The 144179-nt window shown below is 39.8% G+C and overlaps 1 protein-coding gene across 4 annotated transcripts; it reads right to left on the bottom strand.

Moving 5' to 3' along the window:
• Positions 1–26279: 26279 nt before the first annotated feature.
• Positions 26280–138029, bottom strand: NRP1 (neuropilin 1). Of its 4 annotated transcripts, none has more exons than XM_032181597.1 (17): positions 137650–138029; positions 134291–134465; positions 92294–92475; positions 87421–87648; positions 79936–80091; positions 77458–77624; positions 59808–59963; positions 56838–56982; positions 54969–55300; positions 50257–50401; positions 47248–47352; positions 44201–44260; positions 36919–37056; positions 33925–34199; positions 33328–33421; positions 31314–31370; positions 26280–30034 (listed from the first exon to the last, which is right to left on the bottom strand). In XM_032181597.1, exons 1-17 carry the CDS (start codon positions 137714–137716, stop codon positions 29748–29750), a joined length of 2769 nt encoding a protein of 922 aa, XP_032037488.1. In that variant the 5' UTR covers positions 137717–138029; the 3' UTR covers positions 26280–29747. The 4 variants fall into 4 exon arrangements, with proteins under 4 accessions (XP_032037488.1, XP_032037489.1, XP_032037490.1 ...); XM_032181598.1 differs by having other exon boundaries at positions 33925–34196; XM_032181599.1 differs by having other exon boundaries at positions 47269–47352.
• Between the last annotated feature and the right edge of the window lie 6150 nt (positions 138030–144179).

Genomic DNA, 144179 nt, shown 5'->3' with positions numbered 1-144179 from the left:
CACTCCAGAGACTTGCCTATAAGATGACAAATTTCACCCTCCTTTCCTTTTCACCCCCTTAGAAATACTCATGGGAAAAGTAGCTGGGGAATCCAATGGATATGTGACTCATAGAAACATCAAGGATGAATGGAAAGGAAAATAACCTAGTTTCTCACACTGCTTTGTGACTTGTCACAGAAGATGAAGTGGCAAATCCTCATAGAAAAGATTTTCCAATGTGTCAAAGGTGACAACAGGGACAACCATCTCTGACCATATAAGCTGATAAGATGCAGTTCTTTCTGGAAAATTCTCACCTTCAGGGTAAGGAGGTGAGTAGCCCAACACACAAGCCAGCTCCTGTGTACAAGCGACTGGGGAAATCTTAATCGATAAGCATAACCTAGAAGGATATATTCCTGCCTCCTATTTTTCTATTGCAGTTTTATTATTGCAGATCCCTATTTTAATCTGTGTATGACAAAATGTAATGGTTCTTATGTGTTATTCCCATTTTGTATAGTACTAAAATGATTTGCTATCACTGGGTAGGCATTAGGTATTGTAAGTTCAGTTATTGTGATTGCTGGACACCTCTTAGAATACCACGCACTGCAAGGATGGTCAAGAGTGTCCCAAATCTGTAAAGTAGTGTTCATTTGTCTGCAAATGCATGCTGTAAACTGGTAGGTTTGTCTCTCTACACTGGAGAGGAGAGTTTTCCATGCTCTAGATCTGGATATCACTTCGTTTGCATTGGAATGCCTCAGCTGGGATGGGATGCTTGCCTGCCCCTTACTACCATTTCCCACCTGAGTTCCAGTGGCTCTCCTTGCAGCCAAGGTCATGGGCTGACTCTGGGTTGCAGAGATATGCTGCAAGATAGAAAAGATGTTACGTTTGCAGAGAGGAAACACTTTTTCAGCCTTTTTTGTAATCACTAAAAGAGGTGGGAAGAAATGCTGGAACTATGATCTCCCATGATCCTACCACATGGCACAATTTCCCTGTGACAATGGTAAATTTGATGACGGTAAATTTACTGTCGCATTCTGTTGCATTGGGGTTTTTGCTTTTGAATTTTGCTCTGATTGAGTAAATATTCTGATTCTGTCTGGGCTTGTCATCCTTCTAGATTCCCTTGATTTTTTTAAATGAACCTCTGTGTTCAGGCATTGCTCACTGGGCAAATACTCCTGAATGCCAGAATGAAATAGTCAGCAGTTAGTAACAGCAATTACAAACAAACTCCAGGCCAATTTCTGCTCTGAAAATTAAAATATAGCAGCTTTTACTACCATTTCTTAGTCTCTGCTCCTTTTGTGATCTTTCTACAGATACATGAAATGTGGTTAATTAACCTGCCATCACCTTCTTTTCTGTGAATCAGTAGTCACGCTATCTGCTCTGCATGCTGAAGTTTTTCAGTGATGTATGTTCCTCCCTGCACTGACATTTTATTTAACCTCTTCATAATCTACTAACTTAATTCAGTTTTGCATACTTTTTTTCTTGTATGCTGGTATTTCTAGTGTTCCTGTTCTATTCATTTTGAAGTAGATAACCCACATTAGTGTAAGATGACCCAGTCGGTCATTCTTTCAGTTTGTTTCTTTGGTGGAACTTGGCCATGCTTTTCTGGAAGGTAAGGCTTCTCTACCTTTGCAGGTATATTTCACAGTTGGAATTCGGAAACTATATATATATATATATTTTCTTGACAGTTTTTCTATTATCCTAAATTTAATGAAAAAGAAAACTACAAAAGGAGAACATTTGCATTTAATAAAGAAGCTATGAAAAAATGAAGCTTGAAAATGTCGTCTTGTTTGAGACAGCCTTAGGGTAGTGAAATTAGTAAGTAAAATTTAGATAAAACAGAGAAAGATAGCTACCACTGCAATGCAGTGAAATGGAATTAAGGAGTCTGAGTGATTCTTTCTTGTAAAGGTCAACATCATCGACTGAGTTTTTGTGAACCTAATAAATTCTAAGATATGCTATAAATAGGAGCATCTCAAGGGCAATACTTAAGTCATTCAATTGAAAAATGGGACAAAATAAATAGTAAAATGATAATGAGAAATGGCAAATCAAGTTAAAATGGTACGTTTAGACCTGACTTTCTTGATAATACAATTTTAAAATGTTACCACATCAATTCTTATTTATAATGCGCTTTGGAAAGAGATTAACTAACTTTGGATACAAACTCGGTTTCTACGCAGGTTTTCAGTAATGCCAACACTGTATGTATTTGACTATTTTTAAAGGCTGTCACAGTAATGAAAATCTCTGTTTACATATTTAAAATCTTGTGTGAATTTTAACCTGTAAATCAAATGTTATATGAAAAAGGAACCAATGTTTTACTGTGTTACATTCTAGACAGAGTTACAATGTTTTATCTAATTTTTAGCTGATAAAATTGTAATTTGTTAGTAAGGAGGATAATTGATCAGAAGCTTGTGATAAATTATGTCAAACTGTATTTTTAAATCAAAAATTCAGGGAATTCATTTATTCAGTGACCTGTAGGAGATGAAATTAAATGAATACAGAGATCTATTGCAGCTTTAAATTATATTCACAGCTTTATAACAAGTACCCCACCAATTGTGTATTATATCATTTTCATTTTTATACAATATTTTTATAATTCTAAATTAGCTAGATCTCAAACATTATCGTCAAAAGTAATGGTTTATTGCTACTGGTTCTAAAGAACCAGTATGTTTAATATTTCAAGCAGAAAATAGAAAAAGGCACCAAGAAGTGAAAAGACATTCCTGAAGATGGGCAGTGGTGAGTTTGGATGGGAGGCTGGTTTTCAGAATGACAGGACAGTCTTTGTCTACCCATTCACTTTATTTCATGCCATCATATGCAGTGTTTTTTTTTTTTAACAAAGAATTAACATCAAAGTTCTTCATGGCTTCCACAAAGTCTTTGATATTTCTGCCTTTACAGAGCCATTCTTCTGTATGGGATGGTCTTTCTCATGCTAAAGGAATAGGACTAGGGGGGATTTTTGTGAACAATATCTTTCTCTAGGAAACTTTGCAATGTTTCCTAAATATGATCAGACTTCAGACTGGTCTTTTCTCATAAAGAAGAATGTCTGTAACCCATGATCAGCCTCCAGAATGCTCTGTTCCCAGCTCTGTCCTGACTGTAAAACCTCCTCTTGTGGCTTGACCAAGTAATTATATCATCAGGAGATGAGCAGGGACTGAAAAAGGGATTTTTGCTGCGGCCTGCTGTCTGAGTCAGTGCAGGGGAGAAACAGCTGCCTCCTGGCCTGGTTGTCTCATTTTTGTGTGCTGTACCTCCCACTGAAGACATACTAGCTTTACCAGCCAACCATGTACACACTCTTCTTGGGCAAAGCAAAAGCTTTGTAGCTGGTGAGATGGAGAGTGAAAATGCAGAGGAAAGGTTGGCAGCCCTAGGTCTTTCTGCAGAAAGGGGTGCACCAATAAAATGCAATCATCACATGGAAAGTGAAGCTTATGCTCCAAAGGACAAGCAAGCATTATCTTCCGTGCTAAAAGGTATTGCCCACTAGACTTCATCCCCTTCCAGATCATTTGCTGTTTCACACAGATTAATATTTTCTACAGTTGTCCCTAATAGCAGTTTGGAGAAAAGGAGTGCCAAGAAGTGATCTTATTGGTCTCTTCAACTTCCTGAGAAGGTGAAACGGAAAGGGAGGTGGCAGTCTCTTCTCCCTGGGAAGCAATGATAGAACACCTGGGAACGGCACAAAGCTGCACCATGGGAAGTTCAGACTAGAAATTAGGAAACTTTTCTTTACCATGATAGTGGTCAAACTCTGGAACAGGCTTTCTTATGAGGTGGTTGATGTCCCATGCCTGTCAGCCTTCAAGAGGCATTTGGATAATGCCCTTAACAATATGCTTTAACATTTGGTTAGCCCTGAACACGCTTTTTCATTAGCCCTGAAGTGGTTAGGAAGTTGAACTTCATGATCTGTGTAGGTCCCTTCCAACTGAACTATTCTAATTTATTACTGTATTTAAAAAAAACAGCAAAAACAAACAAACAAACAAACAAACAAAAAACACAAACACACAAACAAAACAAAAGAAATGAAACATAACATCAAAAAAACCCAAAGCAGTTTATGAAATATTTAGCCACTTTCCTCACTTTCCTCAGCTAGTACTCACAGAACAGAGTGGTGAAGGAGAGCACTTAGGTCTCTGTACGTTGTGAACTGTCACATTAAACTACATCAGAAGAACTATATGGGGAAGCTGTGGACGTACTGCTTTGTTATATCTAGCACAATTTGTGGTTTTGAGGTCTTTTTCATACCCCTATTCTTCTCAATTAATGCATTTTGTCTACAGCTTCTGCCCTCTCCACCTTGTACTTCGTCTGCTGGGAGTGTGTGCAGCAGATGAAGGTAAAGCAACAACAGGAAAGCATATGAACATAGATGTGCAATAACCAGAGGCACTCACACAGAACAAGTGGTAAGGTCATGGAGAAGTCACAGGTAGTGCAGAACCTAAAAGAAAAAAGGACTATAACAGGATATGTACACAGAAACAATGCTGATAGTATCTCCGTCTTGTGCTCAAGACACTCTGCCCCCTAATGAATGATAGCACTGCGACACAATGGGTAGGCACTAATGATTAAAAGAGCAGCAGGTAACCTGGCACTGGGGCCCTGGGCTTCATAATTTCTACCTAGCTGATGTCAGTGTGGTGGATAGTTTCTCATCCAGGCCAAAAGGATGTGGGATCCCAGAAGAATCTGCCCCATTCCTAATTCTTTTTTGGATCTTCACCAGAACTCTAGGAGAGAGAAGGATATCATAGTAAATGGCCACTGTTGCCTTATTTACAATCTTGCATCGCTCTTATAGGGTTATTTGAATCAGTTCATGAACTCGTAAAAGTTCAGTATGGTATTTTCTAAAAAAATGCCAAATGTTCAGTAACACACCTGTAAGCCCTGTGACGAAGGTCTAATATGAAAGTAGCTCACGAAAATCTTGCAGAGGGAAGGAGCCCAGACATGGAGGCATGTTCTTTAGCTATCAGTGGATACCAGGGGAGGTAAATAATAAAGACTGCTAGGCAGGCTAGAGATAGGCTTGTCTTCCTGTGTTGTGTTACAGCTTTAGAAAGGTACTTCTTTTATCTGATAAGCAGAGAAATTTTTGTAGGTGTAATATTGTGTAGAAGTCCAATCCAGCTGGCTGTTTGGAGGTGGCCAGGGTGTGAGGGAGGTAACTTCTGAGTTGGTCTAGTGAAGCTGACCACTTGAAGAGGAAAGGGCAGGCAGACAGTATTGCTGGAGAGGTTTTGTTTTGCAAGATATGGCAAAATGCCTGAGAGCTCTGTAGTGAGCTGCCTGAGGCTGTGAGTGAATTATACGTCTCTTTGTGCACTGAAGGTCAGACAAGGTGAACCAATGATCCTTTGGGATATTAAACTCCATGAAATGGAGTCAAGGGTGACCGGCACAGAAAAAAAAATGAAATAAGTCGTGTTGGGTTAACGCTAGTAGGCAGCTGAACGCCACACAGCTGCTTGCACATTCCCCATTGGAACTGGGGAATTGGAAATGCAGAAGTGAGAAAACTCATGGGTTAAAACAAAGGCAGTTTGGTAGGTAAAGCAAAAGCTACATGTGCAGGCAAAGCAAAATAAGGAATTCATCCACCACTTCACATTGGTAGGCAGATGTTCAGCCATTTACAGGAAAGCAGGGCACCATCACATGTAGCAGTTACTTGGGAAGAAAAATGCCATTAATGGACATTCTGCTCCCTCTGCTTCTTACCCTCAGCTTTTGCTGCTGATCATAATGTCATGTGGTATGGGATATCCCTTTGGTCAGGTGGGGTCAGCTTTGTTCCCTCCCAGTTTTTTCACTGCTCAGCAACAGCTTAAAGGTTAGTGTGTTATCAACACTGTTTTGGTCTCAAATCCAAAACACAGAACCAAAGAAGAAAATCTAGTCCATCCCAGCCAAAATCAGTAAATAAGTTCATTCTGTTGGTTCTATTTATTTATTTTTTGTAGTCATTTTATTTTGAGAGAGAATACAGTAGGAATGAATTGCCTGCTACTCTAATGACTCAAAGGAAGCAGCCCAAGGCTGTTATAGAAGTTAGCACATAGTCAGTTGTTGTAACCATGTCATCCCAAGTTTGGGAACCATCAGTGTAAACTGTCCCAGAACTTTGTTTTGAAAACCATTAGGAAAACTTGTGGATTTCTCTGAATACCTTTAGGGCAGTTTGCAATGAGATACTTTTGTAAGAAGGAGAAAGTAAACACTCAAACTGCTAGATTTCAGCATGTATCAAGGAATCTAACAGAGCTGTGCTCTGTAATTGTAGTATTCAAGATAGATGAACCTAAATAGTTTTTGTATAGATTTCTGAAAGATCAATATTGTCGCCTCTTTTTCAAGCCTGTCCTATGACATAGATAGATACATTGCTAGAAAAGTTGTGTATTTGGCTGCTGCAGATATGGGAGAATTTCTGGCAGGTTCCCTGAAGATACCAAAAGAAACAATTAGAGCTTTCATTATATTCTCTGACATGTAAGAGTTTAAGATGTTACCTATAAATGTAACATACTGGTTTCTTTTATAAAAGAAATAGTTGAGCTTTTGCAGGAAAAAAAAAAGCCCTTAAGTGTTAAGTCTTTGGACACCAAACCTTGTAATAAGTAATTTGAAGAGGTATTGGTGGTGGTGAGTGATTTCTCTCTCACAACACCCAGGAACAATAGAAGTGAAGGTCATCATGGCATCAGTCAAGACCTGCTCGTTTCTGAGTCCTCCCATTGTGTAGATATGTTTCTGGGACCTGAATATTAGCTGCAAACTAAAATGCAGTTTGAATCCCACTGTTCTTTTTCCCTCATTAGATGAATACAGAAGAATAGAAAACAATGTCAGGAAACCCTTGCATTTATTTTTAGACCTATTCGTTAATGGTTTTCCCTCCCCCACTCCAGCCAAATTTCTGTTGAAGTTGATCACTAAGGGCTGCAAGACTTGTCCCCTTCATGCAGTGGGCTCTGATTTTGGCTGAAGTGAAGGCCTGCCAAGGTTCAATTGCTCAGTGAAGCAAATAGCAAGCCTCTTCCTGCAAAGGACACAATTTTATGCCCATGTAAAATTGTGGCTGTGATTTAAAGAGAAAAGTGGTAGCTGGAGAGTTTAAATGCACATTTCTGCCTGTCACTGTGTGGTTTTTGCACTTACCAGACAACAGTTTCATGTGTGCTGTAAGCCTGTCAGTGTGCCCCAAGGCAGAGAGAGGCAGTCCTGCTTCTAGCCCTGCTGTCCCTGCACCAACTAACTTCCCTGAAAATTTACAGTACCAAAAAAAAGCACAGAGAACTGAAAGCACAGTTGTGGTCTGGCTGGCAGTGTGGTTACAAGAGTGGTGATGCCAGTGAAAGCAGTGGGATGGTGACATACAACCACAGACATTGGGATGGCAGGGTCACCCCTTCTCAGTGGCTGCATGGTCTTCAGTTGGCTTGAAACACTTGTGGAAGCCCACCATGAAATACAGACAGGTAGAGCCTTAGTAGTCGGTGATGTGAATTACCAGGGAGTTTAGCGGTGAATGAGCAAATCTCCATAGGAACTCCACAGTAGATGCCAATTAAAGGATCAAAGAGCAAAGATTCAGGTGCCAAAATTAGGTGATGATATTTGCAACAGAGAATGATCGGAGTAGTGAGGTGTTAATATATGCAGCTGGAAGAGAACTTTAAAAACTAACGGGTAGGGGTAAAGTAAAAATAATTAAAATTATATTTAATGAGGGAAACAGGAAAGGAGGCTAGCACTGTTTGCTCTCTGAGGAAATGAGAAAGAAGATAAATGAGTGAATAGAGAAGATAAAGAAGCAAAAAAAAAATAATGGAGGAAAAATGAAAATCACTAATTTGTTTCCTTTGTCTAATGGTATTATAAAAAGAAATATGAAAAATATAATTGTGACATTAGGGGAGTTTCATATTCCTTGATGATACATCAGTCTCAGTTTCAGATGTATTTGATCATCTGGATAGCTATCAGTAGGTAAATCTTTTGTCAAGATTAATCAGCTTTAAAAAAGTATGATTTAAAAAGCAGGTCTGTAGGGGCTCATCTGCAGTGGAGGTAAATTTTGCTTTCTCTGGCTGTATAGCACCATATTTCTGCCAATATGTTGTGGAAAAGCATCTGGCTTATTCTTGCTCACAGAAAAGGACACAAAAGTGCTTTATATTGTGTGGTTAAACTACTGACTTCTAAGCATCTGCTGCAGTTAGGGAGGAGTATATTGATATATCAATATCAATGCCATATGGCACATAGAGAGTTCCTTGCTTATAAAACTCTTGGTATTTGTATGGGGCTGCTTTTGTCTTACAGGTAAGCAGACTGTTTCTCCAAACTGCACAAGCATTAAAATATTCTATATGCACAGGGGTGGTGAGGCCTGAGACTAGGCTGATCAGCTGGGGAGAGGCATTGCCAGAACTGGGAGCAGAAAGAAAAGCCCTTGATTTCCTGGCCACGGTTTTATATTAACCAACTACTTTTCTTGGGAAGAATGACTCAAACGTAAGTGGGAGGTTCAAATAGCAAAGTCACTATAATTCAAATAACACTATGAAAAATTTAAAATTCATAGCATGAGAAGTCAGTGGGAGAAATGGCAGGAGAGGACTGTGCACCCCTATGCTCTAAATAGCATCTCACACCGTGAAGTCTCAGCTCTGAATACCACCTCAAAGTAGTAGCTTATGTAGGATACTATGAGTTTCCAGTAGTGTCTGGCTATATGCTTGACCACAGAAAGTATAATACAGGCATTGATGTTGGAACTTGGTTGCTTGGCATAAATCCTTAGAAGGGGGAAGTCTACATCTTGTTTATTCCACAGGCTCAGTATCTGTCCTTATCTCCTAAGTACCAGAAGGTTTTGCAGCTCAGACTACCAGCAACACGGGCCACCTGCCAGCTGGGAGCAAAGCAGTAGCATGGCAGCCTTTACAAAGGCTTCTTTCTGTTTTATTCCACAGTTTTCTTTGGAGGTGATCTGTTGTCTTCTCTACACTCTCATGGTAGCTGATGCTGGCACAAGGACCTCTCTCAGGCAAAGTCTGTCTTCTATGGACATCTTTGATCCTTCTGGATCAGGCTTAACAATGAAGCCTGATATTGTCTTCTCAGCCTCTAGGCAAGCAACCTGTGGTCATCCACACTGATCTGTTTCTCCATTAAGAACCCAGTGTGTGGGAGGAGGGAGAAAGACTGATGTTGAAATTATGAGGCATTTTCTTTTAACTCTGCGTATTTGCCTTGTGGTTTCCTGTTAGTGTGATATCTCTTGTCCCTTCAGGAGGACCGAAACCAGAACAATGTACTCCTAGCCCTCTTAGCATTATGTAAAATTTGTATTTCTCATGTTTTAAAATATAACTAAAGACACAATTTGATCTGTCTCCAGTCTGACTAGAATTGCTCTGTTATGTCTGTCACAGAATATTCTTACTAATCTATAACTGACATTAATTATGTAAGACTAGCAAAGAACCAGGAAGGCTATAATGGTGGTTAGGTGACTCTGAAGAAGCAGATACTTGCAAAGAGAAATTTATTATTGTCTTTTCTGCTAAAAAAAAAAGAGGTTTGGCAGGTGTGAACATATCTAGTCACAAAGTAATACAAGTGTAAAAACCACAGATTTTAACAACAACTATATACACACGCGCGCATATGTACATATATATGCATATTTACACACAGGTGTCAACCTTATCAGAGATCTTGGAAGAAAGGTCTGCAGTGTAACTTCCTGTTTAGAAGAACTAAGGTATTAATACAGAAATATTAGACCTAGTCTTGTGAGCTGGGTTGTGTCCAATTGTGTTATAATGTTGACATATTGATGACTTTCTATAATTTTAGCTGAGATCTTAACGTTGGATCTCCTTGGCTTTAAACCTACAAGATTTTTTCCTACTTCTTACAGCTCACCACTGATTTTACCTTGCTAGATTAGATTAGTTAACCTTTACTGTTTTCAGACATGGGCTGCTAAAATTTCAAGATATTGTTAGACATAACAAAAAGACTTTTTCATTTGTAATTCATATAAGCTGTAAACAGTGTGCTGTTATTGCATACGGGGCATTTGTTACAGTGTGGAATGACTCTCAGAAATCAATCTTTTGCTGTTAGGCTTTTGGATAATATTTTTGTAGTGTTGACTAGTAGTGCTATTCAACTATTAGACGTTTCTTCTCTTGTCCTCTGAAACTGCTGGTGTTGGAATTTCCCAGAGACAGGATATTACACTAGACAGAATCACAGGAACTGTGCTGTCAGATCAAAACGTGTTAGGAATATATTTGTGGCAGTCTCAGCACAACTCTCAGCACAACTCTTATAATATTCTGTGGCAATAACTAGTCTTGGTTGTAGTTTCTTCTTATTGTGATACAGTTTTTCATCTGTAATAGTCTTTTTTTTTTTTTTTTTTTTTTTTTTTTCCAAACACAGAGAATAATAAATATAGAATATTGTTCACTTCACAAGAGGTTTGCCAGTTAGACAGGGGAGGAGGTTGTTTCCAGGTTTGCATCCCTATGAAGCATGACTTCTCTCCAGCTCTATTTGGGACTACTAAATTCTTCCCATGAGCCCTCAGTACTTATCTGCCTTTCCCATGTCTTTTTCTGTGCTCCCGTTGGTTCTCATAAATACCCAACAGACTCTAAACTCTCTTCTTATTGAATCTGGCTTCCATTCACACCTCCTACATGTTCCAACTGATGCATTCATTGACCTTCAGAGATGAAATGAGGCACAAATAGCACCTATAACTTTTGAAGATGAATTCCTCTATCTTGGCAAGGCCTCACAAGCTCTGTCTAGATGAGTCAAACAGGACCTCTTGTGTCATTGAACTGACTTTTTTTTAGTTTAAAAAATCAAGAAGTTTCTTCTTTAATACTTTTTTTGGTGTTCTTCTGAGTCTTCAGGTACAAATGCTTCAACTTTCCCAGGGTTTCTTCTCTGCCAAGAGAGCTGGAAATGTCCCTGTGTGGTGTCCTGAGTCCACTATCTGAGATCCTGGGAGTAATGCCAAATGTACAAGGCATGACAAAACCATGAATTGAAAATACTACTAACTAGACCAATCTAATTAATACTTTCTAAAACCACAAGTTTAGAAAATGAAGCAGGTAATTAGAAGTAACACACGTCTTTTGAAATCCTAGCCTTAGGCCATGTGGATATTCTGTAGTATAACTAGAAAACAGGACTGGGATCATTAATAATACTACTAAAAGAAAACTCAAGGCAGTGAATAGAAGGGACCAGGGTCAGCACTCTTTGATGGTAGTGGGTAGAAGTGCCTAACGGCCAGGACTCCTTGAGTCCAATGACTGTGTTCAGTGAGTTGTGCAAAACTGTGTGTGGGAGCCAGTGTAAGGCAACAGTTTCCTTGTGTCTTGGGCTGTGCTTTCCCATTCAAGCTATCAACCTCCAGACTGAAAAAATATATGTCCCAAATCACAGGGAAACTGTGGGCACTGAATTTGTCATCTGAAAAGTGCAGTAGGTGTTGTTGCCAGGAAGCCGTGGCATCCTTTATAGCTTCGCTATAATTTACAGCAGGCAAAGATTCTTTCTGGGGCTGCAGAGGCTAAGGCTAAAAGTGGTTTGAGTGTCAGTGAATTGGGTTGAGATTTTTCTTTTGAGGCAGAAATATTGGTAAGATAATTTGGAGTAGGAATCACTGGTGCTATGCTATTTTCTTTTTGACATCTCTCAGCGCATTGCCTGCACTTGGGCTCAGTTTCCTTGAACTGATGTGTTAATAAACCACAAACAAGAAAGCCCTTCCTTTGGCTAGCTCTGCCACAGCATCTTCTATTTCTAGGATGCATAGAAAAAATAAAATATCCAAATGAGTGTGGGCTCTTTCTCTTCTCTTAGGGGCTAACCCTTGTCTTTTCCACTCCATACCAACTGAGTTCAAAGACCTCCTACTTAGTCTAAAATGGGAGCTTTGCCATTAACTTTCCCTGTCCAGTTGCTTGGCAACACAAGGTAAAGATCTAAACAAAAGGACAAAGAAAAATGATTTAATTCACAAGACACCCTGAAGAGCTCTGGAGGTAGTTACTTCATAGTACTCTTTCTGTGGTTTGGCTTATGCTGCAAAATTTTGCTCAAAAAACAGTGTGACACCCCCAGTTATCACCGGTATGCTGAAAAAAGCCCTTGTAGCAGACGCACATATGGCTGGAGAAAAGAGTGTTTGCTGGCATGGCTCATGCTGTCTGGGGAGGAGGTGTAAATAGATCAACAGAAAAATTCGGCTTAGTGACATATGTTACCTCCACCCTGGGGGTCTACAGCAGAGCCCTCTCTGCTGGTGCGGGGATGTACCCTGAGCATGTGTCTAGGTGACCCCTTGTGTGCCTGCTCCTCTCATCTCTGGCCATGGGAAAACATCGGGGGCTGATTCATTCATGTCTCCTTGCTGCCTCCAATGCGGGGTGACATGTCTCATTATGTACTGTGGTGGCTCTTGGCACTTCCATTCAGTGCTGGAATGAGATGCAAGTCCTCACAAGGCACGTAATGTATGCACTACTGGTGCCAAAGCGGAGCCTATCTCTTGTAAAATGGCTTTGATACATCGATAAATGGAGCTAGCTGACAAAAATTCCTTAACAATGAAGTATCATTTCAAAGCCAATATTTTTTTTAGAGTGGTGAAGGTACAAGGAGCCCTAATGACTAACAGAGGATCGTTATGTATGCAGGTGAAAAAGGAAGATGACAAGGATTTTAAATCAATCTATCACATTATGCATTTACCTGCCAGCAGTGAGTTTTTCACCCCTTTCATTTTCCACTGCCAAATACCACAGATTCAGGCTGGTAAGCAGAGAATTTGGGGGCAGAATTTACATTAAAAATGAACCTTTTACATAAATTATGACCTCTTTTGTTTCCCTGCTGACTGATGCACTTTAGCTGTCACATGCCCATTGTAGAGGGACTATTCTTTCCCTGATGTGTGCATGTAATTCTCATTAACATCAAGGCGACTTACAAGTACTCATTTGGGAAAGACAGAACCCGAAGTGCTTCTAAATGCTTATGACAGGGGTGCCCATAGTGCCAGGTCCTACCAGCCAAGATCCAAAATTTTTATCTAGTGGAGAGCCTCTCCCTCCCTGATATGTCCCTCAGACACTGAGTCCCAGTACCTTAACTTGAGTGCCCTCCCTGACCCTGCTGCAATCCCCCTCCAACTCCCCACATCCTCCTGCCTACCTGAGCCCCTCACTGGTCACAATCCCTCCTCTCCAAACAACCTGGGTGCTCTCACCCTGCAGCTGCCAGCCCTGTTTCGTGGAGCTCCCTGAGCTGGAGAGGCGAATGCATGCACATCATCCCTCCTGTTTCCATGAGCAGTGGGGCCTCCTTGCATGCTGTGGCCTTCCCCTTCCTGGTGTTTGACCTGCTGTCATCCCCTCCCGCTCTGGCACATCTGGTGTAAGAAAATGACAGCAGGCTGGGGGAGCTGGCAAGCTGTATGCAGATGACAAAATGTCACTTGGCTGCTCTCTATTGTGGTCCCAAAGCATTAGGACTGCAAAGAGAAGGCACCACAGTGGGAGGTTAGCTCTGGAAGGGGGAAGCTTTGTGGATTGCTTTTATCTTTGTGTGCAATTAGCATGATCTCTGTGTTAGTCATGGGCAAGATATCTGTTGGCAAGTGGCTTCTCCTACTCCCAGGTCTTCTTGCCGTGCTAGTACTGCAACAGAAAGAGTGGGACCAAATTTGTACCTTCTGCAGACATACTAGGTTGGTAGGCAGGGAAAGAGTGGAAAGGCAGCAAGGCTATTCCAACGGCAAGGGAAGAATGACCAATGAAAGTTTGACAGTGCTCATGCTTAGCATCTGTAACTTGTTTCTTGGTCTTTGTGGGTAAAAATCACAGAGACTTCTCATTTGATGAGTATAAAATAAAAAATTGCCCAACTGATGTTAGAGGAGTTTAGTCCAACTGATGTGAGAGGAGCTTAGAGCATAAAAATACTTCCAAATCATTTATCTCTGAGAGCTGGCAGCCCCTATTCCAGCCTTCCAAGGGGCCGCAGACTAATCACAACAATAAAGTAACTTGTGAAGTTAACAAGTTGTCTGCAACATGATAGAGAGGAGGGAATTGCCTCACTGAGGAAAAGAAAATTGCCTGCCAGTGGCATTGGTATTTCTTAAAATTAGAAGTCATGAAAGAGAGAAGAATAGCAAAAACACAGACAGAGATCACTGCTACACCTTTGGGAAGATGCCTTCAGTGACTGTGCAGAAGCAAGCAGCCACCTAACTCCTCCCTGGACCACCACCTGGTTGAATACTGAGATAGGGGTATTTCATAGTGGCATGGGGTTATTGGGCACTTGAGATTTAGATGAGTTTAGCAGATGCTTTCCAATCTCCAGAGTTTTCTTGTTATGAAGCCTTATGTATCTACCAGCTTTTGTGAACCTTAAATTAAAACAACAAAACAAAACACGCCTCTAGCTGTTTTGTAATTTTCCATAAGGATGAAACTGGGCACACGTAACTTTGCCTTAGAAATTTGCCTCCTGCCAGGTGTCTGAATGCATTTAGTTTCTTAATATGCTAGAGTCATGTAAGTTCAATAAGCCTAACAATGCACATTGTGGTATGGTTTACTATTTAATTACGCAGTTATTTTCTGCAAGAAATGTCTTTTCATTTTTTTCCCCTTAATAACTCCTTCTCAGGCTTTAGTGTTCTTTATCTAGAAAAAAAAAAAAAAAAAGTCTTCTTTTTAACTGCAGAATGGGCAAACTGAGAGTGGCAGAATGTTTTTTGGAGAGTGAAACCGGCAAGTGCCTGCCAGGTTGTAGCGGTATTATGTGGCACAACTTTCAGGCTGGTAAACATGTGCACTTCTTAGTACTTGCTTTCATGTGGGGAGGGGGTGTAGTCTCAATATTTCACATTTGTCACCTAAGGGGAAGCAGAGCCATCATACTGGTACAGACCGGTATCCGTGCTGAGACTAGTCTGTTTTTCAGTAGTTTTAGAAAATAATGAATCACATGTTCTGTGCTTTTTGCTTAACAGCAGCATGCTCTCTAGAAGCTCAAGTATCTCTCAACAGTTGTTTCCTGTGCCTGAAGAAGGGAGTAAAAAGATGAGCAGTAACAGTTAGATGCGAGAGAGGATTAAGGCTGTGGGGGTGGTGAGCGATTCATACATATGTTGACATTTCAACTCTAATTAACTAAGAAGCATTGAGTCAGTGGTGGCATGTAGCTACATGGCTGCTGGAGCAGAGCAGGGACTCATCTTTTCTTAAGATAGACATCAAAGAAATGTGGGCTAAATTGCCATCTGGAGGTGCCCATCTCTACTCACAGAAGAAAACTACATGGCTTGCTTTGACCTCACTTTTGGATGACTAGAGAGGATGAAGATGAATCCCACTGCTGTGACTCAGAGCTTGATCTCTTTTTCTGCTGTTTTGCAGAAGGTTGATAACTCACTTCTTTCAAGTTTCCAGCTTCCAAGCCTCATCCCTTACTTCCTTCCACACTTGTCCTCTTCCCCAGCACATGCAACTCTTTGGCAAGAGGCAGCAAATGACCATTTTTGTTTCAAGAATACTGCCAGAATTTAAAATTCTTTGTATGCAGTGGAACAAAATCAGACCTCCACTTTGTGTTGCTTTACATTCTTTCTGGTGAATGAACAAAAGCCTGGTGATGGTACTTACCTGAATGATTTGGAGACCTTTTCACTGTAAGATAAACCGAACTACGACCTTGGGTCATATTCAGCTCCTCTGCACTGCAGGTTTTCCATCTCTAGACTACTGACATGGGAGTTTTAATAGCAGAAGTTTTGTAACTTTCTTGTTACAATCCTGCCTGAAATATGTTGTGTTTAACTCCTTAGGATTTTCAAAGATGAATAAAGTGAAGCTGCAAAATACTGGCCACCTTCAATACATTCAGTGTTCTGACTTGTCTCTCTCTCCTATTCTGAGGGGGAAATCTCTGTTCTCTCTATAATTCAGAATGAAGTTACTGCTGCATATATAAACATATCCAGTACAATTCTGTAGTGATAACAAGGCTTCCATTTGCAATATAGTGTATGCTTTTCCAAACTAATTCTGGTAGCCTGCACTGAGCTCCACGCTTGCATGGCTACACCACCAGACTCTGTAAGGGACCAGTGTGAATACTGCCTTGCTCAGACGACTTGAATATGTAAATGGTGTGACACTTTAGTCTTAAATAGTAGCTTTGATGTTACTGTCCCTTTCATGCAAGAGGCTTTCTGTATTTGAAGACTGCCTTTATATGCACTGAAGTGCAATGGGAGAATCACTGCAGCAGTTCAATAGGAGCAGTAATGTCTGGTTCAAGAAGTAAAGAGAGCTATATCCAATTGCATCCAGACAGGTGGACTTGTGCCAAGCTAGAATTTAATTAAAACACTGGGATTAAATCCACTTTTCTAGTAGCACCCTCTTTAATTAAGTGCTTAAGGCAGTAGTATGACTAAGCTGTGTATCTTCTTGTTAGGCCTTCAGTGCAAAGTCTTCAGGAAAGAAAGAACCAAACTTGTACATTGAATAGGTAGAAAAATTAGACTATTTGCCACAGCCAAATGTTCTATTTCATCGAAAAGACAATGGGACTTGTGACAGCTGGTTCTATTTCACAAGCCAGAGCAAACAATAGAAATCATTGTCCAGATGGAGATGAAAACATGTTGTAGGAAACTGCAGTCACACTCTTCGCTTAATGAGCTACTTCTCTTTACTTGTATTTAATCATTGTCACATAGAATCTAGGGTCAGATATAAAATATATAATGATCTAAGTGCTCTTCAGTAACTCCTTCAATATACTTGAATTTGTGTTCAAGCAGGTTTCAAACCTAGCTTTAAAAATATTCTCATAATGCCAAACCCTTGCTTTAGGGAATCACTTCATCTTGATTGGTTGACAAGATATGTTTTTATTCAGTCCACAGGGGTAGCTTGTTTTAGAGGTCTAAAAATATCTATGATCTTTGGAATATTCATTCTTAGGGTTGCTCTTTGGTGCATTGCTCTTCAGTGTTTGGAAAAAGAGTAAAGGCTCTACTATCAAATGATAATGATGTATTGGAAAGTTGAACTCAAGCTTCTTGCAGCTGCACCAGAGTTCAATTACTCTAGAGATGACATGGAATTTAAAAAGACAAGTCCTGTCACTACCAATGACCATCAAATACATTTAACAGCCATATAGTTCTGTTGTGTATGGAATATTGAGATGATGCCAGGTCTTACAGATGCATTTTAAAGCATTACTTATTTATTCTACTACATGTGATGGCCACCAAGTTCTTGGGTCAAAAATCTTGGACGTATTCTATATGCACGTTAATCAATTGCTGCTGTTTTCATTTTTTTTACAGTCAAATTAGGAGCAGAAGAGTTTCAAAAATCTGTAAACCTGCTATATGATGCAAATCCACAACCATATACCAGTTTTTCAGATTTTGGCAAACTACTGGCTATTGGCAAACTAGCCAACAAGTTCTTGAGACTTTGGATTACATTGAATAGTAATTTACAGAAGGAGTAGAGCATTGGAACCGCTTTCACAGAATCACAGAATTTCTAGGTTGGAAGAGACCTCAACATCATCGAGTCCAACCTCTGACCTAACGCTAACAGTCCCCACTAAACCATATCCCTAAGCTCTACATCTAAACGCTTTGGGGGAAAAGAGGCAAGGGAATTTTTCTTCCACCATTTCCTCTGTGTTGGGAGAAATATGTTTTTTCTGACAGTAAGTTAGAACAGCTAAATTGGATGTTTAATGAATTCAGTGAGTTAGGTGCCTAAGGTGAACTGGTATCTGTATGCCGTTATGCACCAAACAACATGCCTAAGACTCAGAAATTACTTCAGCTGCTTAGAGAATGAGGAGCTACTAAGTTTAGGAAATGACATAAAAACTGTCTTTAGATATTTGTTAGCAGCAGTAGTTATTTGAAACTTGCCATCTGGGTTTTTCTTACATTCTGAATGTACATTCTGAACTTACAGGTCTTGATTTTCATACAGTGACTTCAACTACTATACTGGATTTAATGTCAAAAATAGTTTCAGTGCTGGGAGCTATATCTAAGCTGTAGTGATAAAAGCTAAAATTGTGTTCTGTGCAAAAGATGATGATTATTTCATATTTAAAAGTCTGTGTGAATTACTGAACAGTTTTCTCTGTTTCTGTAATTGGTTAACATTTACTTTGCACATTTTTCTAGTTTTTCTACAATCTTTTTATTTATTTATTTTTTTATTAGTATTATAGCACTTATTGCATATCTGATAACATTCCTTTAAAACACTGGCATTGTTTTTCAGCTGGCAACGGTGGACAGTGGCCCTAAAACTTTCTCCTTCTTGTAAACTTTCATCTGATTTTCTGGGCTGTTTTACTTGAGTAGGACCTGCAGAACTGGGTCTGGTAGCACCAGTAACATAAGGAGTAGGGACATTTTGATTGCTCAGTGCTTTCCCCAGCTTCAGCATAGGTTAATGGATTTCAGGATGTCTCTTCACTCCTATTTAAATGACTTGGAAATGATGAGCCAGTTCCCATTTATCTATCATTTATATACTTTGTTTGTACAATGTCTCCCAGCCATTTATAACATATGCACCTAAGGGATGATAGCTGTCTATTGCATGCATTTTATTTGCTTTAGACTGAGGCAATAATCATAAATGAAACAGGTATTTTTTTAGAATGATTGAAGGGGGCATAGCAAATCTTCACCTTTGGTTTGCATAGTAAAAATGGAGAAACAGAAAATGGGCTTGGAAGACATGAAAATCAAAACTCTCCCAAACTTGATGACCCCTAAATCTTTGAAGAGTAGCATGGAGATAACATGGGTGCCTCTGTCTCTTTTGTGGAGGAAGCACTGAAAAATCAGAACAAAATTCACAAAGGTGTTGATTACTATGGCATATAGCGGTACTTATCCTGTTCGCCCACATAAATACAAAAAGAAGCAAGGCATGACCTTTTTGTTAAAATGCATAAGCAGATAAGAACTATGTTTTTTCCTAATAAAGGTAATCAGAAAAAACCTCAAGGTTAACTGCTGGCATATAAGTGTCAATAACATTATCTATAAGAATCCTTAATAACACTTCTGATAGTTTCTTCCAGAAGGTTCTGTCAGGTTTCATTAATATGTTCACTAGGACTCCTGTATCACAAGCAGAAAAATTTTGGGTCATCCTTCATATTGCCTGTCACTGTCATAAATGTGTTCCTTGCTGAGAAAAATAGTCAGGAAACCATCTAATATAATGACTTGAAATGCATGGCAAGTTATGAAATACTGCTATATGTTGCAGGACTTTGAGACTTCCTAGTGAGAGCAGAGAACTGCACTTCAAAAATACATACTTTTCACTCAACGATTCAGAAAGAGTGTAAGACAATAAAATTGTAAGTATATCAAATCTCTAGGAAGAAAAAAACAGCTTTCTGTTAAGTTATACATGCAGATCAGAATGAAACCAAAGCACAAGACAAGGAAGTGAGAAAATGATTAGATGACTGTGTGGTAGGCAACAATTAATCTGAACTGCAGCACTGTAGGAATGTATGGTAATTAGCTCATAGCAGCTGGATTAAAACCAACCTAAGAAGCAAATTCAAAGAAGCCTATAAAAATCCAGGCTTAATTCTCAGTTCTAGATCCTGAATAAAGGTATGATCAAACCCAAGTCTGTCTAAGTACGAAGATAGGACAAGACTTCTTCAAGGTATATGCTAATTCTGTAGGTAGTAGTGGATGACACAGTTATAAAGGAACCAATCTTCTGCTTACCTTCACACTTCTTGTCTGCCTTTGCTACTGAAACTAAACCAGTAGTTTTTGAAAGTCCTACCATGAACCAAACACTTAAGCTTAGCTTCAGCTAGCATGATAGCAGGTGTACCAATGCTTTAAGATGTCAAAAGCAACTACAACCGAAATCAGTCAGAACAGTTCAGATTTTTAACCCCAGGGAAACTAAACAAAACCAACACTTGTTTGCTCATAATTAGAAATAGTTGGGAAATTTTATTCATTTCATTTTATCCATTGAAAATGTAGGCCCTATATAATCTGAACTGTAGCCCAGACTATTCTATAGAAAGGAGAAACTGATACTATGACAATAAAATTCACCCTACTGTGAGGTAGGCATCTGTAACAGTGGCTGTGACTTCAGCTTTGGAGGTGATGTTCCATTTGGCCATTAGCAGGTGAGCTGAATGTTACCCTTGAAAGCTAATCAATTAACTTTCAAGTGGTCAGCAATGTTTGTAGTAGCATCCCATTCACTTGATGCATTGATCATAAAAACCAGCAACGGCTCTGAAGAATGCAAGAGACATAGCTAGTAATAAAGGTACTTGATGAAGACACTGGCTTCAGAGCCATCTTTTCTCATAACAGCCACATTATGATTCCTGTCTGTGAGGCAGGAACATACATTTTCTGTGTCTTTTTATGTTGTTTTACACTTATGGGATCCCAACTTCGCTATCCTGCAGGCACTGTCACAATATAAACATTAAATACAAATTGCTTCAGTTAAAAAAAAAAATAAATCCATAAAGTAGTAGAGGAAAATAGTTGCTGAATATTAAATACTCTTTTTAACCTGCAAAATCTGAGCTAGGAAGTGAGCCAGAACAGCCATGTGAGAGCAGCCTGAAAACGCATCTGCCTGTAGAGGTGCTCTTTGTATTTCTAAGTGCATTGCACTGTCACAGGGAAGCTCCAAGCCTGACTTTCATATACTTAATAATCAAACAGGCCTTTCCCTTTAGGCAGAACTTCCATTCTTGTACTTCTAGTGCTTCTTCATTGTCTGCTGCAGAATCACAGTTGCATCTAAAGGGATAGTATATATGTGTGCGTACTATATTTAATATACAGACAGTGTGTTATTGGTTAAAATGTGTGTATTGATAATCAGCAACAGCTCCAAAAAAAAAAAAAAGCCAGTAAAAAAGCTGAAAGCTTTATCAGCACTGGTATCTAATGAAGTACCTTCAGCAAATATGTGCAGAGATAAAACCACGAAGGTCAGGCCTGTGCTGAGCTGTGCATTATATTTGAAACCCAGAAGAAATGGCAGTCTGTATTAAAGTTCACAACCTGTGTGAAATGAGACTTGATTAAAATAATACAAGTTGTTAGTTCTGAGATGGTTCTTTATGTGAAAAGAGCAAAACTCACCACATGTAACTGTGCAGTATAAAAAGCACTGAAATCTTCTCATGTGCATTTAAAGCAGTGCTTAGCACTGTAATAAAACACATGGTTCAGTTATAATGTGGGGTCAGTAATGCAAGGAGCAAGAAGAATAGCGTTAAATTAAAGAAAATGAAAGATCTGACTGACTATCAGTTTAGCACTATTACTCATGATGAGAAGTAAAATGAAGTTCACGACCCCATCTACTCTGCCTCTACTCTCTGCTCCTTCATGTCCTTCATCAGAAGGCATTTCCTCAAGGAGATTCATAAATCCATCGTTTTCTCCATCAAAATGACGCACACTTATTCTAGGTGTTCTAACCACCATACTTCTATAAACAGAAAAAGAAAAGCTGTTCTTTTGAGACAAGTTACTATGTCCTCTGTGGCTGATAGAGGTTTAGTATTTTTCTCTTAAACTAGATGGTGACACCTTCAGAGCATTTCCTCAGTCTGTTTGGCTATCTAGTGCAGTGCACACTTACATTATTACAAACAATACATAGCAAAGAAGAACCAGAGTCCTCACAAATCATATAACCTATTTATTAACCATACTAATTAGCTGGTACCAGCTTATTTCAGCTTGGAGAGTAACCTGATCTTCTCCAGAAAGCAGCTACCACTTAAATTTTCATAAGCAAGAGTACTAACAGGATCTTTGGTAAGACACTTATGCTATAGAGAAATCCATCTTTTGTAATAATAGCTATTAAGAGCCATAAACTAATTGTAGATAATGGCCTACCATTCAATGGCAGTAATTCAGCCACTTTATTGAGATATATGGATTTAAGTTGACCACTTAAAGACCTCAGCATGCATGAAGAAAAGGGAATAGATTGTGAAAAGACTTGTTAAAAGTAGCAAAGATGATCCTGAGTTGTCTATATATTATGGCACTGAAATAGTCTAGATTTCAAATGAACTTTCAGTGACCTCTTACTGCAAACAGGATAGTGATGCAAAACAATCAGCAGGCCATGAAGAAGGGCAGCAGAACAGCATCAGCTGAGCAGATGGGAGGTCTGGTTCCACAATGGGCTTCCTAAGCTGACAAACGGGATCTGGGGTGCTCTGCACCATGCAAGACAGAGTCTGGGAGAACACGGCTTATTTCACTAATATTGTCTTAAGAATAATCAAGGCCAAATAAATGCAAAAGGAAGAAAATATGTCCTACAACAAATATTTGTATACAATTGATTAGGTGGGCAAGGGCTGCAAATTGGTATTGCTGCTTGCATGTGTAACTGAAAATTATGCAAAGGAGCTGGGGTTAAGGGTCGAGGACCTTTTACACAGTGGGTGGTGGCAAGCAACTTCTACTTGTCTCAGTCTTAGAGCTGCTTGATAACTCTAGGCCATGAATTAACCAGTTTGAGCTGTACATAGGACTAAGCTTTAGTTACCTTCAGTCCTTGTTTTGGCTTCCATCTTCTGAGAACTGATTGAGACACTAGTAGAGCCTAGAATAAGAAGTTCCTTTCCAATCTACTCTTAGCACTATTTTCCTTTTTTTTTTTTTTTTCCTTCAAATTTTTCCAACCATGCCCAATATGTTTACATCTTGCCTACTTCAATATTCTTGTGCTGTCATGACTTTACAGTCTAGTTAAACCTTTACAGGTGTTACAGAATATTTTTCAGACAGATCCAGTGGCTCACTCCTTAATGCTTCACAGCCATCTCAAACAACACCTCCAACCAGCCTGATGCCTTTGTTTTTCACTCCACAAAAAACTTATTTTAAAATAAATTTAATTCCTCTACTTATTCAATGAGTTCTTTCAGTCTCATAGACAGAAAGGTGACAACTATGCTTCCATTTTATTTTTATTTTTTTCCCTTGCTGACAGAGCTATGGGAAACACAGTCAGATTAGAAGGTTAAAAGGAGAGAAAGATAAAACACTGGGTTTAGTCAGTAGTCTCAAAAGGCAAAAGAAGAGTGACCCACTCGATTATGCTAACAGCGATGAAGCCGGTAAGTAAATATTAAGCAGGAAGATTGTTATCAACATTTAATTAATGGATTAATGCAAAGATATCAGTCCTGATCTATAAAAGAGTGAAGCTTCCTGAAAGGTAGATTATTTATTAAAGGGATACCAGTTGTACCCCTGACATGGAGAACACAACCCTGGTAGGGATGTGTAAAAGGAGTGGTGGGATGAAGCGGGCTCTTCCCTCTTCTGACACAGAGTATGTGGGCACTGAATGGGGCTATTTCATGCTATGCACACCTTAGTAATACATAATGTAAAAGTGTTTGGGAAGGGAGGGAAGCAAAAACTGGCACAGAGAAACATGTTACAGAGGAAAGGGAATCGGGGTGCTCAAAATTAAAATAATGCATGAAGAATGCCCATCTCACAGTCCTGAGATGCTGCCTGAGTCTTCAAAGGCATGTGTGCACCCATTTGCCTCTCTGAGTGAAGTTGTTCACCGTTTAGGTTCAGCTAATAGATGGGTTGGATCCCTTTCTTTCCTCTGTGCATGAGGAATTAAAAGCACATGGCAACTGCTTGAGAGGTTTCTGTAATGAAAACCTTTTTGGGGAACTTGTGAATTTTATATATATATATATATATATATATATATTGGCAAGGGAAAAACAAGAGAATTGAACATGGAAGTTTTTTTGCAGCTTGTGTCATCTGAAATATTTTTTTTTTTTCCTCAGGCAAGCCCTTCATCCTCCAGCCTCTTATCATTAAATCCTTCAGTCTGCATTATGACAACACCTCCTCCTTGTTTTCCTCAGTTGAGAGCACCACCTGATCTCTCTCTCTGGTACCAATGGCACTCCAGTAAAGCTGTCATTCCTTTTTCAATAGGATCCAGCTCACCTATGATGAAAATACAGCAGTCTGTATGGTGCACAGTGATGCTGCACAGTGACAGGGACATGAATTAAATGCCTAAGATGAATAAAAACAATGTAAATTTAAATAGGAGAATATGATTATTGAAGGTGAAATTAGGTTTGGAAACATGATAAGAATCCATCCATCTGTGAAAAGTGCCAGAAGATTTTTTAATGAGATTTTCAGCTATAACCATTGAAGCACCATCAGTCCTGAGGTGATAAGATTACCGTTTGAATGAGTGTAACTATGAGAATCGAACTGAATACAGGGAACTGACCTACTGTAGAAAACCAATTAGGATCTGCAGGGGGACTAATGGGCAAGGAAAACATCTATACAAAGTATCCCATGGAAAAAAAAAAAAAACACTTTGTTATAATTCAACAAACACTTGTAGATAGAATTGTGGTTATGGGTGACTAGATGCATAAGATAGTATAAAAGAAGAAATTAAAACTCTAATAAATTAATGTTGCTTGAACCTATATGCTGTTAGGCATAATGCATTGCAAAGGACAGGATAATTAAGGAATGGGAAGGAAATTAATTCTGGGATCTAACATCCGTAGTGTCTGCAAATTTACCTGTGATCTGAAAATCAAAACCAAATTGGACATTTGACTTTGGGAAAGCAGGTTAGGAGAACTGAATTAAAATAGACTAATTACACATAAGAAAAGACATATGAGCATCAAGTTTAGAAATATGCTAGTAGGCACAACTGTCCTTTCCGTGATGCCAGGGGCTTTACCCAACTGTATGTCAGCTGGGCTGCCCCTGCCTCTCCTGCGCATCTGCCTGTTGCTGTATAATATTTTATGTCCTGCTAAAGAGCAATGAAATGAGACTGGGTTCAGCACTGCAGCTACATGGCTGCTGATTTAGAGCTGGTTTCTTTGATTTGTAAAACGACAGGGTTTTCTTGTTTCTACCTGCCTAAGACCCCTTTTGCAGACCATGACCCTAATATTTGAACCTCAGTGTTATGTACTCCTGGCTTTGGCTTTCTTTAGATGAACAATTTGTTATTTCCATCTGGTCATTATTTTCTTCCAAGTTTACAGGTTATGGTGGGTTTCACTACCAGAATCCATGGCATTATTTTTGTCTTCATGCAGTCTATTTAGTGCAGAAAATGGAAGGCTTAGTGCTAAGTAAGTATTAGCTTCTGGATTAATCAATTTCCCCTAAATGAAAGAAAGATAATTTTCTTAACTTGAAATACTTGTCTCTCTTTTCTCAACTTCATCCTCAATGGATTCACTTCATAGATTTTTTTTTTCTTTACCACCCCCCCCTAATGTCATCCATGTTCCCTCAAATTGCCTTGTGGCTGAGTATCACAGAAACAAACAGAATGCAATGAAGTACATTCCTAAGGAATCTGGATTTAGTGATTGTATGAACAACCTTTACAACTAGCTTTTGAGAGCAATCCTCACTCTGACCACAAAGCAAAGTTTTGTTGGAAGCATTGCTGTAGTTCCATCTCATACTTTAAACAGATACAATGATGCTCTCTCAAGGAGGAAAGATTTGATACTTTCTCTTCAAGTGTCACAATCATCAAAAATATGGTAATAAATACAATATTTTTCCCAGTAGTAGTAAAGCAGCTGAGGTAAGTATGTCCATGCGCACTCAAACTAATGACATACTGTCAGTAGGTGTGTTGTTCATGTGTACAAAATAAAGGAAGGATTTGACAAATTTTAATGTGCAAAGTAATCAGTATCGAAACCATGGTGTTAAAACTATCCTAAACAATGAACTGTCCTACTGAGGTGTCTGTCCACTGTACACAAAGGTAGTTGAGACAATCAGATTAGATGAGAAAGTTAAGTTTAGAAATGTTCAGCAAATACCTAAAGCTAGCAAGATATATCCTAACTTTTATTCTAATTGCCTTCAAGCAAGTGTAACCATGATTAAAACATTGTGCTTGTTGCAAGATTCTAAAGAAAAACAGACATTTAATAAAACAAATCCATTTTAGTATAATAAAATACATCAGGTATGGGATATTTTATGAAAATGTTTAATTCAACTGTTTCTTTGGAATGTAGTAGTCATAGTTTGGAAATTTAAGTTACAGTTCAGTTCTATGTGATTTTTTTTATGCTACTCAGTGTCTGAGAATACAAATGTCATTTAAAGTTAAGGCTTCGCTGTTCATTTTGAAACAACAATTTACAAGTGTCATATTGTCATAGAAAATAAAAATTTCTGTAAAAAAAATTTGCACAAAGTTTTATGATGGTACAAAACATGAAGCAATAATATACCAGTAAAATGAAATCATTTTACTACAGAAGATTTTTATAGTTTTTCAATAAAGAAAAAAATATGTTATTTTACACTTTAAAAATTATGAAACAATCTAAAACAATATAAACTGAACATTTTGTAACACTGCCTTTACAAATTAATAACTTTATAAACATATAATTTTTTTTTAAATATATTTATCAGTGCAAGATACTTTTCAATGTAAAGTTGCAGTATCATTTTTCCTTTTTTGAAGGGCAACTTTCATTCTATTACCTTCAGAGAAATCAAATCTTCAGTGCTAGATCCTCATTATCATAGTAAGGTCTGAAGACCACAAAGGAGATACAATTCTTTTTATGTTTACTATTCTCAGTATGTTAAAAGATCACAGAAAAACAGACAAACAACCACCAGCTTTACTCTTCAAACAGACCAAGACCAAGAGCTGGTCCAGAATCTATTGAGATCCATGGGAATATTTAAAAAGTTTTTGAGTCTGGGCTCCCCAGTGGGATTTTCTCTTCAAGGCAATATATAAACGTAACTCTCAGGCTAGTGGACTAGAATTGTTTTGAGCTAAGGAGAATAGATCTTAACACACCTGAATCACATGGTGGTATGCTGAAAATAGTTTTGAAAAATCCTTTATCTTTGGGTTAATTAACTAGCTGCTGTGATACCATGATGGTCAACTTACATTGTAAGACATAAATGAAAATTCTGCCTCAGCCAAAGTGAGCTTGTCACTTGGGCCATTTCATGGTCTAAATTTTGGGCTTAATTTTCAGGTCTTACGTGATCCGTCTCACCTTCTGGGCGACCCAAGGTCTAGAGGCTGGGGAGGTAATTCTTACAATTTAGGCAAAGGTATGATGACCTGAAGTGTGTGTTTGAATATTCACTGTAGTCTCTGCTCTCAGGAGTTCTTTGAAGTTGCAACTATTCACTGTTTTTTTTTCTATTGAGTCTTCCTCTAAAATATTTTCAACTACCTACCTCATATTTTTAACATTTAGTCTCCCTCCCTCTTCTTCAATTTTTAGGTTACTGGTTTCCACAGGATTTTCTGTTTTGTGATTAGTTTCTCTTTTATGATTAGCATTGTTTACATTGGTAGATATGCTTCAAAACATTTAATTGAGAAATAGGGGTGTATTCTGTTGCTGTAGTAACTCAAGGGTGAATTAGCCCTTCTGTATTCCTAACCCTGGGCAGGATACTTCATTGCTCTACTACAAAATCAGTTTTGGAAAGGACTAACTCCAAAAGTCACAATCACTTCCCTGACTCTATGAAGGGAATTCAGTGAGGAAGGAGTTCAGGACTTTGCAGGACACTTCTTCCACCAGGTTTGCACTGGCTGAAGCTCCCCAGCACTGGCTGTGTTGTGGAGGTCACTGCAGGTGGCCTGGGGCTGCTCTCACACTGGTAGGATGGGAGAAACCCTCTGTCCTCTCACCTCCTCCTGTGCTCTCCTGAGCACAGCATACTTGTTTCTTTTTACCCTTCTGGACCAGCTGCATAAGCTGTTGAATTTTCTTCATCCAATAATATTTGTCCCTAAATATTAAAAAATTGCCACATAATCATTGAGCACATTTTCCTGACAGCTTAAATTAGCTCATCTCACTGAATCTATCACTATCTGTGCTTCTGGTCAAACAGAAACCTTGTGGTATGAGATTGTGGCCAGTCAGATATAACAGAATGGTACGAACATCCCCTACATACACTGTGGGATTTTATTCTGCCCTCAGTACCCATGTGCAAGCCAAATTAGCATTGATTAGCATGAAAATACAGGTTTACTGAGAGAACAGAAGTCTGATTCAGGTAGTGGCAGCAGAAGGAAAGTTTCTCATTTTAAAGGCAATTGTTTCAGTGAGGGATTCATTTTCCCTAGTGTAATTAACAGGCAAGTTGTTCAGGATAAAAGATGTGTTTCATGACTTCAGGAAAAAAGATACTGTCACTTTATGCTGTTAAGAAGAAACCCAAAGTTCGACTTTGGAGGGTAAAGTTAAGAATTTTCCCTTATTTTTTTTTTTTTAACACAAACTCTAATAAAATCCTTTGCCATTACCAGCATGTTAAAGCTGCAGTTTTCTTTCCTTGGCAATGGCAAATGTTTATGCAATCTACTCAGAGAGAGAAAGAGAGAATGAGAAGAAAAAGGGAGAGAGATTTTACATTTGAAAATACATTCTATATGAAAGAACAATAAAAGGGGATATTGCAGCTTTATACAAAAGGGTCAAGAGACATGAAGTTGAAATACAGAAAGCAGAACAATCGAGCCAGGTGGTCAAATCTGATTAGCCCTTGCCTTGCCTAGGCTACTTTCTTACCCTAAAATATACTTTTCTTTTAGTCAGTGAGCCATCAGTATATGATTAAAGACAAGGGCGCAACTGGAGTGAAGCAGAGCTGTAGTCAATGTTAACACAATGAGAAGCAGTACAAACAAAAAGGCACTTGAGAGGACATACACTAGCCAGTGCCAAGGACTTTTTTGTTTAGGTTTTAGGCAGTACACTCGGTTACCAGTTGTGTCTGATGATGGCACATACTCTTTTATGGAGTTCACAAGCACAAAATTTAGTACAACACTGAAAAACATCAATAAAATTTGACTGTATTGCTTCGTAAACAGAGCTGACACACTATATCGGTACTGATGCAGCAGTACTTTCAAAAACATCCTAAACCTTCTTTGCCTATGCACAACACGAGCAATTATACACAAATACAGGTGCAGGAGTCCACTAAATTGCTGTTACTCCAATAATTTCTGGGCACTGAGCTACAGACAGCATGTCCATCCAAAGGACCCCACTGAATACATTTTGTGACAGCATCTTGGATTTTGCACAGTAAAAACAAAATTATCCATTAACGGAAAACAAAAGAAAGGGAGAGAAAGAAAGACAAAATGAACTATAAGTCAATCATACTTGGTCTCAACACCAGCATTTGATTATTTCAAATAAAACCAACAGAAAAAGCAGACTGTACATGATTCAGATTGTTAACACAGATTGGTGTCCATGTTTATCGGTTACACACTCATTGAAGCTCCTGAGAAAAGCTTGGCTCAGTGTCATCAATGCACTTTTCAGCCTGTACAGTAAAAGAAGATCAACAGTTCCCCAGCACGACCGAGCTATGTCCTTCCATCTCGATTCTCTGAAACTTCTCCACTCACTTTATACCTTCATGCTTCCGAGTAAGAATTCTGTGTGTTTAGTTTGTCTTTCTTCAGTTTTACACCATCGACCAGTTCAAAATTGTAATTCTCCAGTGCAGACAAGTTCCTCTCTGACATCCCATTGTGCCAACAAGCACAGTACAGGACAACTCCACAGATGGCTCCTAAAAGCACCCCAAGTGCGCTCATGGCTATGATAGTAATAAGGATTGGATCTAGGGTTTTCAGGACGTTGCCTGGTTTCCTGGAGATGTCATCGTAGTCCTCATCTGTATGATATCGAGGCGTAAACCCTAAAATGGAGTAAAGAATTGCAAAATGTTCAGAACAGATTGGAGTTAGAGCTTTGATTGATGAGCTGGAAATTTAGAAAAATAATATAAAGGTTTTGGCATAAATTGCTACATAATTTGAAAACCTAGCTTCTTGGAGGGTATTCATAAACAGCTGAAAACTATAATGTGGCCCAAATTGTTGTTGATTTCTTCATACTGTTCTTCAGTCATTGAATCTGCTACATGATAGTAGGGGTCTGACTCTGTCTTGATTTACATAGGAGTCTTGGGAAAGAATAACCAGACCTTTTGGTTATATTTTGCCAGTTTGTGGTATTTAGCTCCAAAATGTTAAATAAATATTATACAGCTCAGTGTGAATACTTATAGTCTTAGACATTGATCAGGAATTTCCACTGAGTTTGAGTCTGTCTCCACTTCACTGACTTCAGGATTGGACTTTGAAATGCAAACAGGGACAGAACTGACACGGCAGAACACTCTGCCCCCTTGTGTAAAATATTCACTGGGTATCATAATGTTTTCCCTCACCTTTTTCAGTTTATTAAGGACATAAAATAGACTTATAAACTTTGCTAATTGTTGCAGGAAAAGCAAAAAAACTCTTTCAGGACAAATGCTGCTTTCACTGAAACCAATGATAACAATCCCATTGACTGTAACAGAAAGAAAAAAAAAAAACACCTAAGCTCTATGCCTGAAAAAGTGCGACTACATTTTATTATTGGGACAATATGACAATTATGATCCATTTAATGATCCATTTACAGCTATCATCATTGAAAACGATAATGCTTTGGTAGACTGGTCATAAAATGACATTTTCAGCAAGGTCTGAGAAATGATTAGCCTGAAGAGTTTTGAGCCTAATTACCTAGACACCGCATGAGACATAAATTGTAAGATATAATGATAGTTTTTCTTCAGCTTTGGGCATGCCTTCTAGATAACAAAGTATTATGGATCTATAGCGTCTGTATGTATAGATGCATGCAATGTAACAAATATATAAAAATATAATTTTAAATATTTGAGATAGTTATAAATGATAGAAAGTCTGTAAGATTGTGTGCCATAGAAGAATTAAAATATGAAACCCTTGGTATAAATACAATCTTTTTTAGAAATTGATCTAGATAAATAAAAAAAAAAAACACATAGTACTATAAGCAGTTAAGAGAACCAATCTATAAATAAATAAATAAATAGAATACAAAAATTCACATGAAAATACACTTTTTAATTCATGCTCTTGTAACAATAACACAATTTTTACCTGTTTGATTACTTTCTGGGTCTTCTTCATCTATTTCATTCTCCACATCAGTTGATTCTAATGAAGCAAAGAGAATTGACATTGATTATTAAGGTTACAAACACTGATTGACTATCATGCTGGCAATAATGGTATAGCAGATTTTTCTGTGTCAGAGCATCATTATGTCAGCTTGACAGAACTGTTCATTATGATGGGCTCTGAAAATTAATGGAGAAAAAAGAAGGATTTAAAAACTCCTCTCCACCCAATCTTGGCAGAATTTTAGAGTTATCAGCAGGGGTTTTCCATGCCTAGGATAGAGAAATCAGTGTGATAAATTAGCATCTCATTCATTGTATTTACAATTTTGGAGCCCAATTCCATAACACTTCATCAGTGAAGGCATAGTTAATCACAAGAACAGTTTCACTGACTGCAGCGAGACCACTCGTGTTTGGGCTGCAGACTGAGCTTTTGGCTTTGGCTTCTAAAAGGAGGACACTGCAGAAGGATCAGGTAGCATGCCCTGCCTCTCCTTCCTAGTAACAGTCACTCTGGTAGCCTAGGATGAACCCCAGGAGATGGACTGAACAATAAAGAGACTGTACAGTCTTCTTATTTGGCAATGAAATTACCATGTAGTGGAAGCCTGTCATGTTATCCCCAAATGGCTGTTAGCCACAAAGGGTGAGGAACACCCTCTATTATTGTTCTCAGTTGTGCTGCCAACTCAGATGGCGTAAGTTTATATTTCTGATGCCGAAGCTTCTCAGTTCTATTTCCTCTCCTATGTGAAAGTCATTGCTTAATCTCCATCATGAAGGACAGGATTCAGTTTCTTGTGTTTATCTGTGGGTGCTGCTGCCAAATTACATGCAGTATGCGATGCAGATATGATCAGCAGTGACTGGAATAACTCAAGACTGGCCAGAAATAAAACCTCTGAAATAGTGGCTCAAGAATAGCTTGGCTCAGATGTGGAACAGGCCATGATCTAACATTACTCAGTGATGTATGTCTGGGAGCTGGTGACTGTAGCAAACGAGGCACAGCAACCTCAGAGCTGCAGAACAGCACAGGACAGGTCAGGGGCCATTGCACCATGCTTGCACATCCAATGTGGGTTTGATAAAAAAAACTAGGATAGTCTTCAAGTGGTAAATGATCTAAAAAGAGTGAAGAAATTAAATTGGAATTTTGAGCATTACTTAAGGCAGGTAAGAGCGTTAGGAAAAGCAGAATAATTTTAAGAGTACATCAATAAAAACACAGGGAGAAATGTGAGGATGTGAACATGCTGTGACCCATCAGTAGGGTGCCAGTTCTGAATCACAGAATCACAGAATCACAGAATTTTCTAGGTTGGAAGAGACCTCAAGATCATCGAGTCCAACCTCTGACCTAACGCTAACAGTCCCCACTAAACCATTTCCCTAAGCTCTACATCTAAACGTCTTTTGAAGACTTCCAGGGATGGTGACTCCACCACTTCCCTGGGCAGCCTGTTCCAGTGCCTCACAACCCTTTCAGTGAAGAAGTTCTTCCTAACATCTAACCTAAAACTCCCCTGGCTCAACTTAAGCCCATTCCCCCTTGTCTTGTCACCAGGCACGTGGGAGAACAGGCCAACCCCCACCTCGCTACAGCCTCCCTTGAGGTACCCATAGAGAGCGATAAGGTTGCCCCTGAGCCTCCTCTTCTCCAGGCTGAACAAGCCCAGCTCCCTCAGCCGCTCCTCATAGGACTTGTTCTCCAGGCCCCTCACCAGCTTCGTTGCCCTGAACCAACAGACTGCATCACTGCAGTACAAAGGTCAGCCTATGAATTAAGCTATAGACCACATCAGGGTGTTTTCAGTGCAAACTTTCCGATATAGGCAGTAATTATGCGTCCCTTTCTCACAGAAAAAGCAAACAAACAGACAAATAAACAAAGAAAAACAACCAAAACAAACAAACAAAAAAACAAACAGCTACCTAAATAAATCATATTTTGGATGAGATAGCAATACATTCTTCCTATTTGTACTTACTTCTGCAATCTTCTTGTGCTACGTGATTGTCAATATTAATATCGTCCACAGCAATTCCTCCATTTCCTTTTCCAATTTCTCCCTCTATAACCACCTAGCAAAACAAGATAATTTTCACATTGTTTTCATGTTAACACACAATTGAAGCATTCAAGAAATTTTAATTAGCTGTTAACACATGTCTCCAGTTGTCACGATGCCATATTACATATACTTTGACTGTGGCCTGTCAGTCAGCACTGTAAGTCTTTCTGAACATACACATGCAAATGTGAATGTATATAATGCCATAACTTCACTGAAGTCTTCTATATCAGCAGCAAAACTGTGGCAAGGATGCAGTTTTGTGACAGATGAGAAATGATTTCTAATGTATTTATTTGGCCTTCTATAACAAATTGCTTGTATCACTGTCATCTGAGATGCCATGAAATATGCCACTATTATTACTGTCACAGCAGCAGCACCTCATCTGTAGGTATAAACCTGTCTACATAAATCCTCCAGTGACATTTTCTGCTAAGGCGTATGAAACATGACCAGCAAGGTCTTACTGGCATCATCTCTGTCAGTGTAGCGAACAGCAGCCACACTCACCTGGTAGTGTTTCACAGACTTGTGCAGAAGAACACGTCCCTCCTTCCAGCAGTTTGCCTGGTGCCCACTCAGGGTCCAGAGCACCTGGTCGTATTCATCTGGCTTTTGGTACCGCAGCTTGATCTTCAGGGTGCCAACGTGCGGGCCGCTCATGTGGTACCAGAAAGTCATGCAGTGGGCAGAGTTCTGCGAGTAAATCACGGGGCTCAGCAGCCGGGCAACTTTGCCTTTCTGGCTTTCGTCAGCTTGTGAGTAAATGAAGTTGCCATCTCCTGCTGTGACAGAAGGACTGTGTTAGGAATAGTGACCAAATGTCATTTTCTTTGTTCACCTAATAAACCCCAGTCACAGCCACCCGTGCTCATGTTGCCTCCTGCCAAGTCTCACAGCTGAGGGTGGTGCTCTGAGAGCTCTGGGGAAGCACACGTGCTCCAAGGAGAGTTTATTTCTGCTGGCCATTGTCTCCTGTGCTTGCCAGGATGGCCTGTGCCAAGAATTGCTCAGGAAAGGACGCAAGAGCATGTTCAGTGTGACAACGTATGCTGCACTAGTCAGTGGGCACCTCTTAAGGAGAGCCAGTCCTCATGCAGCAGGCTTGGCAGAAATCCCATGGGCCTGCTCCACACTGATTGTGCAAAGAGCTATTTTAATCTCTGTTTAGTCTGTGTTTGAGAAGGCAAGGTTAGAATGGAGCACTGGAGAATAAGATAGCTGTGAGCAGCTATGGTCTGAGATCAGGAACTGAAATCTAAATGGTGTTCCTAAATCGAGTTATACTATTGTCACAAATTGTGCCAGAGATATTCCCTTGGATTTTGGCAATAACAAATTGGGCTCCATATTTTTGTGAGCCATTTTCCAGAAGATTAAGATTATGTTTGGTATTTTCTGAAGAGCAGAATGGATCTATGCATGTTGAAATCTGAACACTGGATCCCCTTAACTTTGAAAATCATTTGCTTAATCACACCAGGAGGGAAGCAGGGGGGAATGTGATTTGGTAACAAGATGCTAAGTGAGATACTGACTACAGTGAAGTGCTTGTAATTTGCACTAGCAAAGCAGTCATTTCAGTCAGCTCTTGAACAGCCTATTTGTAGAGGATTAGGGTAGAAAACTACAAAGTTCACCTGTTGTGGGTGAGGAAATTGCATACATGATATAGTCACATAACAGGATGGAAACAGCATATACTGGCATATTTATTTGCCTATATGTTCTTTCCAACTTTGCTTCTGTGTAGAGAGCAGCACAACATGTGTGCAAATCTCATCAAAGAATGGTGATAGGGAAATCCAAAGGGAGGAAAAAAGAAAAATAATCTCAGATGACCCAACTGGCCAAAATTAATCATAACGTACATTTTGAAGTGGTGTATAGAATATCCTGCTGTCATAAAGCAATTGCTGTTGAAGATCACTTCTGTGGAGTTTCTTCAGCTTTATACAAGTAAAGCTGAGAGCAAGATATACCTGGGGATTGCTCATTGCTGTTCTGCCAATGTGCAAGGTGGCTTTGCTGGGTAATGGCCACACTGAGGGGCGTGGTTGGGATGGCAGTGCCATACAGACTGCTCGTGGTCTGTGTTCACACCCACCCCACCCAGATGGCAAATCTGCCACATGAAGGAGCCCTTGGAGTTGAAGGAAAATTCTGGACAATATTGAAAGTGAGTGTAGCAAGCAGCAAAAGGAACTGCCTGTAAGACTTATTGAAGTTACAGTTAATGGAATGGATAAGCCTTCTGCACCAGCAGGGCCCAGCAGAAACAACAAAATCTCATTTGAAAAATATCATTTTTTCATCTCTTGATTGAAGACAGGTTCAGTCTCTCTATAATCCTTGGTGGCAAAGTGCAGATAGCTCTCATTTCCAGAATATTATTGCAGTGCTGGGTCAGGAACTCTGTCTTCATTGTCTTAATTAGAGCTTTACTTATGCATGCCTTTTAGATTTTGTCAGTCTCTGGCTAACGTAGCTTTTAACCTCCTTTCAATGTCAGATCCTACTGAGCCATTTCACTTTACTTTACATCAATTTTTCCACCATTACAGCCTTCACTTCAGCTAACTGCATTTAGTTAATTTGATGCCATTTATTTGTACAATGCCATTTATAGTCAAAGTATTATAAGTTTCTTTTTTTTTTTTTTCTCTGAAACTACTGTACTTGTCTTAAGATTCAATTGAAAATGTCTCAGAATTTAAAAAGTCCAATTTTGTCTAATTTCCTTGTCATTCTCATTAGGCAAAGGGGTTGCAGAAGTGGGAAGGGGGGGTTCATCTCTAACACATTTGATTAATCTTCATGTATGCAAGGGAGAACACTGAAGTGAGAGGCTGTGCAGGTCACACACTACCTCCCCTTCTCCACTAGCCAGCAGCATATTTATTGCCTAATTATGTAAAGCCATGAGTTAGATACTACAAAACCAACCAATCGATTTCCCAGGGTAATAATTCTGGAAAAACTCTGTGTGAGCAAAGGGATCACTGTAATCTTCACCAACTCTTGTTGGAGAGGAGGAGGACATGGAAACAAGTCCATCGGGGAAGTTTTACTTGCAACACCTTTCTGTAGCAGACAGTAACTATAAACAGGAATAGTTCATGAGGTTTGTTCAGGACGGTATCATTTGGTAAGTTATATTTGCAGAATATTTGGCTATTCTTTTTTTTTTATTTATTTTATTTATTTTATTTATTTTATTTTTTTTATTATTTTTTCCCTATCCTGGATGGCAGTTATCCAAAGTCTAGTCAGAAGGAGGGAATATCTTCAATTCCTGACCATAAATGATCTTTATTCCCCAGCAGAAGGGACAATTATGGTCAGTTGTGTCTACATATAATGGATCAGTTTGCCCAGACTTATCTTTCCCACAATACATATTTTAGGTATAACTCATGCTCCTGTGGTTTTGGAAGGCATCTTGGTATAAAACAGAACAACTTATTCCCATGTAAAATGCCTAAATCATGAACTCATGATTACCTGTGTGGTCTTGAATTGGACCAGTTTTGCTGGTCAGAATTGCCCACTTCAAATCCACCTGGTTGTCATGTTCCCAGTGGCACAAAGTCTTGTGAGATCCCCAGCCAAACCCACAGTTGAAGTTGTATATTGGCAACTCTGCAGGAAAAGAGAGAAAAGAAGGAAGGAAATATGATTATTAATTGCATTATTCAGATTTTTCATTTCAATACCAAATTTCAAATTTCATTTCAAATATTCATTTGATATTTAAGGGAGCCATTCCCACTTGAAAGTCTGAGAAGCCATAACAAGAGCAGCCTTTCTAGGAAAAAGATGAAGAATGGCTATGTCTAGTAAATGAGATACCTGTTTTTTGTCTTTTTATGAACCATATTTTGTGATATTATGTCATTAGACTAATTCATCTGATTTGCCCACATTGTCTGGTAACTCTGTTGTAATATATATGACTCAGAAAGAAAGCTCTGGCTTATCAGATACATTCACTGGTTGTTAATACACATTTGCACCATAACTGTGCAACAAATCACAATAAGATTTGGATAAAAATAAGAAAAGTCAGGAACACTAGTGGAATGTCCTTGTCCATAAAGGATTTCTGGTGAAATGTATAGTACGTGGTTTCAGTGAGAAACAGTATTTCAGCATCTTCCAGACAAACAGGCCCACAAGATGGCAGCATTGAAATGGACAAATTGAGACAGAAAAGGGACAAATGTGGCTGATTGCCAAGTGAACTGAAAATAAGCTTCAAAACAAGCTCCACGTAAAACAAGGGAAGTCTGGTATTATGGTCAGGATGAGATCATATCTTGTTTTCAGCTTCTCTTCAATTCTGCCCAAAGGTTTAATACCTAGTAGCTTATTTTATTCAATACAACTTGGAATTTGGTTGGGAAGATTATACAAAGATAGCACATAAATCCCTTATTTCTTATTTTCAGAACCAGTTTGAAATCTTTTGGGTTTTTGATTTCTACCCCACTGGTATGAACTTTTACCTCACCTTGAGCAATGGCAACTCCCACTAGAGCAATACCCTTTCTACGGCAATGTTACCAAATTCTGAAGTCTATTCTCAGACATGACTCACGCCTTATTAAAGGAAAAAAACATAGGTTTAATTTAACAAGATGCTTTGTGCAAATATGAACTGAGAACAAAGGACTCTGTGCTCCCTTCACTATCAGCTCTGGGGGAACAATTGTGTTCTTTTGCTATCTCTCCCATTACTTAAAAATAAAAATTAATAATAATAATAATAAAAAAAAAGAGAGAGAGGTAATGTAAAACTTAGAATGTCTTTTGTTTATTGTGGGAAAATACGGAGAAATGTGGGAAGTGAGCTGGGACCTGCAGCCAGGCAGACCTCTGAGGTGGATCTCCTTCAGTCTGAAGAGGCAAAGACCTTCTCCACACAGTGAGCCGCCCAGGGAAGACTGGAAAGACTTTTGAACTCACAACCCAGATTTTAATAGGAAGTAAACTAGAACTGTTATTTTATGAACCTCAAAGAAAACCTCAAGTGAGTAGGTTAAGACAGGACAGATACAAAAGGGGTTCATCTATCACTCTCTCCTTGCCCTTGTTCAGTGAGACCTTGCTCCCAGACAAAGTTTTAACTCAACTCACCATATTCCTGCATGGCAGCCACGGTGCCCTCTCCCCTCTGCCCCTCCCCAAAATGCCCTTCTGTCAACAGAGAGGTCTGGGTTCATGGTAGATCCCATCCATCCCCTCTGCTACAGCAGCTCAGCACTGAGCCCTGTCTCTTCTCCTGCCTTTCATCTGCCCCATCCCGCCCACTGCCCCCACCCTCCCGCCGGCCTCCGGAGGGGTCTACCCGACATTGTCACGGATGCGGCATCCTAACTGGGAACAAATGAATTAAACAGATACTGTCTGTTGCAGGAATTCAATGTGGAGAAAACGTGTTTCCTGGCGGACCCCAGCCCTTTCTAGGAAAGGGGAATATTGTGGTGAATAATCTCTCTTTGGGCTCACAACGTTGAAGAAGCAGAACTCAGCCTGTGCACACATGGATACAGAAAGGCAATTCATTATGTTTCTTACTTCAGTATTTTTTTTTTTTTTTCCTTCCTAGACAATGGGACCGTGATCAAAGAGCTCTTGGCCAAAAGGGGACATCTGAAAATCAAGGGGATTTTTTTTTTTTTTTTTTTTTTTTTTTTAAAAGAAACAGAGTGACATTGAAATGAATTAAAGGGTTTTAAATTTGTGAAAAATATCCTTTCATTGTCAAGGAGGCCTAGAGAGAGCTGTATTGCATGGCTTTGACATCAGAGCCATGAAACAGAACTTTAAAAAAGGCCCTAGAAAACCTAAAACAAAATTAATCTTATTAATCCCAAAGGATTATATAATGCAAAGCTTGTGATAGCCTGTGTGGTATTCAAACCAAAAGAAAGGAGAACAGTGGTAGAGAGATCACATATATTTGAAGATGTAACAGCATAAATGAGAATATAACACAAAGAGACTGAAAGGACAGGGATTGTTTGACTCTGAATAAAAATAAATAGCAGAGGACACAGGAGAAATATATAAATAGGTGAAGAACCTAGAGAAGGAAGATTACAATGTTCTGTTTTCTCAATTTTGTAGCCCAAAAACCATGAGGCATCCAGTGAAGTTCAATACTGATCAAAGGAAATACCTTCTCATACAGTGTGAACAACACTGCTTCCCTTGAATGCTGCTAAAGCTAAGCACAATTCGAAGAAAACTGGACATTGAAACAGATGAGGAAAATATCCAAAATTTAATTGTTAATTCTAAAATGCAGGGAGTCACAAAAGCCTTTTGCTTCATGGTTTGAAGCAAGCTCTGAACACTGGGATTAGAGTGAGAGCTTCAAAGCAGGACTAAATTTCACAGCAGCATCTAATAAAGATTTTTTTTACACTTTCATTTGAAACATATAGGCCAGTAAACTGGCAAAGAGCCTAAGTCTGATATGCTTTGGCCATGCCTGTGTTCCTTGGCTTTGGTCTCACAGACAGCATAGACTAACATAAAAATGAACTTCTTTTCCATGCAGAAGTTAATGAGAATCCCCTGAAACTGAGCAGGATTAGGCATGTAACCTGCTCACAGTCAGTTACTTTTTGCTAGGCCCTTACTGTTTTCTCAGAAGTGATCATGTTAATGCATTCCTTAGACAATCACAGCAATGGAACTGAAGGTCAAAGGCAAGGCATTTCAGAGTTCTCTCATTTTATGGGCTCCTTAAACATGCCATCTCTTATTGTCTATTCTTAAGTCTCTTCCAATACTTCTCCCAGGGACCCATAAAAAGAAAAAATAGACCTGCTAGCCAATTAATAACAGACACTTGTAGCATCAGGATAGGTTCATTAGTCGTATGGACAGGAGGACTGTCCCAGGAAAAGATATAATAGTTCAATTCTTCTATTAAAGGTCCCAGGGGGCTGATACAGTAGCTCACAGTAAGCTACAGGCAATCTGTCCTCTTCTTTGTCCTTGAACTATAGCTTGGCAGCTCTTGGGGAAGGAAGGAAAGCAGAGAGGAAGGAAGGATGAGTAGCATTTGGTGGGCTCCCTTTGCAGCACTGGCCCATTCCCCTGCTAAGATAATTCCCTTGCCAAGAGGTGATTGATCTTGGGGTTTGTGCCTATTGAGAGGATGAAGAAAACCAGCTATTATGTAACTAAATAGCACCACTTCAGATGAGAATCTGAGAGGGAGGTGTGACGAAATCCCATATGTCTTTTTGAAAATGTAGGGTACGTGATACTGAATTAAAACAGATTTATCCTCTCAAAGAATAGCCAACAGCTGTACTTCTTGACCACATCTTGCTCACAGCTGGAGCCATTACAGCACACGAACAAGAAAGTCATTTGAAAATCTAGTTGAGTGAGTTTCTTGCAAGTCCATTAATCTTTTGCAGCCCACAGACTTTGACATATTTTTATAACTCCTCTGACAAGAGGCAAGAAAGAGCATGATGGCATTAAAAATGCTATGAAAATTCTCTATAGGATGCTCTTGCCAAAGGGTACATCAACATTAAAACGGGAAATTACAAACATAATTTGGACCACTTCAAAGTAGTATATTGGGTCTGATTCTTATTTGCATTTCACCTTTTTATACTGCTTATGCTGGTGGCATAGAATTACCTTAAATGATAGTAAATTTTAATTTAAGTGCTTTAATATCCCTTTACATCCCTTTATTGATGCAAAGTTGTCCTGTCATAAATGAGGATCAGACCTATTCTATCTTTAAATTATTTCTTTGTGTAGATTTTAACCTCAGGATTTCTTATTTATGTTTTCCTGAAATACCTCCTACATGTATGAAAAACAAGATAAGTTAGTTCTTAAACACTGCTTTACAAAGAACTGAGCTTACAGTCTGAGAGCACATAATGTAAATAAACTGCTTGCTCTGGATGTAAATAGCTAAGAGTAAAGAGTTTCAGATATTTCTGTGGAATTAAAAGAGATGTGTTCAAAAAGGCTAGATGTTAGTGAGTCGTAGGACTGAGGCCTGAAAGGTATTTATCTTGACAGACAAGTTTGCTAAAGGCACCTTTTTAAGTCTGAGGAGCAAAGTAGATCTTATCTTAAAAAAAATCAAAGCTTTAAACATTTTCAGCAGTTTGAAATCATGATTCTTTTTTATTTTCTTACAATTCAGTCCCCTTGAAATGAACTGCAAAAGTCTCTAATGGAAAGCTTGTTTATAAACAAGGCTTTCCAGCTATTTGCACTTAACTGTTTCCATAGGGTATGAAAGCTGGCGGGAATAGGATAATCTCAGGCTTTGACACACACAAGCGTGTTAGTCTGGGATAACAAGATTAGGAGTGTTTGCAGGCATGAGTGCAGGCAGGAGGACAGCAATACATGGTGTTAGCACGTTTTGCAGAAGTACCTATGCCACGGCAGGAGCTGGTAGTGAGAGGGCTGGAAAACATGCCCCAGATCACCGTGGCATGAGCTGTTGTGGCTGGCAATGGCATGCGTAGCTCATGCAGGGTTACCCGCAGGAGCCTGCATCTTGCATCTGTTCCTCAATAGCTCTTTGGCTTGGAGGTCACCATTTGCCTCGAGGTGTATTAGCATCTTAAGGTAAACCTTAGGGGTAATTATGGCTGAAGCTGAAGGCTCAGTCCTTGGTGTGTTAAACGGATACCTTGTTCAGCTTGAGAATAGCTGGAGCGTGCTGATCCCCTGATCCTTGGCCAGCTGGGGCCAGGGGGGCCCAAGCAGCTCTGTAGCTTCAAGGCTAGTTTAAACTATTCCATTTGCGGCTGCTGTAGCAGGCTTTTGCTCCCTGCAGCATGGCCTCTGGCTTGGACACACTTTCTTGTGCCAAAGAGGTCCAGCCGTGCCCCCTCCACAGAGGGAGATGCACCACCGCCATGCCAAGAAGGCTTTCCCCATGTTGAGGGGAATTACTGGCTGCCCCTTTTGGGGAGTTTTCTGGCTGGTTTTCAGTGAGGGATTACGAAGCAGCTGGAAATCTTTATGTCTTAAACTGCAGATTCGGGAAACCTTATTTATTAGCATCTGACTGAACTTTGTCTATGATCTTTGTAATGTGCTGCCATGTGGGAGCCTGGGGTTTGGGATGTGAACTTGTCCCTTATTCCCCGGAAGGAAACAGCTCCTACCAACACAATGCAGGGAAGTAGCATTGGCATGCTCTGAAGGGAACCTCATAAACTTCTTCAGTAGAGAAAAAACTTGGCTCATCATGCAGTAAACGAAGGTGGTGCAGGAGGGAAGTAAGGAGAGAAAATGAGGATATCTTCATCTCTGGCAGAAACAGTCAATCTATTATTGGAGAGTCCCACCCAAGCCAAAGGGATTAAACACAACCTGTAACTGCATCTGGCACTGTGGAGGAGCGAGGAAAACTGCATACCACAGAGGCACTTTATGAATTTTCAATTAGCATTTGTTTAAATGCAAGAAAACAGTCAAAAGAACTGTAAAATAAATCCTTCATTTCAGCCAAATAAAAAGCTGCAAGATCATTTCAGACAGAAAAATCCAAATGTTCTACTCAAAAAACACTGTGATACCTCCCTCCCCTTCCCCAACCTTAAATTTTGGGTTTATAGTAGAATTGCTGGCTGAGGGAGAGTAGCACAGAGAAGTGTCTTGAGAAGTCAATGGTACCCCTCAATCTGCCTCACTCATACAGCAGGGCAGAGGTAGAAATGGTATATGCTGACCAAGCAAACTGTACGGCCCTGGAGACAAATTTTAGGGACAGTAAAAGCAATATCAGAATGAAGAGGCCAAGATGGGGAGCAATGTCAGAGAGAAGCCAGCTCTATCTCTTTAACAGCTGGACACCACTGGTGTCCTGTAGGAAATTTTTGCATTATTAGTACCTTTCTTCTACTTGAAGCAAAAGAAGTTTGTGTCACATAGTTGAAGAAACAATGATAAACACTTACCCACCCTGTTAATAAATCACTTGCAAGACTGTGCCTGATGGCTGTGACTGTACCTTAATGGAGGAAATGGGAGTAGCTGAAAACTGACCTCCTTACCGCTCTGCAATCAGTAATGCACAGAGCTTTAAACTGGTGTTTCCAGTCTCTACGGCTCAGATTTTCTGCCCAAATCTGTCCACTCTTCCACTCCCAGTAAATTGTACAGGATATTAAAAAATGCTATGAAAGCTGTGGAAGGAGCAAAGTAAGGATTTTAAAAGCTGCTAGTCATTGTATTGATTAACTAAAAAGGACCTGCTGCCAGTGACAACTTGTTTCTCCCTTTTCAAGTTTGTGGTAACAGTTTATGTAACCCCATTTTGAGAAAAATTGCTAGAAAACAATATTGTAAAACTGCCAGCTCCCTGGTGGAGAAAACTGGCAAACTTTACTTGTCTTAGTTTTGTAAAACCATGTATATAAATAGTGAATGGCTTGTGTGGCTCTGTTTTTGTTTTCCTGGAGTTCGCAAACACACTTTGTGTCACTGACATGCCACATTTAAAGACAGTGCACTGTGCGATTAAGTTAGTTCAATTTTGTCAGCATTTGGCATTTGCTGATGCAGAAGGAAATCTTGTTCTCTACTGTGTCTACATGTGGATGAAAGGAATAAAATATTTACTGTACAGAGCTGAGAGACCAGATGCTTCTTTACTTCAGAGACTTTTAGGGAATGGGGAGTCAGGAAGTGCTGCAATTCATTATTTTGTCTCTGGCATGAAATTTGGGTATGGAATTTATTACGTTTTTCATAAGATTTTTTTTCTTTTTACCTGGTTGTAACGTGTTGTCTATTACTGTTGGCTTTTCTGTATTCAGCACTGTAGTACCACCTGGAAAAGAAATTATGCATGTCATGATACATGGGACACAACAAAGGACACAGCAATCATCAGGAATATCCTATATATAAATCTGAAATACTACCACCTTTACTAGACATGTAGGCAACTAAGTATGTGAAGCATGAAAATGTGACATTAAAGGTCTGGTTTCCTTTATAAATAAATAAATAAGGAAATTAGATTTTGTCTTTAAATAAAGCTTTCTGTCTTTGGAGTCCTTGCAAACACCAACTAATCAATCCTTGCCATGTCCCTATGGTTGTCATCACTTTACAGAGTGATTTGCTCAAAATCACATGGGATGTCAGTGACTGACCTTCCTAGCCCCTCTTAACACTCACCAATCTGTGCATTCAGCTATGACATGCTTGCCACATCAAAGACCTGAGATCCTCCAGCCCCTGCTGTGCTGGGTCCTCCCTGTGCATTGCTTCTCAGCTGCGCTGTGGCCCCAGCTCACAGGAGAGGTGTGTGGGAATTGCCCAAATTTTGGCTATCATCTAAGGCAGGTTTCACTTCTGTCTCAAAGAGCAGGAGGAATTAAGAACTTTCCCTTTGTCTTCTTCTTCAAGCAGTTGAAGAAGAGGTGAGCGGGGTCATGGCCCTCTCCCTAAGCCCACTAATTTTAAAAATACTTGACTTTTTTAAGGTAAGCCTCATATTGATAAAGGAAACAAAAAGTAAATTAGCACAATTATAAATGCGCAGTGGGGTGCTGATTACCAGTCAATGGCTTTTCTCTTCTCCAGCAAGCAAGTACTTAAAGCATTATAGAAAGGATGACTAAGATGACTTCCAATGAGAATGAATGCCTGAGCTATATCAGCTTTATGTTTGTGAGAATGATCTGATGGGAAATGCTATACGCCACGCAAATAGAGCAGCTCTGTATGGGGTCCAAATAGAGCAGGAAGGAATCTGGCCTACAGCACAATTATAGTTAATTGCGAGGAAGGCTTCATTGTGATACTCACATATGTGCGAGTACCATCAGGGAAGTGACTCTAGCAGACGTACCCGCGAGAACGCAGGCGCCACACTCACACTGGCAGAGGATGGAAGCGGGGAAGGCACTGATGAAACCCTTCTGCCTTTCTCTGCTAGCCTTAATGGGCCATAAGATTTACATACTTTCCTTCTATGCATTTTGGAGTAAGAAAAGAATATTTGCGATGAAATTATTGGTAAAATCACTTCTGTGCATTTTTGTGTTACATGTAGCATCATAAGTAAAACACTGAATTTCTGCAGTGTCCACAATTGAGCATGCACTGGCCAGGGTTTCTAGGTGGTGTAGTAAATTATACTCAAGTGTCTGCACTTTGGTAGAAGGGCAATGTAGTAATTTTCAATTTTAGTAGTGAAAAAGGTTCAGTTACCCAGAAAGCCGGTGTTCAGGAAGGCTGATGGCTGCTCCCTTGTCTTAGAGGTTATAAATGTCTCCCTAAGCACAGCCTACAAAAATTGCCAAAGGGAGTTTCTTCTGCTCAATAACCTTTCCCTAAGGGATATGCGGGATGCAGTCCTGAGCTGCCTGAAGCACACAGACTATGAGCAAGTGAAGAGGAAGGTGCCTGCATAGATCTCTCTCCTTCCCCTCACACAGCCTCTATGTGAAATGTGTCTCTACCTATTGGGTCTTGCAAGACAATCGTCAACGTAGGGTTTTGCAGGAAGCCCCAGGGTTTTCTGACCTGACACTCTGCTTTCAGAAAAATAAAAAAAATACAATGTCTAGTAATATTGAAAGCTTCCTGAGCTACCTTAACACGATACAGACTATTTTATCAGACTCCCTGCATGGCTCTTTTTCATAAAGAATAAGATTCATCTGGAACACTGATTTGAAAAGCAGTGACAGTGACTGTGCAGTGTCTTTTCTGCTCAAGAATTGTTTTTCAATATTTGATTTGCAACATGCATTTACATGAGACATTGGCAAAGCTCAGAAAGCTGAAACTGCACTTTCATTTGTATCTGCTGTCAGATGTTCTACTTGGCTGCTTCCAAAAAGCTGATCTCTCTCTTACCTAAGATTTCCCAAAGTCCTCTCGGACAGCTATTGCCAGGTTTTAATGCTATTTTATGTCATGGATATAAGAAGCAATAAACATTTATTAGATAAGCACACCAGGGAGAGGTGATGAAATAACCTGTGTTGCTCTGTCCAAAAATAAGCTTAGCTGCTGTAGCAGTATGGATCTGCTACAGAAAGATCTCCTCAAATGGGCCCAGAGCTTTGTGGAGCAAGTAACCTCCACAAAGAGAAAAAAAAATGTAGCAGTGCAGCTGTATCAGAAGAACAGTGGCTTGGTGCAGAAGGGAGAAAACAGGAAATTTAAGAAGCTTTCTCCCTTCCAAATGCAGACTACGCTATGTCCCTCCCTTCTATTTTTCTGCTAGTGATGGCAGTTTGGAGAATGTCAGCCCCTCTGTGTCAGTAATGCAGTGCTGGTGGGGAAAATCATGGAAATGTTTCCGGTGGTGTATGTGTGAGTATGCTTTGATGAAACAAATCTGCTTTGTTTCTGTCTGAGAAAGATTTGGGGCTGATATTTGAGTCCTACGCTAAATTTTAGGTGTGGAAGAGTGTATGCATCTTCAGCTTAAACAATATTTCATTTTGAGATCTTCAGTCTCAGACAATAAATCTCAAAAGGTTTGTCCATCTTTTTTCTTAATAAGAGGAAGTTTGATTAGGACATTTGATTAGACACAATTCCTGCTCAAAAATATGCCCTCTGTTCCAACTAGTCACTATTATTTGCTTCAAAAATTACATAGCTGAGAAAACAATCAAAAGTATTGTCATATATAAAAGGCAGATGCCTATGTTTTGACAGCACTGACAATACAAACTGCATACCAATGTCCATTTATGCTGAGTGATTAAATCAGTGCAAACATTTAGCTGGTTACTGGCGATGGGTATGAGCTACAATGAAGCTGCAATGGAATGAGGATGGTTTCTGCACCTGTCAGTTGGTAGTCATCACCTGTGCCACTGTGACAGTTCGCCTGGTCATCATCACACTCATCTACAGGCTTGCCTTCGGAAACGGTAGGAACAGCAGTAGGAGCTGAAACAAAATCCAGTTGCTTGGTTAAAAAGTGTGCTGGAGAATCAACATGCAATTGGCACTTACATTTTGATGAGTACCATATGCTGTCATTGTGTGTCATTTTTGAGGAAAGGAGCAACTCTACTTTGCAGGTTAGTTAGTATTTCTTTGCAATGGGAAGTACCTGTTCTGCCTCCTGCCCTAGGGCACTCTGCTGTGTCTGAGCTCAAGGGCTGAGCGGAGCTGTGCAGCAAAGCCCTGGACTGGCTGATGAGTGCTTGTTCCTAAAAAACTGGAGTGAAGGTCTGGCAAAGCAGAATGGGAGTCTCAGGGAAGGGTAGAAAACCCATGATTTTATTGCATGGCCAAAGCACCAGTGAGTGGGCCTGTACCTAGCAGCAGGAGGGCTCCGTGCTCAAGGTGGTGATTCTGCAGCACCTGCCACACTGCCAAAGAAACCTCTCTGCAGAGCACGTACAAGAGAGGAAATGTCTGAAAAGAGTCCTGGTAACAGTGACAGGAAGGCAGTATGATGTAGAATCACTTTGTGCTCAATGAGATGATCTGGAAGAAGTTTCTTTTGTTTTTATTGAAGTTATAAATAAGTAAGACATCAATGATGTCAGTCATCCCTCCTGGCCACCTGCTTGCTTCTCACTGGTGATGACTTTCCGGTAGCTGCTCCATAACCAGTAAAATCTGACCTTCGTTATTACAATTAAGGTCTTGAGATTTGTGAAAGATGCCAGAAAATATATCTAAATCCCAGTGTCTGCAAAACATATCACATCTGGAAAATCGGGATACAGATACCTGGTGTTATGTTTAAGTTTTATGTTCTAAGTATAGTTCCCTGGCTTAAGATAACCAGACTGGGAACATGGTCCAGGCTTCGCCTGCTGTCTACTGTTATTTTCATTAACAATGCTTTACTGTATTATTAGCTGTACAATAATGCTTCTCTTCCTTGGATTCTTCTTTGTCCTTCTACTGCCCCTGGAGTCCACTGGCCACATAAGGTATTAAGCACTTGGACTCATAATGTCAGAAGGGATGGTAGTTTCTGAAGTAGCTATATTCTGGGGTGAAACAAGGAACCCAACCTATGCTTTACAGGTATAATCTAGCCCTAGTTCTTCTGCACACTTCTGTACCTGTTATGAATTATACAGAGTGTCTGTTCCCCATATCTCTTTAAAAACCCCTCTGGGAGCTCCCTCTAGCTTTCTACATCGAGTTGAGTTTCTTATCCCGATCTTCATGCCCCTGTATAGCCTCAAGCTTGCCTACATCCCTGCCATCATTTCATATAACCCCCCTGGGATGCTCTGAGCACACAAAGCTTCCCCTTGCTCATTACTGCTCGAGATCTGATTTCTACTCTTGTCTGTGCTTCTTTTCTCATTTCAGCTCCCGTCCTCCTCAGGAAATCTCAAGTAACTTCTCTTCATTCAACTCCCTCCTTAAGACACAGTTATACAATAAAGTTTTCTTATTCTGCTTCTCCCATAGGTGCTTTGAAATTGACCTTGCCTGTCCATGGGTGATCTACAGGTGAACTACCTTCAGAAGTGCACCATAGTGGGAAGATAAATAAAAGTAATGTGTCCCAGGGGAACATTATGCTCGATGCAGCAGTTTCCCCAAAATAAAAGGCATTTTGCCTAGTTAGGCTACTCTTTGGCTCCTCCATCTCCCTGAGTAACACATTCTTGTACGGTGGTCCATGGGCTCACTTCTTGATGTCTAGGTGGCTACAGGACGCCTGTGACAGGAGGACGTTACCCACAGGTTGTGAGTTTACACAGGGCAGGTGCTGAGTTTTCTTTTCTCTTTTCTGAGCAAGCAGCACAATAGTCTGCAGGAACTAAGAATTCCCACAGGAAATGAGGACTTCCTGCAGGAACTAAGAAGTATTTCCAACCTACCCACTTTCCGGGCCAAGTGAAAAACACACTTATTCAGTCTGGCCTTCACTAAAAAACAACACAGAACTTGGTAGTTCTCACAGAAAATACTTCCCACTTGTCTACCTTGGGAATGAAATGGTGAGAAAGAAATGGAGGCAGAACATTTGGTTTCATTCATCTTGGGAGCCTGTTCAACCACTTCTTTATGAGGTATCACACGAAACCCCCAATAATGTGTTTTGTTACTATATGTATTGTTAAGCTCTGTGATTTATAACCCATGCCACTGTAACATTATCCACCACATAAAAATGTGAAATTCATGTAGTTATCTGTAGTTATCTATGATGTTAAATAATTATTGTTTATATAACAAAAATCAAAGCATTATTATATCTCATGTCACAGCCCAAGGATAAATGTCTAAACTTTGCTTTTCCTGGTCTTTCATCTCTTGACATACTATTGCAAAATTAAAGCTTGGTATGGAACAAAGGGGACCTCCCTTTCTCCCCAGAAAGAAGAGCACAGACCCTAACCAGACAAGTAATCATTGTCTACCATACTGTCTGGTGCGACTTTCACAGTTTTTGAAGGAGCAAGAGGCATAATTGCTGTATTTAGTCCAACACACCCTCTGCATTCTCAGAAAACGTCTCTTCCTGGATTGTATCATTGTAACACAAAATATAAGTTCCTTTATTTTATAATACTAGCTCTATGCTTCTTGAAAGTATAATCATAAGGTTGCTTAAGGGAACAGAAAACCATGTGGCGAATATCACTGTGATTCAACAAAGGAATGGGAAAAAGAATAATATTTGTGCCTTGGGCATATTCAAATGTCTGCAGAGAAGGAACTGATTAGTCCAAGAAACAGCACTAATGGCAGTCACGGAAGCGAGAGTCCAACGTGCTGCCTGTACAGGAACAGCAGTGTTCAGCAGTAGTCCAAGTACAGAATGTATGTGTGAAAATAATAAAGTGCATTCATCTCTAGCAGAGCAATTACCTTCGAGTTCACAGCCCAGCAGCTCCATTCGCAGTCCCAGTCCTCCATGTGTGGCTCTCTCAGGATAGACACGGATGAATCTTGTCGATACAGGTTCAAAAGTCCGCAGTTCAGGTGTGTCGTAGTTGGTGTTTCCTTCAAAAGTCTGCAAAGCATAACAAATGCTACTTGTTAAAAAAGAAAAGATATTTTCAACATTTTCTTCATTCTCTAGCCTTTGAATTAGATGAGAAGTAGGCCAGATTCTAACCATTTAATAAGTGTCAGACTTCCCTGCCCTAAATGAGAACGGAAAATACAGTTTAAGCTTCTTGGAAAGGTAATGCATTTCATTTTTCATTTTTCTTTTCCTTTCTTTTTTTTTTTTTTTTTTTTCATAAACTCAGTAGCAACCAATCCATCAGGGTCATAACAAGAGCTGAGTGTTTAATGAGACATGTTTTTAAATGACGCTCTGATCTGGGGTTTAGCTGGGTGACATTTTCAACAGTTTTTAGGGAAAAAAAAATGACTGAGGTGAAGATCCTGTCACCTTTTAAGTGGTTACAATAATAATCCAACTATTCAAGAGAAAATTTCAATCTGATTTCCCCCAGTGACAGAGTTTCACAAGTTGCAGTTATTTCAAAAGGCATAAATTAAACTCCAGGAACAGTAGCTGCAAGAGTTCTTCCAGTGAGACTGCTATTGAATAAGAATAAAAAGAAAGAAAGAAAGAAGAAAGCTGCTTCCTGATAAAACTGCAATATAATCTAACGGGTAAGGCAGGTCAGTGAATGTACATTTCAGACAAAAATCTCTTGTCTGAGTTGCACTCTGGGTTCTTGAGCCATAATACAGCTCTCAATGGCATTTGTTTGATACTTTCAGCTTCTCCTGTCAGTGAAATTTTGCATATGGAACATGTTATAATTTGTACTTAATGCAACACCCTGGGTGCATCCATGGAGATAATCGGTCATGAGAATGAATTAAATGTACAAAGAAACAGTCCTTGCCATGAAGTGTTTGCGATCCAAGACAGGCAAACAGTTTTTTTTTTTTAGCCTATTTTATGGTAAAAAATAACTTCAGAAGATCTTATAAAGAATAAAGAACAATATATGAAAATACGTATAACGATGAAGTAAAAGTAAAATGTTTTCAACTTTATTTTCTATGAATTAGTTAAATAACAAATCATTAAAACTAACTTATATGAACTGTTTAGAAGTGCTGTTACTTCCAACACATAGCTATGAGGCCTGAAGCTTTCTTCTGGAAGAAACCACCACCTGTCTGTCTTCATTTTGAATTATAACAAAACCCAACCTGCAATAAACTCTTCCTATTGACCTGGGGGCAGAGAAAACAGAAGCCACGGGTAAAACAGGCTGCATTGTCCAAGACAGAAAAAAAAGCATAGGTAAAACCAATTGCTGCTTGTATTTTTAGTGCAGTCCTAAAAGCCTTGCTTGTTTTTGCTCTGCATCTGTATATAATGAACCAATGGTCCAAAATGCCTTCTGGCCATTGGTTAGAGTGTCAGTCACAAAAGCCAATGATGATGGGTGGCTATGACCAACTGTATTAAAAGAAATAATTTCTACATTAACGCTTCTGCTCCTATTTCCTAGGAATGACTTATCTCTAAGGTGTCTTCAAGGAGCACTGGCTGACCTGGTGTTCTGACAGTGCATAAAAGACAGTTGTCAAGAATTCACATGTAGATGGCCTGTCAGATCTAATTAACATGCAATTATATATTATTATATTTCAACAGCAATGTAGTGCAAATGATCAGAAAAGCTACCTACCATATGAGAAAGAATGAATGCCATTTTATGTGCAAAAAGTAGACAGACACATGTATCTGAGGAATCCTTGCTTCCTTTTTAATAGTAGTCTTAATAGCAACATATAATAATGAAAACTGTTTTATAAAAGACATCAATACTGGAGTACTGACACATAGACATTAGAATTCAATAGGCATCTAGAATTATATTGAATCATAATTATATTGAATCATTGTCCTTTGTAGTGCAGAGCTGCCTGTGATTCAATTTTGACTGTTCATTTAAAACACGCACTGATATTCTTTGTGGGGGAAGAGAAAAAAGTATACAGTAAAACTTCATTTTATGAGTGTCTTTTATATAGGGTATGTCACAAATCGCTTTACTTCTTGCATACTACTTGTACTGCAAAAACAAGTATAATAAATAATTGCTAAACAAGAGAGAATATAAATAAGCAAGAGGGAAAAAAAAAGTCTTCCTAATAGCTTTTTAAATCAAAATAAGTATGGCAGAGAAATTTAAAAAGGTTGTTCCAGATGGCAGGATATTCTGTTTCTTGTGCAAGACATGACCAGAAGAGGTGTGAAAAAAAAAAAGGTCATCAGTCGGTAAGTGGAAGTAGGAAAAAAGTATGGAAGACAAAGATGAATGTACTGAGCAAGCTTGAGCAAGACTTTGGAGAACAAATACCAGCTGGATTTTGAAATAAGTATGGAGTTCTGCATGGTTGTTTGAGGATCTGAGTGGTGTTCACTTCTCTGTGTGCTTGATAGAGGCTAAAGGGGAAACATTCTGCACAGACAAAAACAGTAGAAAGTGGAAAAAGAGGAAAGAGTTATGGTAGTCCTATGGAAGTAGCTGCAGGTATGGATGACAAGGTTCCATTGAGGACCAAGGTGATGTTTCATCCTTTGGACACACTCTGTTTTTACATTTAGCTTGTCATTGTTCTTTCTTTTCCTAACGTGCAGTTGTTTGTTTATTGAAAGTCAAGACTTTAACCAAGTGAAACGATGTGTTTCATTTCATAAAACAGGGCTGTTTCTAATCCATGTTCCTGCTGTGACTCATTATAGCATTCTGTCCCATCCAGCTCCACTTACATTCAAAAATACTACATTCCAGTATTAACATTTTAAATCCCTTAGACTCCCAAATCATAGGATTTATCTAATTCTCTTTAAAGAAAATTTGTGCTTTGGAGTAAAGTTTATTAAAAGTCTTGAATTTTGGGGAAGGATTATAATTAGGCGACAAGAGATTTGAATTCCAGCCCTCCTAGTTCCATTAATCTTTGAAAGTTAATTTCTGGTAGTGATGAAAGCTGAGGATGGGCTCAGTGTGTTAGTTAGCACTCTAGTTTTCTTGTCAAACCGTTAACTTCTGACAATGATGGCAAGTGCTTGTATTAGAAAACAGAAAGCCATGCAGCAGACGGCGCACTGCTTTGAAAGCATATGGCATTATTTTTTTCCCTCATTGAGCCGCAGTGTAGAAGTACATGTCAAAACAACATCTATTTTAGAAAGAAAATGGTTAGATCCCATTGTTGATTTACACTCTCTTCACACTTTATGATGAAGTCAAAACTCATGGTAACAAGAGAAAGGAGCTGACTGCAAAGGCTGAATTCATTTAGTTTTAATCCCCAAAACAAATGATGAAAAGTGATGAGAAGTGAGAAAATGCAGACATATTCAGTGAGATTAAAACAGGAGAGAATGAAGTCCAATATTTACCAAATGTGCCTGGAAAAGCTACATCCATGAGCCCACTCAGCTTTTCCTTTAAAGAAACATAGGTTTGCCCAATTGAAGTCTCTATAGCAAAACAGCTTTTACATTTAATTTCCAGACTGACACAGCTAAGATATGGAACAACTCTCAAGGTTTCCGTCTGCCAAGCACCGTACTGATTTGCCTTTTGAGGGCACATTTCTGGTGGATCACATTCCCTGATCTTCCCAGTACTGCAGCAGTTCAGTTCCTGAACAGTTCTGTGTGCCCACTGCTTCCCTCAAGGGAAAGGAAGGACTGAGAAAGGGTTGTGACTCTCAAGGCAAAAATACACTTGGTTGAGCAACAATAGCAAAAGTAGATGGAAAATAATGAATGGGATTTGGGGTCAATTTTCTAAACAGTACATTTTATTGTCCTGAAGAGCATACATTCAAAGACAAAGCGAAGTAGGTACGTTCCCAGAAGCTTTTCTGGAGAATACTCATATTCTTTTTCCTGTCATTTAACCCAGCAATTTATTTGACCCTTCCCTGTAAATGCCTTGCACTTTTTGCTTGATCCTACAAACCAGCTTCCCTTTATTCCCAATCACGCACCAAGATTCTTCACTCGTAATAATACAATAGTACTTTCCACCTATGATGGGATAATGTCAAAAACGACATCACTCTTGCAGTGCGACTTAGATCAGACTATCATGGAGAGCCTGTGAAGCTCTCAAAGCAGCCTACAGGCAGTTCAGAAATCCAACAGGTACCCCATTGAGTTAAATAACACCATCCTCATTCAGCTGCTCAGAAAAAAAAAAGAAGCAGATGAAAAGTAATTCTGTGTCTCAAATAAGCCCACTCACAGAAAACTGCAGATGGAACTCCACTTTTTTGGTAGTGCTGGATATTACTGTTACATGGGATTTTGGAGTAACCTAGGGGCTGAAGAGGTGCATCACCCTTGGCAGAAGTAATCTTCTGAACTAGCCGCTGAATACATGAAACCTTTGCCAGAGTGGTTAATTTCCTGAGATCAGCTCCTGCACTCATTTTACCACTACCACAGCACCCCTTCAGTATTTTTGTCCTACAAACCCTCCTGTTTAGCTTCATTCTAATGTGCCGTTGTGCCTTTCCAAGATCAGAGATAAAGGTATGAAAATAAATATGAGTTCCTCCCCATGCAGAGCAATCCTCCTTACCTTTATCTTTTTCTTGCTAGAATCCATGATCATTTTCCAATCTGATCCATTGTTGCTGTAGCCGATTTTGAATTTTTTCATGAATACTTTGTTTTCTCGGTGCTTGCCTCCTTGGACAATTATGCCCCTCACCTTTTTTTCTTCGCCAAGGTCTATTTGAAGCCATTCATTTGTATATGGATGAGTAGTTGGTGGCAGCGCCCAACCTGAACGGCTTGTTATGAGGCGAGCATTTTCTGGGATCCAGTTTCGATCAACTTGAGTAGATGCAGTAATTTGAGAGTCAGGAATGAGCCCAGACACCATACCCAGCATCCCAGAGCAAGGATAATCTACAAAGAAAAAAAAAAACAAACAAAAAAAAACCAATGAACTAAATAGTTAATCTGAACAAACACCAAAACAGAAACAGGACATATCAATCATTTCAACTCTCATAAGCAATTTCTTATTTCTTTCTTATATCGAAAATAATCTTTTTGGGTTTGTATATAATTTTTATTTGTTCAAACTTGCACATCCTAGTTTTGGCAGGAAATGGAAGTACCAAAATACCACAAGTATTTCTGTCTTGATGGGAACCAAAAGGATCAGAAAATCTTATTCTATTCTTGTTTTCTATTCTTCTTGCTAAGCCAAAGAGTGCAGGGTCACATCTGAATTTGTGAATATTTCCCTAGGGAAAATTTCCCAAATCAGCCATAACCCTGTTGCAGATTACTTATTTCTTATGATGTTGGAAATGGAAATCTTTTATATATTCTATAAAATACAGTTTATTGTAGAACCTGTATTTTTCTATTGCATTTCTTTGGTCTCAGGCATTTTCAAAGGACACATAAGATAAATAATTACTTCTGTTATAGTCCCAGATAAATATAAGTCAAAAGTAGGAAAAGCTACTAACAAGGAATGAAGATTTCCAATATAGACTGTAATACCAGTTCTGCTGATTTTACCTTCATCTAATCTGGAAAGATTTCATAGATTTACTTGGAATTTTATAACTCTGTATTCATTAATCTTATGTTCCTACTCTACGGAGGTCAGTCCTAAGAAACATTTTGAAGAAAGACCTTAAGGAAAGAAAAATCCACAGAACTATTAAAAATTAGTGCCAGTAAACTGTATTAAGTACTATAAAATGGCACATTTTTTTAGAAAAATCAGATTTATAAAAATACTCAATCATTAACGTTTACTTTAATATGCACCTTGTAAATGGTCTTATAGAAGATTATTTTTACTTTACATATAAAATGTTGTCTTGGTTGTGTCTATTTTTTTTGAAGATAGCATTTTCATGGTAGTGAACACCTTTTGCTGTTAGCTCAGAAAGTACTTTGGGCAGTTATTTGGGTAGGTGTCTGTGTGATATAAAGGGATTACATTCCAAGAAGTGAGCACCAGTGAGCACCTGGGTTTATATGTCTAGATGCTGGAATAGGCTTCAGATCTCAGGGTTTGTACCTTGCAGTGTTATATGTATATGAAATCTGCTGAGATCAAACTACAAATAGCAGTCGTGAGAGAGAGGGACGGGAGAGTAAAGAAGGGAAAACAGGAGGTGAATTTGGAAAATAGCTGTGTATCTCAGGTAATTTGCATGGATCCGTAAAAAAAACACAACATGAAAAGTAATTGCACTTTATTTATTAAACTTCTTAAAGCCAAACACTTAAAAGAGAATGCTAGAACAACATTAAGATAACACTGGATGTTTGTGTCGGGTTTTCTTTCTCAGTTTGTTTACATATCTACATTCAGACCACAGTGGAAATAGTGAAGATGCATTTCAGTAATAAAAATAAAAAATGCAGCATAGGCACAAGAAGTTCCTTTGTTTTTAAAATCCTTCCCAAGACCTACCTGTTATCTTGCAGCCATACACTTCAAATCTCAGCGATACTCCGTTTTCCCAAGTCACAGGTCTAATTCGCACAAACCGTGTTAAAACTGGTTTGGCAAACGGTCTGTAAACAACATCAGTGGGATTGCTATTCCCTTGAAACACCTTTGTGTGGAAAGAAAAAGTATATATATGTTAGGCTTTCTTTTAAATGGTGTTTATAATTCTGTGCTTTACAGATACTAGTGACACAAGGTCTAGCCAGGATTATTTTTGTGGGGGATGAGACAAAAGACTTACATGGAGAGCTATCTCATTAAACTGCTAACACAATGTTGCAGAAAAATAAGCTTTCCTTTGGGAGGAAAAAGATGGTCAATTATATTAAAAAAATATTTGCCACCTGCCACATCCCATAGCACACCATAATGCTGCAGAGCAGACCAGGGGAGCTCAGGGCCACCAGGAGAGCAGGATCCCCCCCTGAACACAGCAAGGCTCTGTCCACTCCCTGCCAATGTTGATGTATTCCTAATACCTAGATCTATACGCAGCTCTTTTCGTATCAAGGATTGCCATGTCCTGGAATAGTCCCTCACTGCCCAATTAGGAGAGTTTTATTCCTTGCACACTCACAGAATGATGCAAAAAACTACAAAACCTCACGCCCAAGTTAAAGGTTTGGATTTCAGTTAGACCATGTAAAAATCCCTGTATGGAGTTAAGCTAAAAACACATATTGTTTTGCTGTCCTTGGACATAAGTGTTTTTCAGAGCGTGTTGTGCAACCCTCGCTCTGTTAACCTTCTGTCTTTAAATCCTTTAACAAACACTCAGCCTTTCTATCTCCTTGCATACTGCAATGGAAGTCTATTTACAAGCTATATAGAGGGTTCTAAGATTTTCTCCGAGTCCCCTGAGGCTAACGGGCAGATCAGATGAACAATGAGACTTCCACAAGAAGAGACAGGATTGTGCTGTGCTTTCATGTCGAGGATCCTGCTAACACACTCCTTCCTAGCAGAGCCAAAACCTTGCAATGTTCTAGTCCAAAGAAGGTGATTCAGCTTCCTGCTTCTTTCTCACATAGAGGGAACTGACTTCCTGTTGTTTGCCAGGGACAGGGGCCTCTGGCCTTTTATGGGATATTCTTCAATTTCTTACATACGGTGTCTACTTTCCTGTTTGTTACTTGCAATAACTGCGCTAATTTGCAGTGGAGGCCAGCAGCACACAGCTGCCAGCTCATCAGGACTGGTAATTTCTTAAATAATTTAATAATTTAATATTGGAGTTTCATACCCAGCAAGAGATTTTAAATGAATCTACATTTCTTTTCAGCAATTATTATTTTTTCTTTCTCTGAAGGACATGCTACCATTCTCGAGGTGTGCCTCTGGCCAAGGCAGTGAGTCTCCCTAATGCACACAGCTCCTGATGAGTACACAGCTCGCTGAGGCTTCCTTCAGGACATTGGTGGCTGCCTGTCATTTTTTTCATAGCCAAGTCTCCTTAACTTTTGATTTGTGTAAAGATACTAGAGGGAGACCGGTTGTACAGTTGTTTTTTTTTTTTTTTTTTTTTTTTTTTTTTTTTTTTAATAAACCCTTTGAACAAATACAAGACATTTAGTTCAGTTCTCTGTGAATTAAAGACAGCACATACAATGGAAACTCATGTAAAATACACTCTTGGAGAGTTTACAAATTGAAGCTGATAATGAAAATCGGGCATGGTCTGAATTTGAAAGAGGCATTTGTTCAGATTACGGGAACCAGAGCCAGGAAACTCTGTGTCTTGTACGTGCTGTAGTGTTGGCTCCTCCTGTGACTTTGGGTAAGTCAGATATTGTACTTTTACAAATCATTACATAGTGCCCACAGTGAGGCATGTGACTTTCTAAAGTTCCTTCTCAACTGGAAAACCAGGATAACACCTGTCAAAGAGAGGCTTTCAGGATTCCTTGTTATTATTATTATTTGGTTTATTTGTGTACTAAGTGTTTCAAAGAAGAAAGATGAACACACTGATCACTGCTACCATTTTGACTAGATAAGTGTAGCAGCCTTGGCATAGCACTTACAGATAAGTAAGGGACAAACCAGTAACCAAATATTTACAGCTAGGTATGGTTACACTGACAACTTAATATTACACAGCCATGCTGAGTCCTTGCAGAAGAGCCACAAAAAAGCTCTTTTGAAGAGAGTCAGTACAAAACATTTCCAGTTTCATCAGCTTCTGGCAGTTGCTGGAGATGCTGCCCCTGGGTATGTCCCAGGTGAGGCAGGAAGGGAGGCACAGCCTCACTGGGACTATTCATGTGAGAGCTGGAGCAGAACTGACTTCTCAGTAACGAGCTTTATGCTCGTGGTAGCGGATAATGAAGATTTTTCTCATGAGTGTCTAAAGCTGTTTGATTGGGAGGTCACAAGGAGCAAATGCGCTGATAAACGGAAAGGTGATAAAAATCTATAAGGATGGAAAGGTATGCCTAATTATCTGCCTACATGACCTCCACCACTGAAATGCTTAGAAGTCTTACAAATTACTAATGACTTGGTAGCACTCCTGCAAGGCAGCAGGGCTATGCTGAGGTACTGAAACAGCACATATCCAGAGCTTTGCAGCAGATAAGGGTCCTATATTTTAAAAAGTTCCCCCATATTGTTTTCTCAAGGTCACATAGGAAATCTCTAGCAAACTGGGAAACAGCAGCACACTCCAGGGAAATGAGCCAAACCACTCCAATTCTGATGGCTACAGTGGGTGATGAAGCACCTTTTCGGCTGCTTGAGGCTGCCCACAAACAATTTCTGTGGTCCATCTCTATTGAGACAATTTCTGTCTTTTAGGTTTGGGATACTGTGAACCTTCATCATGCTGATTAAACATTTATTTTATATATTTATTTATTTAGAACAGATAGTAACTAAGGAGTTCAATAGCCTATTTCTTGGCCAAAGAGAGGTAAAAGAGAAAAGACTTACAACAGGCTTGTTTCCCTCCTTAAGTGTAATCCAGTCTTCTCCATTGGAGCTGACGTCCACACGGTATGTTTTCAGGTAATATTCTTTCTTTGTTTCTTTAGAGATAGCTCCTTGGGTCCCAATTCCAGAGACGAAGCGGAGAAGGCTTAGATCCACCTGTGGTAATGAACAAATGGGGATGTGAGGACAATCAGTTTAGAGAACAGCAGTACTGCAGAAGTGACCCCACAAGCCCCACATGTTTTACAGAGATAATAAAGATTTTTATAAGGAAAATTGCAGCATACTGTTGACAATAACATGGTCATAGCCTCTTCTTTTGCTAATAGTGTCTCACAGGAGACAGAAACATTTGCCTGATCACTCAGGGGTGTTACCCACATGCCAGAGAATTATTTTTGTTCTGTGAGGTAGGAACCAGAAAACCCATCAGTGCCACTGGGAACCACTACACTGCAGACTAGTTACTCGTGAAGTTCCTCAAGGACCAGTCTGGTGAGCAATCTTCTTTAATACTTTCATTAACTATCTTGCATAGATGCTAATGAAATTTGCTGAGGACACAATGCTTCCAGGCATTGCCAATACAGAGGAGAGTAAAGCAGTGAGAGCTGAATGACCCTGAGGATTGGAGTATTAGAAATGGGATGAAATTTAATAGTACAATATCAAAGCCATGCACTTAGGGAATGATAACAAGAATTCTGTTGAAACCCAGGAGCTCATCACTTGCAAACAGACAGGGAGAAAAGAAACCCATAGTGTATTACTTAGACACAAGATAATTATGAATCACGGTGTAATTTTGTAGGGGAAAAGGCAAATGTAGCTTATACTGCATGAGGTATTTGCAGAAAAAAAAAGAAGGTAGCACTAAAACAAGTGCAATAATTCTCTTCCAACTGACAACTGTAGTGAACTTCAGTCATTAGAAAACACTGGCATTTTGAACTTGCTGGAGAAATGGAGGCTATGATGTACACATGAATGCATGTTGGAGGCTTTCTGGAAAATTCAAAAAATCAAAATTTTTTTTAATCGATTTAGGTTAACTCCCCCTCATTCTCCTCCTTAAATTATTTGCAATACAGATCTGTTTCCTCATCTAGTTCATCTCATGGCATCATGGAAGTTGAACTGGGAGGATGATGCTGGGTGCCAGAGCATGGCTACCAAAGTCAGCTCTACTAGCAAAAGAAGCCTTTGTCCCAGCTGCCAAATGGCTGAAACTAGGCATTAAACTTTCTCACTGCCTGGTCAATAACCACAACTATGAAACACCTGCCATTTCCTTACTTCCTTTCTTTAGCCATAACAACAAACCAATTAAAATCAAATTAATTGCTCTGCCTTCTCCACAGCTAGAATATCTCTTTGTTTCCTAAAACAAACCATTTAATTTCAACACAAAATTACACTGTTCACAAATTATTAATCAAAGCAATTAATTTGCCTCAACTTCAGTTGTCCATACTTTAGTAGCACAATAATAGGTTGAATTAGCCCTTCACATGTAAATGTCCAATGAATGTCTCAGGCCTTCTCATTATTTCCAAAGCATGCAGGATGCAGCATATAGGTCCCCTGTGTCCCACAGGCATCCTTTTTCCTGGATGTATGTCATATATCCAAAGGCGCTGGAGCAGTTAAATCAACATGCTCTGCATTCTCTTTCAGAAGGCTGAAGGAAGTGCTACTGAGGACAGGCTGGCTGCTTTCTCAATGCCCATGTCATATACAAGTCATTTTGAAGTCTTCCAACACAAGAATAGGAGCCTTGTGTGTGACAGATAGAACTGGCTTTCAGCACAAAGCTGCTGCCCCTGCCTCAGATTTTAAAGCTGGTAAAGTCTATATGCAATATTTCAGCCTTGGTCTTCAGAGGTGAAATACTGCAACATTTTGTTTTGTCTTGGTTAAAAAAAAAAATAAATCCAGTCTTTAAAAAAAAATAATAAAATGGGAGCACTGCCTTACAAAAACAATCAAGTGATTTAAAGTAACTGGAGAGTCTCAGATGTTAGATTGTTGCAATCTGAAAGTTAATGGGGGAATCTGGGCATCATTGCACTGAGCAATCTCAGCTTAACTTCAAATGCTCTCCAAACTGTACTCTGCTGATTGTAAAGTGTGCTGCGCTGAGTTATGTCCAATACCACATTCACTTCCAGGCTGAAGTGCACTTGAAAATCTGGAAGTCTGAGGGAGTGCAGAGCTAAGTTATTTAAATGATCTGCTTCTCTTACAATTTGAAACAGCTCTTCAGTTTTGAAATGATTAGGGTCCCAAGCCTGTACTGTTCCAACTGATTTGAAATGATTCTAGTAGGGGCTTTTTAATATACAGTAAGTACTTCATTGTGAATAAAGTCAAGCAATGGCCTATTGCAAGAGTTCTAGACATCTGAGGACAAGTTAAAATTTAACATGGGGTTTCCAGGGGAAGATTTGATTAACTGATGCCTGAACAGACAAAACAGCTACTGGTCACTGACTGTTCAGACACCTCAGGCTTGTCCCATCAAAGAACTTCAGGCGCCCAAATTTTGCTCAGACCCAGGCACCGATATTCAATACACCCCCTTAAATCTTGGGGCACTGAAAATCCTAAAACACTTTAATCTAAAAAAACCCTGTCAGAATTCAAAAGGTAGGCAGAAATTCTCCTGCAGAAATTAACAGTTTACTTGGAGAAAGAGATTCTGAGCAGGCCTCCTTTTTTTTTTTTTTTTTTTTTTTGCCTACAGGTAGGGAAGAGGCAATTCGTGCTCCTGGCCCTGGTAACTGTGAAATACAATGTAAGAGGAGGGCATCTCCTGTCATTAGGAAGAACATTTCTTCATGCAGAACTGCTCTCTCCAGATCAGCAAATCTTCAGGTACTTCATGAAAACAGTAGCAATGTCAACAACAGCCCTGACTCACCTATGGCAGGTGGCTGGAGCGTTTAACTGCCTGCTGCAGCTTCAAATACCTTGCAAAGGCAAGCTGCAGCCCTGGACCTGCTGCATGCATAGGGATGTTTGCTCACAAGTTGATAGAGGAAAAAGAATCACATTTCTCCATCACTGTTTTGTGAGTGAGGGACAGTGCATATAGAAAAGGTGGGGTTAAGCAGCTGGGAAGCAGAAGGGTTGGAATTAGTACTAGCTTGGTCTCAGCACGGAGGTCCAGAGGAGAGGTAGAGCTTAAGGCATTTTCATCCCTTTGGCTGTTCTTCACTCTGGCCTCCAGAGTAATTGCTCCTCTCCAGGTGCATAAAAACAGAATTGCAATGCTGAGCACCTCTCTGTAGTGCCTAAGTGTGTTTGTGAATCAAGTTCTAAATTTACCAATCTTCTTCTCTAAGTAAGGGGATAGAAATAAATTATGTAGAAGACTACCTTGGAAACTGCATGAAACATCTTAAAGAAGCTGTTAAACTCATCTTCATTAATCACTTTGTGATGATTTTTTTTAACTTTACCTTTTGTAAAATGCAAAATTGTGCATAGAGTACACAATTTAAATGTCATGGGGACTGCTCAGGGTTGGAGCTCAACCATGTCAACTGCTAATAATGAGTGGAATCTGAAAGTACCGAAATATAACAGAGGTAAGACACAGCTCTTCTGTACCTTTATCCTCAGGAACCACTGCAGGGTGGTAGCTAGTAGTTCTAGTACAGATGTGTCACCAAATGGTTAGGAACTCCTATGCTTTTTGGAGACTTTTGCTTCCTGAGTCATTAAATTTCCAGTCAGCTTAGTATGTCCTCTCAACAGAGGCCTCCAAGTGTTTACATGACCAGAGGTAAACCATTTTTCTCAGATCCAGTTGCTGCCAGCCAAGACATTAATATGAATCCTTAACAGCTAGCTTTTTGTTTTGGACTTCTTGTCCTTTTTGTGTCAAGAACTTGTGTTTCATGTAAAAATGAGCTGCAGAGAGATATGCTGATGAAACACAGTACTTTTGAAGATGAACATCAAATGCATTTCCCTGCAATTATTTGACATTGAACTTTCTGCACGTATGATAAACAAACATCTGGTATTTATTTTACAGGATGCAAACGATTTTGTAAGTTATTGCATGCTGTATTGCTGTGATCAAGATAGGCAGCTGTCTCCAAGCCTGAAATCATGACATTTCGTTTCCATGACCAGAATTTTAGCTTTAACTAACTGTAGTACACTGACACTTTTTCAAAATTTTGCTCGCCTTCATTCAGACTAAAAAGCATCTCCCTTCTGGAAAATGGAGCCTTAGGGCCTTATCCAACAAATTGCCTGTGTTGCGATGTGACCACCTTTATTGGTAAGTACAAGATTGGGAGCAGACCTGCCTAAAGGAATGAGCCTCGAACTTACAAGAAATGAAGAATATCTCAAGTGTGTATTTTTTTTTTCCCAGGAGAGAAATGTTCATGTAAAAAAGCCCCAGTTGTTCCTCTTTCTAAAATCAATTTATTTCCTGTGAAATCATATTGCAAGACAGTAGTGGTTTCTATATATGAATTATTTCCCCAGTATTTATTCTGCAATATCTTTTAGCATCCAGGAAAAATATTTTTATTGCTGTCTTACTGTCTCCAAAAAATGTGGGTGGGTGACACATTTGTAAGACATAGATATGCAAGGGGTGGCATGCACATTTGATTTGAGAGCAGTTAAGGAGAAGGAAAACGAATAACATTTAGCTCTGCACAATATATCATGTAGCAAGTCTTCGCAAACTGCTGGTTAACGAACAGCACACAACATGCATGACATGAAATGAATATTGCTTCTCCCTGTTGTCATACATAACCATGCCATTGTATGGAAGTCCTTATTTTCAGAATGAAAATCTGCCTTGCTAAATAAAATACAGTCATTGAGGGAGCTGTAGCAAGGGAGCAGTTTCACAAGCTTTTAACACTCCTACTGTAGGTCTGCTCAACAGCCTGAGAAAATAAAGGACAAAGCGCTGGAGTTTGATTAACAACAGGAAGCTTTTTGTTGTGGGCATCTCTTGTGGCTTGAAAAGCTGTATAATCCATCACTTGACACAACACACCAAAGTAAATATTTTTAAAGAACTGTGTCATTTCCCTAGATAGCATACAGTGCTCTGAGTTAGATTAACTGTTGTGATGCTTCACTGTTCTTCTGTCAAATATTTTAATTAAGGAAGATCTGATCTTTTTCATTAGTTAAGCCCATATTTTTTATTAGATGTTGCTGCTGTTTTGACCAATCACATTCTCCCTTGATGTATACAAAACTATCACTTAATTCTTTTATTGATCAAGCTTGAAGTAATAAAGATTATAAAGCTAAATAAAAATGGCACAGTCTCTAGTCGAAATTCTGAAAGGAGTTTTGTTAATTTGGTTGGAAAATTACTTCCAAAAGTCTTCATCCTTGAAATAAGTCATCACTACAAGAGCACAACTCCTTGATTAATGACAGGGTGTAAATATTCATCCTGAGTTTAAGTGAAAGTAGTTAAATCTATAAACCATCTCAGACTTTTGTGCAAGATTCTCAGTGTTATTTGTGACAGCTCCATAAACAAAGAAAGATGAAAATAATGCTGTTAGTAGGATCTCTCCTGAGTCACTGAAGTCTTTCTCATCGACCTTGACAGCAACATACTGAAAGCCCCAGAAGAGAAAGCAGCTAATCACACGCTCAACTTCTAGCCTGTGCTAAACAACTGCCCTCAGTCAGTATGCTTTACTGAACTGATGCTTATGTGACTTGGCAAAAATGGGAAGGTATGAAAGCAAAGATGAACAAATATTCTTGCCAAAGAAATAGGAACGCTTGGCAGCGAAAAGGAAATGAACTTTCTTTAGCAGTTGAAATATTCCTCGCACTCTTTGCCCTCTGCCCAAATGCTTTTCTGCAGCAGAAAAAACGTGAGCGTAAAGATTCCCTGTCTGAAAACAAAGAATTGATTCAAGGCAGGCTATCGCATTGAGATACCGATGCTGGGATTACAGTATTGAGTTCAGTGATTTCATTTATTCATTTATTTATTTATTTTTGCAGAGGCAGATCAGCCAGTTTTTCCAAGAGAATATTCAAGATAGGCATGAAAACGTATGACTGACAGACATAAAAGAACCTGGGTCATCAGTATGGGGCTGGCTGAAGAAAGAAAATATGCAGAAAGTATAAGAAAAATGAAATCCAGAAACAAAAAGGAAAAAAAAAAAGACAAGAAAAAATGAAAGAAAAGGCCTCTGTGTCTCTGACAGAGAAAAGATAATGCTTGTGTGGGCTGTATTGCATCTGGATTCATGGCACATTCTCCCACTTTTATGTTAATTTTTTTTTTGCATAAATCAGAAGCAACTAATTAAAAAAGAAATATTTAATTCTGACATGTTCTTTGAACTGGTGTTCCATCTGGTTCTGTTTGAATAGTAAAATCTGCTGTAGTTGTAAAAATTGGCAAGCAGCACTCTGGTGAAGAGAAACAAAAGAGACTCAGTATAGCAGGTTAATACACTAGCATTTCAACTTGAGACATTTCCAGAATTCAGCAAACCAAATCGCTCCAGTATGGAAACTATAAAGATCAAATGCGAAAGAGAAATGCTGCAAGTGGGCTGAGAGAAGTGCTGCCACTGGTACACATTAGCTCTGCATGATATTTTTAGTGTGAGGCTTTGAAGGAGTTGGGTGTAGAAGTTCAGGCAATGCCCTGTTCCCCTGGAAGGGGATAACAGTACTGTGTGAAACACAGCCGGTGCCCATGCAGTGGCAGGGAGCGATCCTGCCGCTGTTCATTCATTCCCAAGCTCCACCTTATGCATCCTGGTAGGGCTCTGATGTGATGCGATCGTTATTCAGGAGGCTCAGAAAATACCTTCTTCTTAATTTATTTCTTACTTCAAAACTACTTAAAACCTGAACACCGAGATACAATAAACTCTGATAACAAAGAGAGGAAAATGTAATAGTATTGGGATTTCTATAGACTCTGGGATCTAAGTAATCAGCATCTTGTGCCATTCGAAACCTCTCTGTAGCAATGAAGAGAAAGGCTGATTAACTCCCAGTGCTTTAGAAAAAGATTGTTTTACATCTTGCAGGAGCATATCTTGCTGTGAAATATTACTTCTTTAAAATGAAAACCTTTGCTTCAGCACTACATTAACTTGCAAATGGATAACCTAAGACATTTACAATGACTTGGTCAAAAAAGGAGGAATGTGAATGGCCCCTTTCTCCAGCTAAGATACTTAGGAACCCTTGCTGAGCCATAAATGAGTCAGGAACGTAATACTTTTAATTAACGTTTTCTGAATACTTATTTGTAATTTACATTTAATTTTAAACCTGAGCTTAATCCTCTGATCTGGAATGAAGACAACTATTTAGTGCAGTTTGAATGTAACCTTCCCTAGTTTGTGTCAGAAACTATAGAAAAGGGAAACTCTATAGCAATACTTGCAGAACCACTCTTTTCTGAGAGAGGGACATAATTGTAGGACTTTTTTTCCCCCAAGTGTACTGAGCAACTAATGCACAAATGGGAAACAAGTAATCCAAAGCTTCTCTATCAGACTGCCTCACATGTGAATAACTGGGCTTTGGGTAGAAAACACTGAATTTTGCCTATGAAGTTCTCATGGAGCATTTTTTTCCCCAGCTGCTGTCTTGTTGAAGTCAGAGGGTACAGGCAGCAGGGCTAGATTTGAAATATGTTTTGTCATTTTAAATATAAATACAATATTACACATGCATACACACACAGAAATAACCTCTGCTTCTTCCAGTTTAGCAACATGCCTATGTTAATTGTGTAGGAAGCTCGGAAGCTCGGGTATGATGTGTTATGCAGAGTTAAACCTATCTCAGACTTTGATAGTGAAGACAGATCTGACTCTGTGATCACTGGATTCAGAGAAACTGCCACTGAAGTTGCTGGAATTTGCTATAAAGTCCAAACCTTGGGTTTTCTATAAAAGTAGCACCAAAATGTGGAAAAATGTCAGTGTGAGATTTAATACTTTTAAAGCCTAATTTCACTGGCAATTGGAATAGGTATATAACCTGTGTCACATAGAAATTTATGTATTTATTTTTTTTTTTGTGATCAGCTTTCTCATCTCAGAAAATCGGTGCAGTCTCTTTAAATCAGTCAGTCATCCACAGGAGTCTGCATTCATTTATTCTCTGTTAAATGGAACTGTCAGTTTTGTTGCACCAAAATTCGATTTTCTATTTCATACACATTGTGTATGATGATTTTAATTTACTACTGGGTCACCAAACAAGTCAACACTTTTTTAAAAAAATAGGAGTTTCTTCTACTTTCTAGAAAAATGTCAGGTAACTGCAGTTATATAGTGTGGTGAAGGCACTGTAAATGTTCAGGGAAAAATAAGTGATAGACTGTACATGCCAAGATCATCCTGTTTGGTGTTTCCCTCATAGCTTCAGATGTGGATGAAATCCTTCCGAGGTCGTGATTTGAAAGACCCACTCTTGAGCACGGTGCTTTTGTCCCATGCCGGAGGAGGATGGGGACAACAGAAGGGATGCTGCAGGCTGGTGACAACCAAGGCAACTTCCCCTCTGGTGCTAAAGCAGAGCAGGAGACTGCTTCCTCTCCAGTGCTGCCCTTCTCTCATCAAAGCATGCTCAAACTCCAGCTGCTGGGATCTCATTTTCAGGGTTTTGCTGGCCAAAGCAGGGTGCCTGGTTTGTGTCCTGCCTCTTTGTCTCTCTAAAAGTTGCTCTATCTCTGTCTATGTAAAGGGCAAAGCTATTGATTTTTAAGTGCTGTGGCTTTGTAAAATAAACACAGGATGTATTTTCTTAGTTAAGCATATCACAGAAAGGGGGAGCACCACTATGGACTGTTAATTTTTACAGCCTGATAACAGCATTTTAAAATTATTCTGTGCTCTGTCAGCCCTTCAGACCACAGTTTGAACTTAATAGTATTTGCAATGGAAGAGCTGCTGCTAAGGCTGAAAGCCACCTTAGTCCCTACTACAACCATCTATAACCTAAATATGACCCATTAAAATATGCCCTGGTTTTACATGCAATAGGACAAATTAATCTTTTCAGCGGCTTCAGAGGATCAACACCAGAAATGAATTTGGCCACAGTGTTCAACACAGGAGGCTGCAGAGAAGAGAAAGACCAGACTGCACAGGTACTGCTGGCTGCTGGAAGCTGTCTGTAAACAGAGCTCCTCCAAGGAGAAGCCAGTTGCTGCTGAAGACGGAGGAACCCAACCTCAGCTTAATGTTTGGTTCACTTTCTCTGCCAGTAGGCTTTGTTTATCAGACAGCTGTGAAGTTTACAGTGATGACTTTTTAAAGAGTTTTTTTTAAACACCTTGAACGAAAACATTAGAGGTGAAGCAGAATGGAAGTATTTCTCTGTTGAAATATACTTTTTTTTTTTTTTTACTTTTTATTTGTTTTGTTTTTTTTTTTTTTTTTTGTGGAAAGAAGACAAATTGCTGTCTGAAGGGCAGGCATTTACCACTTGTGAGAAATGTCATTTATCCTTCCACTTTACCTATTTTGTTACTGCTGTGAAAATGTCACCTAATGGGCAGAACAGAATTAAAGTGGGACAGAGAAGCAGAATAACACAAGGGCAGGGGAGGCAAATAATAACTCAGCAACAGAAAATCTGGAGCGTGGATGCCGGAATGGAGAAAGACCCACAGGACTCATGAACTCTTCAGCTTCATACTACTGTGCAGGTGTGGAAAGAGTGAATAAAAATGCACAACTGTCTCTGCAAAGCACTCAGCAGTGCACCTATCATCTCCAGCCTGGGGTCAGCCCCGTGAGAGCAGAGACCTTTAGCTCAGTAACAACTCTGCTTATTATAACATGCCTCAGCTGTGCGTTCCTACCCAAGACTGTGTTTCTACCGCTACCCTTAGTCATTTAACTTCTAGCCTTAAGCTCTGCCTTGCCTGCAGTTTGACACCTGCCCGGTCTTGTAGATTAATTTATTTCTGCTGGACACAGAAAAATCTCCTTTTGAGATACCTTCCCTCACTTCTGTACAAAGCACTGGCTGCGGTGGAGCAGATGTGTTGTGGTGCTGGGTGGGCAAGGCTGCCTCAGCCCACAGGGGGCCTGCAAAGCGTCCAGGAGAGAGCTCCCCTGCCAAGCACGATGGCACAAACAACTGATTTTTTTTTTTGGCCTGAAGGCAATTAAAAAAATCAGGAAATAATAACAAATGGTTTGAGTCAAGCTAAACACGTGAACCCGTTGAATGGGGGGAAAAAAAAAGAGGGAGAATAATCATACAGTTCTTAATATTTTTAAGTGGTTTTAATTTCTGTGAAATAAAGTAGAAGGAAAAGATCTTGTGATTAAAAACAAACAAGCAAACAAACAAACAAAAAACCAAAACAACACAACAAAACTATGTGGCATTTACTTTAAAAGCATATTTAAAGGTTTTCATTTCTTTCCCTCCTGGAACCAACTATTTAGCAAAAGTGAGACAAATTTACAAAATTATTTTCAGAGTTGCTGATTCAGTGCTTTTGCTGGACACATTTTTAATTTGCTATATCAGCTCTATAAGGCCATCTGTCTTGCAGCCATTGAAGGGATGTAGGGCTGGACTGGGAAGTGGATGCATAGGTAATTACAGAGTTATATACAAACTACTCAGATCTCTGCATAATGGATCCCCTGAAAGAACTGCAACTATTATAATGATTAGGCTGGTGGTGGAGGCTCAGAGGGGCTCTGCTTCTGCTGCTCTTCCATATGTTGCATGCAGGATTGCTCGAAGCCACATAGGACTCCCCTCTGTATTAGAGCTGATGCTGAAACATGTCAGTGGGATGTAGAGAGGATTTTCTTCTAAACTACACTTTGCACCTGCACTTCTGGAGCAATAACGCTGCCAACGGCTGCACACAGCTCTCTGAGCATCCCTTCAGCCTCCCCAGAGTGATAAATCTATGGCTGGGAACTTTCTGGTACTAAAATAGCTCTTAAAGCACTTTGAATAATCAAAAAAACCTTCATACTTTGTAGGGCCCTTTTATTTCTCCCTCTCCCTCTTGTCTAATTTCAGTACTTGCCTTTGTGAAACTCTACCATTGATTCCCATGTCACAGTAAATAAAGGTACGAATGTATCCTGCTGGGTCAATTAACCCCAGTTCTGCACTGTGTCACAGCCTGCACTGGCTGTGATTTCCAGAAAGGAATATTCTTTTGTCATTCTTTGCCCGTGTGCAAACGTATGTTAAGACCATAAGATAACTGTAACACTTTTCCACACAAAGCTAACTCTGCTTTTTGTAATTTCTGGAGTGCAGCTACGAACTGTAAAATGACATGAACCATGTGCACGTGTATTCTTAAGTGGTAGAGAAGACAAAGGACTGACAGTTTTTGTACTTTCATGTCAGTGTGCTCCCTAATGATGGGCAAGCCTTGCCACAAAGCCTCTGAACCTCAGTTCTTAGGCAGTCCTTCAAAGGCTACAAGAAGTGGGAGGCTGAGGTTTCCTAGGTTTCATGTTGTTCTATGCAGAAAGATGATGCTCTTCACTGCAATATCAGACTCCGAAAGAAGCAGAAATAATAAGAATAAAACCAAAAGACATTGTTGACTTGCATTTCCTTGAGCTTTCACGTGAAATATTTAGATAAGCTTGCTCAGTAAAGTTAACCTGAGCAGCTGCCTGATGTAAGAATAAACCTGTTAATAAAACAAATGTGCTGTGCAGCAGCAATGTATAAATACTGACTGCATTTTTAAGTGAATACCTGATAAGGAAATAAGCTATGACACAGATGAAAGGTCGAGACACCAAGTGATGAACTGCAATTATTTTCAGAAGTGCTGCAGGAATAAATCTGCTCTAATCTATATACCAGTTTACAGCAACTATGCATGCTCGTGGGTTTCACTTACAAAGGAGCAAATAACAGAGAAGGTAGGTTACCGCAAAAGTAAAGGAATGAAGACAAATGTGGAAGGAAAATTCCACCTCAGAGGTCCCACTCATTCTGGTGAAGCAGTGTATACATAGAAGTGTTTTAAATCAATGGAAGTATATTTTCCTTGCACGGGAGAGTTAGTGTTAAATAAACAACTGATATTTCAATCAGTGCAGGCAAGGGGATCTCCCAGGTTGCTTTGTGAGGAGGCCACTTCTTACCTCTCCCTGCCTGGCCCTTCTCCAGAGCCCTAACTGCCGCAAGATGCTGAGGGATAATTTTACACCAGGTCGGCTGATATTCCCAGGGGCGGCTAGGCTAGAGGTTTGCCCTGCAAGAGCCCTGGGTGCCAGAGGCACTGCTGTGGGGAGAGGTCCGGGTGGGCAGGAGGAGGCCAGGGGCAGCACACCAGATCTGCTTCCCCTGTGGACCTCCGACCCTGTGTCCACTTCATTCCAGATCTGTGCCCTGCCGGAAAACCCAGCAGTGCAAATTTGGGCTGAACAAGCCATTTCTGTCATATTAGCCAGGACACACAATATGGAGTTTATCTTACTCCATATTCCTGTGTCAGCAGCAGAATGGAAGATAATACCCAATCCAGAGTATAATGTCTATTTGTGTTAGCCCCCTGTTAACCTTTTTGAACAAATGTGAACTGGCAGAGTGTGTTTATACCAGATTAGTGCCTTTTGTCTTATGGCTGCAAAGTTTTGATCTGACACTCTGATACTAGGATTCTTAAAACTGAATAATTTATGGCTGTGTTGAACCTCAGCCATAATACAAACTGAGGATCTTGTACTATTAACAAACATGCTTTTTAAAAAAAAATTTTTTTTTTTTTTTTTTTTTTCTGGGCAAGCTGTAGGTCTTGTTCAGTGTTACAGGATGGAAGAAAAATTATGCCACCCAGAAACTATCATCCAGCTTGGTGGGAGTGCAAAGATTTGCGTTACATGCATTAGAAGAAACATTTTGATAGAAAGCATACAGACTGCAGTAAAAGTACCCAGAAGGTGTTGCTCCTTGCGGGTTTGAAAACCCACACCATTATGAGGATTGATGACAGCAGAGGTTCCCAGTGACCCTGGTAATAGGCAATCAGTTTCCCTTCAAAACCGCACGTACGTGGGTCTCAAGTGGCTCTGCCTTAAGGCACTCTCTGGATGGGCACCCCACAAGGATCCCTGCCTGTGAGAGCCACTGCCACCTCCCATCGGTGTGACCTGATGAAGCAAAGGCTTGCCATGCACAGCCAGCCATGGCTCCTGCTCAAGGGATTCAAAAGTGAGATGCAAAAAGTTTCCTAAATGCAAAGACTCTGCACGTTACTTTTTCAGATGCGTGTAAACGTGACTGCTGTTCTTAAATGCAAACATTAAATCTACTCTGTAAAAATGCAATTACTGCTGCCATGGCAGAAATCAGTCGTCCCTTTTGAAGGAATGCCTTGAAAATGCAATCATAAAATCCCTGCACATTATGGATTTCATTAACATTGTACTCCCCTAGGATTCCCAATTGCACAATAACAGCAGTTCTTTAAATTTTAAATACCACAGACAGGAACAGTTTCACTAAAACCAGATGTGAAACCCTTGCACTGGCCTTCTTACTGGTTCTAAGTACTGAAACTGGCTGGTAATTGATACCTATTAACATGTTTGTTGTTCAGATTACAGAAATGGAAACACTATACTATTTTTCCTGTGAAAGGATACGTTAATGAGGGACAATGACTTACACTGCAATGGCAGTTCCCTGCTCTTGATTAAATTAAAAGTCTGTTTTTATTTTTTTATTTTAAATTATGCTATTTCACACTGAAGGGCAGCTGAGTGTGGAAAACCTAAGTGTAATAAACAAGGACATTTAGCTTAAGTTTGAGGAGCTAATAACATCCCATATGACAATAAACTAACTTCATGCTTATTTTTGGCAACCCTTGCCTCGTGAATATCTTTATTCCATTAATATTAGAAAGTCCATAGACTTTATTAATGCGATTTTAAAGAAGAAATTCAATCTGGAGTGACTCTGGTTCTGATTATGGAGTCACTCCAAATCTAAAGTCAGTTGAGCAATTTTTAAAAGTATATTTGAGGTTAAAAATAAGAGAGAAGTTACTGTGCAGATTAATGGTGTGAGCACGTTATTGATATTTTGAATCTAAGCTTTGGCATTTATTTCAAAACAAGTAAGGAACGGAATGAACAGGCAACTTTCTTTTCACAGAGCCTGGCAGGCAGGCAACATTTAGATGCACCCAGGAGCTAGTACTTTGTCAGACACAAAGGAGAAACCCAGTTTTTCCACCAAAGAATGGATTTCATGTCCACAGATGGAATTCATGTAAATACATTGCTAACAGCAAGCCAACATTATTTTCCTAATTATTTTCAGTGAAATGGTCCAAAAGACGTCAACACCTCAAAGGAGACAATCATATCGCATGCCCTCTAGACGTCCTCTGTAGATACCAATCTCCCTTTGCTGATATGTAACTGAGGTTTTCTGTTTCTTTTGTCTTAGCAAAAACATTAACCTTGAAGGGAGGGCTAAAAGGAAAGGAAAGGAGACCTATAATATTTGCCCTATATAAGAAAAAAAATAAAATACACTAACAAAATTAGTATTTGGAGCTGAATTTTCAAGCTGTTTTGGTCATGTATAATTGTACATATCTCAAATATATATGCCCTAGTTGCATATGTGTCTTGGCAGTTTAAAGGCAGACGTTGCTACTTAACCAGCTGCAGTGTGTGTGCAGGTATGGAAACCCGCAAACGCGGAATGATCAATGAATAATGATATACATAAAAACTCTCTCAGACAATGGCATATAGGCAGAAATTTTCAAGTTAAAAGTTCCAGGTTTGCCACAGCTGTATCCTTCAGCCTCTTTTTTGCTACTGAATATTATCTTGAGCTCTTGCACTGTGCCACAAAAACTATTTAAGTAGTGCTGCACAAAAGCGTATACTTCACACAAATTACTAGTTTACAATAGCATACAGAACAAAACAGAACAAAGTGACCTCTGTCCTTCATATAAAAGTGCCTTCATCCTTTTAGAAAATATTACCATTTTTTTCAACGGGTAATTTCAGAGCATTTTATTATTTGCATGTCCTTGGTTGTTTGTCTGTAAGCTCTTATGGAGATGAACATCTGTTCCTGGGGATATTTGTACAGAGGAAACATGGGATTTCAATACTATATCCAGATACAAACTCACAGCACATGCTTACTGCCAGTGGCATCAAGCCTTTGTAGAAGATGGTGGTTCACGTGCTCAAGGACACTGCTACTGAGGTACCTGGTGATCTGAAGTGCTTCGCATCCATCTCAAGATTGTTGGTTAACTTTAATGGGGAAGTATCTAGAGCACATTTGGAGTCTTGAATTACTAGCATGGTTGTTGAATAGAACTATAATAATTAATTATAATAATTCATATTATCATCACACAAATTGAACAAGAGAGGAGTTAAGCCATTGTACCTTGTGAAAAGCCAGGGGATAGCAAGTCCCCAGACTAGCTTATCAATGTGGTTGCTTCTGCTACACAGATGATGAGTGGTAGGATGATGAGATGCTACACAGGATTAGTGGTAGGGATGATTAACAGTTCCTCTGCAACACATGTAAAGCACGCGTATACAATGCAATTAATCTTCAAGCAGGATTTTGTAGGCTCAGTCCTGCAAACAAGACCCAGCTCTGCAGTGGAGGCTGCTATAGCTTAGTTTCTCTGTTGTGAAGTCTGCCTCTGGGGTGCTTGTCTCCCCAGCATGGCTTCTAGGTAGTGGAGGAGATGTCCTAGTGCTAGAATACTCAGGGAAATGGTACATGCTGCCTTTCCCAAACTGGGCCTGGGTGAAGCAGGTGAGAGCTGTGGCATGACCAGGATAGCATACAATAAACCTCCAGCTTCTTGGCTGATGGAGTACCTGGAGGCAGCATAAAGCTGCTCAACATTTTGCTTGGTAATTGTTTCAGCCACTGAGCACCCTGGTTTGTGGCAGAACACAAAGGAGGCTGAGAAATTCCTGGGCAGGAGGCTTGAGGTACCCTCAGATGTTTTAAGTATAAACCACAGAGTAGCTTGGATTCTGTTATGTGTTTGTTATTAAAAAAGTTAATGGTTAAAAAAGGCCTTTGAAACTTTTTCTCAGAAAGATCTAGTTCTAAGTGAAAGGATTAAGCTATATATATACGTATGTAGTCATCATAACTTAATAAAGTTAATAAGCACATAGAACACATGAATGAGATTTGACTAGTTCTCTTGTTTTGATTATCCAGTCATAAATGCATAAGTGACAGCAGAATAGAAGGAAATAAAGAAAAAAGTGCCAGCCTTCTGACCATATGAAACACATGGACTTTGATTCTGCTGCATTCCAGCCTTTTTCTACATGCATTCCATAGATTTCAAGTGGCAATGATTAATAACAAGCCTAGCACTTAGATAAGGCTGGGGAGATTTTAACTTTTATTCCTAAGTAAGGAAAAAAAATCAGCAGAATTTTTTGCCACTCTGTAGCCTTATTAGGTCCATCATACACAATTACCAAGTTGCCAAAAGCTCAGGACGTGTAGGGGCCCCTAAACAGGACACATGAAATTTCCATTGTGTGCCAAGGATCAGAAATGAAAGATTTCCCCCACTTTCTTCCCTTTACTAACTACTACTCAACATGTTTTTAAGCTTTCTTGCAGACAGCAAACCTCACAGGAAAAACCTATGTGAACATTCTTATTGATGGCTAACGAGGCATTGTTTTTATATGTCAGTTAGTAATTTCCTACAGAAAACAACAGGAGCAGGAAAAAAGTTTCACATACATGAACAAACTTTCAATATCATTAATATGGATCTAATATGTTCAAGTCCTTCTCTTATTTTTTTTTGCCAAAATAAATAGAAACTAGAACACAACAAAGAAGTGTAAGTCAACCTACATAATCAAGATAAATCAGTATTTTTTGCCTAATGAAATTAATACTGGCCTGTTACTATAGATTACTATTTGCATACAGTAATTCATACAAACAATTTTTTCCTGTTCAGGAACCATGCACCATAATGCCTTGGAGCTGGTTACAATTAGCAAGCAACAAGCTTGAGCACAAGCAAGAACCCACGAAGTCTCTTCATGGGGGCACATGTTTGCAGGATTACTGCAAAGCCCAAGTCTTTCTAAAACAGCTGTGTTTAAGGACGTGGAAGAATAGCCACTGTACAGAGACAGGTAAACTCATCTCATGTGTGAGATATTCTAGAAGGGATTTAGGTCTTCTGAGGTGAAATCTGAGTGCATGAAAACACCATCCTGTATTAATGCTTAACTATAATCAGCTTGAGACATAGCACATGCTCAGTTTACTGGGACATTCCACTTTAAGTGCATGTTAAACTAATATTGACTTTTCCACTAAACCAAAATCTCTGTTATTTGTGCCCAGAAGACTGAAAAAACAATAGATGTAGGAAGCAGAAGAATTAATCTTCCTGACCTTTCCTTTTTTTTATACCTTTGGGAGTCAGTCTTTTTGTGTGTGTCTAATAAGGAATGTAAGCTATTCACTTGCAACGATTCTTAGATTATGTAGAAGTACTTTACTGTATTATTTTGCTCTTTCTTTTGCATTCTCCACGTTCAATAAAATTCCACAGGGTATTATTAATAATATATTTAAAGTATTATCTTTTTACCTGTATCCATTCCCTGGTAGAATCTTCCCCTGGGGTCCATCCATTTTCAGGGTAATTTAGCCGGGACCTTTCTGAAGACCAGATAGCACTGTACTGGGAGGAGACAGTGATTTGATCAGAGTGAATTTCTCCTGACTCCATACCTAGTGGTTCCATGCACTGGAAATCTGAAGAAAAATAAATTACCATCATTACTATGGTCAGCTTTTTGATGTAGACTTTGAATAATGAGAACATTTTCCTGCTTTGAATATGAATATCTAAAGAATTTATTTTTATGTGACTTTGAATTCTTTAGCAACTTTAAGTGAGGCAGTATGGTGCTTATGGTGTCATTCTTAATACTGTCATTCAAGTTGCCATGGCAATTCCTGCAATAATAATGCTATACAAATATTTTTAGCCCAGCATTGTTGCCATTTCAATACAGGACAATAGAATTCTCTTTTCTAGGGTAGCACACTCACTTCTGTAGATTCATAATATAAAACAATGTATGCTCAACTCATAATTATACACAAAGCCAGGAAAGACAAACTATAAGACTGTACAAAACAATTTTGTTTAGAACTATTTACTCCAGTACAAAAAGTGTAAGATGTTTTAAAAATTCAAGCTATTCTCTTTAGGTCCTGGACACCGCGAAGAAACAGATCAACTAAATTTGAATCTAGGTCAGAAGAGTATTGACACAAGGGAATTACCACCTCTTCTGTAATGTGCTGTATTTTAAATGAGTTGACCATCTCCATCCAATCTCTTTCTGTTGACATAAAAATTACCTAGATAATTTAGAGTCAATTGACAATCCAGTCAATATACTGAGTTCAGAGGCTGATAGGGCATGGAGTCTGAATTCTTTTCTCACTCTTCAAAAAGATATTACTACTGAAGCAGTAGAAGCCAGTGGCCTTAGATGGATTCTCAGAAACAGCTGCTTGTGGACCTCTGCCAGGGCAGAACATGTGGCTACACTTCAGTTTGGGAACTTCACCATACATTAGTATAAATCATTCCTTCACTGGTAGCTTAAGATAAAATGCCAGTGTGTGAAGTAGAGGCCCTGACATTTGGGTACATACTTGTTCTCAGCACACCTTGTCTGGCTCTGAGAGAAGTAGCTGTGTCTCTAACAGAGGGGTGGGTGCTTAGTTTTCAAGACCCCCTACTAGAAACTGCTGTCTGGATTCAGTACTAAGGTCAGGACTACCATTTCCATGTTACTATGGGAAGCCTGCTCTGCTGCTGCCTCTGATTCACCTCATCTGTTGAGCAAATGCAATTGCGAGCTTTGAGAGCTACAGCTCACTGCTTCTGTGCATTGGACCTAAAGAGGAGGAGAGTAGAAAGCATTCTGTAAAGTGTGAAAGTGAAAATTGACTTAGCCTTGGAGACTAATTTGTAGTTAAGGTGCTCCATAACAGAATTATCAAGCTTGCTGAAAAAAATGCATTTCCTGTGTTCCACCTATTTCCCCATTTCCCTGCTGCTTCAGTGTAGTAGGGGCCTTTGGTGAAGTACTGAAACTGAACTACTTTAGGGTAAGACTTCAAGTAAATCAGCTTCTGCTTGGAATCAGAAGGATTAGCCACTACAGAGGACACAAGTCATGCTAGGTTGGAGTCATAACAAAATATCTAAAAAACAGGTGTCCAGTCTCATGGATTCTTCCCATTCATGCCAGCTGGGGTATGTCCCATTAACTCCTCCTTGCTGTGCATCTACATGGTAGCTAATGAAGATGCAAGGACAAAGGAGAGGTGAGGAGAAACATGAATAATTTCAGTTTACTGATTTTTCCTTTGTTCCTTCTTTGATTAAACAACTACATCAACTCCAAATCTACTCAAAACTCAGTCACAGAAAGGAGAGTTTGATTTAAAGTATATTTTATCATTAAGCAAAGAAAGGAAATCTGCAAGGACATGTTGTAACACAGCCCATTATTTTCCTGTGTCTCCCTCACTTGGTTTCATTCTCTGTGCAAAGAGTAAGCATGAAAATGAGGCAACTGGGAGAAAAGTAACAGAGAACAAAGCTTCGATAGCTTATGAAATGGTTTAACAAGAGCACGTATTATTAAATGGGTTCTTTTTATTCAAGAAATCGATCATCAAAGCTTTTTCCATGTAATAAAAGAAGGCTTTGGATAGTGCATTCATTGTTCATGTTTCATTGTTTTAATGTAACTATTCAATTGCTCTGCATTTCCGTGTTTCCTCGGTCAGCACGGTTTTTAATGATAATTTTTCCAACTTCCTGGCAATACTGAGGAATAAAACTGTGAGGAAAACATAGCTTTTCAAAGGGTAGCTGTATTTAAAAAAAAAAAAAAAAAGGAAAGAAAAACAGAACCAATCCTCCCCCACCATCTTATTTATTTAAGGTTTCTTTAAAGTTTCATGCAACACCTGGTGTGCAAGAAGACATAACAGAGAGTATTTTCCAAGAAGCTCTGCAGGATGGATAAATACTGACCTTCCGATACACTGCTCTGCGACACGCTGTAGTTTGCTGAGAATCCCTCTTTTGCTATTGCACTGTCGGTGTAAAATACCATTGAAAGAATCCCTGTTGAAGAGCGGACGCGGCCTGGGTTGTTCTGCCCACAATAGCGCCCTATGTGTGGGCCAACTGCAAAAAGACAGAATATAATAGTAAACTACCACTTCTGCTGCAACAATAGATGACACTACAATAGCTTCCAAAGAGATTCCCTCAGCAGGAATAAGTGAACCTCTACAATGGTTTAAAATCACAGCCTCATCAATAACTTAGCAATGAACAATAAATTGCTTACCCTGCCCCAGTAATTTTACTTCTAAAATGTTCCAGGTAACACTCCATAAAACCTCTGAAAACGTAAAGAACCAGGATTTCAAAAACGTGTCCTTTAAAGTGCACAGAGAGGGCAATGATGCACAAAATTACATGTACAAAACAGCAAAAGTATTTTCCAAAGTGTGGTTGAAGCACCTATTTATGACAAGGACATCTGAATGTCCTGATTTGCCCACCCAGCCAACAAGATGCTGAATACCCTTAGCTATAGAAAAAGCTCAGACAACATTTTCCAGGATTTATGCCCAATGCTGCAGACAATCTGTTAATTTTATAGCAGATTTGGGAAAAAAATAAATTAAAAAATTGCTCTTGTATTGAGGCAATGACCAAATTCTCTTTTTTTTTTTTTTTCCCCTCCTATTTAGACTTTCAGGACATCCTCATGGATTGTTCACCCATATGCTCAATATTAAAGAATATTGTAAAAGAATTCAAGAAGAAAATATTAATCCATTCAAAAGTGCAAGGATTTCTTAAGTATACCTCCATCTCACAGAACAAGCACACATGATTTCTCTCAGTGTTAATAATGTATAAACTGGTTCCTGATATTTTTCTGGATTTCCTGTGCAGTGAGATAATCTTTTCCCTTAATTAAGCTACTCAAATCACAACTAACATATGTGGCCTTCTTGCACTTGAGCATTCCCTACAGATAGGTCTCTAGGCTGTTGAGTAGTGATACATCTGTGCTTACAAACAATAAGAACAGATAATGCTAAAACGCCATGCATGGAGTCAATCATAAAACTAATCAGAGAACGTCATTCTAATGCTTACACCACTGGTTTCCAGGCTTAAATTAACACCTTGTCATATCTCTAGGAACTCCATTTAACTTTCAGTTTAAAATATAAAATGTTTATATATCATAATTATTCACAGTTCAAAGAAAATCCACAGCTAACATCATTTTGTAGTCATTTGTTGGCATTTTCCAACAAGTAAAACAGTTCCAGCTTGGAATAACTTCATTATGTAAGCTACACATTTCTGTAAGGCCTTCGAGTTGCCAGAAAGAGAGAGCTCAGATGATATAGCTTTTCCTGCCAGCATCTATTTTTCAAACCATATTCTGGCCAGAGTTAGTCTTCAGTTACTTTGGCAATCTCAGGGCATTTATAGTACTTGCCAGTCCAGACTTTTTCACCAGGGTTGTTCAATGTGGTATTGACAGTGTGGAACACCCTATACAGCATATGAGTTGGATTCTTTCTCATTCTAGAAATCATTAAAGCTTTACAGTTTTATTATCTGTAGCAAGAAACTAGTTGTTTTGTTGTTACCATTACTAGCCTTTTTAAAATACAAAATAATGCCCCACTTCAGGCTCCAATTGCTGCAGTTCTGGTATATATATATCATTCTGTATGTGTAAACAGCTCTGATCCTGCTCTTTCACATGATGGTCTTTTGACGTTACAGTCACTGATCTGCAAGAAAACAGGGAGTATAAGGCCATCATGTTAGGACATTCTGAGCCTCCTTCCTCTCATTTCCTGCGGGGAAGCATCTTTGAGATGACAAACAGAAGAGAACTTTGTTTAAAGCAGACAGGCTTTAAGATTCCCCATGACTCACTGGTTTATAATTTTTAAGACACATTTAATGTTTCTGCATTTCAGTCTTCTGCAGATTGGCACTGCTATCATAGTACCATTCCCTTTACTAGCTGTGTAGATGCAGGAGCCAAAAACTTGCAGAACATGACAGAAAAAGGTATTGCATTTTTTGCACAACATGTAAACCTTACTTGTCTGAGCTAATATGGAGCTAATATATCCAGATCTAAGCAGAACTGGATCAAATAAAGATTCTTGCTTTTCCTATGTAAATAGCTAACACAACTAAAATTCTTCTTTTTCCCTGCCTTTTTCCTTTTTTCTGACTCTTCTTTATGACCCGAGATGAGCTTTCATAATAGAACAGATACAGCCCCAGATGGGAATTTTAGGCTAGCAGGTGCTGAAAAGTCATTAGGCCCAGAAAGCTCTTTGCAGGCTCTGCCTGTAGACCATCATGCCACTTTGCTGGCATCCCGCAGGAAGGCTTACTCCAAATATAAGCCACTTGGAAATGTCCTCACTCAAGGTCACTTTCACATTACCTGCAGAACAGAGGTATTTTTTGTGAGCCTGCTACTTCACTTGACTGCACATGCTTTAGCTATTTCTGAGACTTTGGCTCCTCTGTCCACTGGCATGGTATGTTGTAGTAGAAAAGAACTACTTTCAGGTTAAATGATGGAGGAATAACCAAGAAAGCTGTTTTACAAGCTTTTTCCCAAAATGCAGAGTCTAATTTTAGTGCTTGAATAAATCCTTGGTTATTCTTAGTAAATATGTGTGAAGGTTTACAGGATCTGAGTTATCATTTGTATAGAATATGGCTGACGGCTTAAGGCTAAACAGAAATGTTGTCCCTACTTATTCTTCTTTTCTTTTGCTTCATACAACTGACAGCATAAAAGGTGAAATTAATTCCAAATCTGCTGTTTGCCTTTCTAGCTTTCAAAGACTGTAAGTATCAACTCATTTTGAGACTTGTTAAAATATGTATATGTACTTTTGATTGAAATCTGAGCTTTTGGAATAGAGTAATAATCATAAAAAAAAAAGCAATGAAAAATACTATATTTTATTAGAATATCAGAATATGTTTAATATTCTATATTTTTAGAATATTAGAAGAATATTCTAAAATATTAGAAGAAAAGTTCGGTTAACTAGCCATTTTACTGAATTTTAAACTTGGCCTTTATAAGTGTGCTGGTGTGAAAATATTGCTGTGAACAATATTTTCACAGCAGTGTGATTGTTATTGGCAAAACATTTGCACACTATTTAGGATGCTAAAGAGAAAAGAATTGAAAAATGAATCCTGTTTTCACAGTCCACTAGTCACACTGAGCTTACACACACTTTTATATCTTAATGGTTTCTCACAAGAGTGAAGAAAGCAACCACAATAGAGGAGGAAAACATCCAGATTAATAGCAACCTTCATTTGCACTGATGTTAACAACTGCAGTAAAGTCTCCTGTTTTGCTCTGTAATTCGGTGGAAGCTCTTGTGGTATTGACTGAAGCAGCAATGTTTAGCCTGTGGTTCTCAAACCGTATGTAAACTTTATATTACTTTTGAGCCCTAGTAGACAGTCTATAGAGTTTCAAAGAGAGCTGCATGATGAATATGTGCAATTTGTCACTTAAGCTAGTCCTGGTTTTGAGTGGGCTATTTTTCTTCAAAGTCATCAATGGACTGTTCTTGGCCAAGGCTCGCTGAGGTGTATTTGTGCTTTGGGCAAAGACACTTTTGGTGTCTAGTTTATTTATTCAAAATCATACATTTATATTCTGTGATCTACTCCCTCCTGCTCCTGCTCTACCTGTTACTGTTACCGTCTTCAAACCACCATCCCTTTTCTGCACAATATTTGCAAAATGCACCTGTAATTTCCAAATATTCTCCAAAAGTGTTTCACTTTTTGCTTTGTTTTAAAGAATAGACCAAAGAGTTCCCGTGGCATAGTTATGTAGAAACAAAATACCAGGATTAAGGCATTCCTGAATGCCTACCATTCCCATCCTGAACTGGGAAAACACTTACACTAGTGCTTAACTTCAGACCTGTAAGTGTCCTCTGTGAATTCCTTTTGAAGTAAGTCTAACCGCTCGTGTATTCTGAAGATAAGCACTTGTTTTGCAGAATCAAGATGCAAGTACTCAGCACCTGCCAGATTCAGTCAACTAAAAGGATGACCAGGAAGGCTGAGGACTTCACAAGCATGACAGATTTCAGAATTAACTTCTTCATGAATGAGCATTATGGTTGCTGGCAAATTTTCTGAAGAAAAATATCCTTTTTAAGTATCATTGTTATTTTTTATTTAAGAGAAAATTTCCCTCTCTCTCTCTCTCTCTCTCTCTTTTTTTTTTTTTTTTTTTCTTCTTTTCCCTAGGGGGAGGAGACTGATGCAGGGGTGCTCAGGGACTGGCAGTACCTGGCTCAAACATCAGTGCCCACTTTCCACAGTTAGAGGAGAGCACCATGTTCAGCAGGCTGCCCACCTCATTCTGCACTGGTTACAGTCATGACTACTTTCCACCAAACTGTTCTGTCATATTATTAAAAAAAAAGAGAGAAAAGAAACAACAACAAAAAAATCATAATCTCTGCAAACCAGAGCTTTGTTGCTTGGATAAGGGGACTTGAACTGAAGGACATACATCTTTTCCAAACATTTTTAGAATAAAAGTTTACAGTAAAACAAAACAAAGTGTTAAACTCCTTCTGGTACATTGCTTTCCTCTAAGGCCAGCTGTCTGCCCCATTATTAGAGCTAGACTCTACTCTGTGTTTATATAAGTGTAGTGCAATGGGGACTTTAACCTCTACCTCAACTGGGCATGTGAGCAGTGATGTAGTACAGTAAAGTGAAATAGCTTCCTTCTTTATGGCTATGTCCACATGAGAAAATAAAGCTGGCCAGGGAGCATCCTCTGGACCTGCAGTCAGTGGCCAGGGACTGTTTCTGGGACCAGACTAGCAGTGTGACACAGCTCGCTCCCATATGGCTCTTCCTTTTGAAGCAGGACGGCCATGTCCAACGTGCCTGCTGGGAACAGCCCCTCGCTCCTCCAAACCATGCTTGGGAATTATGTGGGGAAGTTTAAGCTGATGTGGGCTACAACTGTGCAAGGGAGCATGCCAGTGATTAAGCAGTACATGCAACCAGAGACTGTTTCTCTAGCCTGGTGCTTCAAAACATATCTTCAAAATGTTGTTTCATGGACTGTAGGGAAACAGGAACAAAGACTCATCCTGGAGGAGCCTCCCTTGCTCAAAGGCAGCCAAATTATTGAATATTTTTCTGAAATGTACTACTTCCATGTAGATCCAAATTAGATTTATGTTGCGTCTCTTCTCTCCCACCCCTATCTTCAGTCTATTGCCAGATCATACCAGCAGTTTCCTGTGTCATCTTTGCTCTTTGGCTGAAATAGTTCTCCCTCTCAAGTATTCATCCTGTGATGCATTTATACAGAAGAAATCACATCCTCTCTGCCTTTGTTAAGTTAAACAAGAAAGCCTGACTGCTGGCTAAAGAGCATCCCACAGTGAAATGATGTAGGAAATGCTTCCCTACAACCACTACAAGCTCCAACAGTTTGTATCTAAGGAAACATTTCTCTAGTCTACAAATTCAGCTGAATATTTACAAACATGTAAACACCCTTATTGGATGTCAGGAGCATTTTGGATTTAGACAGTTTGTGAGGGAATTGGAAGGCAGATAATGCCTGTTGTTAATTGCTCTTCAGTATGGCTCAGTCACTTTCTTGAACCAGGAAATTACCACTTTGAAACCCTCTGACACTAACAATAATGCATTTCTTTTTGGTAATATTACACATAAATTGATTGATTGGATCATCTTTTCACAAGTCATTTGAAATCCAAGTTCTACAGGAATTTAGCTTGAAAAGATTTGGCCTATATACAAATAAAGCTATTATTAAATGTTCCAGACATCATTATTGTGTTGTTAGAATACTGTTTTTCCTAACTGAAGCATTAAATACTAAGTAGTCTTTCAGTTACTGTTATGGCTCTTTCTTTGCTGTTTATTGGAGTAGATTGAAAAGAGCCACGATAAACCCATTAAGCATAAAACAAAAAGAAAGAACAAATATATGTTAAAAAGCACATACCTATTTACCACAGTATCAATAAATACTTTAATTAAAATGATATTGGGGATTTATCTAGGAAAGCAGGCAAGTTTAGATGAGTTATTAAAATATATTCCTGAAGTTATATGTTTTCATTTAAATGAAATATTGATGTAGCATTAGCAGTTCGTAGAAACTGCCAGAAAATATCTATTAATATGGGTTAGCACACCAGTGGAAAACTGAAATATCTGTAATTAGCACCCAACAAAACAACATCAATCATTAATTTTCATCAGTCAATGAATTTTGCAACAAGTTACAAAGAAAGAAGATAAAAGGCAGCTACATGATGCTTCCCTTTATCAGTCTGCACCATACAGGAAAATACTGAAAAAGGCATCACAAAAAGTATTACATAGATGTTTGCACAATTTGTATGGGCAATAGGGCATCCTAAAGGTTAGGTACTTATCTTGAGCAGCCCCTTTTAGACTGCAGCCTACCTAGCTGGGGTTCATGGCTGCCCCTTTCCTGGAGAGGATTTGGCTAATATGGACTGGCTGACTTGGGTGAAAAAATAAAGAAATCACAAAGTTATTTTGTTAACCGGTCTCAGTGTAGAAAAGGGATGTAAGATTGGATGTGGGGTGAAATGAGGGCTCATTGGCTCCATAGACTTAGCTAATATCTAGTTGGGCACTTATTGAATTAAACAAAGTCAAGTGTCATCAACAACTAAGTGGAAAATTACTGAGATGTCAGAGAAGTACGTTCCAGAAGGGCATCAACACACCCACCCTGGCACGTGTGCCCAGCTAATCAGAGATTATAAATTAGCAAAGATAAAGCCTTTGAATTTGTTTATACTGCTGGAAGAGAGTATACTGTGGGAGAGGAACACTGCAGTGCCTGATCACCAGTGCTACCTGAATGGCAATGGGACTGCCCATTGACCTGGGGAATTGTTCAGTGAGTGTAACTATGGATGCCACATTTGCTCTAGCAAAGAAATTCTCTGCTTGGTCAGCAGTTCTGAAACCTGTTTCCTCTGGCTGGAGGGTTAGTACCTGAACTCCAATTTGTGCAAGTTTCTGGATATTACTGGAAAATTCTTGTGTTTTATCTGTGAAAGTTTAGGACTCATTACAGGGTTTCATATTTTAGTGTAGGAAGCCCATCACATATTCCCTCTAAAAATGCATTTTTTCCCCAAGCCAACTGTTCAAAAGTACATATATTTCATAAAAAAAAGTACTTCACACTGTGATATGCTTTACTGAATGAATTTACGGAGCGTTTTCCCCATTTCTCTTTAATTCAACTCATTTCAAATAAATCAAACAAGGATCTCTCTACTCTGGCATTTAAAAAAATGAGAATATGCCTTCTGCAGCACACTGTGGAGTAATGGTTATGTGTATCACAGTCCATTTTTCTCTTACCATCAGGGAATCCATCCCAGATTTCCAATCGGTCATAGCGACAGAACGCTCCCCCTGGGGTATTTGAATCAGGTTCTAGTTCAAAGCTTTCAAATTCCAGTATAATCTCTGACATCTTTGGTGCAAAGATAATATAAGTGCATTCAAGGCTATTGGGATATTTTTCAGGGAATCCAGGGGACTTTATCACTCCACTTGATGAAGTAAAGTTTCTGGAGCATTCAGGTCCTGCAAGAGAGAGAAAAAATCACCTGGGTTAACACTATGCTACTAAGCAAAGTAGTTAGCTGGAAAACAAATTAGGCTGTGTTGTCTCTCCAGCAGCAAAGGTGGCTTTTCAATGAAACACCTCATTTTAATCACTGTATTAATCATTCAGCCAGCTTGTTCATATTACTGATAGTCAGGTTTTAAAGTGCAATTCACATACACTGTCTGATCTCCAATTTTCAATTTGTATGGAACAATATGAAAACTTGTACCAGCTCTAGAAAAAAATTATGACAAATACAAAGCCATGTGGGAACAATGAAAGTGTAAGCTGCAGAAATCTCGACAGAGCCCTAGAGAAATAATTATAGCCCCTTCAAGCTCAAATCTTTAAATCTTATGGCTGACAGGCTTTTATTGGTGAAATAGATTTTTTTTTTCCAAAAGCGGGTGAGTGAATTCAGTAGAGGGAGTAGTGGTTTCAGATTCCTGGAGCACTGACTCAGTAACTCTGCCAGATGTGACCTATGCCTCCTTGACAAACTAAATGTGAAAGGTAATTCGTACACGTACCAAGGGTGAGTGACTCATTCTGAGTGGTGTTGACACAGGTGCACCAGTAAAATGTTGCTGCTAGTGCAGGCATGATAAACTGTGTGATTACAGGCAGTGTTGCTAGAAGTCACCTAATGTCAATGTTGACACATTGGTTTCCCCCATGTCCCCACCATGGCATAAAGTGATGCTCCAAACACTGCTCTCGGTAGAGCAGGAAAGCGGTGCTGGAGATGCGAAGCCAGGTCAGTGGACTTGCCTTGAATACAAGGGACTAAAACCAGAGTCAATCTCTTGTTGACAGATGATGTTTCTCCTTTGTTTAGGTCCCTCAGGAATCCTCTCTGTGGATCCCACATCTGCAGGTGTGCTCTCAATAAGCTGCAGGCACAGCCCACACATCTTCCCATGAGGTCAACTCAGGTACCCCCCTCTCTGACTTTTGACACCACTGGTTTAATGGAAAGTGATTTACAGGGTTTGGGACATCTGTGGATGGCAGCCAACCTGGGGAGTTTGGGTAGGATGACTCAGATGAAGCTCTTCTGACATGGAGTAAAAGAAGGACACAGGCAACAGAGTTTGGTTGCAACAGCTCTGTGCTGGGGAATGAGTGTGTGTGAGCTTTCAGTGTGGATGAGGATGCCCAGCTTCCTTAGAGACTGTAGTCAGGAACCTTAGAGGACTTCCAATGCTTAACACAGATCATTGAAGGAAAACAGTCTGGCTTGTTGCATATATGAATACTCTTATTTCACCATAGAAAATGTTTTCCTTGTGAATGTGCCAAACATATTACCCCCCACAGATTTGGCCACCTTCCAAGTAAATTCAGCATACAAGAGAGAGGGATGAATGAATTTAGTCAGTTCAGGTATTTTTGTCCTTCAGCAGACACTGACGGGAAATGCTTGAGCTATCACATCAATATTCAGAACACTTCATGGCATATTTTGGAAGATGTAGATATTAATGCTCACGTAACCTGACCCATTCCAATTTGGGAAATTACATTTTGCCTATAATTATATCACCCCCATACGCTGGATATTTCTCTTCTCTCCCTGTCATTCTCTTGTCTCCTAGTCATGTATGGGAGGGTTATATTCTAGTTGTTGCTCCTCACTCCCACCAGTAGCTGTTCCAGGATAAAATAGCTTTGGAGTATGCCATTCATAGCATAAAGTGCTCTGTACTCCTCTTGGAATCCAATAAAAGATGCAATATAAAATGTAAGCCAGGATCATTATTGCTTTATTAAATACAGCCAAATCCTGGCTCTGTGAGTATGTGATCATCAGGCTCCTTACATTCACACATGGCATCTCAGTACCAGCTTGCGTTGTTTTAAACATGTTCAAGCCAATCTGGTGCAAGAAACAAAAAACTGTATTCAGAAGAGCTGCCTCACTAAAATGCCCTCCACAGATTTTGACCCTTTATTGACACTGTGAAAAAAAAAAACAACAAGAATTAAATCAACATTGAGGCTACAAGGAACTCCACAAAGCAATCTTCATAGGAAACTGGCAGAAAAGGCTCTTGCAGAGACCTAACAAAACAGATACCTGTGAGGCAGGGAGATTGCATGTGTGTGTGCATGCAACATAGTAAAAGTGATGAGCTGAAGGGAAGGGAGACAAAAGAGAGAGCAAAGAAAGAGAAAGGGATCATTTCATTTGCTCTCTATAGGTGTCACGGAGCCAGAAGATCATTTGCCTTCTTGGTTGACACTGACTTTTCTCTGAATTTACACCATAAACTAAGGTTAGGAATGTTGGACGTGAACTATCTTGATCCTCTTCTAGTCAGTACCCATCCTATGGGAGGCTGGCTGCCAGAGCAAAATAAGGAACATTTCAGGGTAGCTAAACATTAGGCAACATGTTATTCTGGAACTCAACATCTCCTTCAGTGTTTTGATGGCTCAGGAACTGGATGAGAAGTAAAGGCAGATCCTACTCTCAAAATCCATAATGCATTTATCATGCATTTATCATTTATCACATGTGCTAAGTGTTGGTTCGGGATTCAGCTGAACCTATATTTTCAGGAACCTACAGGTTTAGGATTCAGTTTAGTGCATGGGTAGAGTAATGCAATTTTTCTTTTCTAAAACTAAAGATGCTCTCACATCTTGGGATGTAGGAGTGCTGGAGTGCAGCTCAGACTTTGTCTCAGTGCCGCAGGAGCTTGGGATTGGGATCATTTTAATGCTTCTCATGTCTGGGAAATGATAAGCGAGGTAGTGAATATGCTAAAACAGGGCATGCTAGTCTGGTGTGCACATCTGAGCTTCATCTGCATAACAGGGTAAACTGGTCAGCTTTATTTGGTACAGAAATTAAAATGCAAATTTGGAATAGCATCTATGCATTAACTTAGAAGTTAAAAAGGGATGTGTTCCCACGACAACTATAACTTGTACCCTTTGTGTACACACAGCTTTTTCTAATGCTGTACCCGGTGATAACTTTTCTGCCTTAATATACAGTTTATGTGGAATGAACTAGAGTTAAAGTTGTTCTGGGAGCCATAATTTTGAGTTTCCTGACTTCTGTGTGTGTAAAATCACATTCATAATGCCAACTTAACGTGCTTAATGTGTATCACTGAGAAATGTAAATGACCACACAAGGAAATAAGCACAACATTCCTGTCAGAGTTCTGACTTGCCACTACACTATTAGAAAATAAATAAAAGCTTTTCTTCTTGAAAACACTCAGTTACTAAAATAGATTGTTTCACGGGCCATTCTTTCACTTGTTCTCATGTTTCAGCCTTGGTCTTTATGAAAGATGGTACTATATATATATAAGCCCTGAGAAACTTCAGGACACAGTTTCAAGAGTTTAGCTTCCTAAAGACACCAAAATAAATAGAGATATTTTTCAGGAAAGCTTGGTGTCATTTGGATGCTGAGTTCTTTCAAAAAATTTGACCCTGAAGGTCACCAAAAGAATTTCTGGGAGCCAAGAGTGGATTTACAGACAAGGAAGATAGTGAACAAGAGGTCTGTGGCCCCAATTAGCACTGTGCAGAGCAGCACTAGTGTGCAACTGAAAAGAGACCTCACTACTGAGATTCTCCTCACTAACAATACGGCTACCGCCAAGTGCGTGTGCTCAACACAACTGAAAATCCAGCTCTGATTTAGGTGCATAAAAGGGACTTGAACTCATTCTGAAAACGTAACACTGTCTGGGAGTCGTTTGCATTGGAAATTTGGAGTTTTTATCTGCTTTTGTAAATATGACTTGTATCATTGATGTTGAAGTCAATATTTTTGGTTGCTTGGTTGGTTTTGCCTTGTCTTAAGCTTCTTGTCTTTTTGTATACTATCTGGTTGTGGTCCTATATTCTTCAGGAATGGGATATACGAATTATTTATCTCCATCCAACTGTAGGGAAAGCATATGCCAAAAAAATTATCTCAAGGTCCTTTTAGTATTGATTCAGAGAATTATTAAAGAAAGACTATCTATTGGTCTGGTTAACCCTGGACTGTTTCTCTGGGCTTTTTTTGCCTGTACCACTATCTGTGCTCCCTGCACAAGCATCCAGTAGGACTAATTTCTGAACTGTGTGACCTTCCCCACTCCTTTAACTCCCAAACATGATTTGTGAAAGGAACAGTAACATCATCTGCTGCCCATGTGTACACTGGTCCTTTCTGAGCTCACAGCTGCCTATTGGGAATGCAGAGCAAAGCACTAACCAGAATAAGACAGGGACTCAGAAGGTTACAGTGCTGTTAAGGCAGTAACATTGTAAATCATACAGCAATTATTATCACAATAAAATAAAAATAAAAAAATAAAAAAAAAGCTTATGGTTTTAAGAAGATCTGAAGATCCAAACAAACAGCTGATGAAGACTATCAGATTACACCCAAAGGAGTCAATCCTCAAATGCAGCTGACCCATTGGATTCATAACAATTTACACCCATTGAATACATGCCCCACATTGCAATGACAAGGGTAGTATAATTCTCTCTTTCAAGCATTTTACCATATTCCCGCCATTCCTAAAAAGTATGGTGAACTTTTTGATGAAAGCAAAAATCACAAAGTGATCAGCTATATAACAATAAATTGTTTCTCACCTCTTTTGAAAACTTCGTAACGGATAGAAAATCCTGCTCCATGTGTTTCATAGTCGGAAACAAATTTAATGAAAAGATATGGTCCTGAAGACACTAAAGGAGGGGGAGCAATTTTTCCACAGTACTTTCCCCATAAGCGTCCTTCAGCATTATCTCCATCAATCACTTCAACATAATCATACCTGGTAGATAAATGGAAGGAAGAAACTTTTAACTTCCAGGAAAGAAGGAGACCTAATTAATTTAGAAACCATAACACAACATAGATAATCAAGAAAAATGCTAGCTTGCTTGGAAAATGCATTATGCTGAAAGATGTAAGCAAAATGAAATAATTAAAATGGACTACATTATGTCTGTAGACATCATCTGGCAACATGGAACTATTAGGAAGAATGGTGTCCATTATGCTTGCAGACAATGTCAGCTAAAGTAACCAATTAACAAGAAAAAAAAAAGGAAATCTCATGAGCACAATTCTGTATTATTAAATTGTGTTTCTTTGTCTGTGTAGTGTTGTTATCAATACATAATGCATAGCATTCTTTTCAAACTGTGAAGTTCTGTTATGAATTCAAAAATGTCTTTTTGGCTGGAGCTCTTTATGAACAATACTTTGATTTCCATATGCTGTCCTCCAAACATATGTCCACAGAATAATAAATAAATCCCTAAACATTAGTTTTTCTTCAAAACTCCTCCACGTTGCAGATCAGTGATAGAAAAATCTGTTATTTTCCCCATTATTTGGACAAATAATTTTGAATCTCAAAATCCACACACCAATCACAACACTTCAGTTTTCTCAGACAAAACTTGTCTCATTACAAATCACCTTTTCTTAGGTATTTGAATCAAGCACGCTACACTGTTCATGCTTGTTCAGCATATGATTACTGAACAGGCTGGGCTAAATCCTCCTCGGTAACTTGCTAGATTCTCAAGGACTTCATAAAAAAAAGCAATAATATGCAATAATGATAGGCCTGGGAGCACCAGTCATGTTAGGGTTCCTCAGCTGAGTGACCAGAAATGCCAATACATGAGGCTGGGTCTCACAAATTGGATTTCAGTGGGCTGGGGAGAGCTCGGCAGCTTGGTGCACTGAGCCAACCCGGAGAATACAAATGAGCATCATGGTCACGGAGAGGCATGAGCTGCATGTGTGGAGACAAGTCGGGTTTTAAGTTTTATTAGCAGATGATTTCACTCAACCCTAGGTGGGAAGGAGGGGCAGACACAGTCTGAAGAATTGGTTTAATCTTTTCCTAAAATGCGGTGGCATTTGGAGCCTAGGTTCTGCTCTGGTCTCTTGGATTGTATCTCTGCCTGTAATTCTTTGCATCTCAGGCATGCTGCCGTTTTACTTAACAGGTTGCTGTTAGCCAGACAATCTCATTTACTTTTCATTAGCCTACTACAACTGACACTAAAATGTAGCCATTAATTTGTTTAGACCTTTATTCTACTATTAGGTTCACCGAAATGTTCTGAACATATTAATATACAAGGAAGAGCTAAAAATGACAGTAAAATAAAGCGTGTCTGACATTTTTAAAGAGATCAAAGGAAAAAGAATGTCTTTGTGATGACCAATGTCATTTCTAACAACCCTGTTCCAAACCATCCAGGGCACATTACTTATGTTTACATAAAGTCCCATGAGACAACTGCAAAGATGATATCACTAGTTAAAGTGGCCGGCTTAAGGCTCCTTAAATTAAAAATGACATTACCTCATCAGTTAAAACTGTGTGCCAGCTTTGGTGTATATCAAGTAGAAAATAAAGCTGACACTGATGGAACTGTAAGCATTAACATATGTGAAATATTGTGTTAACTGCATTTCCCCCTATGTATTTGATTTTTCTAGTAGCAATTGCTCAGCTAGTTAGCTTCACTGTCCCATTTCAAATTGGTGGAAATACAAAGAGGAAATGTTCATTTATGAGAAAATTTAAAACCCTTCAAGTAACTTGCATTTTTTAAATTAAACCTCTGTTCTTGCTACAAATTCATTATGATGGATAGGAGTATCTGAAAGTTGTGAAAGGCATTATTAAAAGACATCAGAAAGAGTTCCTTTTAAAAATTATTTTATTTTATTTTATTTTATTTTATTTTATTTTATTTTATTTTATTTTATTTTATTTTATTTTATTTTATTTTATTTTATTTTATTTTATTTTATTTTCCCAATAGAAATATACTTAAGAATACCAGCTCTAAGTTCCCTGGAATACCTATTGGATGCACTCAGGGTCGCAGGCTGCTGGTTTTCAGACCTTATGGAATAATAAGTGTTAAGACTTTTGAACTAGACAACCTTTCTCCATATCCTTAACTGCTTATTAAAGAGTAACCACTCAAAGCATTCCAAACACTGTGATGCAGAGAATTTTGTTCTAGCTCAAGAGTAGGTGCTTAAAGTTATTTGTGAGCTTTGCATCATCTGACATTAATGGGGTTCAGATATCTCAGTCCCTTTCTGATTTTGAGTGACATTCTTTGCTCTTCTCTGACAGCATTACTTCATCAGTTACCCAGGTGACATTCAGGGCTCAAGCCTCAAAAGTACTTGATTTTTCAAATTAATATTGATAACTCTACTGCTGAATTTTTACAAATTAAGAACAATTTTATCTGTAAATGTTAATCCAATTTTACATGTTTTTACTATTTGTATAAAGAAAAGAAAAAAGAAAGGTTTGAATTCAACATCTTTCTTCTGCTACACCTTAAGAATAAAAAATCTTCTACAGTCTTCCTAAAGCTTTCATATACCACTAAAAACAAGTCATCGATGAGTAAGTACCAGCTTTGCTATTATATGAAATAATATTAGGCAAAACACATTGAAATTAAGTTCTATTGCTCTCCAAGGTTTCCTCCTCTATAGCAATAGCCTGCCCACACCTTTTCTTTGTCCCTTATAGCAACAGAACTGTAATTTACAGTGCTCTTTCTGGCTGCTGTGCAGTTGTAAATGAAACAATTTGGTTACAAAAACACTGTCTTCTAATGGATTTTGCAAGTTATAGGTCATGCCGGCCTGCAGAGATTGAAAGATATTTTTGATTTTTTTTTCTATTGCTCTGAAAAATTACTGACAGACAGAAAAGGTTAGATGTGAGACAACAGGTATGAAGTAAGATTTGAAAAAGGGAAGCTCTAGAGATCGGCCCTACAACCTTCATGTTTAAGGGATCATGGCTTTCACCTGGCAACCAACAAATGGGTTTGGATTCTCCCACACTGGCAGCAACATCTGAAATCTGGGCTGCAATAACTGAGTAATTTTGTTATTTTTTTTACTAGGGAAATTAACTTTGGATTTTACTAGTTTATCCTTGGAAACCGAAGTCCTACTGTCATTTTTGCACTTTTCAAAATCCTACCAGAGATCGTAGTGTATCACAAACAACTGTTCTTGTAAATAGGGGAAAGTACAGTCACAACTCAAAAGTGGAGTTGCTGCCAAGGAAGCTCAGAAAGCAGCTTGCATCTCCCTCTGGACTTGGTCGCAGTTCTTCTCCATAAGTATGTCAGGAGAAGATGCTGTGCCAGGGATGCAGTTGGCACATTGGTTTCCCTGTGAGGAGCCTGAACGTGTCACCTCCGCAGTGCCCAGACAGCCTTGGCATGCAGCCCAGAGTACTGAGTTTGCAAATTCAGATTTCCCACTTGGCAATTCTTCGCTCAGTTACTGCTGCCAATGGTGTGGCAAATATTTCTTGTAATGTTATAGTCCTTTAGGGTTTATGGCATGGAGATGTAAATATAAACACAGTGCTAACCATTGCTCTGAGTTTCAGGTGAAAGACTAGCACGTGAGTTCATGTGTGAAAATAGGAAAGGCGTGCCCATGCCAGTGGTTTGTCAGTGGGTTTGCTCCTGGAGCCGCTATGCCAGCATACAAAAAGCTTTCCCTTTTGCTTGCCTGGGTCTCTCCGGATATCCCGTTTGTGTTCACTTTCAGTTAGCACTGTAATAAAACTCTCAGTTTTGTGCGGGGTGGTCTCTCGAGGCAAGCCTGCTGAAGCTCAGGGTAGGGATCTTGTGCAGCACCACTCCTCCCAGCCAGTGCCTGGGCATGCTCTCACTAGGCGGTCCTAATTTTATGGTTCAGCAACACAATGGCTGGGAAATATTCCCATTGGAGTGATGAGGGAATCTAGAATTCCTCTGCAAATTCTTGAAGGAATTGCAAAAAGCATGCTTTTTTTTTTTTTTTTTTTTCTTTTTTTTGTCTTTTGAAAGTGTAAGTTATAGGTTCAAGGAAAAGGCCAATGCATACCTATAAAAATGAGCAATGGGCAATGAAAAAAACATAAACAGCTGCAGAATACAGATTTTGGGGGATTTTTCATTTCCAGTTTCTAGTAGGTGATAACAGTGCTCATGTCTGTTTTCAGTTGTGAACGTGCTGGCGACCACTGAAATGCACCACAGCACAACGTGAAGGGAGGTGAGAGCATGGGAAAGCCCTGCCAGTGCTGCAGCCAGCCACTCTGCCAAGCTACATGCTTCTGCACATTTTCCTAATATTAGGGCGGCAAGAGCTTATGCCTTTTGCCTAAAAAAATATTCCTTCCTAAGACCTATGTGGAACTCAGCTGAAATCTAAGCTTATGCTATGAAACAATCAGTGAAGCGTATAGAGCTATAATTTACATCTCAATATGCCATATTTTTCTTCAGCCTACTGTAATATTCACCTATAGGGCGGTTATGAATATTTTGGTTATTCACCTGTTAGAATTAAAAGATCTTCCACCTCTCTGTTTCTTTCTTTCTCTGTTTCCCCTTTCACCAAGCTGTTAAATCTCTCCCTGATTCAAATCATCCATGCTGGACAGACTATCCTTGGTTATGAGAATCTGTTTCCCAGAATATATCTTTCTTTTGCCTTTATTCTATAATAAACTCTTTTTTTTTTTTTTTTTTTTTTTTTTTTTTTTTTTTTTTTCCCCTCACAATTCTCCATCGTAGCTGAACAGAAGGCACTGGAAGAAGAAAGTTAAATAACAAGTTTCGAGTGGTTCCGCTCTGTGAATTTGTGCCCCATTAGTGACTGAAGGTTAGCGGTGTGGGATTTACTGCAGTGCTTGTGGCACAAGGCAATCTGTATCCCAGAGCTAAGAGTTTAAGAACGGCAGGCACTCAAGGGATACCAACCTTAATCCCGGTTTATTAGCGACAAGAAAAAGAAGCACATGCTGTTAAAAATAAAATAAAATAAAAAAATAGGCACAGCCCCAAAGAGGCTGTTTTTCTGCCGGGAACCTCAGCGTCCATCAGGTTGCTCTACGTCAGAGCTCTTGCACAGCCCGACTGCTTTCCAGAGCTCCTGTCCCCAACCCTGGTGAGGTGACCCCTCTGAGGGGGGGCTGAAAAGGCAGCCCCCTCCTGAGGAGACACATCAGCCTTTGCTGGTGGCTGGGACCCTCAATGGTGGTTTCCACCCAGAGGTGGTATCTCCCATTGCAAGAAGACTTCTCATCAGAAATCTTCCTCCATCCTGCCAAGTCAGCTGTTGAAGTGGACATGTCTTTGGCAGAATGAATGAAATGACCATTCTGTTTTTCTTGCTTTCTTTCTTAAATCCATTTGGAACCCCAGGAGATCATTTCTCGGAGTGGGAACACACACACAGTTGAATTAGCACCAGCCAGGCCATGCACACTCTGTGCAAACAGGGGAGGTGGGAGTGAGTGCCCATGGCAGGAATCTTTTAAGCTGGTTTTGGCTTTGCAGGATTCGCAGCATGGATAGAGCACCCTGAGGGAAACAGTATATCATCTGAATCACACAGTTCTCTGAAGTGCTGGATATTTAAATTAGCAATTTGTAATCAGTTAATGATTTGTAATTTACTGAAATCCTTGTCAGTCTGGGAGGCTTTTGTTTCAGTTGGTCTTCTCTAAGCTGCTGCTTTCATGGTCTTCATCCAGGGCCAAAACTCACTGAAGTTACTCATGCTGAGCTCCTGTCAACCTAAGAGATTTCTGGGAATAAGGCCATTGGGATTTGGCCACTGTTCAGTAATTTACTAATGCCATTAACTGACAGTGGGTCCCCATTAAGAATGAACTGGTGAGGTTATATTTTAGTGCAAGACAATGCTGTAGAGAAAAAGAGAAAAGATGTAACAAAGACATCAATGAAGATCTACAGTTACCCACCGTAACAGTTTGATTACAACTAATGCTAGCAACGGTTTTGTTATTACACTGGTTTCTGGAATCATCTAATGCTTTGAGATTTGACCTTTTATGTTAAAATCAAGCTTTTAATTCTCTGCAGAGCAGGGGAATCTGATATACAACATACCTTAACCAATAAAAGTTGAAAACCCAGAAGTAATAAAAATAATCACTACTATTTTAGAATCTGATTATCCTTCATCTTATCACACGCTTCTGGTTGTTTGGCTCATGTGTTTTGAATACCTGGGACTGGCAGAACTGAAGATCTGAACTAAATAAGCAAGATTATATCTGTACTTTTATCTATACTGCTCCACTGAGAACAGCAGAGAGATCTTTGGCTGCTGCAAATGAGATTAGCCCCTTTATGTCCATGGATCTAAGCCAGTTTACACTGATATATGGCTAAAGAGGGTGGAAGTGGTGACAGAATATTTTTCCTTATATTTATTTAGTTCTATTCTATTTACACCAAATAAAACCTGGAAAATTCTTCAACAGAAATATGAACACCAGGATTCAGTCCAGGAATGAATGTAACAATGTCATGCAGAATTGGAGGCTGTGGTCCAGGTTTTACCATTTCAGTTTTGTAGAGTCCTAGGGGAAGTAAGAGCAAAATTCATCTGCTAAGGTCTTCAGCATATCTATCTGCAAAAATCATTTTACCAATGAAAAGATCTGATCTTGAAGTTAGGGCAAACTCCACTGATTTCATTGCTTGTCACACACTGTAATAAATTATAATATAATGATCCTAGTATATAAAAACGAAAACCTCTTCTGGGAAGAAACATTCAATTTTAAACCTCTTCAGTGAGGAACTTTAGTTCATAACTTTCTGGCATAGAAAAATGTTATATTTTCACAGAAAAAGGTTTCTGTCTGTCAAATAAGACAAATTTACAAATCCATGACTTCCACTTTAAGTGGGGAAAAAGAAACACTTAGGAGTTGAAAGGCTTCAGAGACGATGGAGCTTTCTACTGTCAAACTGGTGAAGTTTAGTATTTATAGGAAATTCACATGCCTCTAATTACTCTAAACTCAGTTCCCAAGTAAAATATGCCATCTGGAATATATTAGAGTCATTTACAACTTGTTCACCTCCCTGTTTCACTGCAAAATTTTACCTCTTGCCAACTTCCCAGTGTTCTTCACAAAATAAAATGCAGGCTAATTTTTACTGGTTCTTTCATAGCTACTTTATCTATGTTGAGCCAGCTAAGGGCTTAAGAAACTGAAACAAAGTCCATTTCTTTTTTTAAGTAATTGTTTTTATCACTGGCTATATTTTAGTTTTGTGCTCCTTCGTACATTTCAGGTATGAGGGTTATGCCGTGGTTTAGTTTTGTATAAAGCCACTAAGTCAACATGGTTAGATCTGGAAGGATATTATAGGTGATAAGAGAGACAAAAAAGGAGGCACAATCAATCATCTTGCATAAGACTTGGCTTATGAAAGCCCCAAAAATAATTTCCCCAAACTCAATTACACAGCTTTGTTTTTGTTTTTATGACCTCCCAAGAGATGCCCATCCATCAGAACACTTCTCGTTAGTTGAGCAACTTCACCCAAGTATGCCAATCTGTTTATACGTGAAGCTTTGCAACATTCCTCTGAGGTAAAGTTGTCATTCTCATTTTACATATGTGGAGACAGAAGAGAGAGGAGTGCCATTCTAGAAATTTTGCAAACAGCAAGGAACAAAGCCTAGATAGCTAGATACCGTGTTTTAAATAACGTCAGTCTAGCTCCTTCTGAAATAATGGAAAGATTCCTAGTGGTTTCTGTGGGTGTCAAGTAAAGCTTCTTAACAGAGGCTCAAAACTTGGAAGTTTTCTTAAACCGTACAACTGGAAGAAGGGGCTGCAAAGTCTCACACAATTAAAAATCAAATACATTTGTGTGATTTCTGTAGGAGAGCTAGACTAAATTACTTACAGAGACTTGTGCTTATATACACACACACTGTTGCAGGGAGCCAAACTCCATCTGTATGCCTCTATATCCATTAAATATTGTTTTCATGTGCCTAACTAGTTTAATGGTTTGTGGTTGGATTAGCGCTGTTAGCATGTACTGCTGAATTCACTAAAAAGCCTGGTTAATTGCTAAGTTATTGAAGCTTCAGGTTTGGTTCCTCAAATGCCTGAAGAACAGAGAAAGGGACTGAACTGAATCAAACCAAGATCAGACTCTTCTGTGATTATTTTTCTTTCTATGAAAGTAGAAAAGGAATGCTTTAAAGGGATGGCAACCTTATAGTACTCCATTTGGGAGTTTTGAACTGCTGATTAATTTGTAATTATCCTATTGGGATCTATGTGGTATATTAATCATAACCTAAGGAACTTGACTTTCAAAAGTATTAGGTAGATGTTAGCTTTACACAGAAACTGTGAAAGTTCAGAACATAAAATAAGTTTCACGCTTTTGAAACTCTCAAATATTTTTCCCTTGTGGGCTGTCTACAACCTCTCTGAGCAACACCCGTAATTAATGAAACTAAAAGAGGCTAAAGGAGAAAGGAAATTGCAGACATACATATCAGCATTAGGACACAAGTTATGGCAATTTTCTTCCATGGCAACCATGTCCTGAAGCTCTGTAAATGCAGTAAAATGATGGGTATTTATTCATTTATTTTCAGTTAGGAACTGTATTAAGAGAGCATTAAGGATGCAGTGTTAGGCACTCAGAACTCAATATTTCTTAATGTTTTTCTCTTTGTTCTGTTTTCTGCATCACTTTCCCTTTGGGCAGGCCATTGGCCAAAATGAAAAATCCACTGTTGGATTAGTGTCTTCGTGTACACAGTTGGTATTGATATAAATGATTTCTTTTGGTCCTGCTTGCCTGGAAGTGTGACACATGTAAATGAATACATTGATTTTTGCTGAAACTGCATCTAAAACCTGTATATAGTCACACAACTAGAGTGTAAGGCATACTTACAAAGAACTAGAGTTATTGAAGAGCATACATTGCTGACTTTTTTGACCTGTCAGTGTTTAATTAGATCTCTTTTCTGTTTGTTTGTTTTTGGTGGGGAACATGGGCTCTTAAGTTATTGTCAAAGAAAAAAAATATATTTGAATTTAAAAAAGAAGATCAAAATTTTCAAAGCTTCTCTGGCTTGAAAATTAATTCCTAGGGTGTGTGAAATGTGGGGAATTACTAGCTAAATATTGTCATAATGCTGAGAAGACCTTTGGCAGTTTGTTGTAACACTTAGAGATGAAAACCCTCTCTCCTTACTTCTCTCATATAATACAAACATGGAAAGACAAAGTGTCTGACCATAGCATCTAGAAGCACTCTCTGGCACGGGAGGCACACAAAGCTGAATAAGAAGCATTTGTAGTTCAGAGATCAACCCACTTACAATGTCTGCATGCTTCCTGGCGGGCTGTTATGTCAGCACAAAATCATCTGGTTGTGTACATTGCCACTTTAACAAACAGCCCTTAAGCAGCATGAGTAATATGTGCAGCCGGCAACTTTAAAGAAGCCGTGGCTTTGGGAAATCTAGATGATATTTCGCAAGAGCAGTGCAAAGAACATTTACTCATGGAGGCTGCTTTCAAATTTCAGCCTTCTGGTCTCAGTAACTGGTCTGAAGACCTGCCTGAAAAAGTCCCACGGTTCTTCTGTTTTGCAATGGGAACATGTGTATGCACGTATGTGTGCTTCCCTCTGCATGAGTTTTTACATTATTCCTTGAACTAAAAAAGACCTGAATCATTTTAGCTCTCTCTTTCCAAAGTTCATTATCGTGCAGATGAGCAGCCTGGGAAACTTTCAGCCTAGAAGACAGGCATTTCAAAACAAGTAAGCCAAATGACAACAGGGAAGCAGAATGGAAACTTCTGCAAATTAAACTATAGTAATGGCTACCAGTTACTTTCTACTAATATGTTGTCTAGCTTCAGTACAGACATTATGAATAGAACTGGTATTGGTAACTGAATGTGCTTCCTTATAGGTGTAGTTGGTTTTTGCACACATGGGTTTGTCAATCCAGCATGTTAGTTCAAACCTCCCCATAAGGTTCTGGTCTTGAAGTCTACATTAAGAAATTCAATAGCATCCTCAGCATCATTTTCTTATAAAGTACATGGATACTTAACATTCATTGCAAACAAAACAGTATTTCTCTTAAGCTCAGTTTAGTACAGTTCTAGTACCTAGTACTTTTTTTTTTTTTTTTTTTTTTTTTTTTTTTTTTTTTCTTGTTTTGTTACAAGAGCTCAGTTGAACTGCACCAATTTGGAACATCAGTATATAAAAGTTGGTCCCACTGAGAAATTTTGTTACCATTTTAATGTGTGTATCATTGAACTAAAAAGTATATATATCTTCAAAGAATACATTTATATTATGATGAAATATATCATAGTTGTTTAAAGCTGCTAAGCCTGAAGTTAATTCATTTGTATCCTGTATCACAGAGAATGTCACAGTTTTTATGAGTTTTGTGACCTTATGATTTATATGGATCTTGAGAAACAACTATGTGTTTAGAATGGAGGAAAACAGTGGCCTATAAACATTCCCAGTAGCCTACAAACAGGAACAGCTTGTTAGCTGAGGTCAGCCGTATGACCCAGCGCCTAGTGAAACCGCATTGTTACGGCTGAAGCATGGGGCAAATCAGCCATGCAAAAGAAACCCACCCCAGTGATCCACCTCTCATAAAAATGTCTTCCTTAGAAAGAGAGGCATGTGATAATGACTTTCAGGAAGGAAAATGTGCACAGCAGATCAGCGTCATCCCTGGTGCAAATTTACAGGGTTTAGTTGAGTTGCATCAGAGGTGCATTGACCTACACTGTTTTAAAACTGAATTGAAAACCTGCCAGAATTCACAAGTGTCTGCTAAGGATTTTTGCATAGTTTTCTGCTAGTACTAAATGCTTACTCGAGAAAGCAAGTAGGGTAACGAACATACACACAACCCAAACACATACAGAGCTCGTGGGCTTCAATAATTGGGACCATACTGCATAAATGCGCCAGCTCAAATCCCCAGCGGGAGCTGCACATATGTCAAGGAAGTATTCATTAGATGGGATGGAGTTTGTCTTTCCAGTTCCTTTTCCTCTCTCATCAGTGCAACTTTGTGAGATACAGTCTTTTAAATCTTCTGAGCATTTGGACCTATACTCAGTCATTTTATGTAATATGTATATTATAATATATATTATCTCTATAACATATAGATATATAGACACTATGCACAAAACCTAAGTCAGAACTAATGCACTCACATAGGAATTGCTGTTTTTCAGGTCTACAGTAATGTTTTCCTGGAACCATTCTCTCTCATCCTTGTCCTGGCTGTTTCTACAGATGTGATCCAGACAACAGCATAGTCTTTTGGAAATGGTTGTTACCAGGCCCAAGCAAGCATGGGATAATGGTGTAGATTTGCTTTCTGTGTTTCATGGGACAGACTTCTGTCCTTGCTTTCTGCTCCGGGAGATGGACAGTGTGACATGGAGCTATAATAATGCATTATCTCAAATATCAAGGGAGCCTGCAGTAACACAGTGAATTACAAACATAGATGGTATTGCAACTTCATTCCCCTTCTAACCCATAAGAGAGTGGTGCTCTAAGTCTTCATTAATCAATTACAATAAACAAGCTTTGAAAGGCAATAAACCATTACAAGGCTGATGAAAACACCTATTCTGCAATTAAATGGATAAAATCCTGATTCGATAGCTTTTGTTTCATTTACACTTCCAGTCAGGTATCTATTAATGCATTTATTTTTGTTTGTCTATTTGGTAGTGATAAGCATACAAGAGCAATCTCTGTAAGGCTCTGTGGTATTAAGCATTGATTCTTTCCTCTCCTTCACTCATAGCAAGCAGCACGCTAACCCAGACAGACAAGCCGTGAAACACGTTTGGGCCAGATCCTCTCGTATGTGCGGAGAATATGAGCAAGATAAGCCATGCCTTCCTTTGCAGCTTAATAATGCAAAAGACAGGTTTTCACACACTGGGGAGAACAAGGTTTGTTTGCCTTATGCATTCTTAAAGGTTTAAATTGTCCAAAACAGTAGTAGGAAGTCTGGGAAGGAAATGAGATAATACCCCATCCCTTTCCTTGCATCGAGTCCCCTGAGCTGGCTCATGGAGATTTCTGGCTTGCACAGAAGGAGCTCAGGACTCCTTTTGGCAGCAAAGTCCCTGCCCACCCCTTGAGCCTAGGTGTCAGTGCACAGCCCCCTTTAAAATTTTACAGCGTAACATAACCTCATTTTGTTATGTTGTAAACATTTCCAAGATACAGGATCCTGTTTTTTATTAGGGGGTGAAATGGTAATAATCCCCCCCCTCTTTCCTGAAACAGGCAGAAAACCCCTTTAACAAATTAAATGTATGCGTTCTTCATTAGCTTTAACCTGAGCTGGGTCTCACGGGCACTGTAAACCAGTCCTCCTTTCTCTCTCTGAACAAAGGGATGTTAAAAGACTAGCAGAATATTACTGAGGCAAAACTCTGCCCGACTAACAGTAACAACACATGTTGAGGCAAACAGATTCCTGAAACAGCTCCAAAGAATTGGATTTTCACGTCCTTGGCATATAATATCCCATATTTCATCTTTTTCTCTTTTACAACACATTTCTCCTAAAACAGATACCATGAAGTGTCCTCCCCCCCTTGCATGATTGCCACATGTCTGGTTTAGGAATCACACAAGGCAGATGACTTTGAGAAATATTTCAAACCTTTGGCCCTTCCCCTGTGAAAATTCCACATGGGAATTCACCAAAATCAGAGCTAGCAGTGGGATAAGAGAGGAATTCATGAAGGATTGTCTCTTTTTCCCATAAGAATAAGGATCATGGAAGAGCCTCGTGTGCCAGCAATGAAAAGATATATGAGCTGGAAAGAATCTGAGTAAGGTTTCTGTGCAGAATTATGCTCTGGGAAAATCACAGTATTTCTCATTAATGCTGCTGCTCAGAGCAGTGATAACTTCTACCAAAATTTGCTATTCTTGCATTTGGAGATGTGATTACAGCACAGGGACACATGTCTGAGCTATTTTTATTTAACTGGTTGAGGTACTAATAATGTCATAGGCTCTGTTCAGTGCTGGATGTTCCCACTGGGGACAATAAAACCTATGCCACTACAGCTTTGCCACTAACTGGATAAAGTTTTTGCACCATTACAGATACTGTAGTCATGTCTTCAAATGCAGTGTGGACACAGACATCCAACATGTGGCAGGCTGGAAGCTGGGAGTCAACCAGCTGCCAGACTCTGGCCCTCAATGTGATGGGGCTTGGGTCATTCAGGGAGGTGGGAGATGACTGCAGAAAGTGCACAGAGAAATGGACTGGAAGGCTGAAAGCACAGCCTCTGTTCCCATGGCATTGTTATTCAGTGAAGCCAGGTGTCAGCTAACTTCCCTGTGCCTCAGTTTTCTAGTCTGGAAAATCAGTGATATTTCCCTGAAAGCATTTGAAGGCATCAGATGAAATGAAATGGCTATGACAGTGACACTATCATTAACTCAGTGATTTAATAGGTCTTTTGTAGATAGTTAAATGTAGTTGAAAGAGCTACTTTCTTGCTGTTCATCCTTTCTAGCTTTGATTTACATTTTTACTTTTGCAAATGGACACTGAGCAAGAAGGACAAAGGGACTTGTAATGCTATGTATTTTTGTGAGTCTCCACTTCAAAATGTGCATAATGAAATACGGCATTGTGCAACTCCTGCCACTACATCATACCCTATTCTCATAAGCACATTATAACAAGTAATTACGTTTCTTTATAACCCAGAAATACTTGTGGATATAGTCTTGTATAGGTGTGCAGACATTTACACAATTAAAATCCCAAAGCATTAATAAATGTTCTGCATAAATCTCTAGGTTCGGGAGGAGGCTACTGTGACTCCTAAGCTCCTTAGAAGAGGTACTTACGACAAACCTGAAGAACAAAGGATCTGGGGAGAGTTTGTTTTTAAGCAGAAAATGATTGTCTGACATCTGAGGGATCCAGGATTGCCCTGAAATACCTTGTGCTTCTATGGAGACCTGGTGAGCTGAGGGACAAGCACTGGTGTGCCATGGTAAGGGGACCCAGCAGGTTTTCCATGTTTCGCTCTTGACTAAACAAATTGGTGAATGAATTCAAAGGATTTCTTCTGTGAGAAGGGCTATGTCCCGTGCCTGAGCCCAGGTGTGAGAGGTTGGACACTCTTCCCCAGAATTTCTAAGCAAGTGATGAGGGTGGCTATGCATCAGGCAGAAAACAAAACAAAACAAAACAAAACAAAACAAAACAAAACAAAACAAAACAAAACAAATAGGAAACAAGGAGATGCGGTACCTCCTTCAAATTCCTGGCAGCATTTTATTTTCAAAGCTCAGCTGATTAAGCTTTTTCACCCTTTGATAATCAGCATACAACCCAGTAATTGTACTGTGGGATGGAGCTTTACCACATAAAGTTATAGCAAAAACCATCTTGTTTCATTAAAGCCTTAGCCAAATTGTATATAAGATAGATTGCATACACACCATGAAGTTGTCAAAACATTGTGATTTGATTAATGAGGCTGTTAATTTTGAGACTTGTCTCCCATACAGATCCCGAGGCTCTTCAGTCACATCAGGGCTTGTGAGGTTAACAGTATTCCCTGCCAGCCTTGCCGTGAGCCTGTCACGTTGTAAGGACTCTCTCTGTTTGCCATGCAGGAGCTGCCTTAGCTACCTGGGGCATCAGGAGAGGAAGCAGGCACCATTAGCAAAACACTTCCCTACAGCAAGTCATGCTGTCTGTGAAGTGCCTGTCACCCAGTATGACTGGTGCCCTTTACTCCCACAGCTTAAGCTTGCTCTTCTCCAACACAGATTTTAATGCTTTTAATCCCTCAGGATGCAAGTCCCACTCACTTCAGCTTTGCAGTCCACTGCCCATGCCTTAAACCAACAACCCTTGCATGAAGAAAAACAGAGAGTTACTATAAGGTAAGTGACAATGGTTTCTTATGAATCCTAAAAATAGCCCATCCTGTTTTCCTTATTCCATAATATTTGTGTTATTCTATGGAAGAATCCCTGGGGCAATAGCATAAGTAAGGAAGACAGAATGGTGCAGAGGTCTTTGCACTCATTTCAGCCCACTCTTCATACACAGACATGTAGGCATGCAAACCCCTAATTAGAAGGTATGAAGAAAACTGTTTTTAAGTGTGATCATCAATCATGTGTAAATTTATGACCTTCTATTTCCATTTCTTTCATTTTAAACACATCAGTCTCAGCCGACTGGTGCTTTATTAAATCTGTACTATCCACTACTCACATGATGTAGAAACATAAATTACTCAGCAAACCAGAGAAGTTTAATACTCAGCCAGTCTCTTACCCATGCCACATGTTTTACCTTACAAAACCTGCGATAACAATAGTTTCAAGAACTGATATGTTCACTAAATACTTTAAGAGTTAGACTGTACCACCCTGGTTTTGTTTATGTCAGCAAGCCTACTCGTGTGAAAAAGGATTTAGCAGCATAGAGCCTGGACACAGAGCTGCGGAGAAAGGTTTTACTGTTCTCAGTATGACATCAAGTTGGGCCAGCATCTAACTTGCTGCAAATAAGCCAACATAAATGACAACTACAAAAAATCTCTTCTTATATGGACTTAGTGATTCCAGTTGTTGCAAACTCACCCCCCCCCAAAAAAAACAAACAAACAAAAAAAAAAACAAAACAACAAACAAAAAAAAAAAAAACAAAAAAAACTTTTAAGACATGCATGTGAATTAGAAATGCATAATTCTTGAAGTTGAATCACTTGACAAAATTACAGACAAGCCTTCCTATATTCCCCAAGTGCCTATACTCCCTAAGTCTAACCTAAGTTTGTATCTCTGTCAGTACTGGTAAAGAATCTGTTACAAATCCTCCAGCTTCTATATGATTCAAATAACTTTGAATATTACACCGTTTTACAAAAAACATGTTTTCAAACATTATCCAAAGTGATGCTGGAAAGCAGAAATACAATTTCTACATGCAATTTGCACCAGCCTGTCAAAAACAGCATAAAAGGGAGAGAGGTAAACAGGCTACGTGATATGTTTTGCTATAGTTAAAAGCAAGAATGTATCTCACCTAATAATTTAAATAAGATCCTGTCACCTGACATTTTTAAAGCCTCTTGATCTCTTTCTTCTAGTTCCCTGGGTTGTGGCTTTCTAGGGCGCAGTGGATGGAAAGCCATGGATTATTTTTTGTGTTGCATATGCCCCCCTTTACTTTGCCAACCCCCCTGTTAGTGGGAAAAATGAATATTTGCTTTTGTGAAGCACTGCTCCATTGGCGACGGTGGAGAACAACCTTTACTAAAGCTTCTGAAAGCCATGGGCTTTTTAGACACAGGCCAATCTATAAAACTGCCAAGTTCAAATTTGCTGTTATTATCAAGGCAATAATTCTTTGGCCCTTTGTTAAGATGATTTGCCAATTTTGTTGGCACAAATTAGGGACTGAGATTTAACCTCCTGTAATTTGATTTTGAAATTGAATTTAACACACACTGTCCCCCCCAAATAATTCAGAGGTAATGCATTTGTTTTGCAATTTTCTGCACTTGGATATAATGCTAGGAAATGACAAATTTTATCTTTCCAGAGCAAAGACAGAAAGAAAGATACGCTGTTATCACCAGTTTAGTGCAAGCGGATAAGCCTGAACAATCTGAAGATAAAAACCTTAGCAGAATATTTAGAACTTCAGCCTCACATCCAGCCTATGCATTTTGTCACTGAATGCAATGTTAACACATTCATTAACTCTGAAAGTGGAAGGGACTGGTGAAAAACTTAGAAATACTGTAACTGAAACAAGAAATAATGGACATAAATATGAAACAGGCACAAGAAATCATAGAGACTGGGTCAGCCTTTTTCCCTGTCGTAACCCAATTAGTTCTGAAAGAATTATACGAACCATTATTATGTCCCCTTAAATTTCTAGCGGGTCAGATGTGGCGCAGGAGACTGTAGGCTGCTTTGTAGCAAGCAGCTCAAAGTATTTGCATTCAATTTACATTTAGAATATGTAACACAAGCTGAGAAGAGGCTGGAAGACTCCTTTCAGGGATCTGCGTTTTATCTGTGCGAGGCATTCAGCCCCAGCCTGCCTGCTCCATTGGCGGGCTCGTTTGCTCTGGCAGGGACCTCTAGCGGAGCCCCGCACCCCTCCCCATTCAAAGAGAAATAGTTATTAATTATTCTGCAAGCCATCTCTGATGGAAAAGTGTCACTTCTAGCCTCGGCTGTCTCCCTTGACAGCCTGCTACTTTGCTTAAGTGATCTCGCAGTTACAACATTTTTCATAATATTGAACCTAAATTTTCCTTGCTGCAGATTAATCCTGTTCCTTATCAAGCACAATAGCTTCACAGCTCTCAGTCAGTATTTCTAACATGAAACAGGAATCTTGCTCAGAGTACGTGATGTCAAACTGACCTTTGACTCTCACACTTTAAATACATCTCTTGGCATCCTGTGCAAACGAAAACAGACACCACTTGCTTCTTAAAGATTTTACAACTTGCTTGGGCTAATTACTCAGTCTCCAGCACACACAGCTCTGCGCTTACCTGTCTGGAGGAAGTGCAGATCACAGCAGCAAGGCGAGGTTCCTCAGATCTATTATGCACCAGGTACTTCATTAATTACTGAACAGACAAAGGGAAATCTGTCCGTGGTTGCTTTTTTCCTCCCTGCTACTGTGCTGCAACCCCATTATCCATTTGGCTATTTCATTATGAGCAAAAGTAGATTTGGGTTCCATTGCCTGTTTCAATTCCTGGTGTAGCTTAGCCACAGCCAGTGAAATTCCAGTAGGAACACTTTGGCCCACTGTGTTTAAGTATTTAACCATCTGCACAAAAACCACAAAAGAGACGCCCAAACCAAAACCACTCATTTACATAATAAGGATGTGAACCTACTGCAGCCATGTGAAACTATCATTTTTCACATGTGCCTGTGAATCTTTTCCCAGGCTTTTGTAGAGGGAGGGGCAATCTGAGGGCTGGGATCTATGAAGTGAAGAGAAACGTGTGGGTGGGGAAAAATGAGGGTTTTAATTTTTTTTTCCCCTTTTATTCTTTAACAAGTATGCAGCAATTGCTTCTGTATTTTAAAGAAATGTTAAAAATACCCAGAGGTTATAGATTGATGTTTTTCCTTAATGTTTATACAAACATAAATGCACAGCTAAAATAAATACAGAAGTAAAAGGAATACACCCACCTCTACAATTACAAAATCTCTTTCCCGTGGGGAAATTTCATCGTATCCCCATCTGTTAGAACTTGGATTGTGCTACGAACCATTATGGCTTATATCCCTTAATTATTTTGTATCATATGAAATGTAATTGTGGATATTCTACATCTTCCTTGCAAATCCTTAATTTTCTTTCTTAAAGCTACCTATATTCTTGGCCTTCCCTCTGTATGGTGGAGATGAATTCCCAGGGCTAATTAGGTGTAACAGGGTAAGCCACAGTCCCAATCCCACGGTCTCAGCATAAGTTAAATTCTCACAGAGATGATGGAACTTACTCTAGGCTGAGAAAAAAAAAAGGGAAAACCACAGCCAGACCAGTCTGCCATGCAGCTTAACCTGGGAGAAACAAGGGAGATGAACAGCGGCGCTCCTGCATGGAGGACCAGGCAGGAACTTGGCCTGAAATGGAGGCCCAAAAATCTGCATTCAGACATCACACCCTTCTCCTCTCTGGAACATTTTATGAAACTCCATGGATACTGGTAACAGAAGGAGTCATGTGGTGTCCTGTATGGCTGCTACAGCTCCACCAGAGCAGAAAACTGACAGGGCTCTATCAATTTAAGTGGACACAATTTAATACTCAGAGGCCTTGCCCAAGGCAAGTCCTCCTCAGTACACCTAGAAACATGTAGCACAAGGTTTATTTAATAACTGCCTTTACGTCTTGCAGCTGAAATACGGTTTCAAGTGTTCTTGCTCCAGTGAAGAACATGGAATTTGTAAATTGAGGTGGTTTGACAAAACTTGCTTAAAACCAGAAATCACAAACCTCCCTATGCATTGTACACAACCTGCTTCCAAGATTTGTACATCAGACTCCTAAGAGGAAAGGGAATCTATGTTCTCAGAGCGTATTCCTAAAAGGAACAGCCCTTGGGATATTAGCAGCCGATGAAAATAATGATTTTGTAATTTTGACTTGCAAACTACCTGTTTGGGTCATCAGAAAGTCTCAGATCCTCCAATGCAGAGGCTCTTTATAACAAAGACAGAGCATCTTGTTTGAATTGCAAACCCCTCCTGCCAAAGCAGAGGTGATGGATTTCTTACACATCATTTCTTACTGGATATTAGATATCCTCTAATAGACTCACAATAAACCCCAGCAGATGTTTGAAAGGCACATAATTTGCAATTGATTATATACATATATCACAAATCAGACTTTGTATATATAATGGTTGCCCTGTAATCATGCTGCTTTTGTGAATCAACTTTTTTGTGATATCAACTGTTCAAGCAATTGTTGAAAATTTTCACTGATCTTCTACAGTAAATACAACTCTGAGATACTAATAGCTCACAGCTACAGCTATGTTTGGGATGCAAGTTGAAAAGCTGATCTGTGGCTGTGTGCAAGCACGTTTTGCACCCTCAAAAATGAACTCAGCAGACCAGAGTGGTGGCATGTTCATTACTTGAATTTCACTTGCAGTTCATCACTTAGCAGGGGATTTATTAAAGTATGTGGGTAAGAGGTGGACAGAGAAAGAGAAGCCATCCTGTTTTGCTGCCAGGTGAAGAGGACAGTCACTAAATCTGAGTCTGGCCTCCATTCCTGAACTGAATGCAACAGAGGAGGCTCAGGGATGGAAACCCAGCACTAAGAGAAGAGTTGCAGGCTGGAAGAGTCTGAAATGAGCTTCCTCATGCCACTTGCAAGCTAGAAAAGGAAAGGAAGGTTTCCTCTGAGGATTTGAAAAGAAGAATAGATGCATCATGATCACTTCAGTATTATTCACCCTTTTTGACATAATCTTTGTCTCTTTGGTTTGTTCCTGTCTACTTTCACATGAACTGAACAGTGTTGAAAATATACAGACATTTCTACACAAAAGAACACAAATATATCATTTGAATGTGAAAGAGGTGCTAAGCAGTGCTCTCATTTAAATGATGGCTAGAGCCAAGAGACACAGGGCCTAAGATGTATGAGAACAAGACACAAAAAGACGCATCTCTACCATGTTTAAAAGCACATTTGTTTAAGTACACCATGCTGAGATTACATTCAGTATTTTTCCCTAGGCCTGGAGTTGTTGAGACAGACCGAACATAGCTGACCTTTGGAGTGGGATTTTTGTGAAATAAATAAACTGGATGGCAGAGTATAAAAGTTACAAACTTTAGCATGCCATATGCGAAAATCTTGTAAACAGTCCATAAATATCACCTGCTGGGTAAGGCTTGAGGAAGCTGCTGCAGAATTCTTTGCTAACATCTTTCCCCAACTCCAGAAACGTTCAACCATCTGGTAACGGTGCTTTATTCTATAGCTTTTCTGTTGGCATGTGCCTATAATTACAAAACATGCTATTACCAGCTTCAGTCTGGATGCACCACAACCCACGGCTGGGGATCAGAAGCCCTGACGCTCTGACAGAAATGCTGGGAAAGGCAAAAGCACTCTGAGGGACACCAGCACAACATTTGTCTTCCTATCTTTGAAGGCAATTTTACTGACACTAAAAGTGACTATTTTGCTAAGTATTGTGGTCGCAAAATTGAGCTCTTAGTTTTTCTTCCAGGACCTATCTTCCTGATGAAGAAGTTAGCATTTAATTACCATTGAAAGTAAATGCTATTTTTTCCCTATTTTTATTTATTTATTTATTTTATTTTCTTCCAATAGCTACACAGAGATGGACCAAATTCAACTGTGCAGCAGCTTTAAAGCAGGGTAACTTGTTAGTTACAACTTATGTTCTGAAATAAAGAAGCCATTGATTGCTTTAAGAGTTCATTCCTTATTGCATTGCTTTCTGAAATAGACCCATTTTTCAGTTACAGATCTGCAGAAAGTATTTTAAGGTCTTCTTTTTTACACATAAAACTTCTAAAATACAAAAATGACATCTTTTTCTTTTAAGAATTTAGGTTTATATATTCACTCTTTGGCGGACTTTCATCTTGGGATTGAATTTTATAGCTCATATTTAAATCCCTAAAAATAGGGGCTTACAACAGAATTTCTGACGTTCTAAACCACTGTGCAGCAGCCCTGGCTGGCATTGCTCTAGCTAGCACTGCTTTTAATCTACTGTTTGAATATACTGCTTAAGAAATACTTCAGATTTTAGTGGACAGAATAGATGCAGATCCTAAATGACTTGCCATGAGAAATGGAATTAAGAATAGTACATACGGTTTAATAGCTTTATCATTATGAACAGGCACAAAGGCTGACATTTTAAAGTCATTATTCTCTTGCACAAGCTGGTACAATTATACTTTTAATCAAGAATTTCAACTTCTTTTGTTACTTCCTGCCTTTCCTGTGATATACAGTTCCCATTTTGGCCTCATCCTGTTTTGTCCTACTTCTTGTATGCTAAGGAGTCTATTTCTAGTGGAGGCCAGCATTTTTCAAATGCAGTAACACACTATAAACATGAAAGATTCCCTTAGAGACACTGTTGTTTTTTTTTTTTCCTTTCTTTCTTTTTTTCTTTTCTGTTGTTGTTGTTTGTTTTTTGTTTGTTTTTGCTTTTTTTTTTTTTTTTTTTTTTTTTTTTTTTAGCTGATCAAAAGGCGACTCTGACATCTGCTTCTTGCTCAATAAAAATATTATTTAAGAAAAAAAGAGAAACAACTCTAGATTAGCATTGCATCCTTGTCTTGGCTGAAACCTCAGCAAAAGAAAACGCTGGCGTCATTGCCACTTACCCTATTGCTGCTTAACTTTACCCATCCTGTTTTAATTACACAAGGTAGAGAGACAAGAAATCAGTTTGTAAACGATAATTTAGTGTCCTCTATTTTTCCTGACTTTTAAAGTACACAGCTACTTATTATAATTTAGCAAAACATGTGGAATTTGAGGAGGCTGCCCTGACAATTTGCCAGGAGTCTACGAACTGCCTCCAACCTGCATCTTTCAAGTCTGTTTGTGTTTTGCAGCAACAGCAGCTTCAAGATTTGGGCTTCTTGATCTTGGAAATTGGTCTAAGACAGGGTCATGACTTTGACCCCGATTAGGAAAAAAGTTTCAAGCTCAGACCTAAATGGATGCATGTGAACAGTCTTCTGAATTAGAAAAATTTTATAGTGCCTCATCTTCCATGTGGTGTGGTCTACAGTGATTACAAGCCCTAGCATGCAATGCTCTTTCTTAATAGAAACAGTCTTGTTCATGTGCTGAAGCAGGAATATTTGGACCTTAACTCAGTCACGTTACTAAGCACGTGCCTAATTGTAAGCACCTGCTGGCCACATTAAATTAAGCATGGTTTAAGCATATGTTAAACAGAGCTGAGGCAGCACTGAGGAGAGGCTGAAGAAGCTCAAGTGAATGAAATGTGTTTGCTGAGTTAGGCTGTCTATGTTGTATGCCATTCCTATACTCTGGTATTTTCTTTCCATTCCCTTCTACTTCATGTTCTTATGTCCTGTCAAATTTCTTCTTTGCTACAGAAGATTCCTCACTGCCAACCATTGCGCTCCTGTGGTGCATGTGCTCTGCAGGAGTGACTCTGAATGCCACAGACCAGTGAGCACAGGTTGTCAGCTTGCCCCAGGGGGATTCAGGACAGCTTTGAGCCAAGCACAGTGGCATGCCTCATCTCAGAAGTTGCATGTAGCACTGCCTCAGCAAGTGCACTTTTACATTGTAAGCACATCAACAAGTGATACGTATTAAAACAGGAGTTTCAGTTCTTGAAGAAAATGTTTACTGCTAAATAAACAGAACATAAAGTTCCTGTCCTCATTTTCTGTTTTCATTTTTACTTGTAACCTGACTATAGCACTTGTTGTGCATTAAGCCTGTCACGTGGTGAAATATTTCCAAACCTCTGCAAAATTTTTCGCCTCGCTGAGATGGGTAATACTGTACCAGCCCTGGCAGCCAGCTCCGTGCCCACTGCAACAGAAATGAAGTGTCTGCAGCTATCTCAGTCTGCCACCTTTCCAGCCCACTTCAGGCAGCTATTTCTGAGGACTTTGGGAGGAATTTATTTCACCTTACAGTAGTTATCTAAAAGTCAGGGAGGTGCTCTGAGCTAGTTATCCCTTGGTAGTCTGGGGAGAGAGATAGAGGCACCTATAAAAAATGATTTAGCCTGTTGATCAGCCTTAGGATGGAAAGTACTTTTGCTGGAAGTATTTCCCCTCCCATTAATCACAAGAGAAGCCCAAGTATCTAGGTTAGAGGAAACACCTAGCTTTTAGGAGTGTAAATTAATGAGATGAGATGAATGAATCTCTGCACTTTGTTACAATTTTACTCATAATTGTTTCTCAGTAGCACTTCCTTGTCACTGGCTCATGCCTTGCACTTCCAGCTGCATGGCCACTCTGCAGCAAATATACTGTTGTTTATTTCCTACATGCATGCTAACACTGCTTTCTGCTACATGTTCCCTCTACGCAGCAATTAATATTGTGCAGCACTTCTTTTGCCAGGAAGAAGTTTCTTTTGTAGAAACACAACTGTTTCTTTTTAGACAGCATTAGTAAGCTTGGTTTTGAATTGCCAGAGGAAGAGGGAAAATTGCAAAAGATTGCAGCATTGGGAAAGGCAAACAGGAAAGTTTTAGACACTAGCAGTGACCTGCAAATCTTCTGGAATTTAAATTGGAGATGAAGTTATCAGTGGGGATGAGAAAGGTGTAATGTTGGGGAGTAAAGATGAAATTTAGCTCATAATTTTGGCTTCTGGCCCTTACTTTCATGTGTACACAGTGCAGCTAGTAGACACCTGTGCTTGGGACTTGAAACTTGGCTGGTAGTTGTATCCATGTGGTGTAAAATGGCATATTAGGGCTTTGATCTAATGCTGTGACCTAATCTTGCAGGAAGAATGACTCTGGCTCTGACACTCATGCTCCGAGTGAGCTTAGTGATTTTTGTGGGTGAGTACAGAGCAACTTTGGAGAGTTCAAAAGTGAGGGTAGCTGCTCTTGTGGCCAGAGCCAACAAAGGCAGACACTTGGCAAACACAACCAATTCCTGCCTCTCTTATCTTTGACATGCTGCCACAGCTTTACAAACACCTTTCAAAGGAAACGTGCTGCAGTTGGGCCAAAGTAGCTGCATGCCCTTCCCCTGGTTTTGGCTCACCAAGGGTGCTGAAGGGCTTGGGCACGTAAGCACGGAGGATGCCGGGCGTTCCCAGAGGAGCACGTATTTTGTGAGCATCAAAGGCAGCTGAAGCCAGGAGCCTGCCCGCAGAGCACATGTCCCTGCTGTTTGCAGCCTGCAAAATGCAAGGAAACACTCCCAGTGCACATGTGGGAGCTCTGCTCGATGAGAGAGGACTCCAGGACCCATCTTGCAGATAGCGGCTATGGAGATGTTTGAAGTCTGATTTACTGCAAATTGGCTGTTTGTTGTTGGGCTGTTGCGTGTGATCAGAATGGGTCATCCCTGCCAAGGGACGTGAATGCCATTCTGTCAAACAGCATCTAAGCTCTTCCCTAAGTGGAAACAATTGCTTCTCCTCTCTTTGCAGGCACCTCTGCAAGTTTCTTAGGTGCCACTGACACAGTTCATGGATCAAGTATGCCAGTAATGCTAATATTAAAGAAATAACTGGAGAGAAATATAGGAATACACTTTTTTTTTTTTTTTTTTTTTTTTTTTTTTCCCCACAGTAAAATGTTAACTTCTACTACAAAGAAATATGCAATAATGTTACCATCTGTGTCACTTTATTCAGGCCAGATCCACATTACAGCTAGAACAGCGTTCCCAAGCTGAAACACTGCATCATTATTAGCAATTACCAACATAGCTCCATTATTAGCAATGAGATGTCTATAGCCAGTTCGCATCGTCTGTGCTGCTTTTATTTATTTTGGAGAAACAATGAACATAAAATGTCTCTGCTGGACTCTGACATGGTGTGTACAAAGGCAAATGTCTGTTGCAATCTAGGGGGCGGACAAAGAGGAGGTGACGGAGGGAACTGCTCAGCCACTGAAAGTTACTTTCATCAGTGTTTCCTTTGGCAAAGCCTGCTCTGAAAATGTGAGGGGAAAGGGGGTGGGTGCTGAGAAGGGGGAGGAAGGGGGAGATGAAAAAAGCTAAAGATGTTTTAAAGGTTTTTTTTTTTTAAACTTTATTTTTTTTCCTTCTCTTTTTACAGATAATTGCTAATTATTTGAGAGAAGGGCATTTTTTTTTTCTTTTCTGCAGATAACTGTCTCTTATGCCCTAAAATCCTGTAGAGTTTGGCTGAAATAGCCTTTAACATGTCCTTTAAAAAAACCACTAAGAACCAGCAGATAGCGAATGATCTATTTAACACCTGGGAAAAGTAAATATACCACAAGAAAATATTAACCTCTGTTCAAAACCAGATGATTCAAGAACATATTTTTAGAGTGCCTTTTGATTCAGACACCAAATCAGTTTTCTGGTTACTGGGTCAGGATACTTAATGGCTGCATCAAACACAGGGTGATACACGAGTGAAGTCCTCAGCTCAATGACAAGGGTATGAGATCTGCTCGAACGTCTGAGTGCACAGTTGTGACTGCTTCTCTTCAGAATTTGCCAAGAATGCACATTAAAAGAGGCTGCAGGGTAAAAAACTACAGCTGCCTGACAGACAGGCAGCAGCCTCATTTTACACAACTCTTGTCTGTACTCCACTGAAATAAAAACAACAGGCTGATTCATAACTTCCAAATTATCCATGCAAGAAGAGTGGATTTTTCCCTGCTATAATGAGAGTGTAGGAGCCTCTATCCTTGATGCTGAGCTTCAATCTGCCCCCTCACTGCAGCCGCTCCAGACCATACACACTAAAATAGGCTTTAACAGCTCACTTGTTAAGAGCTTTTTCATTGCATGCGCTTGATACAGTCCTTAGCAGAAAGCCTATTTTTGATCCTTTTCTCCAGACCTCAGTCTTGGGCCTGGATACTCTGGGTGGGGTTGCTGACACTGGCTGCATCCATAATCTCGTGCTCTTGCCATGGACTCAGGGAGATGCACAGCAGCAGCTCCCCAGGATGGTGGGCAAGCTCTTGGACATCTGCAGGCTTTGTGAGCTTTGGGCCAAAGTTACCTCCCTCTGGACCAAAGCTGGCAGTTTTGGCCCTGCATCCTGCTTGCCCCAACTCCTGATGCTAGATAGCTCATCCTTGAGCTCTTTAAAAAGGCATTTTCTGGGCTTAGCTTAGATGGTGGACCAAGACCCACTTGGGCAGGGGCAGGTTTGTGGCCTTACCCCTCAGCTCTCCTCCTGGGATGGCAACTTGATGGCAACATGATATTTTCATTAGTTTTAAAATTGAAAAACAAGAAGACTTTTTTTTTTTTTTTTTTTTTTTTTTTTTTAATTAAAAACATGAAATCTAAGGTTTTAATATGAACAAGGAGAGCTGGTGAGAAACTAGTATTGACTTGGGTAGAAAGGCTGGGATATTACATGAAATAAAGAGTCTTAAGCATCCTAATTCAGAATGAAAAGGTCTTCTTTTGTTTTTATGCAAGCACTTGGTTTATATGGATTACTTCATTTTAGCCTTTGTACATATAAAATGCAATTCCTTTGAGTAGGAAGTTAGATGAGATGATTTCCTGAGGTCCCTTCCAACCCAAATGATCCTATGATGGAATGAAGCAAATTAATTACAACTCAGTGAAATTATATTTTCATCTAAGAATCAAAGAAAAATAATCAAATAAAAAAGATATTTCAACATTTTCTCATCAAATTTGAAAGAAATTCAAGCCAAAAACTGAAATGAATGCTGCCACTTTTCTTTCAGGGGTAAGAGAACTGGACGGTTTGAATTTAAGCCATTACATGGCAATTGGCTTTGGAGCCAAAGGACTTTGCCTGTTTATATATTACATGTTTACAATAATGCTTCCTAATATGATTTAAACTACTTCTTCCCATGGAAAAAAAAAATATTGTTAAATGTTTTCAACTAGTAATAAGCTGTGTTGCATTTTTCAGTGCTGTTCCCACACAAGCAGAACCCACCAGCCATCTAAGATACAGTTTCACTGTTGCTGAGACTGAACTCGTCTGGAAAATTCTTCAGTACTCGTCTGGCAAGAACTATATAAGAACATGCTTTATTAGACAGAATTTTTCTCTCCAAGTTCCTTAGTGTAGATACCGCCAAAAAGGTGTTCCTTGGGATACAATAAATGACCATGTGCATGGGTACATGTGCAGATGTGTGAGATTTCTCCAGCACGCACAGCTGAGGCCACAGGAGTGACAATTCTTTTATAATCCCATTTTCACGTGCTTGGAGCTTTCTGAGCTGTATTATTTTGTCACAGAGGTTTACATGTGGCCCCTTACTCAAAGGTGATATTTTTTCTGAGGTTTCACAAAATCTATTAATCCATTTTTGAGATCCAGAGGGTAGAGAAATGCTTTTCCTGACTCCTAGATTCTTGTAGCCCTGTTATGGCATTGATTTTAACACAGAATTCTCTACAGAGTTTAATAGCAATCAGCAGCCTGATGTGCCTTAATGACTTCCTCTGTGCATTCAAAAAATGGCTAAACTTGACAAGCTGAAACCTTCCAAGGGGCCAGTGCTCACCGAGTAATAGCTCCCAGGTCAGTTTGGGATTATTATTTTAGAGTAATAACAGATTAAAGACATTAAGATTTCCTTGACTTCATAAAAATGTTTTGAAAATTAGTTTTGTCCTCAGAACAGCCCCTGAGTTTAGAGCTATATGGCTGCTTCTCAGCTGGTGCACATCAGAGCAGTCCCGCTGCACTTAACGTAACTGCAGCAGGAAAGGATCCAGCCCATGAGGGAAATACAAAGCCATCAGTCACAACTTTATTGTCTTCACTTGAAACATGCCAACATAAAAATGGTATAGTTACGGTGAGGATGGGACCCTTAATATTTGCTATTTTACACTTTTGTGTGTGTGTGTGTGTGTAATACTTGGAAAAGAGCAATCCCCTGAAAACATTAGCTTGTGCAATGCACAAAGGAAAATGTAATAAAAAAGCTTTTTTTTTTTTTTTTTTTTTTTTTTTTTTTTTTTTTTTCTGTCAGCCCGCTTAGTTTATCTCCAGTGCATTTGTCAGACAAGAGCAGTGGGAAAGTGCAAGAACACTGCAGCAGCCAGTATGAGCTTTGTCCAAAATATGCCAGTAATTTACAGATCTGTGTCTTCCTTAGCAAAAAGTCATGTCCTTGTGCTTATTGGCCTTTAATTTTTTTTTTTTTTTCTTTTCTCCTCATCTCTGTAAATTCATTTTGAAGCCAAACAAAAATTTGGCTTCCATAACTCTAGGATGTCTAATGTTATTGCATATATATATACTCAGAGATAAGGATAGTAGACTAAGTGGGATTTTTTTTTTTTTTTTCTGGGATTAATTTTGTTTTCTGTAAGTTTTGGTCATGCAGTGAAGGGTGAAGAAACACAGACAGTGAAATCAATGGAGATTAATATTTTATTTTCCCTTTGATTATTTTTTTTTCTAAAAATATATCACTTGAACGATAGAAGATTCAGGGCTGTGGCTGAGGAAAGAAACAGCATCAGAAAGCTGAGACTGTAACAAGAATACAGCATTGCCAGCTCTCGTGATTTTTATCACCAGTGTCATAAAATTTGATGGCAGGTTTTAAAGCATCAGCTGCTTATATCATGGTATTGGCAAATTTCTCATTTAAGATGAAGGAATTTTCTGGCTATTTACTAATAGATAACAGATAAAATCACCAAAAACATACTAACAGGAAAAATACTCAATACTTTTTGAGATTCAAAAGTTTCATATTTTGAGGTCTGACATGATATCCAAAACCTGGAGAGGATATTAAGAAAGAAAACCACTGTTTTAGTCAGGAGAGTAAATCACCCACAGAGAGGAGGTGAAGAAGGACTAGGCATTAGGGGGATCAAGCAAATCACAAAGCAGCCCTAATTGTTCTGAAACCAGGTTAGGAAAATGGGTAGAACCTGCACCATACACCATGAATTAAGTGTGCAAGGGAAAATGGGGTATTTTCTGTATTTCATTATTGCTCTAGCAGTACAAATGCATTTGAAAACTCATGGGCCTTTTTGCTCCCCTACGTACACCATGTGCTAGAAAGAAAATAATGTCCAAACTCAGAAAAGGTTTACAACATACACTGGCACCAGAAAAATATTCTTCAAAAAAAGGGTTTTCTGGAGCCTAAAATCATTTTGTCCAGTTCAAGTGAGATCCTAGTCCCACACAGGTGGGGAGAATTTTTGCTGCTGACTTAAAGAAGGCCAGAATTTTACCCTATGTGCAAAGGAGAAATCTCCCCTGCTGCAGACAGAGCAGGCCCCAAATCTTTCTGTCATCTGCTTCCACCCAATAACAGCTTTATAGAAGTAAGTTAAGAATGAATAACTTAAAAGCTGCCCAAGGCGACTCTAAAGTGCTGCTTTCCCTCGCTGCACATGAGAAGACAGCCATTAGCGCTGCTGCTGCGTGGTTCACAGCTCCTCGGGGGCCGCTGTGCTTTCAGAATGGCCTGGTTTTGTACTGGCAATATGCACATACTGGAAATTGGTTGCATTTGGATGCTATTTGGCGTTCAGTTTTGAGTTAGTGCTGTGTCTGTTATAGATTCTTCTCATCACGGATAATATGTCTCTTGTGAGCACGAGTCCTATTCTTCATTTTTGTTTGGATAACACTTCTCTCTGAAAGTCGATAGATTGCCACATGCATTTTTATACAGCAGTATATTGTTTAAAAAAAAAAAAAAAAAAAAACAAAAAACAGCCAGAAGATTAAGAAATGCAAAACAATGGCAAATAACTATTACACTGCACTACACTTCCACCCAGAAGTCTCTAGGGACTTGACAAACATCAATGAATGTACCCTCAATATATTTGAAAACATGAGAAATATTATCCTCTCTAAGGAAACTAAGGCACAAAGACATTGATTGACTTGCCCAAGATCAAGCAGTATGAGAGAGTTAGCACTGTGAACAGTGCCATCATGCCCTAGCACAGAGTCCTGTGTAGTTCTGTAAAGCTATTAGTAGAAAGAAAGGTTTGTACACATGTCGAGAGGACTTTGGTCTATATTCTACCTCATTTTAAGAAGCTCCTGCCCATTCTGCACAAGTATTGAGGTCTGATCTTGCTGAATGGCAGAACTTTAACTGACTTCACTGTAAGTTAATACAGTTTGAGCTACAATGCTGGTCTTCTGAAAATTTCTAGGGTGATGTACAGTCAGCTCTTGTTCAGCTGACATAAATCTCTGTAGATCCACTAACTTCAGTGGAGAGTTCTTTGGGCAAATTAAGACTGTGGACCATGAAAACCAGCTTCCTTTCTTTAGGTATTTAAATTGAAATAATCTGAAATCTTTCAGATGAGAAATAGCTGAAGCTGAGATGTGGCAAGGAAGGATATATTTTCCTTTCTATGTTGAGCATATGGGGACATGCAAAAGTTACCCGGTGATCAGATGTTTATTTTCAGAGCACTCAGAATTTGATTTCAGAGCATCAGCTGAGCTGTGGTTACACCTATGAATGTGTTTTCAGTTTGCAGCCTTGGGGGTGGGGAGAAGAATAACTAAAAAGGGGATAAGCTACATTGCACGTCATATGGAATATCACAGGGTGAGAGTGTGCATATGGATGATTTCCATGGAGTAAGCGAGGTGCTTGAAGGTCACACCACAGTAATTTATCTAGCTGCCTAGTGAGGCAAGTTAAAAAAAACCTTCCTGGAAAGAATAAGTTACAGTAGGCAGAGGAACTGCTTAGCTTAGACACTTCGCCTGAGATAGTGTTCAAAGAGTAAAAGCTGGGAAAAAATCTATTTGTCAGTAAGTCCCCCAGTAAGTACATACAAATATGTACATGTATATATATATATATTGCAATCCAAAACTTGCAAGCAGCAGGGGAATCATATTAAATTTGCTCACAAAATTAGTACACAAAAAACTCTGTAAGAGTTATGTACCAGTCTATACACTGTTTTTACAGCCACTTTAGCTATACCAGTTTAGAAACCGTTATGGAAAAAGCAGTATAGCCCCTACTACAAACTGCTGACACTAGCAAGGTTTATTTCTGCAAATGTACTGACATAAGGCATCTTTATACTAGAATAAATGTATCCCCCTGTGTGTGCTGAATTGTTTTAACTATACACAAACAAATCCCTAATTGAAGTCATTAAACCAGTACAAAAATCAGTGCATGAAGACTAGGCTTTAGAAGACAAAGATTCAAGTCTCAAGGAGCACACAAGTATTGCTAATAAAAAAATATATATGTAAAAACTTAGAAAGTAAAAATGTAATAGGCAACAGGGGTACCCTGATTGCCTGGGAAATTTGAGACTGGATCTTGGTAGTAAGTTTAAGTTTAGTTTGGGGGAGAGCTATTTGTGTGGGAAAGGCTGAAGAGCACTGGTTTCTTGAATAATGACATGCTATGATGGGAAGAATGAGAAGCAATTTGGGCACTATTAGCTACACTGTTCAAGAGTAATAAGGAACTTGAAAATGATGTCAGAGAGATGAGATAAAGAAGACTATTATACTGTCTGAAGGCCATCATCTAGGATAGCTGTGGAGCATAAATGAAAATGAAAACCAGTAAGGAACATAATACAATATGCTTGTGGTATTTTATGTTTGAGATGTTAGCAGGTGCAAGACTATTGGGCATCAGCGAACAATCTTCACTTGCTCCCCAGCTCCCTGTGGTCCTGCATCTATCGTGTACACCTACATTATATAGCACATATTCTTTATATAATAAACAAAACAAAACAAACAAACAAACAAAAAAAGAAGATTTCTGAAATGCATTAGAATGATGTTAGACTATATAGACTGGCTAGAATGTGTACCTGCTTTAACTGTTTGCCATCTGGAATACATGGAGATGAATCTAAATTTTCTGCTACAAATGCATGTAAGGAAGTTTTGGATTTGAGCCCAGATATAAATATACAAATAAATAAAGGTTATAGAATTGTGACACAAGTCTCAGGGTTTTGTGGGAATGACAAAAAATAAAAAAATAAACAGTCAGCAATCAGAACATATGCCTTCCGTGCTAAAACATCTTATGCTTCTGTCTCCAAAACAGATTATGGAAATGGCCGTGAAACAGAAAAAAAAAAAAAAAAAAAAAAAAAAAAAAAAGATTTTATTTAAGAGCCACCTTTGCATATTTTTCCAGACTTAACTAAAGCTACTCAAATGGAGCAACAGCCTAGCATTTCCTATAAGAAGGGTTTTTAGCATGGGAGACGTAAGCCTCCCATTTTGCATCTGGCAAAGTTGAGTGATCACTATGGAAATAGGCAGCGCAGTCTACATTTCTGCATGGTGATCAAGCTAAAGCTTTTCTAAATTGCTGATCTGCTTCCCTTGTTACAGATGAATACATCAGACGAGAGTCGGCAGAAGTTGCCTGGCTTAATGACAGATTGGCACAAGATTCTACACCGAGACAAACTTCGATTCTTACCAATGCACTTAGCAATTTGTCCCAAACCTTCACTGTTATGAGCTCAGATTCTGGAGCACAAATTATAAGTTCCATATGGTGATTCATGAATTGAGGGGACAATAAGGATTGAAGCTGAATTTTCTACTGTACAGTAAATTTCTCTGCAAGCACCTGAAATCCATTGTTACAAAAGTGACTACTAATTTGTATAGGGCCATAAATGTATGTCCTAGCTTTCAAGCACTGTTAGCCCTGCACAAGTGAGTCTGCTGTTTTAATTGTCTTCGGTGGAACTGTTTATGTGAATATGATGAGGAAAAATTTAGAATTTGGCTGAGAGAGCATTTCTCAAAGCTTGAGGCAGAATAATCGCGTGTGTGTGAACAGACCTCTCAGTTTTCCCTAGGTGCCTGGTTTCCAACTGAAAAAAGGAGTGTATTAAAAATAAATAAATAAATAAATATGTATATATATATATATATATATATATATATATATATATATATATGTATCTTCTTTTCCCATATGAAAAGCAGTGGGGAGCAGCCCAACATAGGGCTGAGTTGTGCGGGCAGTGTGGCTGCTCCCAGCTGCAGTGGGGTGCTTCAACCCCTCTTCCACGCTATAGTCCTAACGTGCTGTGTCTGCACATGGAGGCAGCCCACAGGGCAAATGTGCAGTGGAGCTTGAGCTGGTGGGAACGTAAGGAAGGGATTGTCCCAGGCTCCCATTCAGTGTTAGGCATCTGCATTTAGGGGAGGCATGGGGCCACTACAGCTCCACATCAATGTGGAAGGCAGCAGACAAGTGCCCTAGTTTCTCCTGTACAACAGCTGGTTATTGTACTTCTGGGATATGCATAGTTTCCTCTGGAAGAAATCACCACGTCAAATGGGTGTCTCTTCCATATATGCATATATTTTCTCAATGGTCCTTTTGAGCCATCTAAATCCTTCATTTTATAGCATTACGTAAAATATTTGTAATGTTATTAACATGCAAGATAAGTCTAAATAAGGACAATCATTTTCTGTTTAAATGTATTTTGATCACACAGTTCACAACCAGCTTTGTGGCTCACAGTTTCACAGTACCTTATGTGTGAGAAATGATCAGAAATTTTATTTTTTGAGGTTATGATTTTAAAAACCTTTGATATTGCCCATGAAAATCAATTTCCTCTGTGGAAGTTTAGGACTTGGGAAGGGGGGTTATGCTCACATTTTTGTGAATTTGTACAGAAAAAATAAAATGACCTATGCACCCAGAAAGTTGGCAGGTGAGTTATTAAACCACTCTCAAATCTCCTTCAGGAAGTTCATTAAAACTCTATTTGGAAATGACCAGGTGCTTGCTTCCCACAGTGCAAGAGGAAAATCTGTCACCCTGTTTAAAAAATTGTTTGGTTACTTGGGATAAAGAAATAATCATTATACCAAGCCGTGTGGTTTTGTGATGGAAAACTGTGGCTTGGTGAGAAAAGTGCCAAGGTCAATGCAATGAAAGACCCACAGTGAACTCAGACCTGATTTCAGAAGTCAGTGGTGGATGGAGGCCAGAACAAAATCTTTTCTGTGGTTCTCTTTGAAAACACTTTTTTTTTTTTTTTTTTTTTAGGATTCTGGATAAAAATAACTCTTTAGATTGAGAGTTTTTAGCTTGAAAGAAAATATCTTTAGAAAAGATTTTTATATATTTTATGAGGATTTCTAATGCTGACAAAATTACCTTGTTTGACACTGGATCCTGACCTAAATACTACGGCCAAGTCAACTAACAGGAAAATAGTAGGGCTAAGCCTTTTTCATTCTTTATACTGCCAAACCACTGCCTCTTGCAATCAGGATTGATTACAAACACCCAATTAAGAGGCATTTGGAACATGATCTGAACACTAATCCTGTCTCCTTTTCTCTTTATACCTAATTATCAGCCTTAAGATGGGTATTAGCGCTTTAATTAGTAGATTTACTTTAGGAACTTCTACATAAACTAACAAATCTATACTATAAGTATAAATGTACGTACGTATGCACAATCTTAGAGATGTGCACGTAATATATACGTCTGTATCCAAGTTGTTCTGTATGACACATAAGTCTAGACATATACATGTGAGTGCTAGTGTATCCTGTTTTCAGACATAATTTCATTCTTTGGAAATACTACAAAAGAAAATAATTGAATTTGGTTTTACATCAGCTCTCTCTCTGTGTCATAATTATCAATGTTATAGCTTGCAATAAACTATAATTAAGAAACTAATTTTCAGCAACACGTAGGTTTTTGTTTTAATTAGATTAGCACGGGGGAGGGGAGTGAAGATGAGAGTGGGGTGGGGTTGACTGAAAGCATATTGAATGTTCCATGGTGTTAATGCCAACGATTCTGGGTTTCAGTTTAGAAAGTACTCAGCCCTCTGTTCTGAATTTGTTTCTGTGTCTGCAGAAAGGCTGAAGGATGAGGCTCATGGGAATCCATATCTGACCCTTAGATTTTTTCCTGTCTGAAGGGCATCTGGTTTTAGCACAGCAAGACAGCGTTTTCCCCACAGTTCACTTAACTGTCCGGATTAATATAAACACCTGCATCAAACTGTTGTTATAATTACACTGTGCTATATAAAGGGACCCTAATCAAGGCTCTACAGTGCCAGGCATGTACTGATGCCCACAGAGTATAAAACAGGCTCTGCATCCAGCATCTCCATTCCTAACACATACAAACACAGACATCTAGTGATGACCAGGTAGTTTGGTCATGGTTTCCCTAAAAAAATTTCCTGAGAAAACTCAAACCCAAACCACCACTCTGAAAGAAAGAATTGTTAGCCAGGTTACAATAGAGACTTTCAGAATCTATTTATTATACTGTGTAATCAGAAAAACAATTTAATTTCCAACTTCTTTCAACTCTTATTTGGTATCAAAAGCACAATAAAATAGCAGAACTATTTTTAGATACTTGCATCTGATACATGTATGGAAATACACACTGAATCCTGTAGCAGAGGCCAAATACTATGATTCAGAACCTTTAAGTTAAGGAAAAGTATTATCCATGTGCACACATGTGTAAGCAATAACATACTCTGACTACACTGCAACAAGTTTTATTTGCTTCCCTGATCTTGAGTACGCTCTGGCCTAGTTTTTTTCCTTGGCACCATTTACCACAGCCTTCCACAGAGTATCAGATAGTGGTGGTCACCAACAGCACACTAGGTGAGAAAGCCTTTCATGTACTTTAAATGAAATAGAGAAATGCTCTAGGAGTGCACCCCAGAAACATGAGATATTATACGCCCCTCAAGTCCACTGCAGCAATTCTCAACCTAAATTCCACCAAAAATGCTTTTTTCTTGTTGTGTGGACCAGAATGAAGGATGATCACCTCCATCCCCTCAGTAATCCCAAATAATCTTTTAGTAGCCCCAAGCAGCTAGATGTTCCTATTGAAGGAGAGGTTTCTGAGACAGAAAAAGGGGGTGGAGAAACCTCCCCTTCGGCCCTGGTGCAGCCTTACCAGTAAGTCAGTGCTTCTCATCCTTCTCATGGCCACATCTAGCCTGACTTCGGCAGGAAGGCAGGCATATGCCAGCCTCCTGTGGTGAGGTGCTTGGTGGGGTGGTTCAAGGTATGTGGGATGGGTGATTTAGCTCATTCAAATCAAAAGACACACACGGACATGGGCATTACTCCAGCTGCCCTCAGCAGATGATGAGGGGACATTCAGACCTTTCTTACGTACCTTGTCCTGAGGCAAATGGCTAAAAGTCCAGCCCTGATGCCCAGAGGAGCAGGGCCAGGTTGTTAAAGTTGTATTTCTTGTTGAAAGCTCAGAGGCCTTAATTCATTCAGGCTTCTCTACCATGCTCAACCATGGTCAAATATTGTTCCTATCTCTCACAGGCCCAAAGTAATCTGCTCCTTTGCTGTCTCTGCTGCTTAGCTGGTGTTGTCAGCTCACTGCAGTCACCTCACTGCCTACCAAGCTCAACAGCAGCTGAGGAGAGAAAACTCTGATTATCGTTTGACATCAGCATGACTAATGCAGTTATAAAAGTCTTACAGGGCCAGTGTTCCACCTTTCTTCACAGCCAGAAAGAACAGGATACAGCTCTGCAAAAGTGGAGGACAAAATTCCCACTGCTTTCAATGATAACAAGACAGTATGGGGTCCAGACCTTGCATTGCTGCTGAGATGACCTTTGTACAGTTTTTGGGAGCAATTCAGGGCTGGAAAGCCCTGAGCCAAGCCCCAGGCACAGCTCCAGGCAGTCAGAAAGCAGCTATAATGTGTGCAGCCCTTAGTAGTTCAAAGGACCCTTCTGACACATGAGGCTTGACGGCAGCCCAGCTGTGCCCTTCGCGCACAGGTCTCCTAGGACATTACTGCATTGCCACAGCATCTCAGTGCCACCTGGGGCTCAAACTGCCTCTGCACAAGAGAAATACCAACCACAAAATCTGCAGAAAGCAGCCTTTGCCGTGTGGAGGAATGGGAACCAGGATTTAGACAAAAGTAAATGAAAGCTTAAACTTTGCAGAAACTAAAGAAAGGCTGAGCCATGCCTTGCCTTGCTCCTGTTTATTTTACCAGCCTCAGTTTGTTATACCTACAGATTTACAGCATAAATCCATTGACATTATTTAGAAATACAATGGATGGATGAATTTCTAACATCATTAAGGGCTACAGAAGTTCTGCGGGGCTACAGTTGCACTCAGTATGTCTGGCTGGCCATGTTTTTTTTCCAAACTCAAGGGTCTGGAGGAACTGCTTTCTTCTACATAAACAAACATACGTATTTTTTTGCTCTGCATTTTATAACTGACGGCAATTTCTATACAGCCCTAATCTCATCGGTGTAACTAATCCTTGGTAAACACAATATAAAGAATAATTACCTATGACATCTCTCCTATGACTGAAATGTTCCCAAAATGGGCCAATTTTTCCACACAAATTGATTTGACAGCATTGTGTATACACTCTATAATCGTCGCGTAAGGATGATATTTATTCTATACATCTGTAAATGATGGCCCATAAAACAATTGTGCCGTGTGGTATGTCTATGAAAACCTTGTAAAACAATACAGTCAAGTCTGGCAACAAAGTCAATTATTTGTCAGTAAGAAAACCACTTTTGGGCTTTCTCTGCCCAGCTCTCCACCTTTCTTAAGCCCTTTTCTTCTGAAGCTTCACATTCATTTTCTTAATGTTTTTAACCTAGTGTCTGTGAAATTTTTATTGCTCCCTAGATAATGACATCTGATCTGAATGTAACCACACACCTCTTTGCTCAGCAACATTTGTCACAAACCATTATAAATTATCATGCTGATAGTGTGCATTGCTGGGAAACCGGAAAAGTTCCATAAATTCAAAGTACTGTATCAGTGACATTCTTGTTTATTTTCTAGGTATAAAGTTTTACTGGATTCAAGATGGCTACATTTACACAGTAGGATACTTCAGCAACACGAGACTTGTACAGCTTGCACCGAGTGCTGAAAAGCATTTACCACATGCAACAAACATCGCAGCATTTTAACTAATATGTAGCCATATGTTTTGTCTCTTCTATTCATTTTTACCATGTTCCTGACTAAAACAAATGCATGGATATTATCGGAGCTTGCTTGAGAAAAGGCAAAACAGCAAACAGAAACTGGTTTTCCCTTAAAGTAAACCATAACTTCTGTTTCTTTACCTCCTAAAGAGGAGGCATAACATTCATTAAAGTTAAAAGTTAAAAAGAGACTGTGTATTTTTTCATTACATATTAATATTCTTGATAACAATCTGTGGTTGACATGATTGTATGTTTCCCGTTGAGACCCAGTATTTCCATTATGCTGTTGCAGTAGTTCTGACTAGAAGATTTTTTGTTAGATGAACATAGCTTGTGTGAACATATTTTTAATAATTTGCATATCTTTATTCTTCAAAACTGTGAAAGTTGAGTCCCTTGGACTGTCTCCAGAAAAACAGGATTTTTCACCATGTTTGCTTGAAAGAACTCAAATGATCATCAGAAAATCATACATATATGAATTTTATTAGGAGTCATTTGAGAAATACTTATCCATTAAAGCACAACATAATAAGTAGGTAAATCAAGTGCATATTTTTAAAACGAATCCCAGACCCTAACATACAAAGATACTCACTGCAAACAGCTTCAGTACTGCTAACACTTAGATTTGCTTCTTTTGATTCTCCTCAGAGAATCAACCTTTCACCAGTTTTACATTTCAATGTGCCTAGACCTCTATATAGAGTGATATTTACAAAAGTTAGGTAAGGCCTCCTGATTTTCTTGTTGGCACTACAGAAAAAGATGGTAACCTTTCCAAAGTCATACTGTTTCCCCCCTTGGGCTCAGGGGTTCTTCTTATTAAAGTTATTTCCAACTCTAACTAAGGTATGCAATGCAATGAACAGCATTATAAAGCGAATTTTGGGAGCCAGGCCAAAAAGCTAATCTTCTCTTCTAGTCCACTTTAATTGTATGGGGCATTTTTTGTTCCCAGACATGAATTCCCCTATCTCTCATTTTCTATCTGCATTTCATATTTAAGTGCTTATTAATTTCCAGTGATAAACCTTTCAATAAGCTAGTGTGTAACCTAAATTGCACATTTCTAGATTGCACACTGAGTTGATAATAAATGAAGAATATTAGGAAATCAAAATGCACTTAGCTACAAACCCAAAAAATCTTGTGATAGGTTTTATTGCATTAATCTCCATTTGTATGCAATATTTGGTATGAGGAATGTGAATTTTGTAAGTAGACAGTAAAATCTGAAACCACAGAGCTTGTTGACAAATTCCTGTTGCTGAAATCATTTTCTGTTATTCTGGTCCTAAGGTTCTTGGCACAAACACAATCCCTCTCAAGTTAAAAAGAGCAATTTTAAATATAAGTGAAGTAGCAGCTGAGTAATTTATCATAGTCTAGAAGATTTGCATTTCAGCATAAACCAAACGACGGTAAAGTCATCACCATCACACACTGCAAAGACAATGCAAACAACCCTGTTTAGAGACTTCCTTCCACCCACTACCATCTCATTACTGCGCTGGGCCCCCTTTCAGACGAAGAAATAATGCAAGGGGGAGAGTGGACAATGAATATTGAGAAGGGAGCGATGAAGGGAGGGAGTCAATCTCTTCCCTGGACTGAGTTCAGCTCAATCTGGCACTGTTTAGCACAACACTATGCCACAAAGATTACTTGTTCCTTAAATAATTGTATGCTGTACACCACTTTACTGCTGTCAAAGACCATGTTGGTTTTATAGCGTTGGAAAAACATGTATTCTAGCAAGGAACAAAAAGGGGTTGACACTGAAATATGCTTGATTTAATTTCCTAATTTCTGTCTAAAAGACAAAGAGAGAGAGACACACAGACATTTTTAAGCATTAGCACTGTCCCACAGAAAGAAAGTAAAATCTGTATCAAGAAGGCACGGGGAAGTGAATCATTGCCTGAGTTCAGCAAATTAAAAATTAAAGAACGGGAAGTGAGCGTGTGAACATATGGTGTGAATATGAGCCACAGCTCCAACACCACAATAAAAATTCATTTTAACAAAGAGTCAGTTTAGTTTTATGAGCATAGGGTTTTCCTGCATTATCACTTGACTGTGGTACTGAAATGCTGATATATAAGAAATTACAAAAAACAACAACAAAGTGGCTAAGCACCACCACACTGCATGATTAAAGAACTTCATTTTAAGAGAAATCAATAATTATGATCTAAGTAATCTATTTATTAAATAATAGGAACAAAGGCAGGCATGGTAAAAATTAAGTGCTTGAGTACAGACCCTCTCTAAGTCCAGCACTCTAACCTCACAGTCTATTACTACCACTCCTGATGATGCTAAGCACCACTGTACAGTACCAGAGCCTGTAAAATACTGAATACTCACATGAAATGTCAAGCACCAATGGCAACTGAGTTTAATCTCTCTCTGACATGCAGAGAAAATCTTAGCTGGTAGCATTAATAAACAATGAGTCTCTCTCGCAGTTATCAGAAGGGGGTTAAAAACCCATGATACTCAAATTTTTAAATACTGAATCATTAAAATATTTTCTTCATGAAATAAGTATTTAGAGGGTGTAGTGAAGAGGGGAGTGATCTGACCACGTGTTGTCTTGTGCAAACTATGTGGTTTCCAATCAAAGACCTGGGGAAAAGTGGTGAACAGTGTTCTGGGAGGCTCTTACTCCCCTTCCCACTCTTGGAAATAGATGGTCAATATAAGTCAGTGGGAATATAAGCACAGAGGAGCACAGGAGCCTTGTTTTTTCCTCTTCCTTCTCTCAGAGCACTACAGGAGAGTAGGAGGAGGGAAAAGAAGAGCTACTGGCTATAAATCAGCAGCAAGGGGAGAAAGAGAGAAATAATGTCTATGGACCTGCAGTCCGCTGCACTGTAATGGGTGAGAGTAAATGCCAGACTAATCCTGCGTTAAACAGAGCCGGCAAATTACAAGGTGCCCGTTTCAGCCACAGGCTGCCAGTAGCTGTGGGGACGCAAAACGACGGAGAACCGCTCTTTAACACTTTAGAGCCACGTTCAAAAAAAAAAAAAAAAAAAAAAAAAAAGCAAGCAGGCAAACGAACGGTGCTCGGCGTTGCGTAAAGCGCAACCCGCGACCTCAACATCCTGCCTCTCCCCACCCCGGGGAGGCCGAAATCCAACCCGCATCCCCCGGAGCAAAAGTTGCCGAGCCTCCCTTCAGCCTCCCCTCGCCCCACGGAGGAAGCTCCGCTGGGAGGCTCCGGCAGAAGGGAGGCTGCAGCCGGCGGCGGGGCGAGCCCCGTGGAGGCCGGGGGAGCCCCCCGGAAGCCGGGGGAGCCCCGCGGAGGCCGGGGGAGCCCCGCGGAGGCCGGAGGAGGCCCGTGGAGGCCGGAGTTGCCCCTCGGAGGCCGGCAGGTGGCGCCGTGGCGCTCCGGAGCGCGGCGCCCGCACTTACTTGCAGTCGCGATCCTCCAGGTCGAAGTGGGGGTTGAAGTTGATCATGATCCTCTGGTAGGGCTCCGGGGCCTGGATCAGCCACTCGCACTTCTGGCTGGGGTGGTAGGACTGAGGGTAGCCCGGAGAGGTGAGGTACCCGGGGTTTAGTATTTTGATGGTGTCGCCACATTTGTCTGCAGTGGGAACGAAAGAGATTTGGCTTTTTTTACGGTTGCCCCCAGGCGAGCACCCTGCACGGCAGCCTTCTTCTAGCAGACTTTTACCGCGTGCTTACAGGAAGGCTGTGTTTTCTGAAGGACAGGGGCCTGACACTCTTTGCCCACCCGTAAACCCACCAGCAAGGAGCAGAGGATTCCCCTGCTCCTCAACTTCTAAAAGCTCCCACAAGGAAACAGTGCCCCATACAGTGTTCAATCCTTGCCTCCTCACAGCAGTGCTAGTGCTGCCCCAGAAGGGTGTCAGAGCCTCAATTATCCCCCCAACTATAATCTGCTTAAGTATGAAGTTTTAAGGGAAGCTGGGGCTGGGGAAGCTAAAAGGCTGCCATTTGACCCCCTGTCCAGCTCCGCGAGAAGCCTGGTCTGTGTCACTGACCACTGGGATTGTCTTGGTGGATCCCTGCTCACTTGCAGCAGACCCTCCCGTTGTTTTATCAGTCCATAAATCTAGGCAGTTCGAAACTATCTGTGCTCTTCAAACCCAGGCTGGCAGAGAACAAAGTGGTTTTAGTGAAGCAGAAATCATCCACTATTTATTCCTTCAAGGAAGTTTGTTCATGCTTGGAGACTGCATCAAAGTAATGGAGCAGAACAACATCCTTTCCTCTTCCCTCTGTTCCTCCCTCCCTCCCTCCCCCCAGCAACAACAAAGGTTTATTTCTAATAACAAAATAGTTGCCAAAGTTTTCAGAATCACCAAGTGTGACTGTGAAATGTGGCATGCTGCACCTTGGTCCTTTGGCCAGTGTTGTCAAGGTTGCATTTTAAGGCTTGTGCGAAAAATAAAAAGAAACAAGAAACCCAATCTACGTGGTCACTCGCTTCACTGTCCAGTGCAGATTTGTGTTTTCACTTCATTACTACTATGGTTTTCTATATACAAATCTTTGGGGAGGAAAAACTTTCCCCACACACTAATTGTTTACTTTTGAGCAATAAATATGATGGTAAATTACAGACAGGAAGACTGCACTAATAAGTGAGCCTATACATCGCTACATCCCCAAAATGGTACATAGGGACTGCAATGCTATATCTAATACTCTCCCTGTGAAAGCAAAATGGCACTTTGCTCTCAGCATGAATTTATAAATGTAAGGGATTTTATTGTAGGAAAACCAGGTCAAATGGAAATGAATGAAGAAGTATACATCAAAAATGCATAAAGCTACACACTGTATAGATATTATTTGCTGTAAATTAAGAGGGAAGGAGATGATCCGTACTCAGCTGTGTGGTCCACAATCAGATATTGCTAAGCATGTTGCTGGGAATGGCTATCTTCTTTATTTCTGCTTTGCCTTTAAAAAACAGACTGTTTTCCTGTAACCAGAACAAAAGGCGCTGCAGCTCAAAGCTCAAAAGCTGTCACTGGTGATCTTGCTAATCCGCTGTCTGGGGCTCTCAGGGAATCTTGCCTTTTCCTCCCTGTGTAAGCACACTCGGAAAGTGATCCTGTCTCATTAAGCCCACTCCAGCCCTGCAAACAACATGGCAGAGTCTGGCATCTGTTAAATGCCTGAAATAAAGCAGTGCTGCTTCTAGTCACTTGACAGAGTCACTTCAGAGGACACTAAGGTGGACTTGCTACCACCAGCGCTCCTTAATCTGCGACTTCTGGGAAAGTGACAGTGTAATAAGATAATGCGGTCTGCTAGACTCCCTGGCTCTGTGCAATCTCTCTCACACTTGATTAAGAAGAGCAGTTTCTAATGACTTTGGACCATTAGCTCTAAATAAGGTTAATGAATTAATTTAGCAGACACTAGTGCTGGACATAGGTGAAGGTGGCATCAGTGGGTCTGGGAGGTTACGGAGGAGGCTGATGGCCTGGATGACACCAGCAGGGCCACCACGTTAACTGCTCATACTGGAGGCTTCTGCCCAGCACCCTGCCCCACTCCCCTTCCAAAGGGAAGAAATGAACAACAGGAACGCAGAACGCCCCTCTCCTGCCCCTCATAGGGTGCAGGGCTTGGGGCACTCCTGGATGATGTAGGACCAGTGGGTGGCTGCCCGTGCCCCCCACCTGCCTGGGGTGAGTGAAGCGCTCCCGGAGCATCCCCGTGCCCGGCTCGGCGCGCGGCTCTGACGCCTTCACTCCCGTGCCACGGCGCTGGGGGAGGCAGCTCGTCCTGATTAAATTAAGCAGCCTCCTCAAAACATATTGGGAAAGAGATTAACTTCCATCATAAAACACGCAATTTTAATACTCTCTCTTACACGACACTCCACTTGCGGTCTCTTATTAAAACAATATACCAGCCTAAGTGGAGGGTGCTCTCTTCTTTTAATTACTTTGATTGAAAACCCAGTCAGGCAAAAGTAAATATTTGATAATTAGTTAATAATAATTGCACAGGATCTGCCGGGAAAGCAAAACTCACACGAGCTGTTTCATGTGCGAGAGCTAAACGTCAAGCAGTCTTACAATTAGACCGTCTTTAAAAATGCATCATGCAGTAAAAGATTCACGGTGCCCAGGCATTGTGCAGGCAATGCCTGCAAAGCGCGGTGCTTTTAATTAGTTGTGTTTTCGAGGACTGCCAGATAGTAAACTAAGCTACATCAGTCATGTGTTACGGGATTTCTCTCTGAGACGAGAGTCTTGAGCCTTCGCAGAGAGGCTCAGCTTCTCTCTTGGCACCGTGCAAGTTGCACGTAAACTGCAGACTTCGCAAAGGGGTAGGCGAGAGGGCTCGCCGTCTGAGGAGTGCCCGCAGGTACACATACAGCTAGTAGCAGGCACGGTACTCTGAAATACTACGCTTTGGAGAAAAAAAAGAAAGGGGGAAGAAAGAGCCTTCCTTTCTAAATGCTCATTATCTCTCAGATATCGGAGGCGAGACTTATTTAATTGCCTATGGGAGGAACCACTATGAAGGTAATTGGCCGTCCTGAGCTTGCGAGAACGAGCACCGCGCTTGATACGACGACCCCAAAGAGCGGAAAATAAAGTCGGCGGCCGTACCCGGCCGGGGGGGCACCGGGGCTCGGACCCCGCCGACTCCGACCTCGGGCACAAAGTTCCCCGCTACCGGGCGCGGGTCGGGGCCGGCCCCGGGGCCGCCGGGCCCCGTCGCCAGCCCTCGGTTCCCCAGGCTGAGACCCGAAGTCGTCCCCCCCCCGTGGCACTTACCGCTTCGCGGAGCCCTGGCGAGGGTGAAGGTGAGGGCTGCGCAGTGCAGGAAAAGTCCCCAATCCATTTTCCCTTCCGAGAGCAGGGAGAGGATGAATGATAATAACAATAACAATAACAATAAAAAAAAAAAAAAAAGCCCTCCACGCACAACTCTTCCTAGGTCTTAAATCCTTCGGCCGGAGCGAGGAGCAGAAAGCACGGTCCGCAAGGGCAGTCCCCAGGGCAGAGGGAGGCTGGCTTCTCTTTCCGTGCCTCAAGTCGCCCGCATCCTGTCATTCAGCTCCGGCTCCCTCTCCCTTTCCCCACACTTGTTCCTTCTCCAGGCGCCGCTGCCCCTGCCATTCCCAGCGAGACTACAAAGCCAAATGAAAGCGAATGGATATAAAAAAAAAAAAAAAAAGGAAAAAAAAAAAAACAAACAAACACACAAACAAGACAGACAAAAATCCCGGCGGCTCCTGCTTGCACCTCGGGGCGGGCTCCGGGGAGTGCTCTGCGGAGGGGAGAGAAGGAGAGGAGAGCGGCGGTGAACGGGGACGGGCGCCGGAGTTTGGCAAAGTGCGGCCCCCCCCGCCTGCCCCGCTCCCCGATGCGGCGCCGCCGCGGCTCCCCGGGGGTCGGCGGTGCCCGGCGGTGCCCGGAGGCTGGGGCTGGGGCTGGGGCCGGCCCCGCACTCACCTGCCCCGGTGGGGAGCGAGCGGGCGGGCGCGGCGCTGCCGCGGGGAGTCCCGGCCGGCCGGGGAAGGGGGAAGCGGCCGGGCGGCTCCTGCTCGCAGCCTGAGGAAGAGGAGCGCAACTCAGCGGCAATAAGAGAGGCCGAGGAGCCGCCGTCTCCCAAGCCCCAGTCCCCTCCTCCTCCCCGCCCTCCTTCTCCTCCTCCTCCTCCTTCTCCTTCTCCTCCTCAGCCCCCCAAGACATCGGCAGCGCGGAAGAGCAGCCGAACAAACAGGGCACAGCCCCAGCCCTGGCACCCAGCAGGGGCGGGGGCCGCGGAGATGATCAAGGGGGGGGGAGAGCAGCGGCCTCCCCGCCCCGACAGGTAGCGCCGAGCCGGCCGGGGGGACCCACCTGTGCCCCGTTGGCTCCTGTGTGGCTCCTCGCAGCCGTGTCGAGCCGTGCCGTGTCGAGCCGTGCCCCCACGCCCACATCCCTTGTCTGCACTCCCCTCCGTGGCGCCCCGTCCCTCATCCCCTGCCTCCTTCCCCCCCCTTCCCCAGCCCCACGCGTGTCCCCCCCGAGCCCCCGCTGTCCCCCCGTGGGGCACCGCCATGCCCTGCCCTGCCGTGCCGCGGGGTGCTGGCGGCGCTGGTGGGGCTGAGCTGTGGGGACGCACCCCCTGGGGGAGCCCCGGGTTGTGGGCTCGCCCGGACCCACCTGCATCTCCGGGGGGGGGCACTTTCCCACACCCCCTGCCTCCCAACCTCCTTCCCATCCCTGTTGTCACCCAGTCTGGCTGTCACCAGTCTGTCCATCTCCCCCAGGAGCTGAGGAGTGGCCAGGGTCCCCCTGCTCCTCAGGGAGGCTATGTAGCACAAATGTTCCGTCAGGGAGGGCAATCTGTCTTCTGAGCAATCCCTCCAAGCTGGCACCAGCGGATGGGCACCAGTGAGCTCCAAATCGTGCTGCATTTGCCTGGTTGGTCTGGCGCTCACCGACGATGGGGCATGTCCCTCCCGTGCCTCATTGCCCTGCCTTACAGGCTGCCCCTGCACCCTGGGAGTTATTACCTAGCTGAACCTGACCGCTTCTTTTATGTGGAGCGCTTTGAGCTCCCACTGTGCGGAGGCAATCCGGTCACTGGTGTAGGGGTTAGACGAAGAGCTTGAAGGCTGAAAGCTGAAACATGGCGTTAAATGGTCCCCAAAGAAGGGTCTGCACTACGAAAATGACCTGCGGCCAGCAGTGGATGTCAGCCACTCTCATCTCCCACAGCAGAGTTTGAAAACAATTGTAACTGGTGCACAGCTGAGGAAAACTGTTAATGCTTTGACAGAAAAAGGGCCTGTTAGAGGACCTGCTCTGCAAGGAGGCTTTCTGAAGGATGCAGAGGGAAAAAAGCCAGGCTTTGCTGGGGCAGGGTCACCCCCGCCAGTGCAGCCACAGCAGTAAATCTCTGTCTGCTCTGAAGATGTAACCATGTTTGAAATAATTTTCAAACATAGCTGTAAGTCTGCAGCCACACAGATTAACTACAAATGTGTTACATCTGTGTTCAGAAATCGTACACAGATTCAGCCTCCTCCATCCTTTTGTCTCCAGCCCCGAGTCTAAGCCTTCCACTCTCACTCTCCCTCACTGCCCTTTTGAAGCCCCGACTTTAAGGTCAGCTGAAGTCTGGAGATTAAGTCTGTAGGAAATCTGTCTGCTGCTTTCATACTGCACACTCTCTCATCACTACTTTCTGAATTTTTGCCAGCCACTCCTGCTCTCCTCTGTGATTGCAGTTCTGCAATATCATGCACTAAAGCACAGTTTGATCCTGTTACATTCTCTGCACACTTCATCCTCTCCTTCCTCAACCTCCGACCTTGCTCATGGCCATGCCAATATCCATGCCCATGTCCATGCCCATGTCCATGTGTCCATGCCTCCAGACAGGCCATGCTCTTTGCCTGGAAACCAGGCAGGCTGGAGATAGTCAGACTGACTTACTTCAGGCTCATTTCCCTGTCTTTAGGCAGTCTCTCGATCGTCACATACAATACCTATGCACTTCTGTGATTGATTGGGATGTATACATTCTGGGTAGCACATTAAGCCCTCTTTCTGTTTTACTCTTAGCGAAGTAACCAGAACAAGGGAGAAGGTGAGAAGTAACAGTGGTCTCTGATTATTAAAACTCTCATGCTGCTGGACAGTCCTTGAGATAAATTGGTCCTGTCCAATGTGTGCACATCGTAGTCTGCATTGACTGAGTGACAATATACACTTTAAAGTACATCTGTTTTTAAATTCTGAAGTTATCTGCTAATGATAGCTAATTGGTGTATATGCAAGTGTATACATACATATTAGCTTTAAAAATAAACAAAAACAGTCTCAGAAGCCACTATTAATTTTGTAAGAGAAAAGTAGCAGGTAGATACCCAGAGACTGTGTGTATTGTGAATTACGGATGGCTCTCTTGCCATCATTAACATTGTCTTGTTCGGTGGTATCTATGGATCTGAAGAGAGGGAATATCCATTCCCTGTTGTAAAGATGCTCCAAACAAACAAACAAAGCAACAAACCAACCAACAGTGGCATTTTTTCCATTTGTTTCCATATCAGATTAAAAAGTCACCTTCTGCAGATGTGGGCATAGTGTGCTGCTAGCTAGTGTGCATTTTTAAGATATTCCATTATCTGAAAGAAAAATTAAATACTTAAATACTGACAGAACATGTACGTTAGTGAGGATGGTACAATGTGATAAATTGTAAGACTAATGATGAAGGTTGCTTTTATCACCTCAGCCTCCCTAGTAACTGCTAATCCATATACCAAGGCTTACTTCAGTGTGCTCAGGTCTCAAGTATCAGTGCTTCCTTCTTTTGCACATAGAGAAGTGTACAAGGCCACAAAGACAACTGGACAGGGATGGCCTCTGTTGTGTCTGAAGTGGCCCACGAAGGAGGACTTCTTTTCCTCAGCACTCTGTGGACATTTTGGGTTTCCCACCAGGACTGTTTTATTTTATTTTATTTTATTTTATTTTATTTTATTTTATTTTATTTTATTTTATTTTATTTTATTTTATTTTATTTTATTTTATTTTATTTTATTTTATTATTTTATTTTATTTTATTTTATTATTATTTTTTTTCCTCTTGAATTCTCAAAGCCTAGGAAGTATAGTAGAGTCTGGTACATTAATGTTCTTTCTTATCATGATGTGAATGGCATTGGTCTAGTTTTTCTACCCATCTTTTTCCCTCTGGTTCATGGACACAGGCGCATGTATCTTCCATGTGTGAGTTGCCCTGAAATGATGAGTGAAGACATTCTATCCTTGGTTTACATATATTTATCTGAAAATGTTTAATCTTTAATCATCTTGAATATAAACTGGCATCAACTGAAACATTCAGAAGTTTCTTTTTATAATCCACTTCTCACATTTTAGTCACGGTATTTTAGGTCCTGCTCCTGCAACTGCTTACATATTTGTTCAGCTCTCCATTTTCACATCAGTAATGGGATTTTATGGCAAGGATGAGTTAGTGTTACAAAGACTGAATCTGAATCCAGTGTATGTAAAAGCTAATGGAGTGGCAGGCTCTGGGGTTTGGGTTCAGGCCCATCTTTGCTTTATAATTTGACTTGGTGCTTATGTTTTTTTTGAAGATTGTCTGCACTTCTGTTATAAACCTGTTTCTCAGGAAGTTTATAATTCAGCCATAAAAATATTTGCCTTGAGCTAAATCATGTAATATAAAACTTAAAATTCCAAAGGAAAAATCAGTTTCCCATTTTAACAATAGCAGAACAGAGCAACTTTGATGTTTACTCCTTTATGCTCTCATATAGTACAGTAATGCATTTAATTAAAAACTAAGTCTGGCAAATGATTAATCTATGGCCAAAGACACCTTTATTTGGTATTGTTTTGAAAAAGAAACACAACAAATTAAACCCATCCATATTATTAGATGCCTGAAAATTAAGACTTCCTACAAATATTTAGGGGAGAAGTAGAAGTGCATTTGCTTTATGACTAGTACCTACTAATGTCTTCATATATGTAGTCTGGTACTCATTTATAATTGCCTTTCTAATGTTTTCCTTTTCTTTCACTTATCTTCCCCAAGAATCTCTCCCAAATTAGACTTCTGTTTCATCTCCTCTCCTGTTGCTTTGACCATGTGACTTGACTCCCCATAGCTTGCTGTACTGAACTGAAGGTATTTATCCTTATCTTTAAGATCTGACATACATTTTCTCTTGTCTATATCTCTCCGCTCTCAACTGTTTTATCTCCTACATCTTTTATCCTCCTACTCAGTCTCTCACACCCAACGCTTTTTCACCTCATCCTCTCACGTTACACCTCTTATCCACACACAACCACATGTATCTAAATGATCCTTCCTCTTTTACCACTCATCTTACCCTCTTCCACATTACCAGTGCAAATACTTTTTTAAAAATAATATATATAATCCAAACCATCTGATTTATACATTAATATACATTATTTAAACTTACACATGGCCATATATTGCAAGATATACTTAGAACCTTAGATTCATTTGCATTTGTATTACCTCCCCATTGACTACATTGTTAGGGTTAGAGTGACTTTCCAAATATCTTACCAAACTCCTCGGAATCACTACTGTGCCATCTCACATATGCCTTATCAAAACATGTTCATCATCCTGTTTAAACACATTCCACTCCAACAAATTAACACAACCCAAAGTTTTTTAGCTGATTTTTTGATTATCAAAAATCAAACATTTTCATCTGTGTCAAAAGCAAGTAATCAGACATATCACTCTATTCCCATTTCCTTTTTGACAAGCTAGGTCTCTCCTAGGTTTAATCCCTCTTCTGCCTGCAGTACTGTGGCTGCCAGATCCACACGACAACATGGTCAACACCATGTTATCCAGGCTGCCCCACTCCTTTTCTGTTCTTCAGTAATACTTGCATGTTCTCAGTGTTACTTGCTTTTTCTCTGAAATAGGAAGTAGGGGATATACACAGCATGAAAGTGTATTTATGGCAGTGTGCTTTCTAATAATGTCTGTTGAAATCAAGGGGTTCTGAAATAGTTCTTTCTGTGATGAAGGAAATAATACGTACCAAATCTACTGATATGGACTAAGAACCTGATTATATTTCCACTGAAGGCAATGACAAAATCCCACTGACTTCAGAGAAGAAAAGAAGGCCCTGAACAATGATAATGGACCCTTAGATTATAAACTTGTTTTATCAACTTCAGTTTCTTCCATTTGGTTGCACAATGGGTATATCAATGTCTGTGTTTACACTAAGATAACCACCGCAAAAAGCCAAAATAACAGTTCCTTTCAAAACAAGGCTTTGCTAGACTGAAGGTCTATAATCATTAAGAAGGTGAAAATACTGTTAGATGTATCTTTGTATTTCTTGTCTTGCTTTGTGTTTGGCTGGAAAATTGGTGTCCTGCTCATGTAATCTATTCATCTGTACAGGTCCATATAATTATATCATATTATTGGAAATTATATTCACTATTTTATATGTTACATCTGATAGAATAATACTAGGAAGGGTGCAATGTTATTAGGGAAATGGAAGCTGTCACAGCGGTGCTGCATGGTTGTCATGCACCCCCTTTAGCTACAATGCAGCAATCACTGTAAACAAGCAGTCGCACTGCATTCATTACAGATCAGATTCCTTTTCTCATTCATCTCTCATCTTTCTCAAGAGATGTTCCCTATCACAATTTCCTTTGTCACTTATTACAGCTGATGTTAAATGGCTTTTCAGCTAAATGCTTGTTTGGATTATTTATTAACTAGAGAACATTTACATTGGCATACTTTGATG

The sequence above is a fragment of the Aythya fuligula genome, chromosome 2 (assembly GCF_009819795.1).
Source record: "Aythya fuligula isolate bAytFul2 chromosome 2, bAytFul2.pri, whole genome shotgun sequence".
In the NCBI taxonomy this organism is placed as follows: Eukaryota; Metazoa; Chordata; class Aves; order Anseriformes; family Anatidae; genus Aythya; species Aythya fuligula.
This window is presented reverse-complemented; position numbering and strand designations above follow the sequence as displayed.

Bases quoted from the DNA above. Each gene is read 5' to 3' on its own strand.
- NRP1 (XM_032181597.1), bottom strand. From the start codon at position 137,716: ATGGATTGGGGACTTTTCCTGCACTGCGCAGCCCTCACCTTCACCCTC. The intron at 134,466-137,649 runs GTAAGTGCCACG...TTCCCACTGCAG, and splicing joins CGCCAGGGCTCCGCGAAGCG to ACAAATGTGGCGACACCATC. The intron at 56,983-59,807 runs GTAAGTCTTTTC...TTCCACACAAAG, and splicing joins AGGAGGGAAACAAGCCTGTT to GTGTTTCAAGGGAATAGCAA.